This window comes from Manis javanica, chromosome 4 (genome assembly GCF_040802235.1).
Source record: "Manis javanica isolate MJ-LG chromosome 4, MJ_LKY, whole genome shotgun sequence".
Classification (NCBI taxonomy): Eukaryota; Metazoa; Chordata; class Mammalia; order Pholidota; family Manidae; genus Manis; species Manis javanica.
In genome coordinates, this window is record NC_133159.1 from 20,657,302 (window position 1) to 20,779,197 (window position 121,896).

The window sequence follows — 121,896 nt, forward strand, 5'->3', positions numbered from 1 at the left end:
GGATAAAATGAGATGAAATAAGGCCACTTTATATTTTATCTTACAACAGACAACAAGGTCATTGTGCCACTCACAAACTATTAAATATTATCCCCACTTCTCTAAAACAAGTGATTGCTACTTCTTATCAATAACTACTCTGCCATGGCAGCATGAAAGCAGCCTTAGACAATACATAAATGAGTAAGTGTGTTTGTGTTCCAATAAAACTTTATTTATAAAAGTGAATTGTTATAAACCCATTTTACCTTTGTGCTAGTCTCCTCCCCTGATATGTAGCTAGGATTTATGTGTTGAGATTCCCCATCATGAATTGCCCTTGCTTTCTGGCATCCAGTCTAGAGCAATCCCTCACTTTCTTAGACCTTCCTCCAAATCACTCTGCCATAGTCCAGATCCTGTGATAGGTTATTGCTAACACCCTCTGAGACATCCCATGATTCCCAATGGTGTGCAGTCTCCCTCACTGCAGCAAGCAATAAATCCAACTTCTTTAACTGTAGGAGTGTTTCTGGCAGTCTTTGGCTCAACTGACACATCTACAGTGTATTTTTCTTGTTTTTATTTCAGTAAAATCACTGACATATTTTATACTAAAAAATTTCAAATAATTTCTATTCTCTTCACAGCACTGGTAAACTATAGCCGTGGGCCAAATCAGGCCTGCTGCCCATTTTTATTAATAAATTTTATTGGAACACAAACACACTTACTCATTTATGTACTGTCTAAGGCTACTTCCCTGCTATCATGGCAGAGTAGTTCTGGTGTGGAACTGAAACTGGAAGGGAAGCAAGAAAATGGACACTGGGTGGTACCGGAAAATGATAGTTTGCTGTGCAAGTATACATGCTATCACAGAGGAAAGATTTGGCAAGCCAATTATTTGTTATTTCTCTTGCTGTAGCTCTTCTATCTCTCATTCTTCCCCAGACTCTGAAGCAGTGTCTGTCTCTGACAGTGATACAACCTGTAAGCCTCTATAGCACTCAACGCAGTTGACTTTTGTTTTGAGGACATAGGGCAAGAGACTTTAGACGCTTTCTCTGCGGCCTGAATGGTGCTAGTCCTAAAGTGGGTGTTTATGGTTACAGGCTGTGTTTTGCCCGTGCTGAGCTTCAGATCCTGAGTGACAGAGACCCTCATGTGTTCTTTATTTGACTTGGACTTATGATATGCAGAGTCTTCTAAAACACAGGACCTATGTCTAAGGATGGTAGTAGTAGTAAGGGCTCAGATATTAAAGGATATTTTGAAATTTTTATTTGCATCTCTTTGGTTTCTGAATTTGCATAACAAGAGTTTAACTAGAACCAAGCAACAGCATTTACTGACAGACCAGATGTGATACATGAGAGAAGCACAGGAGTCAAGGATGACACCAAGAGTTTTGACCTGAACAATGGAAAAATGGAACTGTCATTAACTGAACGAGGGAGGACTGAGGAAGGAGTGGACATTTTAAATGCCAAGTTTGAGATGTTATCAGACATCCAAATAGAGACGTCTCAGGGGGAAGCCAGGCTGAAGACACATTTCAAGGTCATCAGTGGGAGAAAAGCCAAGAACTAAATGAGATCAGGTAGGATGAGTGGAGAAAGAGAAGAGTTCCAAGGACCTTTTCCTGCCAGTTGTACCCCACAAGAATCATCCTCAACCATGCAGACCGTGGAGCAGCTCACTGGAAGAAACCTGAGCACCTGGACGGACGTGGAGCGCAGCCATCAGCTGACCTAGGACGTCAGTCCTTAGACCATTATTGTCTTACTCAGTCTGGGCTGCTGCAATGGAATATCATAGGCTGGGGGACTTAAATGCAACAGAAATTTATTTCTTACAGTTCTGTAAGCTGGGAAGTCCAGATCAAGGTACCCACAGATTTGGTGTCTGGTGAGAACCAGCTTCCTGGTTCCTGTCTTCCCACTGTGTTGTAACATGGTGGAGGAGGCAAGGGGGCCCTCCAGAGCCTCTTTTGTATAATTACACTTATTCCATTCCTGAGGGCTCAGCCCTCATGACCTAATCACCTCTCAATGCTCCTAACTTCAAACACTATCACGCTGGGGATTAGGTTTCAACATACAAATTTGGGGAGGACATAAATATTCAGTGCATTGCAATTATATAAGAGACAAATTAACTTCTATCTTGTTCAATCCACTGAATAATTGTTCATTGTTTTTGTTACAGCAGCACCACCTTACCCTAGGTGGCAAACCACGGGGAGGTCCCCACACCCAACATAGTCCAGGAGCAGTAGACAGGAATGAGTGACTCTTCATGCTTGAGGGTGGCACGGGGAGTGGTGGAACATTTTCTCCAGTGGCAGAAATGAGCAGAGCAGGTGTGGCACATATTGCTGGCAGACATGAAGAGGCCTTGTGGTGTAAGATGAGGACACAGCAGAAGCCACAAGGACAGGTGACCTGATACCAATGGAACAAGGTGTCAGTATGGACAGATGTCAAGGATGAGACACTCTAGCCTCCCTCCCCAAAGACTAGATCATCCTTAACCTGCTCCATTCCACTTGTGTTTGTGGTTCACAAACCTCCCAGTACTTAGACGCAGCCCTTGGCGAATGTGTGGGAGACACCCTAAATCATCTGTTGCTACTGTGCATGGCCAACTTCCAACTTGTGCACACTGGATCCCATCCCCACTCACCTACTTGAAGACTTTGATCCTGTAAACTTCTCTTTCTCCTACATCATCAACTTCCCCCTTTACTGTAATAGCCTCCATTTGAAAGAAAAAGGCAAACCTTCCCTTGACCCTCACTGCCCCCCTCAACTATAATCCTATTTTTGTTCTCCAATTCCTTTAAATGCTTCTTCTCACTGACTCCACTTCCTGACCCCCCATTTTCTCCCTTTGTACTTTTTTCTCTCCCCCATTCTGTCTTTAACTTATCCCATCAGGCTTTCCTGTCAACTACATGAAACCACTTTTCAGGGTCACAAAACACATTTATCCTGCCAAAGCTTTTAGCAGCCTTTCAAACAATTGATCCCTTCTTTCTTGAAGCCCTTTGTCCCTCTAGGCTTCTGAAACTCAGAATTCTCCTACCTCACTAACTGAACCTTCTCAGCGTCATTTTCTGGATTGCCACTCCCTCCCTCCTCCAGCCTTTTGTCTGTCCCCAACCACCTAATGTATGGAGCTCTGGGCCCACGTTTGAAATTCTTCTCTTTCTTCACTCTCTTCTCAGGTGATCTCATGGCTTTTAAAACCATCTACATGTTCATGACTTCCAAATTATGCTTCCAGCCCTCACTGCTACTCTGTACGTCAGGTTTGTATCTCTAACTGCCTACTCATTTCACAGTCACCTCAAAATTATCATGACCAAAACAGAAGCCTTCTTTTCCCCTTCCAAATCTGTACCTCCATCACTCTTTCCATGTCACTGTTCACCCAGTTGCTCAAGCCAAAAACACGGGACACATGTCCTTCTTTCCTCTGTGTTACTTACTGTGTCCAATTCCTCAGCTGGCCGTTGAAGTTTGAGTCTTGAAACTCACCCCATCTTCATGGCCTTGCAATTGTCATTGCTTTCTTAAATATGACACCAAAAGTACAGCAACAAAAGAAAAAAAAGTTAATTCGGCCTCACTAAAAAACTTTTTTGAGTATCAAAAGACACTCTCAAAAAAGTGAGAAGACAACCCATAATGGTATAAAATATTTGCAAATCATATATGTGATAAGGTATTAATATACAAAATATATAAAGACCTCCTATAACAATCTAATTAAAAAATGAGCAAAAGATATTTTGAATAGATATTTGATATCTATAAGAGGTATGTAAACAGATATTTCCCCAAAGAAGACTGACAAATGAATGATAAACACATGAAAAGATACCCATCATTAATCATTAGGGAAATGCAAATCAAAACCACATTGAAGATATCACTTCACTCTCACTAGGATGACTATTATAAAAGCAAATAGGAAAGTAGTGTTGGTAAGAATGTGGAGAAACTGGAACTCTTATTCATTGCTAGTGGGAATGTAAAATGGTGTGGCCAAGGTGGAAAACAGTTTGGAAGTTCCTCAAAAGGCTAAACCTAGAATTGCCATTTGATCTACTCCTAAGCATATACCCAAAAGAATTGAAAGCAAGGACTCAAACAGGTATCTGAACACCAATGTTCATAGCAGTATTATTCACAATAGCCAAAAGGTGGACACAAGCCAAATGTTATTAATACATGAGTGGGTAACAAAATGTGATGTAGGCATATAGTAAAATATTACTCAGCTATGAAAAGGAATGAAGTACTGAGATGTGTAGCCTTATGGATGAACCTTGAAAATATTATGCCAAGTCAAATAAGCCAGACACAAAAGCACAAGTATTGTGTGATTCTAGTTACATGAAATACCTAGAATAGGCAAAGTCATAGAGACAGAGTGTAGAATAAAGGTTATCAGGGGCTGGAGGAATGGGGAATTGGGCAATTATTGCTTAGTGAGTACGGAGTTTCTGTGTGAAATGATGAAAATGATCTGGATCTAGATATAGATGGATGGATAGAGATAGGGAGTATATTTAATGCCACTGAACTGTACACCTAAAAATGGTTAACATGGCAAATTACCTATATTTTTTGTCACAATAAAAAATGAAAAAAAATATCTGAAATCTGATCACCTTTCGCCATTTGTACCTTTTTCTCCCTAGTCCAGATCACCATCATCTCTGGCCATCTAGCTAGTCTCCCTGTTTCCATTCTCATCTTATTATTTCCATACAGCAGCTAACTAATCTTTTAAAATGTGAATCAGATCCCAACACCACCAGCTCAAAACCCTCCAATGATTTCCCATCATTTTCGGAATGAAATCCAAACTCTTAACTATGACTCATAAAGCCCTAGAGGATTTGGCTACTGGCTTCCTCCCTAATCTACCTCCTACCACTCTCCCCTTCATTCCTCTAGGCCAGTCACACTGGTCTTACTGTTACTCATACATGCCCAGCACGTCCAACACCAGGCCCTTTGCACTTACTGTTCCCTCCATCTGGAATACATTTCCAAAGATGTTCACATGGCTGATGTGTTCACTTATTTTATTTTATTAATTTTTTGAGTCTGTCATTGTTTATTAATATTCTTTGATAGGTTCACATTTATTCTTTCACCATATTGGGTTTTTTTATTAAGGTATTATTGATATACACTCTTACGAAGGTTTCACATGAAAAACCATGTGGTTACTACATTCACCCATACTATCGAATTCCCCCCATACTCCACTGCAATCACTGTCCATCAGTGTAGTAAGATGCCACAGAGTAACTATTTGCCTTCTTTGTGCTACACTGTCTTCCCCATGATCCCCCCCACACCATGTGTGCCAATCATAATACCTCTCAATCCCCTTCTCCCCCCCTCCCCACCCACCCCTCCACACCCCTCCCCTTTGCTTAGTCCCTTCTTGGAGTCTGTGAGTCTGCTGCTGTTTTGTTCCTTCAGTTTAGCTTCATTGTTATACTCCACAAATGGGGGAAATCATTTGGTACTTGTCTTTCTCTGCTTGGTTTATTTCATTGAGCATAATATCCTCCAGCTCCATCCATGTTGTTGCAAATGATAGGATTTGTTTCTTTCTTATGACTGAATAGTATTCCATTGTGTATATGTACCTCATCTTCTTTATCCATTCATCTACTGATGGACACTTAGGTTGCTTCCATATCTTGGCTATTGTAAATAGTGCTGCAATAAACACAGGGGTGCCTATGTCTTTTTGAATCTGAGAACTTGTATTCCTTGGGTAAATTCCTAGGAGAGGAATTTCCAGGTCAAATGGTATTTCTATTTTTTTATTTCTGAGGAACCTCCATATTGCTTTCCACAATGGTTGAACTGGTTTACATTCCCACCAGCAGTGTGGGAGGGTTCCCTTTTCTCCTCTTCCTCGCCAGCATTTGTCGTTCTTAGCCTTTTGATGCTGGCCATCCTAAATGGTGTGAGGTGATATCTCATTGTGGTTTTAATTTGCATTTCTCTGATAATTAGTGATGTGGAGCATCTTTTCATGTGCCTGTTGGCCATCTGAATTTCTTCTTTAGAGAAGTGTCTGTTCATATCCTCTGCCCATTTTTTAATCAGGTTATTTGCTTTTTGGTTGTTGAGGCGTGTGAGTTCTTTATATATTTTGGATGTTAACCCCTTGTCAGATATGTCATTTACAAATATATTCTCCCATGCTGCAGGATGCCTTTTTGTTCTGCTGATGGTGTCCTTTGCTGCACAGAAGCTTTTAGTTTGATGTAGTTCCATGTGTTCATTTTTGCTTTTGTTTCCCTTGCTCAAGGAGATGCGTTCAGTAAAAAGCTGCTCATGTTTATATTCGGTCTTCCCCATGATCCCCCCCACACCATGTGTGCCAATCATAATACCCCTCAGTTCCCTTCTCCCCCACTCCCTACCTGCTCCCCACACCCCTCCCCTTTGGTAACCGCTAGTCCCTTCTTGGAGTCTGTGAGTCTGCTGCTGTTTTGTTCCTTCAGATTTGCTTCATTGTTATACTCCACAAATGAGGGAAATCATTTGGTATTTGTCTTTCTCTGCCTGGCTTATTTCATTGAGCATAATATCCTCCAGCTCCATCCATGTTGTTGCAACATGGAGATTTTTGCCTACGTTTTCTTCTAAGAGTTTTATGGTTTCATGACTTACATTCAGGTCTTTGATCCATTTTGAGTTTACTTTTTTTGGTATCATTAATGTACAATTACATGAGCAACATTATGGTTACTAGACTCCCCCTATTATCAAGTTCCCACCACAGACCCATTATAGTCACTGTCCATCAGCATAGTAAGATGCTATAGAATCATTACTTGTTTTCTCTGTATTATACTGCTTTCCCCGTGCCCCGCCCCCTGCTACATTATGTGTGCTAATCGTAATGCCCCCTTTTCCACTTATCCCTCCCTTCCCACCTATCCTCCCCAGTCCCTTTCCCTCTAGTAACTGTTAGTCCATTCTTGGGTTCTGTGAGTCTGCTATTGTTTTGTTCCTTTAGTTTTTGCTTTGTTCTTATACTCCACAGATGAGTGAAATCTTTTGATACTTGTCTTTCTCCGCCTGGCTTATTTCACTGAGCATAATACCCTCTAACTCCATCCATGTTGTTGCAAATGGTAGGATTTGTTTTCTTCTTATGGCTGAATAATATTCCATTGTGTATATGTACCACATCTTCTTTATCCATTCATCTACTGAAGAACACTTAGGTTGCTTCCATTTCTTGGCTATTGTAAATAGTGCTGCGATAAACATAGGAGTGCATGTGTCTTTTTCAAACTGGATGACTGCATTCTTAGGGTAAATTCCTAAGAGTGGAATTCCTGGGTTGAATGGTATTTCTATTTTTAGTTTTTTGAGGAACCTCCATACTGCTTTCCACAATAGTTGAACTAATCTACATTCTCACCAATAGTGTAGGAGGGTTCCCTTTCTCCACATTATCGCCAACATTTGTTTGTCTTTTGTATGTTGGCCATCCTAATTCATGTGAGGTGATATCTCATTGTGGTTTTAATTTGCATTTCTCTGATGATTAGCAATGTGGGGCATCTTTTCATGTGCCTGTTGGCCATCTGAATTTCTTCTTTGGAGAAGTGTCTGTTCAGATTCTCTGCCCATTTTTTAATTGGATTATTTGCTTTTTGTTTGTTGTAGTGAATGGGCTCTTTATATAATTTGGATGTCAACACCTTGTCGGATATGTCATTTGTGAATATATTCTCCCATACTGTAGGATGCTTTTTTTGTTCTACTGATGGTGTCCTTGGCTATACAGAAGCTTTTTAGCTTGATATAGTCCCACTTGTTCATTTTTGCTTTTGTTTCCCTTGCCTGGGGAGATATGTTCATGAAGAAGTTGCTCATGTTTATGTCCAAGAGATTTTTGCCTATGTTTTTTTCTAAGAGTTTTATGATTTCATGACTACATTCAGGTCTTTGATTCATTTTGAGTTTACTTTTGTGTATGGGGTTAGACAATAATCCAGTTTCATTCTCTTACATGTTGCTGTTCAGTTTTGCCAACACCAGCTGTTGAAGAGGCTGTCATTTCCCCATTGTATATCCATGGCTCCTTTATCGAATATTAAAATTGGCCATATATGCTTGGGTTTATATCTGGTCTGTCTAGTCTGTTCCATTGGTCTATGGGTCTGTTCTTGTGCCAGTACCAAATTGTCTTGATTACTGTGACTTTGTAGTAGAGCTTGAAGTTGGGAAGTAAGATCCTCCCTTCTTTATTCTTCCTTCTCAGGATTACTTTGGCTATTTGGGGTCTTTTGTGGTTCCATATGAATTTTAGAATGATTTGTTCTAGTTTGTTGAAGAATGCTGTTGGTATTTTGTTAAGGATTGCACTGAATCTGTATATTGCTTTAGGCAGGGTGGCCATTTTGACAATATTAATTCTTCCTATCCATAAGCACAGAATATGTTTCCATTTATTGGTAACTCTTTAATTTCTCTCTTGAGTGTCTTGTAGTTTTCACAGTATAGGTCTTTCACTTCCTTGTTAGGTTTATTCCTAGATATTTTGTTCTTTTTGATGCAATTGTGAATGGGATTGTTTTCCTGATTTCTCTTTTTGCTGTTTCATCGTTAGGGTATAGGAATGCAACAGATTACTGTGTACTAATTTTGTATCCTGCAACTTTGCTGAATTCACATATTAGATCTAGTAGTTTTGGAGTGGATTCTTTAGGGATTTTTATGTATAATACCATGTCATCTGGAAACAGTGACAGTTTAACTTCTTCCTTGCTGAACTGGATGCCTTTTATTACTTTGTGTCATCTGATTGCCATGGTGAGAACCTCCAGAACTATGTTGAATAAAAGTTGAGAGAGTGGGCATCCTCGTCTTGTTCCCGATCTTAAAGGAAAGGCTTTCTGCTTCTTGCTGTTAAGTATGATGTTGGCTGTGGGTTTGTCATATATGGCCTTTTTTATGTTAAAGTACTTGCCCTCTATACCCATTTTGTTGAGAGTTTTCCTCATGAATGGATGTTGAATTTTGTCAAATGCTTTTTCAGCATCTATAGAGATGATCATGTGGTTTTTGTCCTTTTTGTTGATGTGGTGGATGATGTTGATGGATTTTCTAATGTCATACCATCCTTGCATCCCTGGAATAAATCCTACTTAATCATGATCAATGGTCTTTTTGGTGTATTTTTGAATTCGGTTTGCTAATATTTTGTTGAGTATTTTTGCATCTATCTTAATCAGGGATATTGGTCTGTAATTTTCTTTTTTTTTGTGGGGTCTTTGACTGGTTTTGATATTAGAGTGACACTGGCCTCATAGAATGAGTTTACAAGTGTTCCCTCCTCTTCTACTTTTTGGAAAACTTTAAGGAAGATGGGTATTAGGTCTTCATTAAATGTTTGATAAAATTCAGTGGTGAAGCCATCTGGGCCAGGGGTTTTGTACTTAGGTAGTTTTTTGATTACCAATTCAATTTCGTTACTGGTAATTGGTCTGTTCAGATTTTCTGTTTCTTTTTGGGTCAGCCTTAGAAGGTTGTATTTTTCTAGAAAGTTGTCCATTTCTTTTAGGCTATCCAGGTTGTTAGCACATAATTTTTCATAGTATTCTCTAATAATTCTTTGTATTTCTGTGTTGTCTGTAGTGATTTTTCCTTTCTCATTTCTGATTCTGTTTATGTGTGTAGACTTTTTTTTTTCTTGATACGTCTGGCTAGGGGTTTATCTATTTTGTTTATTTTCTCAAAGAACAAGCTCCTGCTTTCATTGATTCTTTCTATTGTTTTAGTCTTCTTGATTTTATTTATTTCTGCTCTTATCTTTATTATGTCCCTCCTTGTACTGACTTGGGGCCTCATTTGTTCTTCTTTTTCTAGTTTCATTAATTGACTCCTTCACTTCTTTTAGATGGCTGCTTGTATGCCACCTCCTCAGGGAAGTCTTCCCTGACCATTCTGCCTAAAACAGAAAATTCTTCCATTATTCCATGTCTCTTTTTCTGCCTTTATTTTTTATCTGAGCACTTAGCATCACCTGAAATTATATTATACATTTGTTTACTCATATATCACCTATCTCTCTCAACCTTAGAATAGAAACGTCATGAAAGCAGGGACTTGGTAATATCTATTGCTGTACTTCCAAGGCCTAGCACTGTGTCTGATACTAGATGTTCAATGCATGTTTATTGAATAAATAACAGAAATTAAATTCAGCTGTATGTCAATCACATCTCAATAAAGCTGGGAAATAATTAACATTAAAAAATTAAATTCAGTTTTTAAAAAAGTTTTATTTCTGATTTTATGAACCAAGAATTCATAGCTGCAATAGACGCCAGTTGTAATTTTTCTCAAAACACCTCCTCCCCCGTGTACCTACATGTTTCTCCTTAATATGAAGATTTTCTGGAGATTGTGATTAGGAAGCAAGCAACAACACTCTGGGAGCACTGACCCAGGTGAAGCTAAATGTCCCCTCTCTGGACTTTCATGGAACCCTAAGCACAGCACTATTTATTTATCCATAATTCTGTCAATAGTTATTTCCTTTTCTTTTGATACTGTGAACAATGCTGGTAGAAATATTCTCTTCTCCTACTGCTCCCTCAGGGGCACTTCTAACTGCTTCTGCCAAAGACACATGGAGCAAGACTCAATGAGGGAAGAAGTGACAAGATATGACAGGGGAGATATTCAGCCAACACTGGTGTGTGTTCAGGTCAATTCAGGACACATCAGTCACTGTCCTCACTTGAGTCTCGGAGAAGCTGATGACACTGTTCACTAATGCCTCCTGCTCTTCTCTTGGCTTCTGGGAAACCATTTTCTCCTTTCTGCATTCTCTTGCTCATGGCTCCTTTGCAAGCATCTTCTCCTGACCAGACATCTATCTGCTGGGTGCACTTTTTCTTGACTAGGAAGGGGCACTGCTCTCCTCTCTAAGGGCTTCCAGGGTCATACAGTCTCAGGGCATTAATAGCACATATAAACTGATAATTTCCCCCTAAAACATATCTCCATCCCAGACTTCTCTAAGAAATATATGGTCTAAAGCCCACTGACTACATAATGTCTCCCCCGGATGTCTCGTAGGCATCTAGAGCTTATTACAAAACAACAAAACAACTCTTGTTTTGTCTCTAGTCTTCCCTTTTGCTGGAAATGATACCAACATCCACATTAAGTGTGGATTAAGTCCTGTTCACTCTACCTCCAAAATGTGTCTTGAATCTGTCCACTTCTCTCCACTACACATCATCTCTCACCTGCATGACCGCAAAAGCCTCCTCAGTGGTCTTTATGCATAGTATGTGCCAGCCCCTACAGTTTCTTTTCTTCATAGCAGCCAACAAATCTTAAAAATATAAGTCTATCTCTTGTCTGCTTAAAAACTACCAGTGGTTTCTTTTACTTCATACTACATACATTGTACTTTGAAAAGAAAAATCCTTATGCATATCAGAGTCTATAGATGCTACACATCTGGCTCCTGCTGACCCCTGACAACTTTTCCACTCATTCTCTGTCCCATGAAGTCCCAGTTATATTAGCCTTTCCTTTGTTCTTGAACATGCAAGCTATACTCCACCTCAAAGCTTTCACCTTTCCTTCTGCCCAGAACTTTCTTGCCTAAGTCATGGCTAAGTCTTCAACCTTCAGGTCTTGGCACTTCCTCAGAAAAAATCTCCCTGATCTTCTCTACTGAAGCACTTCCCCTCACTACTCCCCCTATCCCAACATTGTTCTCTATCCCTGCAGAATATCTTCCGTTTATAGACCTTGCTAATTGGCTGTCTTTGCCACTAGACTGTTGGCTTCCAAGGACAGGGATCACATCTGTTTTACACACCAGTGCATCCTCAGTGCCTAAGTTAGAGCCTGGCACATAGTAAATACTCAATAAATATTTGTTAAAAAATGGGTTAATTGGCCTCCACTGGGTGAAGAGGATACAGAAACGATGCAGATATGATCCTTCCATTCCATAATGCCAGAGTCTGAAGGATGAAACACAGGTAAGTAGGCAATTGCAAAACTGGTAATACAGTGGAGATCAGAACTGAAAGCAGTAAGAACATAGATTCATACCCCAAAGTGAGGTATGTGTGTGAATAGAGGGAAGCTGTGTTTACATGATCCAAGGCACCAGCATCTCCCTGGTGGAAATTCAGTTTCTTCTTGTAATAATGAATATTTATCTAGTATACAAAGTTCCATGTACTGTTTCTTGTTTATTTTATTTGTTTTAAAGTGCCCAAGGTCATACAATAGACCTGGGATTCAAAGCCAGGCAGTCTGGCTCCCAAGCTTACATCATTTTTCCTTCTTCCTTAATACTTTGAGGTGAAAATAACATAAAATTAACCATTTTAAAGTGACCAATTCAGTGGTAGTTAGTACATTCACAGTGTTGTGCAACACTACTTCTATCTAGTTCCAAAATATTTAAATAATTCCAAAGTAAAACTCCTTTCCCATTAAGCAGGTTCCCCCCATTAGCCTCCACATACTGTTCTTGATCCTCCCAACCACCCAATTGTACAATTGAGGAAAGTGACGCTTTGTGAAGTTTAGTGATAGGTCCAAGATTACAGAGCCAGTAAATGTGAAGCAGCAATTTTAATCTTTAGTTTTCTGACTGTAGAGCCTAAAACTTTAATACACATCTTTGGGCAAATCTACAAGGTGGGGGTTTTCAAAGAGAGTAAAATTTTTTTCCGGCAGGAGAACTAGAAGCCATAAGTGCTCCCGCAATTGTAAAAATCTGCACGTTGACGTAAAAGTGCGATTAGTACTGTACAGGCAGTTTGGCAGAGCCAAAAGTAATCTAAGCCCAAGAGCAGCTATAATGCAGGGACTTGGAAGTGTCAGCACTGGAGGAAGCTTTGCCAAAGCCTCAAAAACAAGGAGTTTGTAATTCTTTGGGAAGCTTCTATATTCCCCAAGCTGAAAGTTGAAGGGAGGCAGACTAGACAGCAGGTTGTGGTTTGCCTTCGGGTTGGCCCAGCCAGGAAACCCCTGGTGACTGTTTTCTAGAGAAGCTGAGGACGCAACTGGAGAAGATGAAGTAGGAAGCAGGCTTCAGGCCAACTGCATTCCGCTCTGAGGGGCCCTCCAGGGCAACGGGAGTCTCAGGAGCAGAAGGTCTCGCCTTAGTACTCCTTCTCCCACCTGAAGGGGCTGTCATCACGTTAGCATTCCACGTCTACAACATAGGGGCTCTCTCTGGGGCTTCTTCTCTTTCTCTCTGGAGGTCAACGATTCTACAGTTACGCCCTTTTTAGGGGTCTCAGAGCGCGCACCTAAATTTCCTCTCATTGTTTTCTCTCCTCCTTTGAATGAGAAGGCCCCCCGCACCTTCTTCAGGCTTGGGATGGTGCCCGAGTTCTAGTTTAAAAAGGCACAGCCCTCGGCCCGACCTCGTCTCGCCCGCTCCCGAGGGAAGCTCCATGGAAACCAAAACATCACTCCTCGGAGATATCGCGAGAGGCGCGGTTTCGCCCGCGGCCGCTGAGAGGAGGAGAGGGGGCGGGAGCAAAGCCGAGTGGGAGGAGTCTGGGAGCTTCAGAGGACCAGGGCGGGAGACCGCCCAACCGCGCCCCCGCGTGACTGTGCTTTACATAACCGCGGCCGCGTGCGTCACAGTGGCGTACGCTAGTCCAGACCGAATCAGAGTCATCAGAAGCTTCGTATTCCACCCCTTCGTGCTTGATGGACGTCGAAATGAACCAGTGAACGGGCGTCCAGCGCCGCCGCGCCCGCCCAGGTCCGCCGGCACACCCGGCCCTCCCGCCTGCCGCAGCCCGCAGCCTGCCGCCGCCGCCGCTGCCGCCGCCGCAAGCTTCTGCTTCAGACTGTCAGATAAAGCGGCGGCCGGGCCGGCTAGGTGGTGAGCACGGCCCGGGCCAGACATGGCGGCGCTCTACGCCTGCACCAAGTGCCACCAGCGCTTCCCCTTCGAGGCGCTGTCTCAGGGGCAGCAGCTGTGCAAGGTGCGCGGGCTGGGGCGGCGGCCGGGAACTGGGACGCTGGAAGCGCGGCCCGGAGCCCCCGGTTCTATGGGGACGCCCGGCGGGGTCTCCCGGGCAGGGCGTGGCAGGCCTGCTTCGCTGAGGAGCTGCACCCGCTCCGTTGGGGGCCTATGGGGCACGTGGGGAAGACCCGGACCCAGTCCAGGACCCCGCGGCCGGCGTGTCCGGGTGCTTAGCAACCGCGAGAGATTGTTCTCGGACCCCGGGGGAGGAGACAGCGGGTCCCCTGCTTACCCCGACTAGGAGCGCCGGAGATCCCTCTTGGGTTGACTTCCCTGTCGACGGGGTCTGCCTGGTTTGCAGACTGAGGGACCGCCTGCCCTTCCTGGGACTGAACTCCATAGTCAGATGCTACCTGGGAGTAGCGTCTCGAACTCCCGGCGCCTCACGGACTCTTTTCAGCCAGTCTGAGTTGGAGGTGACGAGGTTCTATAGAAAAACCCCACTAGTAAGCACACGAAGAAAAGATGATTTTTCACCATCCAGTTGGTGAACTTCAGTCCTCTCCCTAGCCAGCTGCTAATCAGTTTTTACCCCTGAAGGTCTAAGTTCTCTTTTTCGTTTAAGTTACTTCATCCTGCTTTGCCTATTTAAATGAGTAGAAGAATAGAAGTGCTGAGGGGCAACAGCTAAAAGTCACCAAGCCGGTCGGAGAGTGATGTTGATACTCCCAGTTATCCCGAGTGTGTGTCTCTGATACGGACAGCTCATCGTTGTATGTCACTGTTGCCTCAAATGGCCATTACTTTGTCACTGTTTACCGTGTATGAGATAACTCAAGATATTCGAGGGCCTTCTTTGGCCTTACAAATACTTGATTTTAAGTACTATATATTGTAAGAAATAACGATTCTAATGCAGCACTTTCATTTCACAAGTGAACCTGCCCAAAAATCACAGTGTCAATGGCAGAACCGGGACTAGAATCCAGGGCTTCTGATTCCCAGTATGAGGCTTATTCGTACATACCTTTGTTTTACAATTTATGACTAGTTCCGTAAAATTTCTTACTCAACTCCCACATCAATGCATGGCAGCGATGCCAGTATTGTAGAGGAAAAAATAAGGCCCAGAAAGTTTAAGTGACTCACTCAAGCACAGTAGCTGTGCTGGGAATAGTACCCAGGTCTTCTGCCTCCTACTGAAGGCTGTTTCCATTTCTGACTGCCTTTTGAAATCATATCCTCATTTCATTTCAGGAATGTCGGATTGCACACCCTGTTGTCAAGTGCACCTACTGTAGGACTGAGTATCAGCAGGAGAGGTACAGTTTTCATTGACCATGAAAGATGTTAATAGGCTTTTTCCTCTTAAAAATCTGTAATTGATTGCATTTCATTGTACAGATTCTATAGTTTTTTAATTATAACACATTGAGGGGTGTAAATATACATATTATTCCCTAGTTGTCCATTGCTTAAATTTTTTAAGTTACTGTTTTTCAGATCTTTGAGCATTTTATATTGTGGTTATGAACTTTATGACACTAAGAAACCACAATAGTAAAATATGGGCTTCATGTTACAGTATATTTGTATACAGAGCTTGAAGAATGTATAAGCCAAAAGAAGATACTTTTGGAAATATGACAATCCTGATACAGTGTTTGTTATCCCTATTCACATTTGAAACTCACTTGCCTTGTGTGACTCTCATTTTTAAAGTGAAAAACACTTAGATGTAGTGAACACATATCATGGGGGACTTCTCAAAAACAGCAAAGTGGTTTATTGGTAAAGTAAACTCTTGTGGAACTGCAACTGTAGATGATAGTACATTAAGCAGTGTGGGATCTTTGCTAGCTCTCGCATAGACCTAGAAGCCTAATTTAAAAGTCAGCCTCATATCGAGTCTAGGAATATTTTCAAACCAAAAAAGGTTGAAAGAATTAGACAGTAAACACCCAAATACCTAGTATTTAGATTGTATAATTTACTTTTACTGTATTTGCATCTATCCATCTCTCTATCCATTAATGTATTATTCTGTCTTATTTGTGATATGTTTTAAAGTTGGGGATGTGAGTATCCTTGACCCTAAACACTTCAGCATGCGTATCATTAACTAGAGTTCAGTATTTCTTTACAGTCCTTGATCTTTTTAGAGGTAAAATTTGCACATAGTAAAATGCTCAAATCTTGAGTACATCATTCAGTGAATTTTACAAACAGTATACATCTGTGTAACCCCAAACCTTATCAAAATACAGAACATTACCATCACCTCATGCCCCATCTCAGTCAATTCTCACCCTCTTAGCTTCCCCCAAGCAACTACTGTACTGATTTTCCCTTCCACTCGGGATTAGTTTTACCTGTTCTAGAATTTCATAGAAATGGAAACACACAGAATATACTCTGGAAGCTTTATGTCTTAACATTAACACTTACGTAAATGATCCATCTTGAATTAATTTTCGTGTGTGGGGTGAGATAAGTTTGACTCGTAATTCACACTGTACATAAAAATTAATTCATGATGGATCACAGAGTTTTTCTTTGCATGTTTTCTAAGATGTCAGGAGCATTTGTAAGTATTTTATATATATATATATCCCACTCCTTCAGTACTAAATATAAACATAAACCAGGATGTTTAACATCACAGAATCCCTGATGTGAATTTTCTTTCTAGAAGTCTCTTTCAATGTACTTCACTTACTGTACACCCTTTTTAATGGCAGAAAATTGCCCTGGAAAATATTTTGTTTGAAAATCTCAATTTAAGTGTTTTCTACTTGGAGGTTTTTTCTTTTGTTTGTTTTAACTTTATGGTCACTGTCATAGGAATTGTATGGGAAAATATTCACAAAATAGTGAATAGGGATTTTTATGTGATTTTTACTTTTAGTTCCCAGCATATTGTTTAAATTCTTCTTCCACATCAGGCATTTGCTTGTACCTCCCTTGGTAAAGAGTTAGATTTTATTTGAAGATGATTTTTTATTTCCCCAAGGCAGTTTATGAGTTCAGATGTTAAGGTAATATATGACCTCTGGATCTTCGTAAGGCAAAAGACGTTTGTTTGTTTTTTTGTCAGTGGTTAGCAATTAGAGAAATTGGAAATATTGACAAAATATTTGGTCATGGCATCTGTTTCTCACATTTAGGATTTTCTTAAGTTTTTACAGAGGAGAATGTAGACAGAGAAAGGTCAAGATGGATAGAGTCTACAAGTTTTTATTCCAAACACATATACTTTATTCCTCAGCACAATTTCTCAGTGAATCGTCTGAATTGAAGAAGAGTATTAGCTTCTTTTCTGCTAGTCCATTTCAGTCTAACATAATATTCTTTTGAGGGTTCTTTCCATTTCTGATAATTTTACTTAGTGATAACTTGGAGACATCATAATGAAAAGTGACTCACTTTCCATTTCAACCAAAACTTCATTTTATCTAAGCTAATAAAATTAGTATCTAAATAACTAAAAGAGCTGTTGGTCAGATACTTAACCTTCAGTTAACCAAGTGTCCAGACCATGTATCACCTTGGCACTTAGCAATGAGCAAATTCCTTAGGCTAAAGGAGGAATCAGTTTTCAGATGTTCAAATAAAACAATTTTTTCTTAAAAAAGCCTTGTATCTCTTTATTCTCAACAGTAAAACCAATACAATATGCAAGAAGTGTGCTCAGAATGTGCAGTTGTATGGAACGGTAAGTAGGCTTTTTCTGTACCTAACAGTGAATACTCAGATCTCTTGGAACATTATATTCTATGGCTTATTAAGATAACTACCCTGTTTTTATTAGAATAACTAGTATGTGTAAATATTTTCTCAGAAAAATTATCTAGTGTTTGAGCTTTCAAATTTAGCTAATACTTCATATTGAGTAATTCTTTGTTTATAGTTACTATGGCAGGATTGTGGTTATTATTTTCCTTGAGAGGCTTTAGTAACCAGTATGGATGGAGGAGGGGAAAGATGGATCCTATGACATGACCTCTTTGTTCGGTAACAGTTGACTATTCATTTTGATGGAATGTTTTTTTTTCTCTCTCTAAGTGTTAGGATTCAGGATACTATGTCCTTGCAGGCATTTTCCCAACATGTTTATACACTGTTAAAGGCAAAGAGACTTTTTCAGTCTCTTTACTGGTTTCTTCAAAGAGCTCGTTCTATAAATTTCTCATAGAAATCCCAGCGTATACACTAATGGGTTTTTGTTATTTGTTCATTTATTTTAAAATCAGTAGCTCTGTGCAGAAAAACACTGTACATAGTGTTAGGAATTGGGCTTCATTTGATCAATGTGAAAGGAAATTTATGAAGTTGGGAATACATTTTAACCATGACTTGGGCTATATAATAGGAATCATTGCTTAAAAAATGCACTGGTATTTTATAATATACTTTATGACCTTTTTTTTTTCTCTTTTAAGCCCAAACCTTGTCAGTATTGCAACATAATTGCAGCATTTATTGGCAACAAATGCCAGCGCTGCACAAATTCAGAGAAGAAGTATGGACCACCATATTCCTGTGAACAGTGCAAACAGCAATGTGCCTTTGACAGGAAAGATGATAGAAAAAAGGTAAATTTCTTGTACTTTTTTTTCTTTCAGAGAAATTAAAATGGGCCAATTTTGTTAAAAACATATAACAGAAACAATTCTCAGTTCCTCTCCTGGTTTTGTTACTGACCTTGAAGAAGATATCCAGTCTTTGTTTTCTTCATTTACCAAATGTGGACCGTTCTAACATTTCATGAGTTAGGATTTCATGAAAATCTGAATTACAGGGATCAATATCCCATATAAGTGAAGTGGTGATTGGCAAAATTATATAGAACTCTGTAAAGGAGAGCTTATGGCTTAAGCAATATATAGTTATATTAACAGTTCTACTCTCTCTTTAAATGTTTCTTTCAAAGTTAAAGGTCACGAGATGATGATGTAAAGTGCTATGTGGAATGAAGGTACCTTGGTAGGATCAAAATGGTTTAGAAATGTCCTGTTTAAAATTCTCCAGTGGCTTCCAGTTGCACTTAGAATAAAACCCAAACTCCTTCCATGGCCTGCAAGGCTCATACCAGTCTCATCTCCCGTCATATTTCCCACTTTGCACCTTGTTCCAGCTGCCCAGGCCACCTTCCAGTCCTCAGACATGCCGCTCTCATTCCTGCCTTGGCACTGGCTGTGGCTTCCCCTGATACACCCTTCTCCAGTATATATCTGGCTCCTCCTGTCAGATCTCTGCTCAGATGCTACCACCTCAGAGACCTTCTGCTAAGTCCCCTAGTCACTCTTTATCATACTACCCTGTTTTATTGTCACCATAGCATGTGACATTGTGAGAAATCATTTATTTGCTTACATGTTTGTCCACTCCCACAGAATCTTTGTCCATCTTTGGAGCTCTTTGTCCATCTTCTCTGCTACATTTCCAGTGGCCTAGCATGTAGGAGATGCTCAATAAATATATATTTTTTAGATTGATATGTATCATACTTATTGAGAACTATTTCCTCTCCCTTTTAGCTCTCTTAACCTGACATGGCCAAAATATTAATCTGAAGTATATCTTCCAGCTTGCTGTTAGTTATTGAAAAAAATTGTGCTTCTCATTTTATACTTTTTTAAAAGTGACTAAACCGATTGTTTTATGTTTATTTACTTACTTATTGAGGTATTATTGACATTATATTAGTTTCAGATATATAACATGATTCAATATTTGTATGTTATTGTGAAATGATCACCAAATAAGTCTAGTTAACATCCATCACCATACATAGGTACAGAATTTTTTTCTTGCGATGAGAAGTTTTAAGATCTCTCTTAGCAACTTTCAAATGTGCAATACAGTATTATTAACTATAGTCACCATGCTGTACATTACATCCCTATGACTTATTTTATAACTGGAGATTTATACCTTTTGACCACCTTCACCGGTTTCACCGACCCCCATCTCTGGCAACCATCAGTCTGTTCTCTTCCATAAATGTTTTAAGTGAAAGAATACAGTAAACTCTTTTTCAGTGTCCAGAGTGCTTTTTGGAGATACTTTGGCTCTCAAGAGCTCTTGCTAACCAAATTAATTAATTTACAATGGGAAGATATAACTTTCCAATGACCAGAATACTCCTGCCTGCTAACTATGGCACGTCTTCCCTGAATCAAGATGTTGGGGAAACTGAATTAATAATCAGGAGGTAGCATATAGTAATAGTTGGAGCATAAACTTTGCAGACCCACAGACCTGGGTTAGCTGAATGATTGTGGGCAAGTTACTTGTGTTATGCATCAATTTTGTCAACTTTACGGTGGGAATAATAGTAGCTACTTCACAAGGGCATAAAGAGATTTAATCAGTATAAAACATTTAATTTTTAGTCCATTACATAATGTAACTCAACAAATAGTACCTATATTATTAATTGGATTAATCTAGAATTGATGAAGTTTCAATCAAGGATAATTATAATCCTGCCTTAAGTGTTTAGATGTTTCAGGCATCCTCAATCACGTGTTCATAAACTTAAGGAGGGCTAAGCTTAGGGATTGGGAGTGGTTCTGGACTCAGAATGCCAGGGTTGAAATCTTGGTTCTGTTACTTACTTGCTATGTGACTTGGGCAAATTAATCTATCAGCACCTCAGTTTTCTCATCTGTAAGTGAGGCTGATCAGACTTCATTATTGTTATGAAGCTTGATTGTGTAAATAAAGCCCTTCAGAAAGAATCTGGCACATGCTAAGTACTCAATCAGTACTGTCTATGATTATTTCTTTATGATAGTTTAATTTCCCAGAGGGTAATTTTATATTTTTAAAGTGGAGATCTGAAATAGAGCATCTCAAGGTTCAGTGTTTGATTTTTATGTTGAATGCTCTCTCTTTCAGTGGAGTTCCCTTGTTTTCAAACCCTTCTTCAGTGGAAGCTCTTTCTTGAGTAAAGTCTTCCAGATTGTTTTAAAATCAAGCCTCAGGCCATATCCCATAACTATGAAATGAACCAGATTGAAGTTTGGTTTCAAATTTCATTTCTCATTCTTTAACAAATACTTAAGTATCAGACATTATTCTAGGTAATGGAAATACACTAATAAACTAAACAGAAAAGAGCTTACTCTCAGAGCTTATATTCATGTGTATGAGAAAGACATGGGTAAGAACCAGGACATAAATAAAGTCAAAGTTTAGACTTAAGTAAGTGCTATAAAGAAATAGAGTATGTAGTAAAATTACTGGGGGGGCCAGTTTATATTGGGCAATCAGAAGGACCTCCAAAGAGATAACATTTGAGCTCAAGCTGCCATAATGAGAAGGTAGCAGCCGTGATCATCTCTGGAAGACAAAGGTTCATCGTGAAAAGACCCTGAGGCAAAAATAAGCTTGGCACATGGGAAGAACAGAAAGAAGACAAAGTGAACAAGAGGGGGAAAAAAGGGAATGAGGTTATAGAGGCAGGTGGGGGCTATATTTAAGTCAAAATGGGCCATTGCAAAAAGTTTAGATTTTATACTAGATAGGAGAAACCACTGAGGTCTAAAGAGAGGAGAGACACAATCAGATTTACTTATAAAAAGCCCTCTTTGGCAGGTAGGTGAAAATGGTTTATAAGAGCTTAAGAGCAGGGAAGTAGATCAGCTGGGTGGCTTTTTTTGGTTTTGAGAAATAAGAATGGCTTTACCTGGATGGAAACAGTGGAGCTGGAAAAAAGTGAGTAAATTCAGACTGAAGGACTTGCTAATAGGTCAGGGGTGGGGTGGGGGTGCAAACAGTCTTTTGCTAACAAGAAAAAAGTACTTTAGATAAATGATGGTATGGCCTACCCACATTCGAGATGGGGCACAAGATCTGATTTCAGGGGCAAGATATGAAAATTAAAATTTTATGAGATTATGAGCACACTCCTCCCCAACCTGAATAATTCTAGCCAGTCCTGCCACCCTGCCACCTGCACCAGACTCCCCCACACACTCAGAAGTCTGAGTGCTGCACAGAGGCTCCCCAGATTCAGAGGACTGTGGAAGCTCCGTCCTGATTTCCTAGCCCTGCTCCTTGGTGCAGAACTGTTTCTGCCCAGAGGGATCAGCTTTTTCTAATTCAGAGTGCCATGGCAGGCCACCACCAGGTACTGGGGCCCTGGAAGTTACTCGCCCATTGGTCTTTTTCTTGGGACATCCCATCTAAGGAAAGATACCCATCATGCCATTTTGTGAGCCATTTATAAGATATGAAAACTGAAGTATAAATTTTTATATTTCATCTTCTCCCTGCTGAATTTTCCTTAATGAGCACCATGGAGATATTTGTGTCTTTTGAAACTCTTGTGGGAACTTTGGTCTGTGTTTATTAAGCTGAAGAAAAACAAAACAAAAAGATGTATAAAATTAGCAACTCATATTTATTAAGCAGTTTTTATGTGCCCGGCACCATGCTTTGCCTACATTATATTACTAAATCCTTGGGATAGTCCTCTGAAGTAGGTACTGTTATCCCTCATTTTACAGGTGAAGAAATTGAACCTGAAAGAGCTCAAGTGATTTGCCTGAGTTCACACAGCTTATAAATGGCATAACTGGGACTTAGCCCAGAGAGTCTGTCTCCCCATACTCATGTAGTATCCATGTATTACATTCCCTCTTCTTTATCTTTGTCTTCTTATCTTCCAGGTAGATGGGAAATTGCTGTGCTGGCTGTGCACACTCTCATACAAACGGGTCCTTCAGAAGACCAAAGAGCAGAGGAAGCACCTGAGCAGCTCTTCCCGTGCCAGCCACCAGGAGAAGGAGCAGTACAGTCGACTGAGTGGTGGCAGCCATTATAACAGGTAACCCCAAAGTTGGACTACAGGTGCCAGTAGGTCAGATAATACTGTATTAATTGTGTGGTAATGCTCAGTTAGCCATACCGCTTTGCATACATTTTCCTGTTCTCTTCTCCCTACTAGCCTATATGAGGAATCTCCTTTGTCATATTTTACAATTCATGTATCTTCCAAGGGCCAGAGAGACTGCCATAAGATGTTGGGATTTTCTGACTCGGTTTGTATTATGTCTGAAAAGTTTGGGAACTTACCCCACTTTTACATGTAATGTTCTCCTCACCCTTAGAGTGGGTTATCTCCATAAAAGATTGGACATTTCACTTTCTGAGAGATGCAGCTTTTCTACGCACATTAGGCCAGAAGGTTATAAATGTTCTAGGTTTATCCTGGTGACATCCAGTCAAAGAGATTGTCCTTTCATTGTTGTCTGAAGCTTTCTTTCATCAGAGTATCTGTAGTGTTGTTGAGAGTCTGGCTCTGTCAGGTTCTCTGTGTAGCATCTGGGGCAGGTTTTTTCATCTTTAAAATAGGGAAATAATAATATTACCTTGTGGAAGTGTTGTGAAGACAAATAGTACATGCATAGTAATTAGTTCTGTAGCTGGCATATAGGAAGCATTCAGTACATTTTAGTTACTCTGTTGTTATTACCATTATGATTTTGTTCATTTCACAGGCATTATTAAGTACTTTTATGGGCCAGGGATTCTGCTAGGAGTATAGAGATGAATTAAAAGATCATGCTGCTCACCAAGAGTATGCTCTGTTAGGGAAGACAAACCTGTAATCAAATCAATTGCAGTGTAATTCAGTGGGCACCACAGTGGAAACATCAAAATATAGCATTAGAGGCAGTAGTTATTAACTGCCTTGGGAGAAGAGCTGATGTTGGAGCTAGATCTTAGGATGAGTCAGAATCATCAGATAAGGAATGGGCAGAGGCATCCTAAGCTGAAGAAATAGCATTTGCAAGGACATGGAAGGCATGAGACCACACAGACTCCTGGAGGACTGCAGGTCCTTTTGTATTGCTGAAGCTTATGGCTGGGAGCCAGGGAGTGGGAAGAAAAGGGATTCTGCAGACCTGGTAAGGAGCATCAACTTGGTCCTGGGGGTCAGTAAAATAAATAAATAAATAAACTCTCAATATTACATTGGATGAGAAAGAGACTGGGCCTACTTAAAAAGCATTTTTTAAGAGTCCAGGTAAGACATGTAAATATGAGAACCTCACCTGAGGCAGTGGCACCAGAGATTGAAGAGGCAGATTCAGGAAGATACTTTTGAGGGAGAATTACGAGAAAATCAGATTTTTTTTTTTGAGAGGGCATCTCTCATATTTATTGATCAAATGGTTGTTAACAACAATAAAATTCTGTATAGGGGACTCAATGCACAATCATTAATCAACCCCAAGCCTAACTCTCAACAGTCTCCAATCTTCTGAAGCATAACGAACAAGTTCTTACATAGTGAATAAGTTCTTACATGGTGAACAGTACAAGGGCAGTCATGTCACAGAAACTTTTGGTTTTGATCACGCATCATGAACTATAAACAATCAAGTCAGATATGATTATTTGTTTGATTTTTATACTTGATTTATATGTGAATCCCACATTTCTCCCTTATTAGTATTATTATTTTTTTAAAAATAAAATGCTGAAGTGGTAGGTAGATGCAAGATAAAGGTAGAAAACATAATTTAGTGCTGTAAGAGGGCAAATGTAGATGATCAGGTCTGTGCCTGTAGACTAAGTATTAATCCAAGCTAGACAAGGGCAACAAAACATCCATCCACAGATGCAGAAGATTTCTCTCAAAACAGGGGGGGTGAGGTTCTAAGCTTCACCTCTGTTGATCCCCAATTTCTCACCTGGTGGTCCCCCTTTGACTGTGCCTGTCTTAGGTTGTTCCTCCCTTGAGAATCTTACCCGTCTCTGGCTAACCAGCCATCTTCTGGGGTCATACAGGGAAATGTAAAGTTGGTAAGTGAGAGAGAAACAATATTCTTTGAAAAGGTTAGCTTTTTGTTTCTTTGCAGATTTATGCCCTGTGGCTTCTATGCCCAACATTTGTCTTGAGGTATCTTTACTGCATGGAAGAATTATGATACTTGGTAATTTTCGATATGAGGCACGAATTCTACTAAAGGGTTGTAATTAGGAAGGAAGAAGAAAAGCTATAGAAGTAGCAGATGGAAGAAAACATGGGAAGATTGATTATTTCTTTGACATATCATTTTGTAGAGTAACATAAGCATGTATAGATTTTAACAAACTACTAATTAAATTGCATACACACATAAACATAATTGGAATACAGCTACATAACAAAAGCAGACCTACAATTACCAGCCATATCCAGTGAAACCAAGAAAACCAGTTAGGTACCCTAGGCATTTGTGAAAACTTATCAATGATATGATGTTATTGTCTAACTGAATTTGAATAGTTTGAGAAAAATCAGACAAATTAAAACAACACATTCCTGGGAACTGTTCACATCCCGTATGTTCTTTCAACAGTAGATAGTCTATAGTCGCATGATTTTGGAGCACTGAAATTTGCACTTCTCCTAATTCTTGGTTGAGTTCCAACAGTATAGATCCAGTCAAATTTGTTGTTTTACTGTATGCACAGGCCAGCTTAGATATCTCCTTCTTCATTCCAATGGCAAGTCCAGGAACCGGTGGGATGAATGCAGCTACAACTGCAACAGCACCAGGATCTTTGTTGAAGTTTTTTGATGATCATCTTTTGGAATGACTCTTCCAGAGGATGTTGATGTTCGAAGTTCTTCTTCATATCTTATCTTAATTCTTTTTCTGGGTAGCCAAATTAGGCTTTGATCCTCTGTATAAACACAAGCAATCCCTTTGCCCACACTTTGATATGACCTCTATACCACTGTGAAGAACCTATTGGAGATCACCACACAGGAACTGCTTTTTTTTTTTTTTAAGAGAAAGGAATATTATCAGAAAAATGTACTTCCATAGCTGATCATCTGATACCCTTTAAAAGATCAAAATTAAGGATATGTAAAGCATGCATTAATCATTGATTTGCAGTTAGTTTTATCCTATCAGGGGATAATCCCCCTTTTTCTGTTTTTTTTTATTATCATTAATCTACACTTACATGAAGAATATTATGTTTACTAGGCTCTCCCCTACACCATGTCCCCTCCACAAACCCCATTACAGTCACTGTCCATCAGCATAGCAAAATGTTATAGAATCACTACTGTCTTCTCTATGTTGCACAGCCCTCCCCTTTCTCCCACCCCCGACATTATGCATGCTAATCATAATACCCCCTTTCTTCTTCTCCCCCCTTATACCTCCCTGCCAACCCATCCTCCCCAGTCCCTTTCCCTTTGGTACCTGTTAGTCCATTCTTGGGTTCTGTGATTCTGCTGCTGTTTTGTTCCTTCAGTTTTTCCTTTGTTCTTATACTCCACAGATGAGTGAAATCATTTGGTATTTGTCTTTCTCTGCCTGGCTTATTTCACTGAGCATAATACCCTCTAGCTCCATCCATGTTGTTGCAAATGGTAGGATTTGTTTTCTTCTTCTGGCTGAATAATATTCCATTGTGTAAATGTACCACATCTTCTTTATCCAGTCATCTACTGATGGACACTTAGGTTGCTTCCAATTCTTGGCTATTGTAAATAGTGCTGCGATAAACATAGTGGTGCATCTGTCTTTCTCAAACTTGATTGCTGTGTTCTTAGGGTAAATTCCTAGGAGTAGAATTCCTGGGTCAAATGGTAAGTATTTTGAGCATTTTGAGGAAGCTCCATACTGCTTTCCACAATGGTTGAACTAATTTACATTCCCACCAGCAGTGTGGGAGGGTTCCCCTTTCTCCACAACCTCGCCAACATTTGTTGTTGTTTGTCTTTTGGATGGTAGCCATCCTTACTGGTGTGAGGTGATACCTCATTGTGGTTTTAATTTGCATTTCTCTGATAACTAACGATATGGAACATCTTTTCATGTGTCTGTTGGCCATCTGAATTTCTCTTTTGGAGAACTGTCTGTTCAGTTCCTCTGCCCATTTTTTTACTGAATTATTTGTTTTTTGTTTGTTGAGGTGGGTGAGCTCTTTCTATATTTTGGATGTCAAGCCTTTATCAGATCTGTCATTTACAAATATATTCTCCCATACTGTAGGGTTCCTTTTTGTTCTATTGATGGTGTCTTTTGCTGTACAGAAGCTTTTCAGCTTAATATAGTCCCACTTGTTCATTTTTGCTGTTGTTTTCCTTGCCCGGGGGGATATGTTCAAGAAGAGGTCACTCATGTTTATGTCTAAGAGATTTTTGCCTATGTTTTTTTCTGAGAGTTTTATGGTTTCATGACTTACATTCAGGTCTTTGATCCATTTCGAATTTACTTTTGTGTATGGGGTTAGACAATGGTCCAGTTTCATTCTCTTACATGTAGCTGTCCAGTTTTGCCAACACCATCTGTTGAAGAGACTGTCATTTCCCCATTGTATGTCCATGGCTCCTTTATCGAATATTAATTTACCATATATGTTTGGGTAAATGTCTAGAGTCTCCAATCTGTTCCACTGGTCTGTGGCTCTGTTCTTGTGCCAGTACCAAATTGTCTTGATTATTATGGCTTTGTAGTAGAGCTTGAAGTTGGGGAGTGAGATCCCCCCCGTTTTATTCTTCTTTCTCAGGATTGCTTTGGCTATTCAGGGTCTTTGGTATTTCCATATGAATTTTTGATCTATTTGTTACAGTTCGTTGAAGAATGTTGCTGGTAATTTGATAGGGATTGCATCAAATCTGTATATTGCTTTGGGCAGGATGGCCATTTTGACTATATTAATTCTTCCTAGCCAAGAGCATTGGATGAGTTTCCATTTGTTAGTGTCCCCTTTAATTTCTCTTAAGAGTGTCTTGTAGTTTTCAGGGTATAGGTCTTTCACTTCTTTGATTAGGTTTATTCCTAGGTATTTTATTCTTTTTGATGCAACTGTGAATGGAGTTGTTTTCCTGATTTCTCTTTCTATTGGTTCATTGTTAGTGTATAGGAAAGCCACAGATTTCTGTGTGTAAATTTTGTATCCTGCAACTTTGCTGTATTCCGATATCAGTTCTAGTAGTTTTGGAGTGGAGTCTTTAGGGTTTTTTATGTACAATATCATGTCATCTGCAAATAGTGACAGTTTAACTTCTTCTTTACCAATCTGGATTCTTTGTATTTCTTTGTTTTGTGTAATTGCTCTGGCTAGGACCTCCAGTACTATGTTGAATAACAGTGGGGAGAGTGAGCATCCCTGTCTTGTTCCTGATCTCAGAGGAAAAGCTTTCAGCAGTATGATGTTGGCTGTGGGTTTATCATAGATGGCCTTTATTATGTTGAGGTACTTGCCCTCTATACACATTTTGCTGAGAGTTTTTATCATGAATGGATGTTGAATTTTGTTGAATGCTTTTTCAGCATCTATGGAGATGATCATGTGGTTTTTGTCTTTCTTTTTGTTGACGTGGTGGATGATGTTGATGGATTTTTGAATGTTGTACCATCTTTGCATCCCTGGGATGAATCCCACTTGGTGATGGTGTATGATCCTTTTGATATATTTTTGAATTCGGTTTGCTAATATTTTATTGAGTACTTTTGCATTTACACTCATCAGGGATATTGGTCTGCAATTTCCTTTTTTGTTGGGGTCTTTGCCTGGTTTTGGTATTAGGGTGATGTTGGCTTCATAGAATGAGTTTGGGAGTATTCCCTCCTCTTCTATTTTTTGGAAAACTTTAAGGAGAATGGGTATTATGTCTTTTCTGTGTGTCTGATAAAATTCCGAGGTAAATCCGTCCAGCCCGGGTGCTTTGTTCTTGGGTATTTTTTGATTACCATTTCAATTTCTTTGCTCGTAATTGGTTTGTTTAACCTTTGTGTTTCTTCCTTGGTCAGTCTTGGAAGGTTGTATTTTTCTAGGAAGTTGTCCATTTCTTCTAGGTTTTCCAGCTTGTTGGCATATAGGTTTTCATAGTAGTCTTTAATAATTCTTTGTATTTCTGTGGAGTCTGTCATGATTTTTCCATTCTCATTTCTGCTTCTGTTGATTTGTGTTGATTCTCTTTTTCTCTTAATAAGTTTGGCAGGAGGCTTATCTATTTTGTTTATTTTCTCAAAGAACCAGCTCTTGGTTTCATTGATTTTTGCTATTGTTTTATTCTTCTCAATTTTGTTTATTTCTTCTCTGATCTTTATTATGTCCGTCCTTCTGCTGACTTTAGGCCTCATTTGTTCTTCTTTTTCCAATTTCGATAATTGTGATGTTAGACTATTCATTTGGGATTGTTCTTCCTTCTTCAAGTGTGCCTGGATCGCTATATACTTTCCTCTTAAGACTGCTTTTGCTGTATCCCACAGAAGTTGGGGCTTAGTGTTGTTGTCATTTGTTTCTATATATTCCTTGATCTCTATTTTAATTTGTTTTTTGATCCATTGATTATTTAAGAGCATGTTGTTAAGCCTCCATGTGTTTGTGAGCCTTTTTGTTTTCTTTGTACAATTTATTTCTAGTTTTATACCTTTGTGGTCTGAAAAGTTGGTTGGTAGGTTATCAATCTTTTGGAATTTACTGAGGCTCTTTTTGTGACCTAGTATGTGGTCTATTCTGGAGAATGTTCTATGTGCACTTGAGAAGAATGTATATCCTGTTGCTTTTGGATGTAGAGTTCTATAGATGTCTATTAGGTCCATCTGTTCTAGTGTGTTGTTCAGTGCTTCTGTGTCCTTACTTATTTTCTGTCCAGTGGATCTATCCTTTGGGGTGAGTGGCATGTTGAAGTCTCCTAAAATGAATGCATTGCATTCTATTTCCCCCTTTAGTTCTGTTAGTATTTGTTTCACATATTCTGGTACTCCTGTGTTGGGTGCATATGTATTTAGAATGGTTATATCCTCTTGTTGGAGTGAGCCCTTTATCATTATGTAATATCCTTATTTATCTCTTGTTACTTTCTTTGTTTTGAAGTCTATTTTGTCTGATACTAGTACTGCAACACCTGCTTTTATCTCCCTATTATTTGCATGAAATATCTTTTTCCATCCATTGACTTTTAGTCTGTGTATGTCTTTGGGTTTGTGGTGAGTCTCTTGTAAGCAGCATATAGATGGGTCTTGCTTTTTTATCCATTCTGTTACTCTGTGTCTTTTGATAGGTACATTCAGTCCATTTACATTTAGGGTGATTATGGAAAGATGTGTACTTATTGCCATTGCAGGCTTTCGATTCGTGGTTACCAAAGGTTCAAAGGTAGATTCTTTACTATCTGACCGTCTAACTTAACTCTCTTATTAAGCTATTATAAACACAGTCTGATGATTCTTTATTTCTCTCCCTTCTATTCCTCCTCCTCCATTCTTTATATGTTAGGTGCTTTATTCTGTCCTCTTTTGTGTTTCCTTTGACTGCTTTTGTGAGTAGTTGATTTTATTTTTTACCTTTAGTTAGTATTTGATTGGTCCGCTTTCTTTGCTGAGATGTTATTTTCTCTATTGACATCTATTTAGCCTTAGGAGTGCTTCTGTCTAAAGAAGTCCCTTTAAAATATCCTGTAGAGGTGGTTTGTGGGGGGGAAATTCCCTCAACTTTTGCTTATCTGGGAATTGTTTAATCCCTCCTTCATGTTTAAATGATAGTTGTGTTGGATACAGTATTCTTGGTTCAAGGCCCTTCTGTTTCATTGCATTAAATATATCATGCCATTCTCTTCTGGCCTGTAAGGTTTCTGTTGAGAAGTCTGATGGTAGCCTGATGGGTTTTCTTTTGTAGGTGACCTTTTTTCTCTCTCTGGCTGCCTTTAATACTCTGTCTTTGTCTTTGATCTTTGCCACTTTAATTATTATATGCCTTGGTGTTGTCCTCCTTGGGTCCCTTGTGTTGGGAGTTCTGTGGGCTTCCATGGTCTGAGAAACTATTTTTCTCTATCCCTTTTTCTTTCTTCTTCTGGTACTCCTATAATGCGAATATTTTTCCGTTTTGATTGTCCACTCAATTTTCTTAATATTCTTCCATTTCTGGAGATCCTTTTATCTCCCTCTGCCTCAGTTTCTCTGTGTTCCTGTTCTCTGATTTCTATTCCATTAATGGCCTCTTGTACCTCATCCAGTCTGCTTTTAAGTCCTTGCAGAGATTGTTTTATTTCTGTATTCTCCCTCCCAACTTGAGCCTTTTGCTCTTACATATTTCTCTGCAGGTCCATCAGCACGGTTTTGACCTTTATTTTTAATTCTTTTTCAGGAAGATTGGTTAAATGTATCTCCCCAGGCCCTCTTTTAGGGGTTGTTTGGGTAATTCTGGACTGGACCAAATTCTTTTGCCTTTTCATGGCGATAGAGGTAGTTGTAGGCAGGTAGCGCATGTGTCAGCTCGGAGAACAACGTCCTTTCCTGCTTGCTGGTCGCCTTGCCCTTCTCCGCTGCCTGTGTCGGTTACCCGCACACCTGGCACAGCTTCTGGATTAATCCCCTAAGGTGCTGTTGGTGGGGTCGCCGTCAGGGTAGCCCAGAGCCCTGCAGGGAGTGGCAGGCATGCCAGGTGTGCTCTCCTGTGAGAGTGGCACCCCTTCACGCCTGCCTTTCCCCAGTTTCCTCTGCCTGTGTCGGGCAGTTGCACGTCAGCAACACCCTCTGAGTTTGGCCCGGGCGGCTGTGTGCTGGGAGGCAATTCTGGTTGGTTGCTGTGGGCACAGCTGCTCCCTGGCTGCTCCCCTGCTGCGTGCGGCCGATACCCAGCTGCTCCAGCACTGTGTGCGCATTTGTGGCCGCTCCCCAGCTGCTCAGTCACTGTGGCGGGACTGCACCAGAGGGGGAACGACCAGTAGGCTGTTTATCATACTGAGGATCCTCCGGGCTGTGTTGCCTCCCAGGGTTCTGGGGCGCCCGAAGTTCCCTGGGATTCCCAGCTACTGGGCTGAGTGTGCCAGGATGCTTCCATCCAGCTTTGAGGCCCCTGTCCCTTTAAGACTTTCAAAAAGCATTTGCTTTTTTTTTTGTCCCATGGGAGCTGGCTGCTGGGACCCACCCACGGATTTTACTTTTCCGTTTCTCTTATATCCAGCACACCATGCAATGTGCGTCTGTGCTCCCGGTGTGGTTGACTAGGGCTGGGTATTTAGCAGTCCTCGCTTCCACTACCTCCCCACTCCAACTCCTTTCTTCCCACTGGGGAGCTGGGGTCAGGGGAGTGCTTGGGTCCCACCGGGCCGTGTCTTGTATCTTACCCGCTTCATGAGGTGCTGAGTTCTCGAAGATGTAGATATAGCCTGGCTGTTGTACTGTATCCTCTGATCTCTCTCTTAGGAATAGTTGTATTTGTTGTATTTTCAAAAATATATATGGTTTTGGGAGTTTGGGAGGAGATTTCCGCTGCCCTACTCAAACCGCCATCTTGGCTCCTCTCTTGGTGGATTTTTTTTTATTGAGTGATATACACTCTCATGAAGTTTTCACATGAAAAAGCAATGTGTTTACTACATTTACCAATATTATCAATTCCCCACCCATACCGCAATGCAGTCACTGTCCATCAGTGTAGTAAGATGCCACAGATTCACTGTTTTCCTACTCTGTGCTACACTGTTTTCCCTGTGACACCCCACACCATGTGTACTAAACATAATACCCCTCAATTCCCTTCTCCCTCCCTCCCCACCCACCCTCCCACACCCCTCCTCTTTGGTGACCACTAGTCTACCTTGGTGGATTTTAATAATCAAGAATAATTAGCTCTTGCATAGAAGAACTATTATATTATGTTGGTTCCATTCGACAGACTTTTCTTTGTGATGTTTTATTAATCATTGATTTCTAATGTGTGCCTCTCTGTTTTTGCCATTAAAAGCCAGAAAACACTTTCCACATCTTCAATTCAAAATGAAATCCCAAAGAAAAAATCCAAATTTGAGTCAATCACAACCAATGGAGACAGGTAAGCCAACTGGAGTATGTGCATATGTTCCATTGGAAATGTATACACAGTTCCTGAAACAGGAAAGCAGGGTGTGCCTCGGAGCTAGTCTGTGGTTGTCAGTGAACCTCTTAGGGTCAGTATGCTAGCCTCTTGCTTTCTTATAAACCACCACTGATAGTTATTTATAAATCTAATCTTGTTGTTAAAAGACAAGAACCTGTAATTGGATTTAATAGCAGCTGAATTCTGCAGTCCACAAATAACCCTCACACTAATTCTAAGAAGTCAAGAGCTGGATGCTTTTCATTGTGATCTGTGCTGGTAGCCTCCTCCAGACAGAGGAAGAGTTGGTCTTGACAGGCAGATCAGAGACAAGTTAGAGTTAAGGCAGTGTCTTTCAGTCTGTGAGGGATAGTTCATTCTTCATTAACATGCAGAAAGACAGCCCAGTGTAGACCTGGACCAGGAGAGAATGGGAAGCTTAAATATTTTTGTTTCATTTTAAGTCCATGTAGATGCATATTTTTATTCCTCACTTTCCTCTCCTTCTCAGTAATGCTTCTTCCTACAAGCCGTTTTGTCCTAATATCTAGAGTGGCCTGTCTGTGTTGGTGCAGTGGACTGCTTCCCAACAGTCTTGGGGCCAACCATTTTCCTGTTCCTGTAGACCCCAGGCAGTGAGACCACCTGACACACCCTTCCCTAAAATTCTTGGAATCATCTCCATTCTGAAAACTCCTCACAATTTCAGCTCTCCCTCCCAGCCAGTGATGGATATGGGAACAGACCAGCATATAGGCTTATCAAGGCTGAATTTGTTTATTTAGGGCATACGAAGCATCTGTAAAGTTTACGCTTTCCTGTTAACTCTTTTAATTAACTTAATTTCAGTTTCTACCAGGTGTCTTTGTAACAGCTAGAGTGTTGTTGATTTTAAACTCCTTGAATTGAAGAACCTTCTGGAAATGCTTAACTTAGATATTCAGATTACATAGGGGAAGGAACCATAAAGACCTTATTTCTGGTCAGCTTTACTATTCTCTGAGCACTAGTCTGGCTATTCTGAAGAAAGTAGTCGTGGCACACATTGTCCCATCTCCTCTGCCAGGGTGCATGATCCTGCAAAAACTACTTCAAGGAGTGAACCCTTTTGAATATCCTGCTTTACAAACACCTAAGTCGAATCCCACAGCCTTCAGATTCATTTCTGTTTTGTGTTCACTTATGACCCAGGCTGCGTTTGAATGATCTGGAAAAAGCTCCTTCGTCTCCTGTAGTTGAACCAACCAACCAGTCCTTAAAGATTTAGCTTAGTTTGTTCTTGAGATACTGCCACTATTCCTCCTGTCCATTGTTATGGATACACCAAGCTAAAAACTTGAAGCTTTTCATTCAGAGTGTTTTAGTGCATTTGGTCACCAGCAGTGATTGTTTTCCTCAAGTCGGATGCTGGTCCTTAACTTAGATACACAGTCTTTCATAGTGTCCTTTGGAAAAGATCTTAAAAGATCATTTTTTCCTGAAGTATGCATGCTAATTTCAAAAATAATTTGCCCTAATAACTTGAAAATTTGGAACATTTTTCTGCTGCCACAAAGCTTATTTTCATACCTATACAAGTTCCATTTGAATGTACCTGCATTTGCAGTCTTAACAGTCTATTCCCCTTGTTTGCATTGCTTTCTTTTTTCATAGCCCAAGGTAAATTACATCTTTCCTTTTGTGTTTTTTTTTCTTTCACTTTGAAAACATTCTGACACTCCTTTGTTTGTTTGTTTGTTTGATAGTCCTTTTTTAGTGTCATGAAAACCAAAAACTTCACTGAATATGATTCACCTCTGTACCAAATGGTATGTCTTGTTTCTCAACTATTGTTTTAGCTGCCTCCCAGTTTTTAATCACAGTCCACTTTCCTGGCCCCACTTTAAAAATATCCATATACTTTTAAATTTATGCTCTTTTTTTCATTTTTGTCCCCTTGCATCTTCTGCTAACAGTTTTGCATTGACCTTTCTATGCTTTCACATTCTCCTGTCATTTATTTTTTAAATATTGAGACCTATTTCATTATCTTTCTCCTCTTTTTCTTTATCTATTAGCTGTATTGTACAGAGAGAACATATTGGTGTTTTCATTTATAATACCATTTCTCTAATGGTTTTATACATACAAAATGCCTTAATCTTTTTTTAGTATCCTTCAACATCCACAGCCTCCCCTTCATATTTTCTAGTTTGTTTGTTAAAATTGTAACAAAAACCTCAGTTTAAGGAAAATCTGAATTCATTTCTTGCTTTCTAAGAAAATGCAGTAACTAGTTTTTGATCATACTTATTTTTCTATTGGCAATAAAAAAGCACTCAACAGTGGGTGACATCCAGGCACACTCTGTGGTTTTTCTGTTTCTAAAATGCACTCTTTTCCTTTTCTTAAATTTTTATTTTACTCTCCATGTGAAATAAGTCTGAAAGACTAGACTTAATCTGTGCCCTTTGAGGACAGATCCAGGAGCAATGGACAGGAATGTCAGGGAAATTTTGGCTCAATCTGAGGAAGGTTGTTCTTAAAAGCTTTTGGAAAGATAAGCTTCCTGGAGAAGCAGTGAGTTCCCTGTCATTGGAAAGAGACAGGATCTGATTTTCTGCCTTGCTAACCTAGCCATCTTTTTTCATTTTGATTCCTAGCCTTTCTTATTAATCAGAGATTAGAGAGTTAGAAAGGTCAGGCCCTAACACAGTATAGACAGGACTGGTTTTGTCAACAATTTATTGGCATGGGAAGACTCCTCTCCAAAGGAACAGGTGGCGCAGAGCACTGGAAGCTTTTGGAACAGCCAGAGGTTCTTTATACTAGCACATTACTGTCATATGTCACATGTCTGGATCATAATGTCAACATGTTCACCTTCATGTCTTGTTTTTTATTTTGCATTTACTTTTTTATTACCCAGAAATTCTGCATATTCATCAATTGGGAAAGCATTGATCTATTCTTCTGATACTCTTCTCATATACTTTATACACTGAGGGATAATATTCTTATCAATGGACTATGTCTTTCCATTCTAGCCATAGAAATGTTTGACTTCGTAACTATGAGGATGTGCAGTGGTTCAGGTTCAGCATGCTCTTTGGAGTTTCTGCCTGTGTAGAGAAATGCTGGTTATTAGATGTGGTTTAAGATCTAGGAAAGAACCAACAGTGAGGAAGAACTAGAGTTGTTGCTACACTGATATACAGAGTTGGGAATCAGTATTCCAACATCTGCTTTGGAAAAACAGGTTTGTGTTTTACTTTAAAGGTTGCCCTGGGGAAAATAAAGAGCTTCCTTTGGGAACTCTAAAGAAGGGCAGGATTTGACCCTCTTGACAATAATTCCTTAACTTGTTTTTAGTCTAAGACACCTCTGACCACCCAGTGAGTGCATGGAAACCACTTACCCTGGAAACCACTATTGGATGTGTATGTATACACAGAACGGCATGTACAGTTTCAGGGGTAACAGATTCCGTGAAACTGGTCCTGGTTAGGAGACTCTAGTAAGACAACAGAGTTCATCTGGCACTTCAACAGAATGAAATATTCAGATACTGTTACTGGGAGGAAACTGTTGAAAACCCAGGTTGTGATGTGACTCTGGAGTTGCTACCTCTTTGTTCCTTTCTAACTAAATATCACAGAATTCTTGATATCGGAAGTGACAATCAACAGGCCAGTTGCAGCATAGGGGAAATTGACTTCCTTCCTATTAATTTCATCATCTTTTTATCATTTTAAAAAAGAAGTGACTGCTCCTGGGATGGAATACAGCGGCTTCTCAGCAGCTGCACCACATTACAGTGCTTTGGGGCAGAAAACAATGAAAAGATGAGCTTTGTGGGGAACTTTAAAAAAAGCATGAGCTTACAATTGATCGTTTATCCGGGTTCTAAGGAAATTATCTAATCACAAAAAACTGTGACACTTTCACCCATAAATAATTGGGGATTTTCAATGAACCTGAAACAGAATATCTTGGCTCTTAGGAAATAGCACTTGTTTTAGTCCTGAACATGAGACCAGATGTTTTGGTTGGTATAGTTATTTGACGGCCCCCTTGTCTGTGCAGTTTGTAGCAAATACTGTTGAGTCTGGTATGTATGGAACATTGTGCTAATTGCTGGGAATTTAAATAGTTGCTCCTGCCCTTGAGCTTGCAGTCAAGTGACCTGTCTTGTGTCCTCAGGTAGAAAAAAGTATATCCACCTAAGTTACATTTTTTTCCGCTCCATTTTTCTACTCAGCTTTTCCCCAGACCTGGCTCTGGACTCACCAGGCACTGATCACTTTGTCATCATCGCCCAACTGAAGGAAGAAGTAGCTACTCTGAAGAAGATGCTTCATCAAAAGGATCAAATGATTTTAGAGAAAGAGAAGAAGGTACAATTTAGTTAATGCCTCTCAGGCCAGAATGATGCAAGGGTAAGGTATGTGGTACAGTAAGGTGTGGTGCTGGTTCTATTTAACTGCTGTTTGCTGGGTACTTACCATTGATACATTGAGAGAGGTCTGATGGCAAGGTTGGGATATCCAGGGCAGAGACTTGCTGTCTGTCAAGTGACTCATGACGTGATGTTACTGTGGTAAATCCACCTCAGTCAAGTGGTTTTAGAAAGTTGATTTTTCTCAGCATTTGGAGGGAGCTTCCACTTCTAAGGGAGAACTCCTGTTTGTTAACCAAGCTCACAGAGATGATTAAGGGGGGGCATATAACTGAGTACTAGTCTTAATTCACAGTGGGGCATATAACTGAGTACTATTCTTCGCAGCTTGAGTGTCTTTGGAGAGTTGTAACCAGGAGGTGCTGAATGAGCATGGAGATGGGCCAAGAAGAGATAGTTATGTAATTGGAATTGTTAATGCTCTCAGGCTAAGAGAACCTGGTACCTCCATCTCTATTATTGGGATGCCCATGTCTGTGGACAGTAATACTCAAAATATGTGGGCCAAGTCAGCTAGGCCTCCTGCATAACTCTTGTCACTTTGCTTCCATTGCTGACAACTCCCTGAGTGTCCCCCTCTTTTAAACACATTAATATTTTTAGTAAAGTCTTATCTGGTCTAAGAGTCATCTTCCCTTTTTAGGGGAACTTCTTACATCCTTGTTCTGATTCATGGGTTTTATTTCTTATTTTCCAGTTCTTAGAGAATATCTCACTTTTACTCTAATCTGTTAATAATAGTTGTATTGAATGCTTACTCTTCCTGATTCTGAGTGCTTCATATGTATTAACTCATTTATCCTCACAACAACCCTTTGAGGTCGGGATTATCATCATCATTTCATAGATGAAGAATGCCTCTAATTTTTCTTCTTAGGAATCCAGTCCCATCCCCTAGCTCTCTTTTTGCCCCTGAAGCTATATATTGTTTCATACCAAGTTCAGAATGCTGTGATTCATTCTAAATGGCTAACAAAGACATTTATAATAAATATAAAATACATGCATTCTTTCCATCTAATTTCTACCTAATTTTACAGATGAGGAAATGGACCCAAAGAAATGTAGTGTTTTGTCCAAATCACACAACTAGTAAATGGCAGAGCAAAAGAATGAACGCACTTTTTCTGACTCTGTTCACTGGGCTCCATGCTTTCTTCTGCCAGTAAGGTGGAGATTCATGGGGAGATACTATATTGCTTCCACTTTACTGCATGACTGTTAGATGAAAGCAGACCCAAGTGTATTTTCTTCACAGACTGAATCAGAATGTCACATAAAAGGATTCTGCAAAATAGGGACAAAATGTTTGCCAAGTTGGGTTTTAAAAGGAGAAAAAGAAATAGATTTTTTTTCCCATAACTTTCAGGATCAAGTTCACATTCCTTGTCATGGAACACAAGCCCTTGCACATCAAGCCTGCTTATGTCTAGCCTCCTCTTCTGCCACTCTCTGTGCTCATCAGTCACATGAACAAACTCAGTTGTCTCACACTCTCTCTTATGCCCATTCTGTTCCCTTTCCCTGGATGCCCTTCTTACCTCATGTACCAGTGGCTGCTTGTACCTCGAAACTCAACTCACACGTTGCTTCTCTGATTAGGTATCTCTTCTTCCTGCTCCTTGAATAGCATAGTCAATAGAAGAAGGCCTCGGGTTTGAATTCTAGCTCTGCCACTTGCTAACATGTATGATCTTAGCCATATTACTTTACCCTGTGTAAGCTTTGGTTCTCCCATTTATAAAATGCGAAAAAATAGTACTGCCCTCTAGTTTTGTCATAGGATTGAATATAGTAATATAATCAGATAGTTTTCCTGGAACAGGGTAAAAAGTTAGTAAATGGCAGTGGCTATTATTCTGGCTTCTCTCAAACTGTTGGACATACTGTGTTACAATCATTGATTTATTTGGAGGTGAGTGTTTGGAGGATTTTTGGCATACATTAAATACATGATGTCTTTAAAATCTGCTAGAGTATCAGAAATGCTATTTCAGGATTTTCTGTACTTTTCAGGTAATCCTTAGAAAAAATAGGATACAGAATTCCTTGGTTTTTATTTAGGTATGGATCTTCAGGAGACCCTGGACTTCATTAATCTGGGAGACTATTTTGCTCTCTGGTACCAAAACATTTTTCATTTCACAGAAATTTCTTCTCATCACTCTGCCTTTTTTCCCGCAGATCACAGAGTTGAAGGCTGATTTTCAATACCAAGAATCTCAGATGAGAGCCAAAATGAATCAGATGGAGAAAACCCACAAAGACGTCACAGAACAATTGCAGGTGACTGCTTGTTTTATGTGTTAACTCTAATGTATTTACTGATTGTATTTTCAGTGATCATCCCTTAGATTTTGAAAATATTGACAAGTAACTTTAATCCCCCTTATAGAAGTCTTCTTTGTCTCCCTCTTGAAATGTGTTGTGATCTTTTCTCTCAAAAACATTGGAATGTGTCCTTTGGTTTTTCGATAAACCAGATGTGATTCCAAATGTCTGAACCAAAATTCTGTTTACCCACCACATTAAGGCACTCCATGGTTTGTGTTGATAAAACATCTTTTTGTAACAGTGGATCCCAGGAGACTGAACTACTCTGATTAACCTCCAGCAAATACTTTCTTCCACCTGAACCAAGCCCCTGGAGCTTTGTTGTTTTCTCCCTCTAGAATTTGCCCATCTCTTCCTGACCCTCTATATTGTCTGCCTCAGCATCTGCATGAAAAATATTCTCTGTCACTGATGTTTTTTTCTTTCTTTAGGCCAAAAACCGAGAGCTGCTAAAGCAGGCAGCTGCCTTGTCCAAGAGCAAGAAGTCTGAGAAGTCAGGAGCTATAACATCTCCGTGAGGGACCACGAGGATGCCCTCAGCAACAGCAAATGGATTCCTGGGTTAGGGTTGGCGACCTGGCTGTTCTCGGGGAATTGCAAGCTTTCTTAAGAAATCTCTATTTTATTACAGTTATCCTTTGTGTGATTGCAGTGGGCTGAATGGAAACACCTGGTTTGTCCTGTTATAACTGCATGCTTGAATGTTTGGGGTTTCAAGCTCTCTCACTCTCTCACACTTCCCACCCCACTCCAATACTTAGCTCAGTACTACTATTTCTCTCTCTCTCTTTTTGGTACTATTTTTTTCTGTGTGTGGTGGTCACTGCTCAGTGTTATGTGCAGAATTTTTTTTTTTGGTCCATCATTGCATCCTGCCATACCCATGAGCAAATGTTTGGCATTAAATACGTATCACTGCCACCCTCTGAACTTTGAAAACTGCCACCTTAAGACTTTGTACAATGGAAGAGGCTTTCTCTCTCCAGTAAATCTTTTGCTTCAGGGTATACTCTTGGGTTTTTTCCAGGTATATTATGTATGAACTTTGTACTATGTATAGCCAGAGTTTTATTTATTTTTTACAAAGAAACTTTTTCTTGATAAAGGAATACTGGTAACCTAGCTTGTTCTTCTTGTAAAAGTGATGCCTCTTTTAAAAAAGTCCTACTGTCTAGCTTTTAGTAAAATAATCAGATCTTTTCTTTCCTGTTACCTTGGAGTCTTAAAAACTGATGGCTAAGGAGAAACAATTCAGTGCATAAGTATGGAGTTAAGTGCCTTTTGGAGGATTTCTTAGAAGAGTATTTAAGAAGATGCTTATGGAAGGTAGCAGAAATTTGAGCAGCCTGTCTTTTTAAGGGCGGAAAGGTTGTCCAGGTTGTACTGGACACTTCCCTCCCCTGCTCCTGTCCTGATTGTTTTATGTGACTGATTTTAACTTCTCACACTGCCACTTCTTTTTTCAAAACTATCCTTCACTTGCTTATATTAATTGTCATACTGGGCCATTATCAGAGAACACTCTTTTTCACATGAGCAGATTCAAAATGGTATACTATTTGCACAAAGAGCATTTTGGGGGGTCAGTACAAACTGCTCAAGTGTGGACTCTGAGTTTGGGAGAAATTATGTGAATGTACCTTCTCCCCACTCCTCCTCACCCATCCAGCCTGTACACTCCCTGCTTTTAAAATGGGAAGGTGTTGAAAATAGGTGCTTCTCAGGAGCAGCTTGGCCTCAGCCAGAATTATGTCTGGTTTTCCCTTCTTGATCCAATAGGCATGTGTACTTCCTTTTCCAGGAGAGCAGCTAGATTTGCATTTCTAGCTGTACTCTTGGGACCTCCCTGTGATGTTTGTGGAAGAAATTAGAGATGTGTAGTGTGCCATGAGATAGAGTAAAACCAACTACTTTAGGATTAGGTACTGGAGTTAAAGTTAATCCTGAGAGCAAATGACATTTGTGCCTCAGTCTACCAAAATCGAAGTAAGTTTGGCTTGTCAGGCATTTCCTAGAAGCAAATACTTACCATCTGTGATAGCATTCTCCTAGGCAGAGCCTGGCACATAATTGGACCGAGATGTGGGAATGGGTGGCATCCTTCTGATCAGAGAAGTAATGGGCCATGGTCTTACCTATCACTCTAGTAGGGAATGTAACTTTCCCTTCTGAGCAAGGGAAACAGCAGTGCTAAATAGTTTTGTAACTTTTTGGATGAGAAACTTTTAAGTAAAGATAAACTGTCAGATAATATTTTTCAGATTCATTTACATTGACTATGGGGAAAAGATTGTGAAAGTTATGGTCATGGTATTTTTCTTTTTAATTTTAAGATGAGAAATTCTGTTACATGAAGTGACAATATAAAAACACATAGTTTTATACTAAATCATTTTTTAAGGTCTTGGCATTTAATATAAAGCAAATCCACACATTTTCTAACTTTCCACAAGTTCCAAAAAGGGAAGGAAGAAACTTCGGTCTTGAGACTGGTTTTTAAAAATCATGACTCTGTTTTTCCATGAAACTGAGTAGCTAACTTTTGGTAACACCTTTTGTTTATTTGTATGTTTGTAATAATGGACATTTTAAAACACAGGAGTGTTTTGGTTTGTACAGACTTTGAAAAATGTGTGTTAATAAAAGTTCATATTGACTCAAGTATAATTGTTGGGTTTGTTTATTTCATTTATTTCTTACCCATTCGCCAATAAACATATCCCATTGTCCCTTCAACTTAGAAAACAGTTTATGTTGCTTATTAAAAAATTAAAAGCCTAACTGCTAACGGAGTTTCATGTCCATCAGGGAATAAACTCATCATCTTCTGTGATTCTGTAATTTTACTTATCCAGTTTAAGTACTTGCTTTGTTACAAGCACTGTGCTAGGCAGTGAGGATACTGCAGTGAAGAAAACTGAGTTATTGTCCTGATGGGGTTTCTCCACTTACATGGAATATTGGACAATACCACTGATCGCTGACTTTATGTTTACCATTATGCAAAATATAACACAGTTGAATCTTTGTAAATTATTATGAAAGGTTTTTGAGATGGTGACTGCAATGGGGTATGGGTGGGGACTTGGTAATATGGGTAAATGTAGTAACCACATTGTTTTTTCATGTGCAAACCTTCATAAGAGTGTATATCAATAATACCTTAATAAAAAGATGTAAATAAACCAAAAAAAAGGTTTTTGAGATGCCATCTCAAGAAGGAGAGGAATATTTGAAATCTTGGCACTAATAGGTTTTTATATGAGTAACAGGTGCCTTTCAGACATTTGTCACTGTCACATCCTGGTCATTCCATTTTATAGACTCAATGACAATTTATTTTCTCTAAATAAATTGAAAGTTTTATTTTGTAGATGCTATGGTCTGAATGTGTCTTCCACCAAATTTTTATGTTGACTCCTAACCCCCAAAGGTGGTCATATTAGGAGGTGGGGCCTTTGGGGGATGCTGAGGCTCAGCCCTCATGAATGGGATTAGTGCTTTTATAAAGGAAGTTCTGAAAGGATCCCTTGCCCCTCCCACCATGTGAGGACACAACCAGAGGGCACTGGCTGTGAGCCAGGAAAAAGGCTCTCACTAGAATGCAACCATGCTAACCTTGATCTTAGGCTTCCCAGACTCCAGAACTAAGAAATTTCTATTATTTATAAGCCACCCAGCCTGAGGTATTTTGTTACAGCAACCTAAACGGACTAAGACAGTAGGCTATATTTATGACCACCTTTCTAGCGTCAATAATCTAAATTTATCCATTTGCTCAGCCCTAAAAACCAATGTGGGGGAAGAATTTAGTATAAAGAGAAAGATGTCTAGTTATTCAGGAAGGTCTTCAACTACTCTAAATAACCTCAAAATAATTTAGCAGACTTTGGCTCCATCTTTTGCAGTTTAAGACCATATACTACTTGCAGTATAGCTGTCCTCAACTGTTGCCCAGCTCAAGGATCTTGGAGGAGGAGTCATTCTTGGAAAAGCCAAACTGTCGGGAGATTCAAGGTATTCCTGTTATTCCCACATAACTACCTGAAAAACAATTTTTTAAAATTAAGGCATCACTGATATACAATCTTATGAGGGTTTCACATGAGCAACATTGTGGTTTCAACATTCATACATATTATCAACTCCACTCCCCCCAACTCCATTGCACTCCCCGTCCATCAGTGTAGTAAGATGCCATAGAGTCATCACTTGTCTTCTCTGTGCTATACTGCCGTCCCGTGACCCACCTACATTATGTGTACTAATCATAATGCCCCTTAATCCCCTTCTCCCTCCTCCCCACACACCCTCTCCAACCCCTTCCCTTCCGTAACTGCCAGTCCCTTTTTGGAGTCTGTGAGTCTGCTTCTGTTTTCCTCCAGTTTTGCTTTGTTGTTATACTCCACAAATGAGTAAAATCATTTGGTACTTGTCTTTCTCTGCCTGGCTTATTTCACTGAGCAAATACCCTCCCCTAGCTCCATCCATGTTGTTGCAAGTGGTAGGATTTGTTTTCTTCTTACGGCTGAATAATATTCTATTGTGTATATGTACCACCTCTTCTTTATCCATTCATCTAGTGATGGACACTTAGGTTGCTTCCATATCTTGGCTGTTGTAAGTAGAGCTGTAATAAACATAGGGGTGCATATGTCTTTTTGAATATGGGATCTTGTTTTCTTCAGTAAATTCCTAGGAGTGGAATTACTAGGTCAAATGGTGTTTCTATTTTCACTTTTTTGAGGAACCTCCATATTGCTTTCCGCAACTGTTGAACTAATTTACATTCCCACCAGTAGTGTAGGAGGGTTCCCCTTTCCCCACATCCTCATCAGTATTTGTTGTTTCTCATTCGTTGTATGTTGGCCATCCTAACTCTCATTTAATTAGCATTTCCCTGATAATTAGCAATATGAAGCATCTTTTCATGTGCCTGTTGGCAATCTGAATTTCTTCTTTGGAGAAGTGTCTGTTCAGATCCTCCATCCATTTTTTAATAGGGTTATTTGTTTTCTGGGTGTTGAGGCATGTGAGCTCTTTATGTATTTTGAATGTTAACCGTGTATCAGAAAAGCAGTTTATGAATATATTCTCCCATACTGTAGGATACCTTTTTGTTCTGCTGGTGGTGTCCTTTGATATACAGAAGCGTCTTAGTTTGTTATAGTCTCATTTGTTCATTTTGCTTTCATTTTCCTTGCCCAAGGAGATGGGTGTCAGGAAAAAGTTGCTCATGTTTATATTCAAGAGATTTTTGCCTATACTTTCTTATTTATTTATTTGTTTGTTTGTTTGTTTAGGTATCTTTAATATTCAATCACATAAGCAACATTGTGGTTACTAATTCCCCCCATTATCAAGTCCCCACCACGTACCCCATTACAGTCACTGTCCATCAGTGTAGTAAGATGCTACAGAATCATTACTTGTTTTCTCTGTGCTATACTGCCTTCCCCGTGCCCCCCCCCACTTTATGTGTGCTAATCGTAATGCCCCTTATTCCTCTTATCCGTCCCTTTGCTCCCACCTTCCCCAGTCCCTTTCCCTTTAGTAACTGTCAGTCCATTCTTGGGTTCTGTGAGTCCGCTGCTGTTTTGTTCCTCAGTTTTTGCTTTGTTCTTATGCTCCACAGATGAGTGAAATCATTTGATACTTGTCTTTGTCTGCCTGGCTTATTTCACTGAACATAATACCCTCTAGCTCCATCCATGTTGTTGCAAATGGTAGGATTTCTTTTCTTCTTATGGCTGAATAGTATTACGTTGTGTATATGTACCACATCTTCTTTATCCATTCATCCACTGATGGACACTTAGGTTGCTTCCATTATCTTGGCTATTGTAAATAGTGCTGCAATAAACATAGGGGTGCATATGTCTTTTTGAAACTGCATTCTTAGGGTAAATTCCTAGGAGTGAATTCCTGGGTCAAATGGTATTTGTATTTTGAGTTTTTTGAGGAACCTCCATACTGCTTTCCACAATGGTTGAACTAATTTACATTCCCACCAGCAGTGTAGGAGGGTTCCCCTTTCTCCACATCGTCACCAACATTTGTTGTTTGCCTTTTGGATGGTGGCCATCCTAACTGGTGTGGAGTAATATCTCATTGTGGTTTTAATTTACATTTCTCTGATGATTAGCGATGTGGGGCATCTTTTCATGTGTGTGTTGGCCATCTGAATTTCTTTGGAGATGTGTCTGTTCAGATCCTTTGCCCATTGTTTGTTGAGGCGCGTGAGCTCTTTATATATTTTGGATGTCAACCCCTTCTTGGATATGTCATTTATGAATATATTCTCCCATACTGTAGGATGTCTTTTTCTTCTACTGATGGTGTCCTTTGCTGTACAGAAGCTTTTTAGTGATATAGTCCCACTTGTTCATTTTTGCTTTTGTTTCCCTTGCCCGGGGAGATATGTTTATGAATTACTAGGTCAAATGGTATTTCTACAAGAAGTTGCATATGTTTATGTCCAAGAGATTTTTGCCTATGTTTTTTTCTAAGAGTTTTATGGTTTACATTCAGGTCTTTGATCCATTTTGAGTTTACTTTTGTGTATGAGGTTAGACAGTAATCCAGTTTCATTCTCTTACATGTAGCTGTCCAGTTTTACCAACACCAGCTGTTGAAGAGGCTGTCATTTTCTCATTGTATATCCATGGCTCCTTTATCATATATTAATTGGCCAAATATGCTTGGGTTTATATCTGGGCTCTCTATTCTGCTCCACTGATCTATGTATCTGTTCCTGTGCCAGTACCAAATTGTTTTGATTACTGTGGCTTTGCAGTAGAACTTGAAGTTGGGGAGCATAATGCCCCCAGCTTTATTCTTCCTTCTCAGGATTGCTTTCCCTCTTCAGGGTCTTTTGTGGTTCCATATGAATTTTAGAACTATTTGCTCTAGTTCATTGAAGAACACTGTTGGTATTTTGATGGAGATTGCATTGAATTTGTAGATTGCTTTAAGCAGGATGGCCATTTTTGACAATATTAATTCTTCCTATCCATGAGCATGGGATGTATTTCCATTAATTGGTATCTTCCTTAATTTCTCTCATGAGTGTAGTGTAGTTTTCAGAGTATAGGTCTTTCATCTCCTTGGTTTGGTTTATTCCTAGGTATTTTATTCTTTTTGATGCAATTGTAAATGGAGTTGTTTTTCCGATTTCTCTTTCTGCTAGTCTGTCGTTAGTATATAGGAATGCAACAGATTTCTGTGTACTAATTTTCTATCCTGCAACTTTGCTGAACTCAGTTATTAGTTCTAGTTTTGCGGTGGACTTTTTGGGGTTTTTTATGTATAATATGTCATCTGCAAACAGTGACAGTTTAACTTGTTCCTTGCTGATCTGGATGCCTTTTATTTCTTTGTGTTGTCTGATTGCCGTCTCTAGGACTTCCAGTACTATGTTGAAAAAAAGCAACTACCTGAAAATTTAATGGCTTAAAATAAGCATTTAAATATCCCACAGACCCTCTTGATTACGAATTTGGACAGGGTACTGTGGGGATTACTGGTCCTTTTCCACAGTGTCTGGGTCTTCAGCTGGGAAGATTCAAAAGCTGAGTGTCACTAATGGGGCTGGACTCATCTCTCTCAAGGCTCTGTTTACTTGTATATCTAGGGCCTGGGCTGGGAGGATTGGAAATCGAGCAATGCTGACTGAAGCACGTACATGGGGCCCCTCCATATATAGCTTGGACTTCCCCAGGATGGTTACTTTAAGATAATCAGATTTCTTACATGGTAGCTCAAGACTCCAAGCATATGTGATCCAGTGAACAAAGAAGAAGCTGCATTACCTTTTCTGACCTGTCCACAGAGGTCACATTACCTCATTTCTGCAGGGCTCTATTGGTTAAAGCAGTCAGAAACCCATCCAAACTCAAGGGGAGGGAACAAAGATCCCTTCTCTTGATGAGAGGGTAACAAAATAGAGGAGCATGTGGGATGGAAGCTACTGTGGTGGCTATCTCAAAAAAGGTTATCTGCCACAGGGAATGGATTTTAGAATGAAATCAAATCCAAGAAAACAAGATAGAAGCTGCAATGTCTTTCATTGCCTACCTGCAGATGACATCATTTTTGCAGTGCCCTATAGTTACAGAGGTCAAATTGCTGACATTGCACAATGTGGAATGGGACCACCCAGGTGCATTCATACCAGCAGGTGAGAATCACTGGAGTTCATCTTGGAGGCTGGTCACCACACTGACCTTTGGTCTATAGGAGTGAGTAATAACTATGTAAGTCTCCAGATTTTGAAGGCAGAGATGGAAGTTGCCATTTTGGGAAAAGTAATTCATATTTCCTAGCTATTACTGGAATCAATGACTGTTTTGCCTACCAGGACTTGCCAGGCTGTCACTGCAGCAGATTATCAACTCTACTTGAAAAGTGAGACCATGCCATGCTATGGTTAGCGCTGAAGTCAGACTAGCCTAGTTTGAGTTCTGTCTCTAATTACCTGACAGTTGTAGTGAGGATTAAATAATATACATAGGAGTCTGTAGAATAAAATCTACATTTTCTGCTTCCTGAGAAGGAAAGTAGAATGAAGTTTAGTAGTTCATTTGTGACAAATAAGAATGAGCATGTATGTTCTCTTGTTTTTTTGCTTCCAATGTTACTTTATCCCAAGATCACTTTTAGGCCACCAGAACATTCATGCAACCCACAACTTTTATGTTTTTTTCAACCCCACATTACACACCTCATGTATACCATTTCATTGCACTGAACTTCAGAGTGCCATTTTCAGAGGTTTAATAAGGTATAATTTGCATACAGTAAAATGTACCCTTCTTAGTGTATAATTCAAAGGGTTTTGGTGATGTATGTATTCTGTAATCACCACAGTTAAGATATAGAACATTTCCATCAACCCAGAACTTCCCTTGTGCCTCTTGCAGTCAATCTCCTTTCTCCCACTCTATCCCCTGGCAACCATTAATCTGATTTCTGTAACTACTGCTTTGACTTTTCCAGAATTTCATATAAGTGGAATCATACAGTATGTAGCCTTTTGTTTCTGACTTCTTTCATTTAGCATATGCTTTTGAGATTCATCCAAGTTGTTGCATGTCTCAGTAATTTATTCCATGTTTCAGCAATTTGTTCCTTTTTATAGATGAATAGTTTTCCATTGTATGAATGTGTCACAATTTATCAATTCAGCAGCTGATTGAAATTTACATTATTTTCAGCTTTTGAGTATGCATAAAGCTGTCTTACACATTTGCATACAGGTCTTCATATGACTGTATTTCATTTCATAAACACCTACAAGTGGGATTGTTGGATTGCTGGATTGTATGGTAAATTTATGTTTAACTCTCTAAGAAACTGTCAAAGTGTTCTCCAAAGTGGCCATACAATTTGCATTCCCACTACCAATGTATGACGAGAGTTCATTTTAATGCAGTCTTCTTTGCAACCTAAGTGAATTTCTCCATTGACCCTTCCCTACCATTCCCCAGAAAGCTTGATCTATTGGTGATAATGATGATTTATTTTTAAATATGAAACTTATTTGCTTAACTATAACATACCTACAGAAGAGGACACACATCACAAGTAAGCGACTTGATGAATTTTCACAAAGCATATCTAAATCATCACCACCCACATCAAGAAAGACCAACATCCTAGAAGCCCACCACTTGTGCCCTCTCCTAGTCACTCTGTCTCTTCTCAAAACTAACTACATACTATTTTGATTTTTGCAGGCTTTGAACCTAATAAAAATTATATAATACAGGATATACTCATTTTTGTCTGGCTTCTTTTACTATACACTATGTTTGGAGGAGATTACCCACGTAGTTCACATAGCTGTAGGCCATTTACTTTTGTGGTTCATAATACTACAATTTATCCATCCTACTGTTGATGGACATTCAGGTTGTTTCCAGTTTGGAACTAGTAAAAATAAATGCTACTCTGGCCTTCATAATAGCCTCAAACTGGAAACAATCCAAATGTCCATCAGTAAGAGAATAGACAATGAAATTGTAGTATATTTTTATAATAAAATACTACCCAGCCATAAAAAAGACCAAAACATTGATACATGCAACAACATGGATAAATCTCAAAAACATTACATTAATTGAGACAAGCCTAACACTAAAAAATATATAAAGTATGATTCCATTTCTATAAAGCCCAAGAATAGGCAAAACTAATTTGTAGTGATAAAAATCAAGAAGCGATTTCTGGGGTGAGAGAAATTGATTAGAAAGGAGCACAGCTCAAGGAAACTTTTCAGGGTGATGATGAAAAATAGTCTATGTCTTGGTTTGGGTGGTGGTTGCACAGGTGTATACAAGTGTCAAAATTCACTGAACTGAATACTTTAAATCTGTGTTTTCTACTGTATGTCAATTACAACTTGATAAAACTGAACACAGAAAAATACTGCTCAGTCCTAAAAATATGCTATTAGGAACATTCCTATACTTGGTTTTTGGAACACATATGTATGTATATCTGTTGAGTATATAGTTCAGAGGAGAACTGCACGGTCATTGAATATGTATGAATCACATTCTGCAACTTAATAGCTGTATGATATTAGGCAGATACCCCCAAACCTCTAGAGAATAGTTTCCTTAGCTGTTACCAAGAAACTAAACTCACCTTGAGAGGTGTGAACCATGAAAACTGTTTTTGACAGTGAAAAAAAGGACATAATGCTGAGAAAAATCACAGGTTTTCAGAAAATTTACTACTTGAAATATCAGTTAGAACAGAATATTCTATTCTTGCCTGGAGGATCTGAGTTACTTTGACACAAAGAAGCAGCCTGAATTTCCAACCCACGTGCAGAGCTTCAGATAAGGGGTTTCCAGATACAACATTCCACATTTGTCTTCACTTGGTAGTTTCCAAGGAAACAGGATCCTGAGTCCTCTTGTTAGCTTGGGTTTGATGATAATCTCTTTACATGTAGCCTGCTATGCTGAGGCTATCAAAACACGGCTTCTTTTAAGTTTTACATACACTCAATTCCCCCCCCCACACACACAAATCTTAGAATAACGATCTCTTCCTGTGTTTGGTGTTGTGTCCCATGATTCCTCTAGGGTACAGTCTCCCTTCAGCATTAACAACTTCGTCAGACCGCAGGTGGTCTTTATCAGATGGGCTTTATCTTGGGGATTACCTTTAACATTTGTAAAACGTGTTCATACTACCTAGATAGGCATTTAAGAAATGATATTTTTCATTATTCATGTATAAATTCAATAAATGTTCTTTTGACATCTAGTATTTACAAGGCACAAATGTATTGTTATGAGATAGTACAAGGCACAGATGAAAACAATTTTTTATTTTAGATTGAGAAAGTAAAAATATTAACAGTGATGACTGTTATGTTTTTGATTCCTAGGAGAAAAATACCTTCACTGAACTTCATTTTAAGTAGAGTAAAACGTAAATGAAGACATTCTCATGACTATTTTTATAGGTAAAAATGTACAGGTCACATGATTTGTTACAAAATTTGACATAAAACTATGGATTCAAGAAATGGTAGAGACTTAATAACCAGAATGAGAGCTCCCAAATGTCATCTGTCCCTTTCTATAGTTCAAGAAATGCTCTTATAAATGCTCCAATGAAAAATAGAGATAGCTTTGCTTACAAAAGCTCCAAGGCTGAATGTAGGTTCATTCACCCATTTGGGGTTCCCTCCCACGCAGGAAAACAGCTTCCCCTTTTTGTCATTCTCTAGAGATTGTGAAGCAGACTGGGGTGGCGGTGGGGGTGCAGAATACAGGAAACAAACACTACCAGTTTCCCTTCACTTCTCCGATCTCCCAAACCAAAATCCTACCCATGTCTTTCCATTTACCATAAGCTCACAAAATGCAGTCGTCTGTGGGAACACTGAGGTCAGACACTCCACACTCCTTAAAGGAATGATATAAAATTTTTGAGAGTCTAGTTCTCCAAGAAGTCCTGGTTTGGGATATAGATGAAGAGGCTATTTGGGAGGGATTTACATGGAGAATGAATTTGAGAATATGAGAATGCATTTTAGGGAAGTAGCGAGATGACGATGGAGTTAGCTGAGTGCTTGGGTTTTGCAGTTAAATCTTAGAAAAGCAAATTAACCTCGGTGTTCTTAATTTTCCCAACTGTAAGAGAGAAAATAACGCTTACTTTGAAGTTACTTGAACATTTAAAAAATCGATTGTCCATGATCTATTCTGAGGACAAAGATACAGTTAGAGCATCATCCCTTACTGTGAAAGAGCTTATGAACAACTGAATTGCAATAAGGATTTACACATAGTACGTGCTCAAAAAATATTATTTTATTGTTTAGGTTGGAAACGAAATGGAGGGAGAAATGAAAGTGGTTTGTAATTCATAGAAGTGCTCCGCAAATACTACCAAAGCTCTGGAGGATGGAAGTAGAGTGAGGAATTTCAGGAGTTTGGTTACGGTACTGAGATTCGAGGTTGGCGAATTCTCCCATATTTGGGCCTGAATTCCCAGAATAGAACAGAGTAGGCTGTTAGGGCTGAGATCGTCTGGTACACTTTTATGCTAACCGAAAATTCTTGCCTCCTCTCACCGTGCCCCGGCGAGGAACAACACAGCCACCCCAGCTTCTCCAATCAGAGCCCCAACGGTGTGACGTCACCCTATCCCTAGCCACGCCCAGAACCAGCCTACCCAAACCCCTGCGCGTCTGGTCTCTAAGCTACAAGTCCCCAGCTCCAGTTCTAGTCGCGCCTGCGCAATATGAGGCCTGGCGTGGCTTGACAGACGAGTGCGCGCGGCGTGGGGGCGGGGCTAGTGCGCACGCAGCCTCAGCTTCTTTCCCTTGTGCCCCCGCCCTTTCTCTTCCCGGTTTTCCAGTCAGCTGGCGGGTCCAGCCTGGTGGCTGCTTCCGGGAGAAACGCGGTGCAGGGCGAGTCGGTCTTAGCTGCTTGTCATGTCCTACGGTCCCTTAGACATGTATCGGAACCCGGGGCCCTCTGTGCCGCAGCTGCGGGACTTCAACAGCATCATCCAGACATGCAGCGGCAACATTCAGCGGATCAGCCAAGCCAGTGAGCCGGGGACCCGGCTTGGGGGCGGGGGCCGTCCCGGAGGCAGGCCTCGGGGACCGCCTGGACGCGGAGCCCGATGGGGCTCCTGTCAAGGCCGTATCTGACTGAGGCCGCCTCGGGCTCTCCACTCCGGGGCCAGCGGGCTGCCATTCCAAGTCTGTCAGGCCCGGGCTCTCCGAGGGTCCCGAGCCCCAGGTGAAGCTCGGGTTTCTTCTCGGGAGTTCCGCCCTCCTTGTGTGGGGGCCAGAACTGGCGTCCTGACAGCCCCAGGGTGGGAGAGGGTGTGTGTCCTGTGGCGAGCAGTGAGGGAGCTACTTGGCGCAGTGGTCAGCCGAGTTTTTCCTGTCATCTGCCTTCCCTCCACCCACCTCGTTTCCTCTTTGGCCAGTTTTGATGGCGAGTTGTTTACTGATTCAAACTTTAGGTTTACATTCTGCTCAGATTCTGGCTCTTTGGAAATCAGCAGCTTTCAGTTAAGGGAAATAGAGAGTGCATGTGTTTGGGTGACATAATGCACATTTCTTCCTGGAATGAATTTGGAAATTAGATACAATTACTTGTGTTTGAGGAGTGAGATGACCATTTAATAAAGAGAATTCACTGGAAATTTACATTATTTTTTTCTCTTTTCATATGTAAAAAAGATTAATATATATTTTTGGATTTCAAGCCATTGAAGGTTTTGTTTTCCTTCCCTATTTCAGCTACTCTTTGAACAGATATACACAGAGAAGCTTAGGGACTTGACCACAATCGCATAGCAAGTAAGACACGGTAGAGCTGGTGGTGGATTTTAGAATGTCATTGCTTGTCTTAAAACTACCTCCTGACCATTAGGGTGTGAGCAACACTGTAACTAAATAAGTCAAATACAGGCTGTTTCTTGTGTCTGAAAGTCAGTTCAAAGCCTTATAAACAGGAGGTTAGCGGCAACTTAACTTGGAAAGAATGGTGATCATCTTCCTTGTTTATTATTGTGTTTTTGTGATCTTAGTTATACTCTGTTAATAGGTACCTAGTTGGTTCTGAATTACAATTATATTCTATATTTTAAAGAATGATCTATCACTTTGCTTTTAAATTTAAATATATAATTTAGAATTTGAGCAGAGGAAGGAAAGTTTCTGATGGGAAGGGTTTGAGACTGGGTGATTTGGAAATGGAAAGAAAGTGTGACTTGTTAAATCCAGAGATAAAAAAAATTTAATATGACCACGGGTTAGAAAGTATAGTGTTTTGTGTTCGTTCCAGTTTCCTTTTGTAATGGAGCTGTAATACAGGTTAGAGCAGAAAATTCTGGTTCAAGGCTGAAAGTTTGTTGAACTAAATAAAATTTTAATAGTCTATCTGTGAAATATTCATTCTATATGTATTTGTTTGAGTATCAGGAATGTAATAAGTATAGGAACTGACACAGATTCTTTCAACAAGGAGCCTGTGAAGTACATAACTGAAATACAAAGTGAAAGGTATCAGTACTGTACAAGAGATATAATCACATTTTGTAGGTATTCAACAGAGAGACACCATTTTCCCTTGGGAGGGATCAGGGAAGGCATATGGCATTTGAGCTAAATCTGGAAATGTGGTAGGAATAGTTTAAACTTCTGATGGTAAAGAAGTGAAGAGTATGTGGTGGGGACTTGATAATGAGGGGAGTCTAGTAACCATAATGTTGCTCATTAATTGTATATTAATGATACCTAAATAAATAAATAAATAAATAAAAAGAAGGGAAGAAGATTCCATGAGGGAATAAAATGATCAAGGTGTGGTAGTAGGAGAGCATAGGGTGTTTATTAAAAATTTGAGTGAGGTCGTTTGGCTAGAGTGGTGGACTCCAAAAAATAGTGTAAGTTGGGGCCCACACTTAAAGGGCTTTAAGTGATAATCTAAGGGGACTTTGATTTAATTCTTTGGGAATGTGTAAATTGAATTGGAAGGGAGAGACTGGAATCAAAGACACCAATTAGGACTGTGAAAAGGAAGGAAAGGATAGGAGAGGTTTCTTTGGTGATAGAATTGATAATATTTAGCTGTTGATTAGGCATGAGACTCAAGGGACTCATTGGCGTCAACTATCTATAACATAAATAGCTAACGTTTGAGTACATACTGTGTGGCAGGCAATATGAAAAGTGTTTTACATGCAGTATCTTAATTTTATAACAACCCTGTGAAGTGATTACACATATTACCTATGGGTTATAAACAAGTAGAGAAAGGTTAAGTGATTACCATGCTAACAAATGGCAATACTTGAATTTGAAACCAGATCTGTCTCTTATAACAGTTAGCCTTTTTATTATTTATTTATTTTTTGGGTGAACTTGCACTTTATTATTATTTATTATTATTATTATTTATTTATTTTATTAAGGTATCATTGATATACACTCTTATGAAGGTTTCACATGAAAAACAATGTGGTTACTACATTCACCCATATTATCAAGTCCCCCTGTACTCAGTTGCAGTCACTGCCAATCAGTGCAGTAAGATGCCACAGAGTCACTACTTGTCTTCTTTCTGCTACACTGTCTTCCTCATGACCCCCCCCATACCATGTGTATAATCATAATACTCCTCAATGCCCTTCTCCCTCCCTCTCTACCTGCTTCTCCCCACCCCTCCCTTTTGTTAACTGCTAGTCCCTTCTTGGAGTTGTTTCTGACACTGTTTTGTTCCTTCAGTTTTGCTTTGTTGTTATACTCCAAAAATGAGGGAAAACATCTGGTATTTGTCTTTCTCTGCCTGACTTATTTCACCAAGCATTGTACCTTCTAGCTCCATCCATGTTGTTGCAAATGGTAGGATTTGTTTGTTTCTTATGACTGAATAGTATTCCATTGTGTATATGTACCACATCTTTACATTCATCTACTGATGGACACTTAGGTTGCTTCCACATCTTGGTTATTGTAAATAGTGGTGCAGTAAACATAGGGGTGCATATGTCTTTTTGAATCTGAGAACTTGTATTCTGACAGCCTTTTTATAGTTTTTAACTTATATTACAGTTTTGTAGCAGTTAACATTTCAAGTTACAGGGGACTTTTTTTTTTAACTCTCCATAGGAAACTATGGGAAATACCTGAGGCTGTGGAACTTTCTCTTGTGGTGTATCTACTTGCCCTGCTAGGTTGTTAGCTCTTTTGAACCATAGGACATGACTTATTTATCATATTTCTCATACTTATCTCAGTCCCAAACTCAGTGATTCATTCACTGTTCAACACATATTCTTTGAGCATCTACTGTGCTTTTTGGATGGAGTGATGGGCAAGACAAAAATCCCTGCCCTGAGAGTATGTGTTTATGCATGTGTATGTGAATGTGTGTATGTATATGCACATACATAAATAATAATGATTACTAATAAGTGCTGTGAAGAAAAATAAAGCAGGATAAGTGGATAGAGTGAGAAGAGAAAGAGGTGTGTGCTATTTGAGATCAGTTGGTCAAGGAAGGCCTCTGTGACAAGAATAGCTAACATTTCTTAAACACTATGTGGCAAGGTGACATTTGAGTAGACATCTGAATGAAGTGAGAGAGAGCCATGCGAGTAGCTGGGGGAAGGCTTTACAGGAAGAGGGAATAGTAAGAGCAAAGACCTTGGTGTGTTCAAAGAATAGCAAGGAGGCTGATTTGACTGGATTGCAGTTAGAGAAGGGGAGCATAGTAGGAAAGGAGGTCAGAGAGGTGGCCAGGGCTCATATCATACGGGGTCTTGATGCTTAATAAATTGTATTCAGTATATTTGAATGAATGAGGTTTTTCTACCATCTTGGAACTCATTTTCCTTATACTATGTGGACTCTAGGCAATGTGAGTTGGGATTCTTTCCTTGGGATTGTTTGGTGAGGAATTGGGAATTTGAAGTTGGCAGGGTGACATTTATACCCAGTCAGTTATCAGGCTAGTGCCTGTTCCCCCATACCTCTCCAAGACATGGCTGGCATACCTCAGTATACATTATGAATGTGAGCTCACAGACATATACACATGTTCGTTAGTCCTGAAAGGATGTGCACCTGTTGAAAATTTGAGAGAATATTATTTTTTCTGAACTGTTCAGCCACGAACATGGGTTTGGAATTGCTGAGCATTGCAGGCCACTACATGGATTTTTATAGGTACAGCTAAGGTTCACTGCCTGGTACAGTAAGGGTTGTTATCAGTATGTGTGGGATACATAAGAAAATTACTTGACTCTGCCTATTGTGGACCAAAGGGTCTAGACTAGTATTGCTGAGTCAGATATAGGAAAAAAACCTAACAGCCTTCAAGTTATCTCTGAGGCCATTAAAGAACAGTATTTTTGTTCTTTAATGTTGCTAATTTATTGATAAGATTTTGTTTACTTAAAAAAGGCAGCTGAACTTTTAAAACTGATTATCATGAAGTGCTGTGAGTTGTTCTTTCAAAGTTATTTTCATATTTGCCTCATACTTTTTGCTTCATTGCCACTCATCTTAAGTCTCATGATACCCACATCTGTATTCCAGCAGCATACTCTGAGTGCCTCTGTTCTCATTCTTGTTCATCCTGATGATGCTGCGAGCAGTATGTCTAAAATCCTGTTTTCATTATACCATTCCCCTGCTCAAGAGCCTACAGTGGTTCTCTGTTGTCAGCTGCAACAGATCTTAACATTCCACCTTGCTTTCACTCTGTCATCGTTATAACCCAAATTAGCTGTATTTTCTACTCCTCTTCACCCTTTGCTACAAGCAGGCCATTTTCTTAACATCCCTAACCACTGGTTTTTGCTCTTAAACCCTGCTCGTTGTAACTAAGACTTCCTTTGCTTTAGAGAATGAAGTCAGAAAGAGCATGGGCTTTAGAGTCAGATCTGTGACTGAGGCCCTGCTTTTCTGTGTCCTGTTAACCTTGGCAGGTTATTTCCCTCTTGTCTATTACCCCATCTGTAAAACGAATGGTATTGTTAAAAGGCATGGATGTATAAGAGTGCCTAGGATAGTGCCTGGCACATAGTAGACATTCAGTAACTAGTGATGTTATTGGTTGAGTCCCCTTCCCCACTATAGTTTAGTAGTTAAGTAAGCAGGCTCAGGAGTCAGAATGCCTGAGGTTGAATCCTAGATCTCCTTCTTCCTACCTATGTAAACATATGGCTTTACCTCTCTAATTCCCAATTTCCTCATCTATAAAACGGAGGGAATAATAACATCTAATTCATAGGGTTGTGAGAATTAAATGAGAATTTATGTAAAATGCTGTGCCTGCAACATAGTGTTTAAGAAATGTTAGCTATCCTTTTTTTTCTTGAATTTGCAAGCAATTTCCTTTTACATTTTAGCAGTTAACTTATATTCTGTATTCTTTATTTAATTCATGCTTTTTGACCTTGTCATTCCAACTAGAGAGCTTACTATTAGTTTTGTGGAGATAGAGAGATCATACCTTGTACAGTTCTCTTTAGCTACAGTACCTGGCACAGCAATGGATATGTAGTTGGCATTCAATATGTATGTAATTGATTTTTATCATTGCTAAGTACATTGTGCTTGGTCTTGAGTTTGATAATAATAGCTATCGTTGATTGAGTTCAAGTGCCAGACACTGTTCCAAATTTAGCTTCATGTTGTCTCATTTAATCCTCACAGAAACCATTATGAGGGCTCTCTTGTTTTTCCCCACTCTTTTAGGTGAGGAAACTGAGGCACAGAGGAGTGAAGACTTTTGCTCAAGATGGTTCAGCTAGGAAGTGGTGGAACCAGGAGTAATACATAGGCAGTCTTAATTCAGAGTCTGTGCTCTTAACCATTATATATTCTGTCACTGGAATGGTAGATGGAAGATTATGCCTTTGATATCTAGTACTCATGTTCAGTTTAGAGCTTTACTATTGTAATTTTAGTGGTTACTTTTAAAAAGGTCATTTTCATTGTAACTATTTGAAAACAATGAAAACCTAATTTTCATAGGCAAGCATAGTCTTACTTAGTGTGAATAATGTTTTCTCTTTGAATTTACATTTGTTTGTTTTTTCTAGCATTCCAAATTGGAGCCTTAGAGTCTGTCAAATGAAGAATTTTTTTCCCTCCTGCAATACTAGTTGCTTTCAATATGACTAGACTTTGATTTGGATTGAGGTTCATTTGGAGCTGATAACCAGCTAAAAGCACATCAAGTGCGTTCAGTTTAGAGTAGACCCTAGTGTGGATATTAGCTGTAATGTACAATAAGTTGATTGCTTCATAATTCTTTTACAAGTTTTAGCCAGGATGTGCTTTTAAAGATGAGAAGTCAGTGACAGAAGTTGAGGCCTAGTTTTCAAAAAAGCAAATTTGCTTACACGAAACTAAAGACTTGTCTTTACATTTGGCCTAGCCATTTGATTTCCAGGGTTCTGTAGCATTTCGTAAAGGCTTATTTTCATCTAAGACGGTGTAATAAGTCAATTAAATTAAGTCTTTTTTACTAGAATCCTTAGAAAAGGAGTTTTCTCATTAACTGAGTTGACTAGAAAACCTTTTTAGGTTCAATTTTGGTAAAAATCTTCCCATGAAGTACCACCTTTACTTTTTTTTTGTAGGTTCCAGAGTATAGGTTTTGCATTAATTTTGTTAAGTTTATTCCTAAGCATTTTGTTCTGTTTGATGTAATTGTTAATGGAATTGTTTTCTTAATTGTTTTCATTGCTAGTGTATAGAAATATGCTTGATTTTTGTATATTGATCTTGTGTCCTACTTTTCTGAACTTGTATATTGATCAATAGTTTTTTTGTGTCTTGATTCCTTAGAATTTTGTATCTGCAATATGCCATCTGCAAATAGAGATCGTTTTACTTTTTTTTTTTTACATGAAGAATATTATGTTTGCTAGGCTCTCCCCTACACCAACTCCCCCCCACAAACCCCATTATAGTCACTGTCCATCAGCATAGCAAAATGTTGTACAATCACTACTTGTCTTCTCTGTGTTGCACAGCCCTCCCCTTTCCCCCACCCCCCACATTATACATGCTAATCATAATACCCCCTTTCTTCTTCCCCACCCTTATCCCTCCCTACCCTCCCATTCTCCGCAGTCTCTTTCCCTTTGGTAACTGTTAGTCCCTTCTTGGGTTCTGTATTTCTGCTGCTGTTTTGTTCCTTCAGTTTTTCCTTTGTTCTTATACTCCACAGATGAGTGAAATCACTTGGTATTTGTCTTTCTCTGCTTGGCTTATTTCACTGAGGATAATACCCTCTAGCTCCATCCATGTTGTTGCAAATGGTAGGATTTGTTTTCTTCTTATGGCTGAATAATATTCCATTGTGTAAATGTACCACATCTTCTTTATCCATCCATTTACTGATGAACACTTAGGTTGCTTCCATTTCTTGGCTATTGTAAATAGTGCTGCAATAAACATAGGGGTGCATCTGTCTTTTTCAAACTGGAGTGCTGCATTCTTAGGGTAAATTTCTAGAAGTGGAATTCCTGGGTCAAATGGTAAGTCTATTTTGAGCATTTTGAGGAAGCTCCATACTGCCTTCCACAATGGTTGAACTAATTTACATTCCCACCAGCAGTGTAGGAGGGTTCCCCTTTCTCCACAACCTTGCCAACATTTGTTGTTGTTTGTCTTTTGGATGGTAGCCACCCTTACTGGTGTGAGGTGATATCTCATTGTGGTTTTAATTTGCATTCCTCTGATAACTAGCGATGTGGAGCATCTTTTCATGTGTCTGTTGGCCATCTGAATTTCTGTTTTGGAGAACTGTCTGTTCAGTTCCTCTGCCCATTTTTTAATTGGATTATTTGCTTTTTGTTTGTTGAGGTGCGTGAGCTCTTTATGTATTTTGGATCTCAAGCCTTTATCGGATCTGTCATTTACAAATATATTCTCCCAAACTGTAGGGTACCTTTTTGTTCTATTGATGGTGTCTTTTGCTGTACAGAAGCTTTTCAGCTTGATAGAGTCCCACTTGTTCATTTTGCTTTTGTTTTCCTTGCCCAGGGAGATATGTTCATGAAGAAGTTGCTAATGTTTATGTCCAAGAGATTTTTGCCTATGTTTTTTTCTAAGAGTTTTATGGTTTTATGACTTACATTCAGGTCTTTGATCCATTTCAAATTTACTTTTGTGTATGGGGTTAGACAATGGTCCAGTTTCATTCTCTTACATGTAGCTGTCCAGTTTTGCCAGTACCATCTGTTGAAGAGACTGTCATTTCCCCATTGTATGTCCATGGCTCCTTTATTGAATATTAATTGACTATATATGTTTGGATTAATGTCTGGAGTCTCTAATCTGTTCCACTGGTCTGTTGCTCTGTTCTTGTGCCAGTACCAAATTGTCTTGATTACTATGGCTTTGTAGTAGAGCTTGAAGTTGGGGGGTGAGATCCCCCCCACTTTATTCTTCTTTCTCAGGATTGCTTTGGCTATTCGGGGTCTTTGGTGTTTCCATATGAATTTTTGAACTATTTGTTCCAGTTCGTTGAAGAATATTGCTGGTAATTTGATAGGGATTGCATCAAATCTGTATATTGCTTTGGGCAGGATGGCCATTTTGACTATATTAATTCTTCCTAGCCAAGAGCATTGGATGAGTTTCCATTTGTTAGTGTCCTCTTTAATTTCTCTTAAGAGTGTCTTGTAGTTTTCAGGGTATAGGTCTTTCACTTCTTTGGTTAGGTTTATTCCTAGGTATTTTATTATTTTTGATGCAATTGTGAATGGAATTGTTTTCCTGATTTCTCTTTCTGTTGGTTCATTGTTAGTGTATAGGAAAGCCACAGATTTCTGTGTGTTAATTTTGTATCCTGCAACTTTGCTGAATTCCGATATCAGTCTAGTAGTTTTGGAGTGGGGTCTTTAGGGTTTTTTATGTACAATATCATGTCATCTGCAAATAGTGACAGTTTAACTTCTTCTTTACCAATCTGGATTCCTTGTATTTCTTTGTTTTGTCTAATTGCCGTGGCTAGGACTTCCAGTACTATGTTAAATAACCGTTGGGAGAGTGAGCATCCCTGTCTTGTTCCCGATCTCAGAGGAAAAGCTTTCAGCTTCTCACTGTTCAGTATGATATTGGCTGTGGGTTTATCATATATGGCCTTTATTATGTTGCGGTACTTGCCTTCTATACCCATTTTGCTGAGAGTTTTTATCATGAATGAATGTTGAATTTGTTGAATGCTTTTTCAGCACCTATGGAGATGATCATGTGGTTTTTGTCCTTCTTTTTGTTGATGTGGTGGATGATGTTGATGGATTTTTGAATGTTGTACCATCTTTGCATCCCTGGGATGAATCCCCCTTGGTCATGGTGTATGATCCTTTTGATATATTTTTGAATTCGGTTTGCTAATATTTTATTGAGTATTTTTGCATCTACACTCATCAGGGATATTGGTCTGTAATTTTCTTTTTTGGTGGGGTCTTTGCCTGGTTTTGGTATTAGGGTGATGTTGGCTTCATAGAATGAGTTTGGGAGTATTCCCTCCTCTTCTATCTTTTGGAAAACTTTAAGGAGAATGGGTATTATGTCTTCTCTGTATGTCTGATAAAATTCCGAGGTAAATCTGTCCAGCCCGGGGGTTTTGTTCTTGGGTCGTTTTTTGATTACCGCTTCAATTTCTTTGCTCGTAATTGGTTTGTTTAACTTTTGTGTTTCTTCCTTGGTCAGTCTTGGAAGGTTGTATTTTTCTAGGAAGTTGTCCATTTCTTCTAGGTTTCCAGCTTGTTAGCATATAGATTTTCATAGTAGTTTTTAATAATTCTTTGTATTTCTGTGGAGTCTGTCGTGATTTTTCCATTCTCGTTTCTGATTCTGTTGTGCCTTCTGATTCTGTTGATTCTCTTTTTCTCTTAATAAGTTTGGCTAGAGGCTTATCTATTTTGTTTATTTTCTCAAAGAACCAGCTCTTGGTTTCGTTGATTTTTGCTATTGCTTTATTCTTCTCAATTTTGTTTATTTCTTCTCTGATCTTTATTATGTCCCTCCTTCTGCTGACTTTAGGCCTCATTTGTTCTTCTTTTTCCAGTTTTGATAATTGTGATGTTAGACTATTCATTTGGGATTGTTCTTCCTTCTTCAAGTGTGCCTGGATTGCTATATACTTTCCTCTTAAGACTGCTTTTGCTGTATCCCACAGAAGTTGGGGCTTAGTGTTGTTGTCATTTGTTTCTATATATTCCTTGATCTCTATTTTAATTTGTTTTTTGATCCATTGATTATTTAGGAGCATGTTGTTAAGCCTCCTTATGTTTGTGAGCCTTTTTGTTTTCTTTGTAGAATTTATTTCTAGTTTTATACCTTTGTGGTCTGAAAAGTTGGTTGGTAGAATATCAATCTTTTGGAATTTACTGAGGCTCTTTTTGTGACCTAGTATGTGGTCTATTCTGGAGAATGTTCTATGTGCACTTAAGAATGTGTATCCTGTTGCTTTTGGATGTAGAGTTCTATAGATGTCTATTAGGTCCATCTGTTCTCTAGTGTGTTGTTCAGTGCCTCCGTGTCCTTACTTATTTTCTGTCCGGTGGATCTATCTTTGGGGGTGAGTGGTGTGTTGAAGTCTCCTATATCACCTTTACTTTTTATATTTGAAGTCAAAAGTGAAAAGAAGTGGTCTGAGCCGCCTCCTCCTCCGCGCCTCCCCCGCCCCCCACGGTCCCCTCTCCCGGGCCTGCCGCGCAGCGCCGCCGTCTGAGAGCAAACAAACTGCTGCGGGCGGGAGACTTGGCGGCGGCGGCGGCTCTCGCGGACCTTGCTCGGCCTTCCCGGTCACCCTCTCCACGGTCTTCTCGAGTGTGTGCGTGGGTGTTTCCTTACAAAGGGCATTTTACGATTGATCGATTCGTAGTCCTACCCTTTTGCCCTTTGTGCTGTAACCTCACTCCCGCCATCGCAGGTGCTGCTTCCTCCCCACGCCGGCCTCTCCGCGTGCGCTGGTCGCTGGTGTGTGCCTTCGGTCCCGGCTTCGCTCCTGCAGCGCCCCCTGCTCCTTCTCCCCCGCCGCCCGCCATGGCGACCGCGGCCCCCGTGCCCCACGGGCGGGCAGCCGCGCCAGGGGCCCTGCTACGCCGCTGAGCCCTATGCGGCTGTCGCGGCTGCAGAAGAAGGAGGAGCTGCGCCAACTCAATGACCGGCTGGCTGTGTACATCGACAAGGTGCGCAGCCTGGAGACGGAGAACAGCGCGCTGCAGCTGCAGCTGCAGGTGACGGAGCGGGAGGAGGTGCGCGGCCGCGAGCCTACCGGCTTCAAGGCGCTGTACGAGACCGAGCTGGCCGACACGCGCCGCACGCTGGACAACACGTCCCGTGAGCACGCCAAGCTGCAGATGGAGCTGAGCAAGTCCAAAGCCGAGCATGACCAGCTGCTCCTCAATTACGCTAAGAAAGAATCTGATCTTACTGGAGCCCAGCTGAAGCTTCGGGAATATGAAGCAGCTCTGAATTCTAAAGACACAGCTCTAGCCACCGCTCCTGGTGACAAAAAAAATTTAGAGGGAGATTTGAAGGATCTGAAGGATCAGATTGCCCAGTTGGAAGCCTCCTTAGCTGCTGCCAAAAACCAGTTAGCAGATGAAACTTTGCTTAAAGTGGACTTTGAGAACCGCTGTCAGAACCTTAATGAGGACCTGGAGTTCCGTAAAAACATGTATGAGGAGGAGATAAATGAGACGAGAAGGAAGCATGAAACACGCTTGGGTGTCAGATCGAGTATGAGTACAAGCTGGCTGAAGCCCTTCGTGAGATTGGAGAGCAACACGATGCCCAAGTGAGGCTGTACAAGGAGGAGCTGGAGCAGGCTTACCATGCCTAACTCGAGCATGCCAGACTGTCATAGGAAATGAATACTTCCACTGTCAACAGTGCCAGGGAAGAACTGATGGAAAGCCGCATGAGAATTGAGAGACTTTCATCTTAGCTTTCTAATCTACAGAAAGAGTCTAGTGCATCTTTGGAGAGGGTTCAAGAGTTGGACGACTTGCTTGCCAAGGAAAGAGACCACTTTCGGCGCGTGCTGTCTGACACAGAGGGAGATGGTGGAAATAAGGGACCAGATGCAGCAGCAGCTGAATGACCGTGAGCAGCTTCTCCATGTAAAGTTAGCCCTGGACATGGAAATCAGCACTTACAGGAAACTTCTGGAGGGTGAAGAGGAGAGATTGAACCTCTCTTCAAGCCCTTCCTCCCGCTTGATGGTGTCGCGAGCGTCCTCAAGTCGCAGTGTTCGCACAACTAGAGGGAAGCGAAGAGAGTCGATGTGGAGGAGTCGGAGGCCAGCAGCAGTGTTAGCATCTCTCATTCTGCTTCAGCCACTGGGAATGTCTGTATTGAAGAGATAGACGTGGATGGGAAGTTTATCTGCCTGAAGAACACTTCCGAGCAGGATCAGCCAATGGGAGGCTGGGAGATGGTCGGAAAAATTGGAGACACATCAGTCAGTTATAAATATACTTCAAAATATGTGCTGAAGGCGGGGCAGACAGTTACAATCTGGGCTGCGAATCCTGGAGTCACAGCCAGTCCTCCCACTGACCTCATCTGGAAGAACCAGAATTCCTGGGGCACTGGTGAAGATGTGAAGGTCATACTGAAGAACTCCCAGGGAGAGGAGGTTGCTCAAAGAAGTACAGTCTTTAAAACAACCATACCTGAAGAGGAAGAGGAGGAAGAAGCAGCCAAAGTGACTGTTGAGGAAGAACTTTTCCACCATCAGGGAGCCCTAAGAGCATCCAATAAAAGCTGTACAGTTACATAAACTTCTCAAGTGAACTGCCTTCCTCAGAGTAAGGAAGGGTGGTGATCCTTACCTGCATGCAGTGCAGAGCCTTCTCCGAAGCACAGAGTATTTTTATGTTTTCTTTATGTGAATTTTTAAGCTGCAAATCTGATGGCCTTAATTTTCTTTTTTGACACTGAAGGTTTTTAAAAATAAACTCATACCCATACAGTTTGTTGCAAGATGTGAAATATTGACACTGAATTAATTGTGTACTGTTTGGAAAGGATCCCTCAAATTTTTTGATATTTTTTTGTATGTGTTTTTTTAAGTTCTTATGAGAAGGGGAGGGGAGGGGAGGGTAAATAAACCACTGTGTGTCTGGATATAATTTGAAGATTGCTCCATCTAGACAGCAGTCTGCTCTTGATTTTTCTCTGCTATACACAACAGTGCTGTGAGGGAGGGGAAAGCATTTTTCAATATATTGAACTTCTGTACTGAAGTTTTTGTAATAAACAAGTCTACAAATTTTTTTTTTAATAGAGAAGAGAAGTTTTGTAAGGGGGCAATATTAACCTAATCACCATGTCAGCGCTCTGGATGAAGGATTCCACAGAACTGTGGTCACTTCTAGATTCTTAGCTCATGAGGGGAAGAGGGGTGGGGGGAGGGTTTAGTTATGTTTTTTAAGATAGTGGAACTTGCTTAAATTTCTTATGTGACATGAACAAAACGCTGTATTAATATTAAAAAAATAACTGAAAATAAGTGTGTATGTAAAAGAAATATTCTGTCTTTTTGTGCTTTAGTTTTTTAAGGGATACAGTTCTTAGGTATATCCCTAAAATATATGGGTTATCAATTCACTATTTTGAATATATCCCTGATAGTGGTGGTTATGCAGGGCAGTAAAAAAAAATTCTTTTTAGGTTCCAATAAACTAAGACACTACTGTCTTTATGATTTGAGTTTTATCGACTGCCTGAGTATTGGTGGAAACTTTTAGGAAACTATCTTAATATTCAGGAATTTAGAAAGAGTTGATGGAGACTTGTATTAATTTTGATGCTTAGCTGGCAAATGATCCTATACAGTCCCCTCCCCAGCACACCTCCCACCACAAATTCAGGTAATCTCAACAAACAAAAGTCAGAAAAATCTAATGAAAAAAGCTTTCAGCTGAGAATACAAAAAAGAAAAGCTGATTTTTCATTGAATTTTTTCCATACTCTATAAAATTCCCATTGCTCTCTAGGGTATTTAGTAAGTTTTGATAGATGACTAATAACTTGATACCTTGACTTATCCCTAGAATTTCTAAGAAGAGTGCTCTACTTCATGAAGGCAGTAAGATCTGTTTCCTTAAAAGTTTCTGTACTCTACCTTTACATGTCATCATATATGCAACTATTTTCTGAAGGAGTGTGTGTGTTTGTGTGGTTATGCAAATACAAAAATGAATAGAATGTGATCCCCGCCTTCCAGAGGCATATGGTCAGTCCAGTTTCATTTGTACACAGTGGGAGCTTCTCTAAGCCAAACTCTGGCTTGCAAAAACACTTGCAAAAAAACACTCTGTGGTTACATAGTATCATTCTGGGACTAGAGCTTCTTCACTATTGTTGAGTTTTAGCATTGAGCAGGGGCGGGATTACTTAGAAATCATTTAGTCCACACATAAGTTGTAAAGATTTTACAGAAAAGAAAAACACCCACACAAATAGTAAGTACTGTGACAGATAGTAAGTACTCAGTATGTGTTAGTTAAATGTGAATATCATATACAGTTGGTGAAAAAGAGACCCAGCAACATGAAATGACTTGCTTGGTGCTATACATCTAGTTAGTGGTCAAGTCTGGCTTAAGAGTTCAAGTCTCAGTATTCCTAGCTCATGTTCATTCCTATCTTCTGCCTTAAAAAAAGTATCATGATATAAAAGGGAGGCTAACTCAATCAGCAATTATTTATGTACCCGTTGGGTGGCTGACACTCTGCTTGGACCCTGCTGAGTACACAGGAATATTCCCAAAGGTGGGAGGGAGTTACAGACTGAAGTAGGTTAGAGCAAGGACGTTAGCCTATCTGGAACAGAGAGCTATTAAGTTAGGTATCAGATAAGCAGGGTGGGGCTAAGGAACACTGGGAAATGGAGGCCTGCACTGTATCACACATTCTGTTTCCTTTAAGCGGCAGCCTTCTGAGAGGACATAAAGTGACACAATGAATATAGCCACTGGAATTAGCCCTGGGTTCAAATTCTGTTTATTATGATCCTCTGCATCAGAGGCTTCCCATTTCATTAGAATTTGAAGCCCCTATTTTAGTTTATAAGGACCTATACAGTGTGGTCCTCTATCTTGTTGGCCACTTCTCTTATCTCTTTGCTCACTCTACTTTAGCCACAGTGACGTCCTCACTGTTCCTCCATCACACAAGTGCTCTTGCCTTGGGGACTTTGTACTTTACTCTGCTAGAAACCCCTTCCAGATCCTGGTATGGCTTGGCTCTTTCACTTCTTTTAGATTTCTGCTCTGTGTCACCTTATCAGAGTGGTCTTCTCTGACTACCCTATGTAAACTAATACCCTTCTTCATTCCAACTCTTAGCTGAATTTATTTTTCTTTATAGCATTTATTACTGTGTGATACATACTTATCCTTAGAATGTAAACATCTTGAGAGCTGTAGTCTTATAGAGCTTAGAACAATGTGGAGTAGGTATTCTGAGTGAGTGAATGAGTTCTGTAATGCTCATGAGGCTCAATGTGACCATCTGTAATATTGTGATAATGCTTATTTAAAGGGTTGTTGGGATCAAATAAGATAATGCTTATCAAGTGTAAAGGCAAATCCTTCCTATTTTTCCTCTGCTTTCAATAATTCTGACATCAGAAGTGTGGGTTTCCTACACACCACCAAGCAATTGTCATGTTCTCTGGACACCAGTTAGGTATTCTACAATTTAACTAAATTTTGACACTACCTGCTTTAAGGGTTCAGTCCCACAAGACTGCCCTCCGCCTCCCCTTCAGATGCCAGTTGATACCAGTTGCAAGCCCAGGTTTTTACTTGTGCTTCTGATTGATGGGCCATGACCCCCTCCTTGGGTTTGGTTGATTTGCTAGAGCAGCACGCCAAATTCAGGAAACATATGTTTACGAGATTACAGGGTTAATTTTAAAAGACAATTCAGAACAGCCAGCTGAAAGAGATGCCTAGGGCAGGGTATGTAGGGGCCCCTGGGAGCTTCCGTGCTCTGTAGGCGAGACACCCTCCCTGCATTGCCACATGTGGACCAACTCGGAAACTCATCAAATCTAGTTAATCTTAATTTGCAGTGCCCACTCCCACCATGGGCCCTCTCCTAGAGCTTGGTGGGTGGGGCTGAAAGTTCCAACCTAAACATTTGGCCTTTCTGGGGACTACTAGCCCCACCCATCCTAAGGCTATCTATGGACCCCACCCTGAAACACCTCATTACCATAAACTGTGCTCAAAAGGGACTGTTCATGAATTTTGAACAGGGAACAGAGACCAAATATATTCTTCATTATATCACATCAAGTATCTATTCCAGAGTCTGGCACATAGTAAATGCTCAATAAATGCTAATGTCTGCCCTCTTCCATAAATTATTTGTATGGCTAGCCAGTTGATACCTTTAGTGGTATCCTGATTTCCTTTGACTTGGATAAGAAGGGAAATTATACATTAGGGATGAAAAATGGTTATTTATATCTTGTATAATGCAGTTTTATCAGAATGCAATAATTATAGTGCTTACATCTTCCTATGGAGCCACGAAGCTAAAAGTAGCTCTCAATAAATATATTTTAGAGAAGTTTATCAAAAGACAAATTTTTAATCAAATCCTTTATTTCCATTATAAATTGGAGTTACAGTTTTGCTACAAGAAGTCTCAAAATAGGATAAAATCACGATTTGCAGTACTACAAACCTGTGTATTCTTTGGAAATTTTTGCTTTGTAACACCCGTGATGCAGTGATTTTGGCCAGGGAGAAATAAAATAACTTGTATGTATTGCTAAGGACTAGGTTGTTTATTTCCTACTTATGAGTAGAGGCACCCCAGCTATCAATTAGATTTTGTTAATTTTGCTTAATCATTGTTCCTTACCAGTCTTAGAGGCTGTTAGCACCAGTGTTTTTGTAAGGTTACAAGTACTTCATAAACTTGTTTCCCTTTTTACTACTCTTGGTGACCAAACTAGGGGCAAGATTATAATTGTGACCCCCCCAAATTTTGTTATTTTAAGGCACACCCTATCACAAGGAACATTTTTAAAATTCAGAATTCAAATGAGTAAGAGTTCTTTCTCATTGGATATGGAAGCATTGTATGTATATGTCCTTATACTATATACAAAGGATATAATATACATTGGTTTCCTCATATTCTACCACCAACCCAGTCATTTAGCAGTCTGGTTTCACAAGTGAACTTTTGGCATTAATCTGAGAGGATAGCCTAGGCTCTTATGGAGGAGACTCTTGGCTGGAGGAGCCATATACCTAATGTGTTATTATCTCTTGAAGTTCTAGTGAAACTTGAAGATAACTGTTTCTTCTGGGCAAAGAGTACTCTATTATTGTGTTCTGTATTCCAACTACTTGTTATAGAAGACAGTGACAATGGCATTGAAGACAATGAATGCTCTTAAAAAGCAAGCAAGCAAACAAAAAAAAAGAAATGCAACAAAATTCAAAATTCCAACCTCTACAAATGAATGAATGAATGAATCTCCCTCATCCTCCCTGCCAACCAGAAAAAAATAGAAAGCAGGACACCAAAGAAACTAAGGGCTCTATTCCTGTTGCAGAAAACTGTGAGTGACACGGGTGTTCAGATTCCCACGCAGGCTGGTGTTAAAGAGTGTTTCACTTTACTGATAGATAATAATTCCTCTGGACCTCTGCTTTCCTAGTCCAGGATTAGAGGCCTAAACATCCAGGATTCAAACATATCCATTGCTAGTTTTATCTAAGTATCTAGGAAAAGGCAGAGAAAAATTATCTGAACAAAACTGTATTATTTGACATAGACAGCATACTTGAAAGAACGTGGACATTGGAGTCCTGATATACCTGGGATTAAATTTTTTGCCCCTCTACTTACCATGTACCCTTATGTAATTAACTTCTTTAAGTATATTTCTTCATCAGAAAACAAGATCCCTGATTCGAAAAGACATATGCACCCCTGTGTTTATCGCTGCACTATTTACTATAGCCAAGATAAGGAAGCAACCTAAGTGTCTATCAATAGATGAGTGGATAAAGAAGATGTGGTACATATACACAATGGAATATTATTCAGCCATAGAAAGAAAAGAAATCCTACTATTTGCAACAACATGGATGTAGCTAGAGGGTGTTATGCTCAGTGAAATAATCCAGGTGGAGAAGGACAAATACCAAATGACTTCACTCATTTGTGAAGTATAATAACAACAAAGCAAAACTGAAGGAACAAAATAGCAGCAGACTCACAGACTCTGAGAAGGGACTAGTGGTTACCAAAGGGGAAGGGTTGGGGAGAGTGGAGAGGGAGGGATAAGGGGATTAAGCAGCACTATAATTCATAATCACAATATAGGTAGGTCACGGGGAAGGCAGTACAGTACAGAGAAGACAATGACTCTGTAACATCTTACTACACTGATAGACAGTGACTGCAATAGAGGGGGTGAGGACTTGATTATGGCTGAATGTTGAAACCACTGTGTTGTTTAAGTGAAACCATCATAAAATTGTATGTCAATGATACTTTAATAAAAAAAATATATGTATTTCTTCATGTACAAAATGAAGATATATCTACTTTGGACTATTGCTATGAAAACTAGTAAGATAGTGTATGCAAAGCTCCTACTAACAGTCCCTGGCACATAGAGGTGCTCAACTGGTGGTAACTTATTATTAATAATAAATATTCATTGTCTTCCCAAAGATGTTTGCTATAGAAATTTATTGTGTATTAGTGACTTTACATTTTTATTGTGAATTAAAATTTGGTATCAAGCCCCTTCCAAAGGTGATGAAATTTTTAACCAGTGTCATGGGAAATCTGGAAAATTTGGAAGTTTTTTGGGAGTGATGAACAAAACTACCACTCTATACTTAGTGTCATAGTTACTCTGTAGGAGAAAGGAGAACCTCATAATTAGTTTTAGAAGGGAATGTATATGCCAAGGTTTTGATCATAGCATGCATGCTTTCTATTAGTTGTGTGTACATATTCAGGATGTGGGAGAGATGTGTGATCTGAGAAGTAGGGTGTTCATGATAAATATATTTTTATTTTAAATAACTCTTTTCCCCCCTCTCCTCAGCTGCTCAGATAAAGAATTTGATGAGCCAACTAGGAACTAAGCAGGACTCAAGCAAGCTGCAGGAAAATCTGTGAGTAGCTTCCTAACGAGGGTGGGTTTTGTGAAGGCCATTTGAGGGCACACTTAATGCCCTCGCTGTGTGGCAGCTTTAGGTTTGAGGCCTGTGAAGTCAGAATGAGAGGTAATGGGACTGAGGTAATAGATTTAGAAGAGGTTACAGCAAAATATATTAATGGGTTGTGATCACCACTGCCTCTCAAAGTCCTTCAAGTCTGGACTTCCCTTGGGCTGTTTAGCAGAACAATTGAGGGAAGTAGAGTAGGGAACACCCTCCCACTCTTAAACGGTAGTCTGTGTAAGTGAAGCCTTCTTGTTGTCAGAGGACTCCTGGTGGTCTGCAGGGCTCAGCTAGTCTAGGTGGATTTCCAAGTGTATGCAATACTAGAAAAATGTATTCGGAATGATTCAAGGGGAGTCTGAGGGAGAGAATAGTGGACTGGTAGGAGGGACTCATGATTCTTTTGATCATATCCTTCTTGACTCCATTTCTGCTTTTAGAAGTTCAGTTCTTCATCTCTAAAATATACTGAACAATATTCTTTGTTTCCTGACCTAGACATTGTGAAGTGAGAGAATGACTTGCTACTTTGAGCTTTTTCCGGGGAGATGTGAAAAATCTCTGGATATGTTAGTATACTGTCTGGGATGTTCAGGTTCTTGACTGACTCCCTTGTTTTTTTTTTTATCTTCGAGGCCCCTTTGCAATGAAAATCATTAATAATTAATAATGTGGTTTCTCTATTGTTCCTGAAAACCTTTGCAGAAATGGCCAGATAATAGAGGAAACCATGACTGAAAGGAGCTCTTTTTGTATTTCCACTCTTTTTCAATCCCTCATATATTACATACTTAATTTTTAATTTCCTTCCCTCTCTACTCCTTATTTATTTTTATACTGTATAGGTCTTATTTGTTTTGAAGAGGAGAGCCAAAAGGTCAAGCAAGCATAAGGGACAGTGGGAAGCTGAGGATAAGGTTGAAAAAGCACCAAATTTAAGTTCAAACAGGGTAGTAGATCTTTGGAGGTTGTTCCCTAGGGGAGAAGCTGTGCTTTTAATCACATTTCATCTGACCACCGGTGCCTAGATTCTGTCTCTACTAAGCTGTGGACTGTGGCAGATCGTGACCCTGCAGAACTGCTGGGCAATTCAGTGTGAGAGTTCAGTGTGGTGACACTATTGGATTTAGGTGTGGGGCATTGGCTGTCATTTCTATCAGAACTCCTGATGTGCTCTGCTTTTCTCCCCAGAGTTAAAATACCTGGTCAGCAGGTTTCATGAAGTTTCTTTCTGCTCAGTAATATAAAATGCCTTGAAGTGGGTTTGACTGGGTAGTAGTTTGGGAATTTTGTGGTACACCTGGGCACCTATTCATCCAGTGCCCTTTTATCCCCTGTTTTATCAGACACACTGTGAAGAAGCTGATACTAACTGTCACAGCTCTTGGACTGAGACCATCCTGAAACATGTCTTTTCTCTCTTAGGCAACAGTTACAACACTCTACAAATCAGCTTGCCAAGGAAACAAATGAATTACTGAAGGAATTAGGGTCCTTGCCCCTTCCCTTATCTACTTCAGAACAGGTTGGTATTCCTGGCTTGTTTGTTTGTAATAGGAAAGGATTTTGTTTTAATGGAAAGGCATTGTGTGCAACAAAATAAAACTTGGCCTTTGGTGCTAGACCTTCTCTGAACCTTATTTTCCTTGTCCAGAAAATGAGGTATGTGACTGTTGTGACAGCAGGAAGAATGTGTGTACCAGATCTTGCAAAGTGCCTGGCGTTTAGTAGGTACTCACTATATCTGTTAGCATTAGTATTAATATATTAATGAAATGGGTTTTAATGAAGAAGAACCTCAGTGTTTGCTTCTCTTGGCTTGCAGTGTTTAGCTAGCAGCTTTATATTTGCAGGCTTGGTCCTAGTTTATTTTGTATTCATTATCTATAAATTTCAATCAAATGTCTTTCTTTTCTATTTTGCAGTCACTTTCATATCCCATCATGAGTTGTTCATAGGTCTCAGGTTGAGAAAATGTCAGGCAAAAAGATTTCTCCTTTCAAGTCATTTTATCCAGTGGCCATTTAAATCCTTATAAAACACAGAATTTTTACTGAGTTTCATTGTTCCCTTGATATTTCAGGCCTTTTCTTCGCATACTCCTGAAGTCAGATGTGCCCCCTTCTTTATTGTGGTTTGCCTTACTGTGACCCATCATTCACAGATCCTCTCTCTTTTAGGAAAAAACATTCTCCGTTTACCTTAGCCTGTTGTGATTTCATTTTGCTTTTAGTTTCTATACCATTCTTAGGCACACTTGACTTAAATTGCTTTTCATTACTGAATTTTTTAAGGATGATGTGCTATCTCTGTTGGCTTTAAAGACAAAGCCTACAGCTTCCCTATCCTGAGTTGTTGTTTAGTCTGTGAGTTGTGGCTTTTGGAACATGAAATAATTTTGGTGCTGTGACCATCATTAAAAATGAAATAGAGTAGCAGTATCACACTGTGTACCATGTGCTAAGGGTAATTATTATTATATAAAACTTTTGTTTCATGCATACATGTGTATATGGTACTGAGTCAAGATGTGACATTATTACTGTGAGTCTCCATCAAAAAGGTTGAAAACACAAGTTTTTGCCTGGCAAGCTGTTTAATGAAGTTTATTTTCAGTCCTTGGACGTTTGGAGCCCTCTTGCACAAAAGAGAGGAACCAAGACTAGATGTTTTGTCACCCTGCTGTAAAGTAACTAGGATAAAAAGTAATCTTGATGTAATCAACCTTTGGTATCCATATGTGTGCTGTTTGTTTTGCTGTTACTCATGCTATCTCAGTTATGGACCAGTTCCCTTTGCCATCCAGTATCTCCAAATTGTGCCCAAATTATCCCTTTCCTCCTCCTAGTTGTGCACTTAGGGAATAAACACTTGTAGATAGTTTTAGTAGTAATAAAAAAAGGAGACTAAGGGTCTGATGCAAACAGAGTTTTGAAAGTACTTAAGAGTTAAATAGTAGCCTAAGCAAAATATAAGTAAAAAGTTAAATCTGCTACCAAAAAAAGAAAAAAAAAAGATTTAATGTATTCCAAAATCAAATAGAAGTTATTTTTGGATTATGCATGCTGTTGTTCCCTTCCGTTATCTTGGATCATTAACAGCGCAAAATAGATCTACAAATTCCTTGATTCCCTTCCCCCTATTGTGCTAAGTACCCGTTTTCCTGTCAATTCTTTCTTCATCTAATTAATCTTAGCCCCATCACCCATCTTTTCTGTACTGTCCTATACATCAGACCATACAGCCTACTGTCAGAATTTTTTTCATACTTATGTACTATCGTTTATGATCTTTTAGTTGCTTTTAGTCTCGTGGCCTTTTTTCAGTTTTTTATTCACTTTTCTTCTCTGTTCCATTTGATCCTTTCTCCTATCCTGTCTCCACCAAAACTTTCTTCTTTCCAATGATCCCTTTTCATTCTGTCCCTCAACTCTGGTGATCCCTTTCTGGCCTATTTTCTCTTATCCTGTTTGGGTCTCGGCCTCCTTTTCTGACTCTGTATCTTTCTTCCTGGGCATACCCCACAGCTCTGCTGTTGATCCTCTAATTTTCTCATTACACTTTCTCCCTCAGGAGAGAGGGAGATTACCTACTAACCTACTTCAGTGAGCTCCCTGTCATCTTTATGAACATGATCTTCAGCTCTTTTTCCAGCCCTACCCTCTAAGCCTCTGAATAGTTGGCCCATAATGTCAGTCCCTTTCAGGTATCTCCTCTTGAATATACTGCCTTCATCTAAAATTTAATGTGTTGTCTTACACTGAATCCCTCCTGTTTCATCCAAGGTCTTTAACTTAGCAGATTGATAATACTTACTGTCATAAAAAAATGTGTACCTTTTGACCTAATATTCCTACTCTTGCAAATTTGTCCTGAGGGAAAAAAAAGTTCTAAAAAAAAAACTATACACTCCAGACCCAGATTTCCTGGATTTAAATTCTACCCCTTCCACTTACTGTGTGATACCAGGCAAATTATTTACCCTCTCTGTGCCTTGGCTTTATGACGTATAAAATAGGGACTATAATACTACCTAATTTATGGGTTATTGTATGGATTAAATGAGTTATTGTATAAAATACTTATAACAGTGCTGGTATGTGATAAGCACTATATAAGTATTAGCTGCTACAATGGAGCTCACTTTAGCTTTATAATAGTTAAAAACTAGGAACCATCTAGAAGGAATGTTTAAATAAAATTTACTAGATCAGCTTGATAGAATACTGTGTAACAAATACCATAATTGTGAAGAGCATGGTAACATGGAAAATGTAGATTATATACTTACAAGGTAATGTTTTTGGATGGTGAGATTGGGAAGTGATGTTTTCTCACCCTTATTGTTATAATGTTTGTGTAAAAATAAAAAATCCTAGGAAAAGGAAAAAAAATTCCTTATTTACATTTGCTTTCAGTATTACCATAACTCTCCCAGGTGTGGCATTTGAGTCATTCTTGACCTTATTCTCCTTCCCCACCAAGCCAGTCACTAAGTCATATGTTTCTTAAATTCATTTCTTTGAGTTCCCGTTATTGATACCATGTCTTCCTGACCTTAAACCTAGACTGTTGCAGTAATCTTTTTGACTTCTTTTTCTGTTCCATCTTGTACACATCAGAGACTAATTCTTCTAAGTTATTATTTTGTACCCATCATGTTTGCTACTCAGAAATCTTTGTTGCTTTTTGTACTTCAGAGGTAGAATCCCAAACTCATTAGCTTAGCACTTAAAACCTGCTGTGGTCAGGCCCTTCCCTGCCTTCCCAGTTTTATCTTTAAGCCATTCTCATGAAAAAAATTTGGTTCCAGCTAGAATCTTCAATTTCTACCACCATGCCTTTGCTCACATTGTTCTATTGACTGGATTTCCCTTACCCCTACCCTCTGCTTATTCAGACCTTTCTCTTACTTCAGTGTCCACCTCCTCTTGAGGACTTTTTGACCACTTGAGTTCTTACCAATTATATGTGCCTCTGAACTTGTATAGTACTAATTGGATAGAGCATTTATTTATAATGATTTGTTACTTGTATGTTTGTATCCTTTATCTATGTGTAGATGGTAAGAGTGAGTTTTTACTTCTCTGTTCTCAGCACATTGCAAGTGCTTTCAAAAAACACCTGCTGAAAGATATGTAAAGGTAGCCTGTAACAAAGTAGTTTTCATGTTCTCAAAGATTTTAAACCTCACTACAGTGTAAAGGAAAATGATTCTGTAATTTTCAGGGAAGCTGTGAATTCAGTGTACTTGAATACAGTTTTAACATTTTAGCAAGAAACAATCCCTCCTTTAGGTCCAGTCTGAGCCCAGAGATATTTATTCTGCTTTCAGATTCTCCAGGGAACCAAATTCTGAATTATAATCCCCTCTGAGATTTCTTTAAAAAGTAAATGATCCCCAGTTCTCAGGTTTGTCAGAATCAAAGAAGGAAAATTCTGACTTGGCCTATAGTATAAACCAGAGATTTGCGTTAGTAAAGAGCAAATTTATTAATTCAAGGAAGAGCCTATTTCCCAGTAATTTTCCTAGTTTGACATCTTTAGGGGGTATAATTTTGCTTTTAATAGGAATAGAAACCAAATGATGATTCTGGGTTAATACGAAATTTCACATTCTTGTTTAATTTCGTTAGCGCCAGCAGAAACTCCAGAAAGAACGCCTCATGAATGACTTCTCTGCAGCCTTGAACAATTTCCAGGCTGTGCAGAGAAGGGTCTCTGAAAAGGAAAAGGAGAGTATTGCCAGAGCAAGAGCTGGATCTCGTCTTTCTGTAAGTTTATACCCAAAAGAAGACCTTTGCAGTTTCAGGATGTTCTTTCCCAATTTTTTTTTTCCTCTCTGTGACCATTAGCCTTTGTTTATTCCCCTTCCCCTCAATAATAAAGATAGATATAGCAGCTGTGAAAATGCCAAATTGGAATAACATATATAAAAGGTGTATATGCATATGGTCAAAGACGAGAAAGGAATATGTGCAAAAATTTTTTTTAATGACCCAATTGTGTGTAATTTTCTTTTCTTTTTTTAATTATATGGTCTTACGCTAAAAACTTAAAAAAAGAGAAAAGTAATCTGTCCCCTAGGATATAGCAGGCTAGGTTATTTGGACTAACCTGCTCTTTGAAAATAATTAACAAATACTAGATTTTAACAACCAACTTCTCAAAGGTATCCAAGAGCCATGAAAATATTAAGGTCAAAATCTAAGAGAAGGTGTGAACCCATAGAGGTAAGTAGAGGACTGAACTGTTTTTGCATTGAATATATTTACTGGGGTCCAACTTGAACTTCAGTTCTTTGATGTCTTCATGACATGGTGGGGAACAAGCCCAGGGACCACACAAGGTAGAGAATCTCAAAGAAGGTGCTCCTCCAATTAAACTGGACCCTAGAAGACTATATGCTTAGTGTATAGGTAAACCAGAAGTAAGCCCTCCTTTCCCCAGCAAACTGTAAAAAGATTGCTTTAGTACTGAACTGAGAAGGTGGTGGAGGACAGGAGGTTGGGGGAAAATCCAGACAATAATTTATACCACAAAGTAACCTTTAGGCACATTTACTGCCCACATTCGTACTACCGGAATGGTCCAAAAGCCTCACGTTTCAAGTTGTTCTAGACTGGCAGAGTACCTAGGTGCAAGACAGAAGCAATTACAAACCCTCTCTGGTTAGGCATCTTTATCCTAGCCCTGAAAAAATATTTCTCAAACAGTTTTTGAAGTGTAGTGAGCACCACAGGGTTAAAAATAACCAACTACACAAAAAAACATATAACCCTGAACAGGAACTAGTAGAAACAATAGTGAGGTGAAACAGATCCAGAAAGACTATTTGAGTCTATTAGAATTATAGGACAATTATACTTGCATGTAAAGAAATGAAAGAAAGTCTTGAAAATATCTGCAGGAAGCAGAAAGCTTTGGAAAAGAGTCAAAAGATTTTCTAGAATTAAAAATACAATATGGAAATAAAAAACTTAATGGATGGGTGGCTTAACTAGAAAATAGGTTAGAAGATATTATCCATCATGTAGGACAGGGGATTAAGAAGTTAAATAGGGAAGAAAGATTATGAGAAACAGAGAATGAAGTGAAAGGATCTAACATAGTTTTAGCTGAAGTTACAGAGTGAGAGTAGAACAAACATAGAGCAGAGGTGGTATTTGAAGAGAAAATGGCTAGTATATTTCAGAATTGATGAAAGACGCTAATCTACTTTTCAAGAAGCCAAAAGAAATCCCAAGAAGGATAAATAACTTTCAACTAGATACATCAAAAAGAAGCTTCAGATACCAGAGACAAAGAGAAAATCATAAAAATAGCCAGGGAAACAATAGAATACCTTCAAAGATGCAGTAGTTAGATTGACAGTTTACTTCTCAGTGGCAATAGTGGAAGTCCGTAGAGGGCTATCTTTAATGTCATGAAGGACAGTAACTGCCTCCCTGGGATTCTAAACCCAGTGGATATAGATATCCAGAAAGAGGGCTAATTTCAGTCAAAAGAGAGTTCACTATCAGCACACCTTACCTAAGAACTTTCTAAAGAATGTTCTTCAGGCAGAAGGAAAGTGATCCCATATGGTGAATCTGAAAAGCAGAAAGAACTGAAGAGCAAAGAAAGTGGTAAATATGTGACAAGACAAACCAAAAAAAGGAAGAAGGTAATGCTATATGTGTAATGGACAAAGAACTAGCATCCAGAATATATAAAGAATTCCCATCAAGCAGTGTGAAAAAGGCACAACCCAACAGAACAATAGTTTCTCAGACTTTTTGATCTCAGGACCCTATTACACTTAAAAATTATTAAGGACCTCAAAGAGCTTTGTTTGAATAATAGCTGTTGATAAATATTATAGATACTGTATTAGAAATGAAGACTGAGAAGTTTTAAAAAATGTTTATTAATCCATTTACAAGTAATAACCCATTTACAAAAATCTTTACGTGTTCTGGTAATTTGTTTCCTTATGAGTTTTCAGCTCTTTCCCTTAACCTACCTGCCTACAAATTTTAAAATGGGTAGTCATTATTATTGTTTTTTTATTCCTCTCTCCTACCCATGTTCTCTGTATCCTGTTCGGTATGGTTTCTGTCCCAAGCCCAAACTGGAATGCAGATTTGCTTTCAACTACTTCACACCCATTTCCTAGTTAGGACAGATTGCCAGAGCCCTGTGTCATTGTATAGGCCTTGTCAGAGCCAAGGGATGTTGCTTCGTTATACTGTAGCTAACGGAAGTCATTGTTTTGTGTGTCTGTGACATGTTTCTGGATAACAGCAGCAATAATGTCATCTGCTTTCTAGGCGGAGGAGAGGCAAAGAGAGGAGCAGCTTGTCTCATTTGATGGGTAAGGAATTATTCATACAACCTGCTGGCTGATTGAAATGGGATTCCATACTTGCTACTTACTTTTAATTTTCAAAATCAGTGAGAAAAAAGATGAAAAATAAAGGAGATCTCAAATGAGTAACTTATCTATCAAATAAAATAAAAAAGTCAAAACTATGGGCTTTTCCATGATCTTTGAATAATAATACCAAGGTGAATATAAAAAATTTCAAGAAACCCCTGATGTCTGTGTGTTGTGGGGAGAGATCTTGGCTTGCTAAGAATAAATAAGAACCCACAAATGTACAGATTAGGAGGTCTAAATTATTTAACTCTAATTTAGATTTAAATTCTTCAGAGCTCTTGGATGTCTGTTTACTCATCTCTAAAATGGAAGGAACTTATCCTTCTAGGAGTATTAGAAGAAAAAAGCGAACAATTTGTATTGAAAGACATCTCCTTTCTTAACTTCTCCAAACGTAATTAACTATTCCATATAAATTTATTCAGGGTATTAGTTCAGAACTAAGTGTTTTATCATAGATATGCATCTGTCTCCCCCTATACTATGAGCACCTCAAAGGTCTTGGGACTCTGTCTGTCTCAGTTTTTATCTCCAGCACATGGAAATTCTTTAAATATTATGAAGATGATTATAAGTTATGCATACTATTAGAAAAATGCTTAGTACTGGATTTTCATATATTTCATGTGTAATATATAGTATGCCTTTCTTCAAAATGTGGTACCTGAAAGGAAGAGTGATAACATTTCACTAGCTTTTTACTTTGGTTTTCTGTTAAGAGACATTTAACTCAAAGCATAACCTCAAGGAAATTCCTGAAAACCAAAAGATATGGTTCTTTTTGACTAACTGACTCACTGACAGGTCACTTAGGGTGCTCTTTTCCACCCATTCAGTACTCAAGATACCAACACAGAGTGCTCTGGAAGGGAACGGGCTGGTATACTTCATTGACTTCAGATCTCTGCCTGCTTTCTCTGTCTAGCAGGTCCTAGCAAGATCACAGATCTATTTTGTGTTCCCCTAAATGGAAACAGCAAGGAGTCCCATTCCTCATAATCCTGCTTCATCTCAGTTTTGCCCATGGAGTTTTCTACTGTGGAGAAAGTGTAATTAAAATATTAGAGGATCAACCGCAGAGCTGTGGGGTATGCTCACTTATAGGAAGAAAGATACAGAGTCAGAAAAGGAGGCCGAGACCCAAACAGGATAAGAGAAAATAGGCCAGAAAGGGATCACCGGAGTTGGGGGACAGAATGAAAAGGGATCATTGGAAAGAAGAAAGTTTTGGTGGAGACAGGAGAAAGGATCAAATGGAACAGAGAAGAAAAGTGAATAAAAAACTGAAAAAAGGCCACGAGACTAAAAGCAACTAAAAGATCATAAACGATAGTACATAAGTATGAAAAAAATTCTGACAGGCTGTATAGTCTGATGTATAGGACAGTACAGAAAAGATGGTTGATGGGGCTAAGATTAATTAGATGAAGAAAGAATTGAAAGGAAAATGGGTATTTAGCACAATAGGGGGAAGGGAATCAAGAAATTGTATTTGCAGATCTATTTTGTGTTCTTAATGATTCAAGATAATGGAAGGGAACAATAGATGCTGGCTGTTTTCTTGGTGTTACCAGCTCTTTGCATTTAGATATGAAGACTTTGTATTGCTGCCAGAGGAATCGGACCCCTGGTGATGTCTTTGGATAGGCTCTGCAGGTAGTGAGATGTAGATGTCTCATGCACGCCTTTGAGAGGAAGAATAATCCTGTGTGCTTGTCTTCCTGCAGCCATGAGGAGTGGAACCAGATGCAGAGCCAGGAGGATGAGGTAGCCATCACCGAGCAGGATCTGGAACATATTAAAGAGAGGGAAACAGCAATTCGGCAGCTGGAGGTGAGAGCCAGGTCATATGTTTTGTTTGACTCAGTGAATCTGCTTTCTGATCCATCTAGATTTTCTCTAAGTAATTATGTATCTGTTCGTGAAACAGCATGAAATGAATTGTGGGCTTTGTATGTCTTAATGTAACCATGGTGAACATGAACTACCCTTAATGATGGTACTTGCCATGGTGCCTAGGAATACCCAAATCCTTTCATCAGCCACCATATGTTACATAATATGTCTCAGAGAATATGCATGGAGAGTTGAGCAAGGCAAACAAATATTTTATTGCTCATTAAGGCTTTGCCGCCAAACCTCAGGTGCCAACTGCTAGGTTAGGGAGTAGAGCCCCTTTGCTTAGTCTGAATAGCCCAGAATAAAGACAGGCCAAAGGGATTGCTCCATATTGTGCATCCCAAAGTCCAGTGTCAGGTTGTGGGTATCAACCACAGCGGTTCATAGAAATAGGAAAAGTTTTCAAGTTCAGGGTTGAGGGAGAGGTCTTGAGACCTTTCGCTTAGTTTCCGACTTTAACTTTACATAGTGACCAGTAAAATATCCTTAAACTTGAGTAGCTTTCTCTTCCATGGGGGTAGATGGCTGCCATCCCTGGGGTGCAGTGGCAAAAGGAGAAACTTAGAGCTTCTTGACCTTTATCTGTGCAGTGGTTCTGAACCCTGACTGCACATTAAAAATCACTTGGAGATTTCTTTTTAAATGCCCTAGCTCTTGCCCCACTCCCCACCATCAATTATTAATTTGAACTATGTGAAATTCCTATTTTTTTATAGGCAGATATCCACAGGGGATGGATTTTTTTTTAAAACAATCTTCCCAGTGATTATAATGTGCAGTCGGGTTTGAGACCCACTGCCCTAGACCATCACTGTCTGTTTTTAAATGGACAGTTCATCCATGAGTTTGGTTATTTTATTAAACTTCAAAGATATCATATATTTTTGCTTTTTCTCTTATTGCAACTAGTCATCAGCTTGGTTCTCTAACATTAGAAATACTGTTATAGTAGGGAGTAGAGTGAGACATATGTACCTAAGGAAAGGAATGTAATGTAGTAGATGTCAGAAATGTAATGGGCACTTCACATTCAACAGAATTAAGTCCAAATTCCTTAGCTGGGGCTTGATGTACTTATCTAGTCATCTCCTACATGTAACATACAACCCCTATTCTAGTGAAAAAAAATATACTGCTGTGTGTTTCCTCTGCTTTTACACTGCACTTCTGACACTTCTGGCCACCAAATGTGTGGGGGTTTTTCACATCAAGCAATTCTGTGACACCAGTTGGGTGTCCTAGAATTTAACTTAATTCTGACACTGTCTACCTGGAGTTAATATCAGAGCCCACAGATTAAGGGTTCAGTCCCACAAGACTGTCTTTTTCAACCCCCCTCCCAGTCTTCAGTTGCAAGGCCAGGTCGTTACCTGTGCTTGTGTCTGACAGACTATAAATTGGAGATTTCCATGATCCCTTCCTTGGGTTCAGTTAATTTACTAGAGCAGCTCACAGAACTCAGGAAAACTTACAAGATTACCGGTTTATTATAAAAGGATACAACTCTGACAAATACGATATGATTTCATTTATCTGTGGAATATAAAAACAAAGCAAAACAGAATGAACAAAACAGCAGTAGACTCAGAGACACTAAGAAGTGACTAGTGGTTACAAGGGCGAGGGGTTAGGGTATAGGTGGGGAGTGTGAGGGGAATAAAAGGGCACAGTAATTTGCAATCACAATATAAGTTGGTTGTGGGGAAAATGGATATTTTTGACTAGGATTCCTGCCTGGCCTTAATAGTGCCCGTTGAATATACATAAAAGAGCCTATTTGCACATTTATGGGATGTTTACTAGCTACAGTCATGGGAGTACCTGCCCAGGGGAGGCAGAGGAAACACCCATTCTCTCCTGTTCCTGTGTTCCTGGTATGGAATTGGTCAGGCGTCCACCAGTCACCAGAAGCCCACACACAGAGTTCCTCCCAGTGTGAGGGGTGAGGAAGGAGGGTGTCAGAGAGAGTGGGGAGAGAGCTGTGGACCGGCGCTCCTGGAGGAATTAAGCCCGAGCAGGGAGCGGGGAGCTTGGCGCGCCACCGGGGAGGGCGGAGAGAGCAGCGCTGCTAGAGGATTAAGCTCCTGCTTGGGAGCAGAACCTGTTGCCGACCTGGGGAGCGCATTTCAGCCAGCCACGTGTACCAAGCGACCACTATGAGAATAAGTGTGGTGATCCTCTAATCCCCAACTCCTTGCCCTTGCCTTTATTTGGTATTGGATTTATAGAGAACTTGTCCAGGTGAGGAACCCCTTCCTCCCAGAGCTACAGTCAGTCACAAGGACCGTGTACAGCATGGAGAATATAGTCAATGATTCTGTATCTATGTTGACAGATAGTAACCACACTAGAGGGGGTGAGGATTTAATAGTATAGGTAACTACTGAACCACTGTGTTGTACATTTGAAACCAACATAAGATTGTATATCAGTGATACTTCAGTTAAAAAAAAAGATGCAACTTGGGAAGAGCCAGATAGAAAATGCACAGGAAAGTATGTGGGGAGGGATACGGAGCTTACATGCCCTTTACAGGTGCACCGCTGTCCCAGGACTTTCATATGTTCACCAACTCAGAAGCTCTTTGAATTTCATCCTTTAGGATTTTTATGGAGGCTTCATTACATAGACATGATTGATTAAATCATTGGCCATTGTTGATCCTACTACCCTTGAATACCAAGGTTGGTTCCCCTGGCAACCAGCCTCCTTCCTTGGGGCTTTCCAAAAGTCATGCATTAACATAAACTCAAGCAACGTTGAAAGGAGCTTGTTATGAATAACAAAAGATACCTTTATCTTTTCTATCACTTAGGAAATTCCAAGGGTTTTAGGAGCTCTGCAGAAAAGAGATGAAGACCATAAGCTTATGTTTCGTGCAATAAATCACAATATCACATCATCACATCTGTATTACAACCAAGCTGGGCTCCTTGCTCAGAACTTTCTGTTTATATGGCTTCTCTTTTGCTTTAAGGCCTGTAAGAATATAGTAATTTATCCTCCATTTGCCGCATGGTCCCAAGCACATAAGCCAGTTAGAATTATGCCTGGGTTTGCCTAGGGCTTGACTAGGCTTACCCCGCCTTATCTCTAAACATCCCGACCCTCCCCCAAAGCAACAGGCTGACCGTATCCGCCACAATAAAAGGCACCACGCTGCTGCCCTTTCTGTCTGTCTGTCTCTCTGCTGCCCTCTCCCTTTGTCTCTGTACCCCTGCTCTCCCTGCTCTCTCTCTCTCTGCTCTCTCTGTCCCACTGCTCTCCCTGCGCTCTCTCCCTCTCTCTCTCTCTCTCTGCTCTCTCTGCTCTCTCTGTCCCGCTGCTCTCTCTGATGCTCTCTCCCCATCTCTCCCCACCCCCCTTTGGGGGAGCCATTCCCTCCTTCAGATAAAGTCTCTCGCGTGGGCCCGTGTCTCCTGAGTCGTTCTGGGTAAGGAGGGTCGCGGCGAGATACCCTTTCAAGGCCTACTTCTGCTGTCTTCCTGTGCATACCTTTCTATACCATTGAGCAGTCACTTCCTATATAATGCCCTTTCTTATTGATCTTATTGTGTACTGATCCCTCACCCCCACCCTGTTAGCTAGTAAGCCTTTTGTATCCACAGCAACTAGCAAACTGTCCCAACTATAGTAGACTCTCAGCACGTAACTAAGGTGCTGCCAAGAACTAGTCTTGCCAAGTTATGATTGGGAAGTCATTGCTTTTAAGGCATGTTTTTTATTGTAGCATTCTGAGGGGCAGTGTTTTGCAACTGCAAGAGCATGGGCTTTAGAGAGAGAATCCCAGCTGCAGTGCTTAGTTTCCTCACTGATGAGCTACGTGACTAGACAAATTATATAACCTCTCAGAATCTCATTATCCTCAAAGATACTTATTTACATCATAAAGCTGCTGAATGATTAAATATCAAGGAGGCATAGTAACATAATAAGAACTTCATGAACTTCTAATTCTCAGCTCTGCCAGTTGCTAAATATGAGACTTTGGGACAAGTCATTAAGCTTCTCTGAGCCCCATTTTTTCTCTTTTCTAAAATGGGGATAATACATGTCTCTTCGGGTTGTCAAGAGGACCAATTAAATTAAGTAGTAGTTCATAGTAGCTAATACTTAGGAAGTGCTTATTTCACAGCTATAAGAACTTTCAATATATTAGTTTATTTACTACTTCTGAAAACCCTACGGGATGGGTATTGTCATTGTTCACATTTTAGAGGGGAGGGTCCAGAGACGTTCATCTCAAGATGGTTGGATTAACTAAACTCAGCATGACTGGGTCCTCTGTAGCTGACAGCCTGATGAGGAGCCTGTGCTGCTGCTTTTTGGATATTTTTATTAGAATAAATTTGACATAGTATATTGGTTTCATAGTATATTGGCTTGGCACATAGTAGGAATTTAGTAAGTGTTAATTAACCTTATTTTCATTTTCAGTTTATGGAGAAAGCATGATTTATAAGCCTTAAAAACCCATGTGTTATGTTAATATTCCAAACTCCAGTTAAGTAGAGTCTTCTAACATGTTGCTTAGTGTTAGTTAATTGTTTTGGTTTTGTTTCTGTTCCTTAGGCTGACATTTTGGATGTCAATCAGATATTTAAAGATTTGGCCATGATGATCCATGACCAAGGTGATCTGATTGGTATGTATTATTGATACCTTTAGCCTCAAGGTGAGTTGATAGTATCTGTGCACAAAGAAGTCAGTAGGAATTTAGGAATGCCATTTAAGAAATTATTATATTCGTTTTCTTAGCACTTTTTTAATGTTAAATATAGAAGTTGAAGTGAGGCCTCCATGAGTACTCCATTCAGCTCCCTTCAGTTGCTTTGCCATAGCCTGTTGTTAAGTCTTTGTTTAAGGAAATAGACATCTGCTTTTACCTCCAGAAACTTGCACAATTGTAGGATTTGTAACTCTTTGTTTAAGCTTTTTATTTAGAAATAATTTCAAATTTAGAAAAAGTTGCAAAAATAAAAATACAAGGAATTGTTTTATAACTTTTACCTAGATTTACCTCTTAACATTCTACCCCAGTTGCTTTAATGTTTGCTCTCCTTCTCTCTTTCTCCATAATATGTATATACATAATATTTTATGAACCATTTGTGGGTGAGTTGCATACTTGATAACCCTTTACCCCTAAATACTTCAGTGTCTTTTCCCAAAGAATAGAGATATTCTCTTAGTAACTTTTGATTTCATGGCTGACTAGTTGGAATGGTGGTGGTGAAACCAGGACCAATAACATCAGAAGTCGGCTCAATTTGCAGTCTTGAAACATTTGAATGTGGTAAAACATCCAGTGCTCTCCTTTTTTGCAGATAGCATAGAAGCCAATGTGGAAAGCTCAGAGGTGCATGTAGAACGAGCCACTGATCAGTTACAGAGGGCTGCTTACTATCAGGTAAAAGCAGGTATCAAAGAAGATCACTATGTGCTGCAGATATTATGGACCATCAGAGTACACTTGACACATTGAGAACAGCTGCAGCCTTTTGCTTTGGCTTAAGCTAGAGGCAGTACTCATAACTGGAGTCCCAGTTCCATTTTTAGTATTTTTCTTTGCAGGGAGATCGCCAAAAGGGCATTAAATCTTAAATAAACCTATAAGAGCCCCTAGCTATAAATCTAACCCCATGAGCTAGCATGATACCTAAATCTCGTATAATACTGATTTTATAGTCTAAACAGCTGAAATTTATTTCAACTAGGATAGGAATGGGTACAAAGTAGGACTGCAGATATTTTATGTTGACATATTTTAGGATTGACATAGAATCAGTTCTAACTATTAATAAATAGGGGTTTATCATTTTGGGGTTATTTATCTATGAAAAATGGGTTAATCATTCTACTTCTGTAGAGTGGTATTTTTCTGTGTAAAAGCTGAAACTGGTTTTTGTGACTTTTATCTGGGTTTTTATCTTCAGTGTACAAATATAGTGAATGAGGTTCTCATTTCCTCTCAGTTTGGTGTTGCATAGCTTTTCAGAAATAAAGAGCATTTCAGTTATTTTCCATAGGATAGCTGTTCCTAGAATAGCTATGTTTTACCCAGGAATGTTCTTAAAGAAATTTATTAAATTTAATAGTAATGTTTCTTTTTAAAAACTGAGCAATGACTTTAGTGTTCAACAGTAAAGGAATAATTAAATAAATTACATATTGCCACTCCATGTTACATGGGAATTAAAAGAGACATTTAGGAAGAGTGTATAATAACAAAATTTTGTATGCTAAAATGTTAACAGAAAAACATCAAATACCATACAGTATTATCCCAATTGTGTCAAACTGCAATATGCATAGGTAAAAGATCAGAAGGAAATACAATATAAATGTCAACATTTTTATCTGTGGGTGATTATTTTATTTTTGCTTATCTGTATTTTTTATAGTGAACGTAAAATTTTATAATATGTTTAATAAAACCTTTATTAAAATACTCATGCAGAAATAACTTACTTTATTATAATGCCTAACAGCATAGGTATAAAGGGTGCCTTTGCAAAAAATGTATTTGGGGACCTGAAATTTTGCACTACTGTCTCGCATTGCTAACTGTGGAGATTTAGGGGAGGTCTTTGCATATTCATGTATGGATAGAGTTAATTTTGAATTACAGGAAGGCAGATTTATGAAGCACTCTTGGAGTCTTAGATATGAAAAGTTATACTTATTTCACGAGTGTCTTTTTTACATATTTTTCTCCTCAGAAAAAGTCTCGCAAGAAGATCTGTATCCTGGTGCTTGTCCTGTCAGTGATTATTGTAATCTTGGGACTTATTATCTGGCAAGTTAGTAAATGAAGTGACAGCCTCAGAACCTTCTCCTGCTGACCTGTTTTCAAGGGCAACTGCTTGTTAAAGTCTTGCCAGAACAAACTGATCTCAAGAAGAAAGCATACACCAGAACATCCTATGATAATTTAGTTAGAAGCTAACTACTAACTAGTCCTTGGAATTAGTGACTGTGGAGACAGTATCAATTTATGTATACATTTTATTGATTTCTCACATTAGGAATCAATTCATGTGGATTTTGCTTTCTCTTGTATTCTAATCACCTTTCATCCCAAGTATTTACTGAAAATTCCATTTTAGATATTGTTTTGACAGGTGACACTACAGTCTTGTAATACTGTCTTTTTACGTGTATACAAGATTTACCTTTTTATTGGCAACTGAGGTAGAATTATTTTCTGGAACCCAGCATATTGGAGTTGGTCAGGTACTATATAACAAGCCAGCACTTTGTATTATTTGACATTTTTAATTTGAATTTCTGAGAAGTCTGTTCTCTATCTGCTTTGAAAGATTTTGGCCATGTAACTAGAAAGTAAAAAATTGCACATGTGATCCAGATTAAAATTATCTATTTGAGCTGGCCAGTTGTTGGGGTACATGTTAATATGGGTTTAAAGCTTATTATCTGTTAGTGCTGTCCACAACAGCTCATCCACACTAAACCATCTCGTTCACTTTTTGAAGAGGTTAATTTAATTAACATTATTATATTATGTGGGGGTCCCTCTTCCCCTGTCTGTATAGAAAAGGAGAATTAGACAAAGCATGCTTTTGGAAAGTGAATAGAAATTGTTTGGAATGATTTAATCTTTTTGTTGTTGTTCACTTGTGGTTCTACATTCCTGGTGAATAATGAATGTTGCTGTCAAAAGGCTACTACCCCCCAACCCTATAAGGGTTGGTGGGCATTTGATGTCAGGAAGATTTTAAAAGCTAGACTGAAGTTGATTTAAGATTTAGTCCTGTGAACCTGGTAATAAAGCAAAGAAAAGGTTCATTTTTATAAATAATACTGGTTTGGAATAGTGGTGTCAGACTTACCCTAATTTATGAACAAGAGATTTAATCTCTCCATGAATAGTTTTAGACAAAAAATGTTTCAATAAAAGATTGCTGTCTTGTAATATGAATGTTGTCCTCTTCCCTTTTTCAGAGGTCTAGAGCAGCTAAAGGAATATAATTTCTTTAGGCTTTCACACAAATGTGAATTTCAGTTCAACAATTTCAGTTCATCCTTCAGTGAGTTAGAGGATTTGGCTATCCTGGATATATTTATATTCATTTCTTCCACTCCCTTCAGTGTTACTTAATCTTCTTTAAACTAATGTGAATAGTGGGTAAACAAGGGCCCAATGCATACGTTTCTTTGCACTCTTTCACAAATAAACATCTTAAAAACTTTTTTAGTAAATTTTTATGAGTTAAATCCTAATGCAGTAGATATTAGATAATGTGCTATCCAGAGAAAAACAGAACTGTAAGAAAATCAGGTGAGGATTAGTTTGGGGGTGGCTTAGGTGCTGCTTTCCATTCCTCGAAAAAGAGGATGGAGCTATTGGGGTGTCACAGGGGCTCACGCAGTAGTTTCAGAGCCAGTTCCTTGATTCTACAATCACTGCTCCTTCAGCTGCAAATTACAGCTACACTTGGATATATCATTTATAACATTACAGCAAGAAAAAAGTTGATTGTGAAAAGCGATTTCAGTTTAGAGAAAATGAATCTACCGTAGTTCTATTCTGTAATACTTTGTAATCCAGTGGTAGTGGTAGTAGTGGTCATGGGTAGCAAATACGAATTTGGCCTGCAGTTTGTCATAGTTGCCAAGAGGTTCTGCTAGATGGTCTGAATAAACCTGTTCACAGAATCCTTCTCTTTGCTCTGTTCATCATTTTGGGAAAACCATAGGCTAGCACAGTGGTTCGTAACCAGGGTTTCACATTAAAAACTTCAAAAATACTTAAACCTAGGTGCCTGTGTTACAGGGTTCTAACTTAGTTAGTTTGGAGTATATCCTGAACATGGACACTTATAAAAGCTCCAGATAATTCTCATGTGTAACCATAGTTGAGAATCATTGGTTTGGAGGTCAAAAACTAGAGAGTGGTAGAGAAGGCATGAATAATTTTATCTCTGCTATTAACTTGCTATAGGTATTTGACAAGTCATTCAACCCATAGGCCCCAAATTTTCTCAATAGCTCTTTTCTAGCTATAAAATTCTGTGATTATATGGACCACAGGGGTTTGGTCTGAACATAGAAATTCTATGTTTGTCTCTGTATTCCTCTCCTTTTCTCCTCCCCCTTTCTCCTTTATGGAATGTTCCAGAAATACTGGGCAGATCTAGCATTCTCCAAGTGAGTTAAAACTGTAGTACTAGGTAAAGTAGAAATGTCACACTGGCAACTTCACCTGGGGATGTTCTAGAATGAAAACTTGTTAGCTGCTAGAGTGATGCTCCCAGAGCAGGTTTGTTTTATTTTGCTAAAAGGTGGTGATACACTGCCTTGTACCATTGGGTAAAATCAAATTGAAATTACTGTTGTATCAGTGCAAAGTAAAATGCCCTGAACTTCCACCATTTTTTTTAAATTGAAGAATAACTGATGAAATATTATATTAGTTTCAGGTATATAACATAGTGATTCGATGTTTATATACATTATAAAATTATCACCACAATAAGTCTACTCACCATCTGTCACCATACAAAGTGTTTACTATATTCCCTATGCTGTACATTACATCCCCGTGTTTTGTTTATTTTATAACTGGAAGATTATACTTCTTAATCCCCTTCACCTGTTTCATCCATCCCTTACCCCTCTCCCCTCTGGCAACCAACAGTTTGTTTTGTTTATGAGTCTGTTTCTGTTTTGTTTGTTCATTTGTTTTTTAGATTCCATATGTAAGTGAAGTCATGATATTTATCTTTCTCTGACTTGTTTCACTTAGCATAATACCCTCTAGGTCTATCCATGTTGTCACAAAAGGCAAGATTCCAATCTTTTTTTTTTGGCTAACTAATATTCTATCACACACACATCTTTATCCATTCATCTAGTCACTGATGGACACTGGTTGCTTCCATAGTTTGGCTATTGTAAATAATGCTGCAAAGGACATAGGGGTGCACAGATTTTTTGAATCAGTGTTTTCAATTTCTTAGGATAAATTCTAGAAATGGAATTACTGGATCATATGGAGTTTCTATTTTTAATTTTTTAAGGAACCTCCATACTCTCCATAATGGCTGCACCAATTTACATTCCCACCAACTTTGTAGGAGTGTTCCTTTTTCTTCACATCCTCACCAATACTTGTTATTTCTTGTCTTTTTGATATTAACCATTCTGACAGGTGTGAGGTGATACCTCATTGTGGTTTTGATTTGCATTTTCCTGTTAATGATGTTGAGCATCTTTTCATCTGTTTGTTGGCTGTCTGTATGTCTTCTTTAGAAAATGTCTATTTAGGTTCTCTGCTCATATTTTAATTGGATTTTTTAAAAAATAATGAGTTGTAGGAATTCTTGTATATTTTGGATGTTAGCCCCTTATTGGATATATCATTTACAAATATCTTCTCCCATTTGGTAGGTTGCCTTTTCATTTTGTCAATAGTTTCGTTTGCTGTGCAAAAAGCTTTTAAATTTGATATAGTTCTATTTGTTTATTTTTACTTTTGTTGTCCTTGCCTGAAGAGACAGATCCAAAAATATTACTAAGACCAATGTCAAAGAGCCTTACTGCCTGTTTTTTCCTCTACAAGTTTTATGCTTTCATGTCTTACATTTAAGTCTTTAATCCATTTTGAGTTTATTTTTGTACATAGTATAAGAAAGAGGGGTCCAGTTTCATTCTTTTGTGTATAACTTTCCATTTTCCTGCCACCATCAATTGAAGAGACTGTCTTTTTCACATTCTATATTCTTGCCTCCTTTGTTGTAATTAATTGATGGTGCAAGAGTGGGTTTATTTCTGGTCTCTCTGTTTTTCTATTCCTGTGCCAGTACTATAATGTTTTGATTCTGTAACTTTGTTGTATAGTTTGAAATCTGGGCATATGACACCTCCAACTTTGTTCTTTCTCAAGACTCCATTTTTTCCCCCTGTAGCCCCAGAGGCTGTCTTTACTCATGAGAATGAAACTTTTGCTTCTGGTCACTACATGCAAACCAGAACCCAACTCAGATTTCAGTCTATATTGTTTCCTAGAGCTAGGAATCACCTGCTTCCTCACTGCTTTTCTAAATATGTTAAGTGTATCCCTAGATTTCAAAGGATTTTTCAGTATTGCTTTCTGTGCTATGAAATACAACTACTTTAAACTCTCTGTTTTAACTATGAAATGGTTTGAAAGGTTTTGATTCCAATCCTACTTTCAGGCCAACTAAAGTAAGTCATTTTACTGCTTAACTGAAATGATATTTGATTGACAATGTTGCACTTAATTTTCAAAGGATAAACTTGAAACGATAGAATTTGTAATGTTAGATTGTGATCAAGGACCAAGTTTTTACCAGTCCATGGACAAATGAGAAAAATGATGTAGTGAGTCTGAACTAATGACCTTCCAACTTTAAAAAAAAGATATTTCAAGATTATAAAAATGAAAAGGTGGTGTTAGATGGCAGTCTGCATTTTTAAATCTCCTTAGTTGGCAATATAAAAGTTGATGTTCCTATATTACTTCTGTTTTTCCTGGCCCATGACATCTCTAGAGTCTGTGAACGCTCATCTAGACTAGACCCATCATTTAATAACTGAGGAAGCTGAGGCCAGGAATGGCAATCTAATACAGGATTAAAGGTTTGAGGAAGTGCTGTGCATGCAAATAGTATTTATTCATAGGGTAATATTTGAGCCCTTACTACCAGTAATTTACTATGCTACATGTTAAATGTTTCACATTTTACATTTATAATTTTATAGCCACAGAACCACCTAGGAGATGTCTTTTTCTTGTCTCCATGTTTTATACAGTAGTAAACTGAGGCATAGTAAGTAACCTGCCCATAGACACATGATTTAGGAGTGGTGGAGCAAGGATTTGATTCTCAAGCACTCAGACTTAAATACCACACATCTTTAAGACACTGTACACTGTCTCCATGCATCACTGATAAAAACTATCCTGCTTACCACCTCTTTCACGAAGCTTTCTCTAAAACTGGAGTAGAGGCAGTTTCTACCCAATGTTTCAAGAACATCCTCTGTCAGCACCTTGTGAATTTTCCATTTCACCACCCTGCTTACATGAAGCCTCCTGCTTTAGCTGTCTATACACAATCACATTTTTTTCAGTACCTCCATTTTGATCACTCATATATCAAAGATGTTTGAAGAAAGTTTTCTGACATCAATATGCTCCTAATGTCTTTAGATTCTATTCTAAGGAAGTCTTAAAGTCTAAGAAATTAATCTTTATAGAGATAGCAAAATCCAAAGGCAGCTAGCCCATCAGTCTTTCCATCAGAACAGGTTAAGGGTCTAGACTGCTGTCCTCCAGTTTGCTGATCTATACTGACATCATTGGTGCCCAAAGAGCATTTTGCTTTATAAGGCCTAGGTAGGTGTAAGGTGTCATTACATCAGAGGCTAGTGTGAATTTCAGCTGTGCTAGAAACAGGGAACATGGCTAAGGAGTAAACAATTATAAGGGTAAGAATATAGCTTTAGGTTTCTTGAGTGCATAGTCAGCACTTTAGAAAAGATTAAATAGTGGACCAGACAGAAGCTGAGAAATTGAAAGGCAAAGTTAACAAAATGTTACCAGGTTATTGACAGCTAGAAATGGCTTCAACACCATCTTATGCCTGAAAAAGGGTATGGAACCTCAAAGGCATACATAATTTATGTACATAAAAAGTATTTTGTTCTTTTCTGTTACAATCAAAACACTTTTGAGACTAATTCTGTCTCAAGACCCATGTCCTTGTGTTCAAAGTGGGGAGCACATGGCCTGCTTTCTCGAAACTAAGTTTAGAATTTGTATTTTTTCCATCAGTCTAGTCATTCTTTGGATCACAAGGCTGAAAAGGATATTAACAAGTCATCTGATAAGTGATCTGATGAGCAGTTAGCATCCTTCTTGGAATGAGTTTATTGTGCTTTTGAGGGCCAGAGGAAAATGTGATTCCCCTACCTGCCTAAGAGTTGATTCAAAAATCCAAGTTAGCATTATGGTGCAGTTAAATCTTGATGCCTGGAGATGTCACCAAGGGCAAAGTCTTTTGAACAGGCTGATGATCAATTTAATGTCTCCACGACTGTTAGCAGGGAGTCAAGAAAAGAAATAACTTCATCATAGAGATAAATTGCTGTGCAGTGCCTCTTTCTGGGTGAACAATACCTTTGCAATTGGTTTCTTTAAAAAAGATAATCTGTATTTTCTACAAAAATGAAAATGTGTTGGGTATCAATTGCATGTTGATAATAAATATGATTGTAACAACATCTAATAAGTGTGATAGACGGTGGTGATTACGGAGCATGGCCTTTGGCATCAGATTTAGGTTTGAATTCCATGCACCATTTGTTCTAGGTGAGGCTGGGCATGTCTGTCTCTGCATCTCCCCTTGGGGATCAAAATAATACATCTCAAGAATGTTGTTAAGCTTAAATGAGACGATCCTTACAAAATACATACTTGCCCAGATAAGTAAGCACTCAATAGACAGAGGCCCTGCAGATGGTCACTCAGACAGCTGCTGGCCTAGGGCAGGCCTGAGTTCTAACATTTCTTTGCACCTTCTAGTCACTATGACCAAAATTAAAAAATCCAGAGGCCACGATTTAACCATTTCATTCATACACACCTAAGATTTGGACGCCTGCCTTGTGATTGGGTCTGCCCTTTGTTCCAGTTTGTGCAGTTTTCATAAACACACTAGATGATTCCCCTGAAGCAGTTTCCTGATAATCTACAGAAACCCTCAAGGCTCGGATTTGGATTAGGAAGGGTTAGTGAGTAAGGGTGCATGCAGCTCTGCGGAGAAGGGCCAGAGGAGAGACAGAATGAGTGATCAACTCGGAGCTGCCCTCTAGCTTCTCTCCAGGTTGGGGTCGAGGGCTGACAGTGCGAGCCCAGTGCACGGATGGAATTGGAAGGTTTTAGAGCCCAGGAGCGTGTTTGCAGGAGGGCAAGCGGGAGACCGATGATCCGCCTGACAAGCCCATTTTCCTCAGACACCTTCCAGCCAAAGAAATCCCAGTATCTGGAGACACTTCCACAGAACGCCAACTGTCTCAAACACTGAAGTAAACCCCAACGGATCCACCGCCACTAGAAGTGCACAGGGCCTGCGTGCGTATGCGTGTGAATGCGCGCGCGTACGCACAGGCTGCTGGGATGCCGCCCCTTCCCTCTGGGGCTTCCAGTTTCCCGGCGTGCTTCGGGCGCGCCAAATGGGAGGGGGAGACGCAAGATGGCGGCAGCCGCGAACTCCGGCTCCAGCCTCCCGCTGTTCGACTGCCCGACCTGGTGAGTGGTGAGGCGACCAGGGCTGGAGTGGCTTGGCCTAGGCTGGCCTGCGCTGGTAGGGCGGCTCATTTCTCGCAGCTAGCCGAACAGCTCAGATACCCTGGGACTGACTAGAGGAGAATTGTCCGTCGGGCCGGGCGGCGTGTGAAGTAGGAAGCCTGGAGCCCGGGCCCAGGAACTGAGGAAACCCAGAGTTGGGGGTCCGAGGCATTCGCTTAGTCAGTTCCTTGGGCGATCGGCCGGTTGCCGGGGCTCTTCGGGGCCTTTGTCCCGAACTTACCCAACTCCTGACTGAGTGCTTGGTGCTACTAAGGAGCACGGTGCCTGCCCCCCTACTCTGTGTCCCGAGCGCTCACGAGCCAGCGTCCCCACCTCAGCCCAAGCTCAGAGCCCCGCGTCCCAGTCTTTGCTGCACCCCGCCACGTGAGGTACTTGTCTGTTTCCCTCAGACTGGGAGCCCTCTGAGGGAAGGGACGGATCTCACCTACCCTTTGGTTCTCAGCGACCAGTTCAAAGCTGGGTACAAGTGAGCATCAGTAATTGTTGGAATAAACCCCTACTAACCCATCGCGCGTTCTTAGGAATAATGGAATAATTTAATTTAATCTTTGAGTAGGGTCCAAGATGAATAACTATGAATTGCCTTGCAAGAAGATCCATCCGAGTTAGGGCTGTTTCTGCTGTAGCTCATCACAGTATTTGTTATTCGTCTCTGTCTCTCGTTATATTGAGATTCTCAAGGGCGAGGGCTATTTCATCTTTATATTCCCAGCCGCTGTGCTGTAGTAGGAGTTCAGAAAGCATGTTTCGGATGTAACATTCCTTTCCCTGTTTCCTGGGCAAAATGGACTTTCATCCAGTGCACTGTACTTCTCAGCAACTGCAGTAGAGGAGTTGGGCAGGATTGTGAACTGACTGTTACATCTTTGATTAGATGAATGAGGATGCATTTTTGTGTGTGTGCAAAATGTAGGTAAGGGCTCCAACAAGATTGTTCATCAAACTTCAAAGGAGCAAACACAGGAAACAAGTACTTGTGTGGCTCTTCTCTGGGTCCCTTTGCACTTTGGTAACACCCAGTTGCTTCAGTCGACAAATACTATGTCCATTATGGTCCCTTGCTGTATTGATTTCAGAAGTTGGATCAGGGCAGTTAACTTATGGTTAGAAGAGACTGAAATCACCATTTCCTCAGAGACAGGTATGTACTACTTGGAGCTTTGACATATGTGTATCACCCTTAAATGGTGTGGTTATAGGAGTAAAAAGTTCCCTTAAGCATGCCATTGTAGAAAGACTTGTTCAGTGGTAACCAGTGTTTTTTGTATTTATTGGTACTCGGGCATGATTTTGGATTTCCTTATCTCCCAAATTACATACCTCTGATTTGGTCTCAGAGCTCAGGACAGTACCCTCTTCTTATTCTGTGATGAGACTAAACTGAATTAGTCCACAACACCAGCTGATTTGCTCTATCTTTGTATGGTATTAGTGGTAGTGGCAAATCTTAAATTCAAGCTCCAAGTGACCAGACTACTCCACTTGTAGTACTTGGACTCTGTGCTGCTTTCTCTCTGAGGTAGATATCAAGTGCTAAAATATAGGTTTCCTTGGTGCTGCTCTAAATACAGATCCACTAAAATCTGTTTTAGAGCGATTGAATCACTAAGGAAGTGTCAAATGTAGAAAGGAGTCGTAATAATAGTGAAGTAGATGACATTTCTGCTTGAACATGAACTAATTATAGGCTAGTAGGAGAGCTGCAATGTTGAATGGGACAGTAATTATAAATGGCATTTATGAACATTCTGAAAATGCCTTTTTCACTCTTATTTTTTAGGGCAGGTAAACCCCCACCTGGTTTACATCTGGATGTAGTCAAAGGAGACAAACTAATTGAGGTATGGAAATACATATCTTCCCCCTTTTCCCCCACTACACTAAACATTTTTGCAAGTGACTCACTTTTCCACCCCCTCTCCTGTGCTTGTTTTCCAGAAATGCTACTGTCATTCACCCTGGGTTTTTTTTCCTACTCAAAGCACATGGTGATATAACACATTCAAACCTCATGTCTCCCACAGACACTCAGTTTTTTAAGATTTCCCTCACCTTCCAAATGAAGGAGTTTAATAGGTTGTTGTCCTGGGCCCCAATTAAACTGGAATCCCTTTAACTTGGTGAATTCTCTCTCTCTGAGTATATGAAGTTGTGTGGAATGAAGAAAGTGAACGATGTAGATTGAGTTTAACTTTTAAGCTGCTTTTATCAGGTTCAGGCCCAGGCCCTTCAAAGAAGTATAGTAAACTGAGATGCTTGCTCAAAATAGAGAGTGGAATAATGATGAAATTCATTCATTCAAAACATTTATTGAGTGCTTACTATGTGCCAGTCATTGTGCTCAGCATAGGGACTACAAGAGTCAACAGAACGAATAAGGTTTCTATCCTCAAAGAAATTGAGATGATGGGAAATACACAATCACACACACAAAAATTATATAATTATAACTGGAATAAGTATTATAAAGGAAAAGTTTAGCAGAATTCCAGCTTTTATACAAGTCTCTAGAATGAACACCATGTAGAAATTCAAGAGAACATAAATTTTGATTAGCTATTAGGCTGTTTAAGGTTTTTTTCAATCCTTATGGTACCATTTAGTTACCAAGAAATGGAGATTAAGCCCACTGTGACCACAGAGTTGTGAGTCCCCATGTCATAGACCAATTCTATGTTTGCTTGCTCTGGTAAAATTTAGGTTCAGGGCCCCATTATTTAGTGCAGTCATTTTTCTTTGGTGTATATGTAAAGTAAAAACATGGCATTTCATGATTGTAAAACTATCTGTGAGATCTTCTGAGGGATTTTCTATAAATATATGTTGTCACTTTCAGGATATTGTAGAGATACCCAGGTATTTTGCAAAGATTTAAGATGTGAGTTGTGATGAATTCTGTTATCAAGTCATCATACCCTTAGCCAGTTGCTTAGAGCCCCTTTGTCATAGGTTCTTCTGTCTTAAAGGTCCACAAAACATCAAGATCTTTCAAGGAAATGATTTAGCCAAAATGACTAAAAATTTTTTTACTGTAGACTATTACACAGATACAAAATTTTGTGACTAAATAGCTTGAAGACATATAGGAATCTATTTTGTTAACTAGAATTGAGTAAATTTTTAGTTGGCAACAGGAAGAAGCAGACGAGGCCTAGTCTTAATGAGAATATCATGTTCCTTTGTGAAATAATTTATATCTTCAAAGCACCCTAACTTCACAAACATCCCTCTGATTATTGGTTTCCATTAACTGATACTATTCTCTACCTTTCTTTGCTCTTAGGTGTGCTGAGTTGCCAAACGATTGTCGAGTTACAATCCTTAGACATCATTGTATTGTCTCTGAGAGGAATAGACCTGAGATATGTTTATTTTTTAAGAATTTAGGCAGCACTTGATACTAACCGAGCTATCTGTGTCCTTGCCTTGTGACAAAGGCTAGTGATGTGTTGTGATAGCTGGGTTTAAGAAGTGCAACATTAAAACAAAAGCCATGAGTCTTTTAAGCCCGGTGTGTAAAGATACACTCTGAGTTATAACTCAGAGGCACAACTGGATAGTGGTACTAGCCTCAGCTGGTCAGGAAATTGTGGCTTTAGTGACTATTGAAAGAGCAGTGCATTATTTTATTCACTTGGACAGAAGCAGCACGTTGTCTTAAGAATTAACCCATCCTTGATTCTAAGACATACTGCTTTCCCTCTATATTTTAACATTTTTGTAATTGAGATGCCCTTAATAATGAATACATATTTAATTTGGAGGCCTTTTGTCTTTTTTCTCCTCTAAACACCTAAATCTGTGGTATGTCTTTGGCACCTTAGGGTCACAGAAATTTGGTCAGTGTTAGAACCCAAGAGCAGGTGAGGTCATCTTACATGTTTCCTTGAGACCAGCCTGTGAGCACTGTGGTTAGCAAATTTAAGTTTGTGAAGACATAATCTGCTGCATGTAAATATGAATGAGAAATTCAATGAGATTTAGTCTACATGGATATTACCTAGACAAGCAAGGTATTGAAATTTCAGGGCTCTCTCATTTCTAATGCAATGTCTTACTTTTAACCCAGGTCTTGAAACTTGGGTGTATACAGACATGGGTTTGGTTGTCTGATTGAGCTGTCAAGCTGTTGGTGCTCCACAGCAGCATGGGCCTGGGACAAGCTCTGCCAATAGCAGAGGGGCACTGCTGAACAGTTTCCCAGAGGTGACCCACATATGTAGCTAGTTTGAACCGATTGAGCCTTGCTAAACTTGAAAGAAACTGAGTGATTATTTAAAGAAAAATTGAGGATGTGACCCGTCGTACTTGTTCATTCCTTAAAATGTTCCTTGCCATATGGTGTTTTTTTGATGCAGGTGGAGTGAAGAAAATACGTAATGCAGGGGCTAAAAGAGTTTAGACTCTGAAGTCAGGCAGACCTGAATTTCTAATCCAGTTTACAAAAATAAAGTAGTCCCCCCTTATCCACGGTTTTGCTTTTCAAGTTTCAGTTACCTGTGGTCAACTGGGTGACCCGCCTTCTGACATACTGTCAGGTCAGCAGTAGCCTAATGCTACATCACAAGGCCAGTGTCATTCAGCTCACTTCATCTCATCACGTGGGCATTTTATCATTTCACATCATCACAAGAAGGATGAGTACACTACAGTAAGATATTTTGAGAAATCACATTCACATAACTTTCATTGCAGTATAGTTATACTTGTTCTATTTTATTATTAGTTATTGTTAATCTATTACTATGTCTAATTTATAAATTAAACTTTATCATAGGTAGTATATATCGGAAAAAGCAGTGTGTGTATACACACACACATACATATACCTATAAATATACACACGTGTGTGTGTGTGTAAAAAAGGGTTCATATCCATAGTTTCAGGCATCCACTGGGGGTCGTGTAATGTATCTCCTGCAGACAAGGGGCTACTACTATATTCAGCTGTGTGAATTTAAATGTGTTAATTCTTAATGCTTCAATTTTGTCATCTATAAAAATTAGGAACCTCACAGAGCCGGTGTGAGAATGAAATGATGTAGCCTAAGACTGACTGTATGGTGTGTAGCACGAGTGCTCAGCAGTCGTCATTATTGTTAGTGCATGAGGTATATTTCTGGTGTCTTCAGGGCTGCATTAAAGCATAGGGGAGGGGAGCATAGTAGCCCTGTGGGTTCAGTGACATAGCGAGGAACGAAATAAGAACTTCTTGAGTCTTAGCCTGGTACCATACAAACGATTATATTTCTCTTCTCAGCTTTGTACTCTTCTCTCAGGGGTTTTAGGAGTATAGTGTGAAATGTGAACCTAGAGCTTAAGGAGACCTTGTATTTAGAGGAAAACCACAACATATTCAAATGAGGGTTATTCTTCAAAATGGTCAAATTGTAGACTTTCAGAACTGGAAGGAGTGTTGGCAGTAATTCATCTGTGACAGCCCAGTCTGTAACCAGTCCGGGGCAGAGGCTTAAGAGAAAAAAGTAAGGATAGTTAGTGAGTTTTCCATAAAGCAAAATTCGGCTCAAAGCATACTTATTTGCTGTTAAAATGCCCTTTCTCTGCTGGTGGGAATGTAAGCTAGTTCAGCCATTGTGAAAAGCAATATGGAGGTTCCTCAAAAAACTAAAAATAGAAATACCATTTGACCCCAGAGTCCCACTCCTTGGAATATACCCAAAGAATACAACTTCTCAGATTCAAAAAGACATATGCACCCCTATGTTTATTGCAGCACTATTTACAATAGCCAAGATATGAAAGCAACCTGTGTCCATCTGTAGATGAATGGATAAAGAAGAGGTGGTACATATACACAATGGAATATTATTCAGCCATAAGAAAGAAAGAAATCCTACCATTTGCAACAACATAGAAGGAGCTGCAGGACATAGTGCTCAGTGAAATAAGCCAGGCGGAGAAAGACAAATGCCAAATGATTTCCCTCATTTGTGGAGTATATCAATGAAGCAAAACTGAAGGAACAAACTAGCAGCAGACTCCAAGACTCCAAGAATGAACTAGTGGTTACCAAAGGGGAGGGGTGTGGGAGGGCAGGTGGGGAGGGAGGGAGAAGGGGACTGAAGAGTATTATGTTTAGTACACATGGTGTGGGGGATCACGAGAACAGTGTATCATAGAGAAGGGACATAGTGGATCTGTGGCATCTTACTACACTGATGGACAGTGACTGCATTGGGGTATGGGTGGGAACTTGATAATATGGGTAAATGTAGTAACTACATTGTTTTTTTTCATGTGAAACCTTCATAAGAGTGTATATCAATCATACCTTAATAAAAAAAATGCCCTTTCTCTTATATTATGATGATACTAATCAGTGACAGTTTTTTTTTAATGTCCTTATTTGGCGAAATAAAAAGTTAACAATGCTATATGAACCTCTTTTCCCCCAACAGTTTTTGAATAATCATATGCTGGCTTGTGAAATCCCCTTTTCTACTATTATATTGGGGTATTACATAATTTTATTTTTTTCCAGTGCTACAGCAGTGTCTAGAAACATTTTGGAGCTCTTCTCTTAGAATCATTTCAGACCCACAGCACATTGTTTAGAGTCATTAGTATTGCAAGTCACTCACACCTGAGTTTAAATCCCGTAGCTGCCACTTAACTACCTGGACCACCTTGGATGAGTGGTTTCATCTCTAAGTCTATTTTCTTATATGTAACAATAGAGGTGATATTTGCTTCACAGAGTTGCTTGGAGGATCAGGTAAGATAATGCTTAAAATACCTAGCAAAAATAGTTGTTCAGTAAATGCTGATCCCTAAACCCCACTACCCAAAACCTGGACAATTTTTGCCCTGTGAGATAATTCCATATTTGCACACAGCAAGTACTCATTTAGATTTAAGTTGGAGTAATACTTTTTTGTGGCCAAAGTGAAATGGGACAATAAAGTTAGATTTAGAGGCTCATACAATGATGTCTAACATAATTCCAGTTCCTAAAGAGGGTTCCAAAAATACCTTTGACCCTATGGCAGTATGATTAAAATATAAATAGGTGTTTACACCCCTTTCCTTTCCTAATCGATTGGTAATCTTCCTTTGAATGTATATTTTCTGAAAAGCAGTTTTACTACTTCATCGACATGCTTTGTGCTTCTTGTTTTCTGCTTGACCCTAAATTAAGATGCAAATGAAATCTCAAATTTCCAGTGGATAGAAGACAACCAGTCTTACAAGCCACTTTCATGTAATAGAATTAAGAAAAGTTATTTTCATAGCATCACAAGACATTTGACCACTGTATTTCGGGAGATTAATTGCCATCCATGCCCCTCCCCTCCAAAATGTTAGTTAATTCCAAGTTCTTTATCTTGAAGAATAGTGGGAAATAATCTCTTTTCACCTTAGCAAGGAATTTACTCAAGATCCTCTACTTATTAGATTGCAAGAATTTTTGCCTAACTCTGTTGAAACAAGATTTAAATAATATTTAATTTAATATTTATTTAGAAACTGATTATTGATGAGAAGAAGTATTACTTATTTGGGAGAAATCCTGATTTGTGTGACTTTACCATTGACCACCAGTCTTGCTCTCGGGTCCACGCTGCCTTGGTCTACCACAAGCATCTGAAGAGAGTTTTCCTAATAGATCTCAACAGTAGTAAGTAACTCACATCCATCCTGTTTCACACATTCCCTTCTGGGCAATGTGAAAATGCTCTTTCTGTTCTTCAGTTTCAAATTCGTGTTTTATTGCTTATCAAGAAAGAAGTTTAATGTTTGATTTTTAAATCAGCCCTTCTCTATTCCTATGATATCTCCTGTTTTCCTGAAATAATTGGTGACTGGAGAGAGAAGAGAGTTTTGGGAGCACTGTCTTGAAGGAGGCAATAGATATATGTAGAGAACAAAAAAAGTAACCCAGGAATTAGAGACTGTATTTAAGTGTTTATAGACCCATAATAAACTGTGGTCCGGTTTAAGCAGAAGCTGTGATTAGCTCCCTTAATGTAGTGATGCAGAACATTAAAAAATACTGTCTTTTGAGCAAAATTTACTTTATAATGGGTTCTTTATCCCAGTTACATTTTGCTTTGATCACTAATACCAATTTTACTTCTCTGAGCACATGCCAGCTAATAAGATTTTCAGCTTTGCCAAAGATAATTCCAGAAATGCAGTTGAGATTTGATTGCACTGGGCCCTGAAGTCTGTTCATTTTGCCTATATATAAATACAGTGTAAAATGTAAAGAAGCTTGTCTCCTGGGCTGGTCTTGTTGTACTCCTTCCCGTCTCTCCCGAGACATACACACCACCCTGCTCTGTTTATATAGTGGTTTTGGAGAGCCCTGTCTCACAAGTACTTACTTGCGAATTTATCTCATCTTTTTCCATTTCATAACATGCAGAATGCAGACATGGAAAAATATTCAGACTCTCCAGTAGGATTTTGGCTTGCCTTGACATTGATGTGCACCTGTTTCAGCCAACCTTCTGTCTTGTTCTTGGGGAAACCCAAGCATAACTGCCACCAGGCCATCAATTCCTATGTTCCTTAGGCTTGGGGCTGGAGAGGTCAGACCACAGTGATGCCTGTCTCCTGCCTCAAGATGGCATGGCTATTGCTGGGTTGGAGCCATGCCTGCTGGATCCAGAATGGAGCCAAGCCTGTCTGGCAGGAGAGAACAAGCAGTGGTATTTGTTTCATGGGGTAACAGTAGGTCCGAAGATGTGTAAGAAATCCACTGAAGAGATTCAAGACTTAGTGAAGGAGTTTCCTTTTCATTGCGTCCCATGACAAGGGATGCAAAGTGGACCCAGTGCCATTCTCATTTTAAAAAGCAAAACTGATGTACTGGGAGGACCTGCTCTCCCTTCTACAACTCAGGTTGGTTTCTCTCTCTCACACACATTTCTGGTTTGGTTATTCCCAGCACATGGCACTTTCTTGGGTCATATTCGGTTGGAACCTCACAAGCCTCAGCAAATCCCCATCGATTCCACAGTCTCATTTGGTGCATCCACAAGGGCATACACTCTACGTGAGAAGCCTCAGACATTGCCATCGGCTGTGAAAGGAGATGAGAAGATGGGTGGAGAGGATGATGAACTCAAGGGCTTACTGGGGCTTCCAGAGGAGGAAACCGAGCTTGATGTAATTCCATGTCTATGTCACTGTCTTTGTCTTTTGGGCTCTTGGTTTTACAATACGTAGCTGTTCTCTGTAGCTTGAAATGCCAGTGGCTTAGCAGTAGGAGGTTTTCTTGAGCCTAGTAATGGGCCTTTGCCACTTTGGCAACATAGTGTGGTCAGTGTAACACACTTTGGAGAGCTACATTGTGTGGGTTTGGGTATGTATGACCAGAGCAAACAAGGAGACTGGGTCTCCTGCCAGTAGACCCTCTGGGTGTCTTAGGCACCTCCACTGGATGTTAGAAGCCAAGGCTGGGAGTTTAAAGTTTCCAAGAGCTGCACTGTCCAATGGAGTAGCTACCAACCACATTTCAAGTACTCAGTGGTCACGTGTGGCTAGTGACTACCATATTGAATAGCATGGATAGAGAACATTTCTAAAAAGTTCAGTTGGACAGCACTGACTTAGAGAGACTGAAGCTTTCATTCATTTACATTGCTTTTTTTTAAATATTGTCCAAATAGCCCAGGAATCTTCTGAATAAAAACTAGATTGCTTTTGTTCTTAATGGGGCTGGCTGCTCTGAAAGCCATGAATTTTACGAGATTTAATTTTAAGGTGCTGTGGTTTTCCTTTGCTAGAGGCTGACCCAGTGGTTTGTGATGTGGCTGTTGTCCTTTGCATGTCAGTCCTGCACGGGTGTAACTGGTCTCTTCATAGTCTCTTCAGGTAGACCGATGCAAGCATGTCCCTAACTACCCATGTGCATTTACTTTTCTTATACACCAAGTTTCCCAGCCTGGAGGAAGAAAAGCACAGTAGAAATCTTAAAATTTTAAAGTTGTTTTTTTTTTTTTTCTAAAAAAGTTAGCCTCATAGCCAGGGACCTCACTGGCAGTCATTCTTGCCCATTTCTCCTCTAGGCTGCTTCCATGCTTCCCTGTCTTTTAAGTTCAGTATGTTAGGTCCCTCCTGGGCCTTCATTCTCAAGACATTTGGAATATCTCAAATTGCAGTGCAGATTGTATTAAGTCCACCAGATTGGGAAGAGGCAGGCAGCAGTGGTGAGGCCAAGTTAACCACTGAGGTGGGTGCTTGGTCATGAATAGAAAAGGAGCTGTACCCAGGAATGGGCAGTGACAGAATATTAACACCAAATATTAAGTGCACTAGCAGTCCTTAGGAGTTTTGTTATTTATTTATTTCCTTATGAATTTTAAAGGAGAGAGCTGTCAATTGTCCTTTCTCATCTCTGTTTTTTTACTTCAAAACTATTCTTGGAGTTCTTCTTAGCCATATTCCTTTAATTCTCAACATGATAGCCTTTCTCCTAAAAAAAACACCAAAACCTGAACTTGCATGTTTGCACAGATGACCTGTTCTCAGCTCAAGGCCTTTACCTCCTTTTGAATATCACTGCCCCATTAGTCAGGATGTTCCACATTCTATTAAAGGAGGCTTATTAATACCAGCAGTCTAGGGACAGTAGTGAATCTCTTCTGGTTCAGAAGAGAATTTTGTCTGCCTGGGGAGGTCAAGGTTAGCCCCTAAGGCCTTTCTGCCCTTTATTTAGTAATATATTCTCCTTCAAATTCCCTGCATACTGACTCCTGTCTTTCCTCTGTGAACCTTGGCCTAGAACCTGACAGAGTTCAACACTGCCCACAACAAGCGGATTTCCACCCTCACCATTGAGGAGGGGAATCTGGATATTCAGAGACCAAAGAGGAAGAGGAAGAACTCACGGGTGACTTTCAGTGAGGATGATGAGATCATTAATCCAGGTGAGGTATCTTCCTAGTTGCTTCTGATGGAAAGGCTATAGTCTCAGTGTACACAACCTGTGGTCAGTTGTAGTATTTCTCAACAAGATTTAGGATAATAGATGCCATATTAAGGGGAGATACTACTTACAGTTTATTGGTGGAATACCCACAACACTCACACATCATCCAGTTGCAGTGTGGAAGAACTAGCTAAAGTAGGACTGTCTAGTTCAATATACAGAGCAAGGCTGTAATTCTCTGCTGACCCAGTATGTCTGTGTCACAAGAGGTTTAAGTGAAGTATAGGTGTTTGATGTCTTTACCTCAAAGCAGAACATGGTATTATGGGGTTTTGAGAATGATTGGTAACTCTAGGATTGGAAAATCTTCTGCCACTGTTAACCACATTGATGACTTGGCTCTGTAAGGAGTAATTTACAGAAGTTTGTATGGAAATGTCAGTAAGATGAGAGCATTAGTTTATGGGACAGCCACTAAATTTACCAGTTTGTTCCACCATTCAACATTCATTTATTGGGCTCATGTCATATCTCAGATATTCTGATAGGTAGATAACATAGAGCTGGGAAATAGAGTTTATGCAATGAAGATGGTATTGGGATTCATAAAACCTTGTTTGAAAGTAAATCTCAGTGGATGGAAAAAAGGTTCCCAGACTAACAAGTTGTTTTTATTTCCTAAATTGAAATGCAGTGAGAATGACTTTCAAGTCCTCTATTTAGGTTCAAAATATTGAGTATTTAAATGGAGAAGATCTGCTACAGCGACAGCTGATGAAAAAAAGATATAGCAGTGTCAGTTAATTGAAATGCAGTCTGAGTCATCAGGGGATGTGAAAACTAATCAAGAGCTGTAATAGAAGGATGGGGGTCAGTAACCCACTGGCCTGCATTTGAGTAGAAGTCATCCAGATGTGTTACTAAATGCAAGCATGGTCCACCCAGGGGTTATGTGGTCCTGGGAGGAGGAGATGCATGGCTAGGGAAGAATGGTTCCCTGAGTGTGGGGAGTACAGGGGGAGCATGTGTGAGGGAGAGCAGGTTGGAGGAGGCACGGCCACTGTGGTCGGATATTTGCAGGGCTAGCCTTAGGGAAAAGGAGTGGACAAACCAGAGCCTGTGAGTAGCAAGTATTTGGCTCAGCATCAAAGCAACAATGATTTTTTCTCATATTTAGAAGAAGAATTAAAAGGATTCCTCTAAAAATGGGGACATTCATTCTAGTGACAGCAAATTCACTTCCTGATGGAGTGTGAGGTGTGATGGATTACTTCTCAAGTAGTGACACCTGGGGGAAATGTTTCGGCAGGGGCTGGATGACCAACCTGGAAAGCTTATTTCTGGGCCACAGAACTTACTACATGAGTTTCTAGGGGGTTGAACCTAGCAATTTGTAATTTTAAACAAGCTCTTGGTTGTACTGATGAACACCCATCAATTTGGGAGTCACTGGGCTAGACCATCTTTTAAGTCTCTTTGCAGACTCAGGATCTCATCTGCTCTGTTTTTCTCACTGAGAATTACTTCCCTGGAGCTTCATTAAGGCAGTCTGTTCTGGCAGAGGATTGCATGGTGGTTAAGAGCATGGCGTCTGAAATCAGAGGGTCCATCTTTGAAATTCACTTCTCCACTTGGGAACTTTGTAACCTTTGCCAAGTACTTAACAGACTGCTGGCCTCACAGGGTGGGTGGGGAGATGAAATTATTAATTTATGTAAAAATACTTCAGAAAAGTGCTTGGCATTCAGTAAACCCTGGATAGATGTTAGCCGTTATCCCCATCATCTGCCTCCCCTTTTACCCATGTAACTTTTCCTATACCAGAAGTAGGCTTAGCAAGGAATTTGTTGGTAGATCTTCCAGGAGCAGAGAGATCCTAGAGCAGGTGTATCTTCTCTCTAGGAGGAGAATGGCTAGAGAGTGAGGAGCAGGTGAGAGGCCTGAGCACCATTCAGCCAGCACAGGGCAGAGTCCCCCAGAGAGGCTTAGCCCCTGCCTCCACGGTCCTGTTGTGCGAGTGGGGCCTACCCTTCATTAGCCACTCCTCTAGGGCTCCAGTTGCTCTTGTGCTTCATTTAGGTTTTCCTTGCTGAAGGGGTGATTGGAACAGGGTTTCTAGAGGGATGAGAGAAAGGATAAGGATGCCTTTTTTAAAGACCTTGTCTCCTTCCTGATCAGCCTGGATATCTTTTTCTTTCTTCTTCCACATAGAAGCCATTCGTTCATTCACTCATTTGTTGAAAAAAATTGGTTGTGAGTGTAACACCAGGGTATGTTCTTTAGAAGCATCCTAATATGTGAAAAGCCAGACTTAAGCCAGGGGTTAATTATTTAAATGAAATGGGGAATCTTTGTTTTTCAAAGGATTTCATAGGAGTGTGTTTTTAAATAGCAAGTGCCCTCGTTACATTTAAAGTAAGATGTACAGCATTTATAAGGGAACAATTCTTTTCCTACCATTAAAAGGGGGTTGAAGCAGGTTGGAGTACTTTTCTCTAGTAATGATAATAAGTTTGTGCCTGCCCGTTCCCACACGTTCAGCCTTCAGTGAGAAAACTTGGTCATCCTAGGTGATCCAGCGCAATAGTCCTGTCTGTGCTACAAGAACACTGTTTTCACCTCTTGAAACCCCTCTACTATGCTGTAGCCTATCTGGCTTTACAGCTGTAAACTTCTTAAAGGCAGCATATCTTGCTCTTTATTCCCATGCCTGACGTCCAGTAAGGCATGAGAGGGTGGCTGACTGCAAGTACATTCCTTCCTTGGTCCTAGTGCTTTCTCCCTGCAGAGTAAGTGAACCTGGAGGCTTTCTAGGGTCTAGTAATGTGTGGGTAAGCTGTAAAAGGGAGCTCCTCTCCACTCCGCCTGGATGGAGAGTGAGGGTTCAGATCCTTTAGGAAAAGTCTTGATTATGTACAGGTCAAAGGCCAAGTTAAGTTGAAAGCCCTTGGTCTCCATATTAATTCTGTTATCTGCTAGTGAGCGAGCATTAGCCAGGTATCTGGTGTGTGACCTCCTATTTTATCACTAACGGGATTGATAATATGTGCTCTTGGGGTTCTCCCCTACAAAGAGGAAAGTGTATGGAATGGGAAAGAACTTGGGGAAGGCAACACAGCCTAGTGGTCCAGAGCACCATATTTCTGGCTGACTGGACTCAGACCCTGGCTCTTCTATCCTCCAGCAGGGGACTGGGCCAGCACTTCTCTTCCAAGCCTGAGTTTGTTTTCTTTTCTGTTAAATGTTTTTGTAGTTGTACTTACCTCGCAGGGTTATTGTGAGGGTTTAACACAGTACGCAGCACAACAGTAAGCACTGAGGCATAGCTGTGTGTTGCGGTCTTCCTGTGAGCTGTGATTGCCTCCTTGGCGGTGAGCCTTGTGCCTGTCATCCTGTCATTGGAGCACCAAACTAATCCTTCGCTTGCCTCTTACCACAGAGGATGTGGATCCCTCAGTTGGTCGCTTCCGGAACATGGTGCAGACTGCAGTGGTCCCAGTTAAGGTAGGAAGCACATTATAACAATATCTGAAATGCTGTACAGTCTGGTTTAAAACCCAGTCTTTTATGTGTAGGTAAGTGTTAAATATGTGCTTAATTTTAAAACATAGTCTTTGCTCCTCCATTTTTCATCCTGTGGAAATACTTCCACCCTATCTATGTCTAGAGGGCCTTGGAGTGCATTAGAAATGCTGCAGGTGACCAGCCTGCTTGATGCTGTGTGTAGAATATGATGTGATGTGATGTGAGTCTGTAAATTTACCTCTGAGCAGGGTGCAGAGGCCCACCTTTTTTTTAGCCGTTCCCTCCTGACTCAGAGTAAGTCATTAGATGAGGAGAGGTGGTGGTGCATTTGTGCATGGCACCTCTGGCTTTTGCCATGTCTTTATTGTTGTGAATGGGAATGACACAGATAGGAAAGAGCCCAGATCTGGATTAACTTTAAAGATCAGGTATGTTAGAGAACAAAGAAGTGGAAGCTTCAGAGATACTCTGATTGCTCAACATGTGGAGGAACTACCTGTCAGCCAGAACTGACAAGAGGGAACGGATGGCCCCTTGAAATAGTGAGATCCCTGTTCAGAGGTGTTGAGAAGTGACTGGAAGATGCTGGCCAGAGGTGCTCTGGAGAGTTTGTTTTTAAAAGAATCTTTAGAATATATTAGACTAGATTGATAAAATGTGTCAAGTTTCAGGATTAGTTTTTGTTTAATCCAGAAGGAGTCGAGGAATGAGGGGGATTCTTTTGTGAACTTTAGTGTGGAAAAGCCCAAGGTGGAATTTTTCTGTCACTCGATAGCATTCATACCACATTCCCCCTTGAGCTCTTTTCTCTCTTTTTTTTCCTTCCTTTTAAACCAACAGATATTTTTATAGTTGACCCTTGAACAACTCAGGGGTTAGAGGTCTGATCCCCTGCACAGTTGAAAATCTGCATATAACTTGACTCCCCAAAGCTTTACTCCTAATAGCTTACTGTTGACCGGAAGTCTTACCAATAACAAAAACAGCCAATTAACACATAAGTTGTATGTTATATGTATTATGTACTGTATTCTTACCATAAAGCTAAAGAAAAGAAAATGAAAATGTTTTTTTAAATTGTCACAGATCTCCAAAAAAATTTCCAGTGTATTTATTGAAAAAAATCCATGTGTAAGTAGACCTGACCAGTTCAAACACATGTTGTTTAAGAGTCCACTGTACTTTTATGCCAGTTTTATTGTGCTATACTTTACATACCATAAGATGCGCTCATTATAAGTATACAGTTTGAGTTTTGACAAGTGTATACACCTAGGTAACCACCACCATATGTGATGTATGGGTGATTTCCATCATTCCAGGAAGTTCCCTCATATCCCTTTGCTATATACTTCCCTCCTAATCCCAGCCCCCCAGTAAATCCTTTCAGTTGCTGAGATTTGTTTTGCTTTCAGATTAATGTTTAAAAATTGGGCTTCCAACATGAAGATACTAACTTCCTATTTTCCCTCCAAAAAAGATAAATTTTAATGCCTTCTTCCACCTGCTATCACTCTCTGTTTCCAGAAAGAGGGAGGCATGTGACCTTAGGATGAAGAGTGGACACTTAAAGTGGATCATTTGTACTCTAGGAAAAGCCCACACGTTGTCTCATTTTTCTCCGTGTGGCATAGGATGGTGAATGCTTTGTGTGTGGCAGTGTTTGGGAGCCATCACATTAGACAACTACTGTCAGGTCTCCTCAGACCCTGAGATTTCAGGACAGTGAAATAAGTTGCCTGAGAAACAAAACAAGCTAGAGGCTTAGGGGCCTTCCCCGAGTTTTCTAGGGCTGGGATAGCAAAGGCTAACTAACACAACTCTTGTGCCTCACCTCTTATCTCCTCTGCTTCTTGTAACCACAGAAAAAGCGGATGGAGGGCCCTGGCTCCCTAGGCCTGGAGGAATCAGGGAGCAGGCGCATGCAGAACTTTGCATTCAGTGGCGGACTCTACGGGGGCCTGCCTCCCACACACAGTGAAGCCGGCTCCCAGCCGCATGGCATCCACGGGACAGCACTCATTGGTGGCTTGCCCATGCCATACCCGAACCTTGCCCCAGATGTAGACTTGACTCCCGTTGTGCCGTCAGCTGTGAACATGAACCCTGCACCAAACCCTGCGGTCTATAACCCTGAAGCTGTCAACGAGCCCAAGAAGAAGAAATACGCAAAAGAGGCTTGGCCGGGCAAGAAGCCCACACCTTCCTTACTGATTTGATGTTTTTGGTCATGGAATAGGGTGGGATTGGGTGGGAATAGGGTGGAAGGGTGATGGGGGAGCTAAGGAGCTAGGGAGAACAACGTTGCGTGTGTGCGGTATCGTCTTTCAGAATGTCTCCTGGGGTCCTGACCATGTATTGTTAAAACAGGTTAGGGTTGAAGCATCCCATAAAGGCCTGTCTTCAGAACCTTCAGTGTAGAGAACTGTGTCGAACATCCTTTTAAATAGGTGTAACATTTAAAGGCCTAAACATTCTCAGGCTTCACATTATCTTTTTATTTTCTCCCTCTTACTAGGATCATTGTTATTTAAAGTCATACACCCGGGGAAAGACCCCAGGCCCTCAGGTCAAATCTGGAGCTGTGGAGGTGACAACAGAATTGCCAGGCTTGAGGGTCCAGCAGCCTAATTTCATTTACTGTCCCTGCAAGTCCCAGAAAGCAGAAGGGTAGCCGTGGATCCCAGGGTGATTAAAAAGAGCGTTTAGAATTCTTCAGCTAAGCTAAGGTTTAAACTCAAAACATGTTTACCTGGGTCAGTGGTTTTGAGGTCCAGTAGTTATGCTTTCTCTTTTGTCCTTTCTGTTGGAATGAGAGCATTCCTTCCTCTGTGACCAGTGCCACAGACACAGGTTGATAGTTATAAACTCAACGGTATTGATTTTTGAACTTCACCTGTTTTTCTTGTCAAACCTGGGTGCTCTACTTGCCAAAGTTTCTCGTTTGATTCCAGAGTACTGTCCTCTACTCTAATGCATTACTTTCCTTTTCAAGTGTAATGAAGGCAATTCTTAAAGGATCTGACCAGTTAGAGCAATTCCAATTAAAAAGAAAAAGATTTTACTTTGCAAATAACTGATGTCTCGAAGGACGTTTGTAGATGTTGGTTCGGAGGCTCTTCCCCCCCTTTTGACAGAGAGTTCTTGTCATCCAGACTCCAAGACGAGACCTGGCTAACAAGCATAGGAGGCGAAGGTAGGAAACATTATATGAACTTTGTACAGAGATTTGTACATTTGTGTAATAGGCCTTTTCACGCTTTATGTGTAGCTTTTTACCTGTAACCTTTATTACATTGTAAATTAAATGTAACTTTTGTCATTCGGGTGTAGTCTGCTTCGTTTGCCATTACCAGTTCCCACTCCCATTAGGGAATGTTTGTCAGAGGTGCAGGTGTTGGCCTTGGGAGGTGATGCTCTGTCCCCATTTTACTATCACAAATAAAAATGATCCCTGATGAATGCAGAAATTCTAATTAAGGATTCCAGTCTGCATCCTGAAGCCTGCCAAGCAAAGTGGGCCAAGGGGTGCTGCTGACGTTCATCAGAAGGCAGAACCGCAGATCTGACGGGGGAGACTGGGCACTGGGGCATTTGTCCTGGGCTGCACATGGTGGACACCTGGTCACCTGCTCTCTGGTTACAGTTGCAGGCATGTGAACTGTAGCTCATGTGGCAGGAGAGCAAAAGGAAGCTGAAGCTGAGTAAGTAGCAGGAGTTCAAGCAGAGTTTGTGTTGAACGGATGTGTCCTGGTAACAAGAACCTCGTGTACTTTGTGTGTGCTGAGACTTACATGTGGCTTTGTGATGAAGATGGCAACTAGGTTCCAAATCCCATGGGTTGCAAGTGTGGACCTGTGGCAGGAGCAGCCTGCTAAAGAACAGAGATCTGTAAAACCACAGCTGCACAAGAAGTTGACTTCTTAGCTGGCTTCTGTGAAAATGCATGTCCTGGGACCGCTTCCTCTCTCTGCAGTGAAGGTTACTGTTGGTCTGGTAGCCGCCACTCACCGAGCACCTACCTCCCTGCCACCATTTACAGCGTGTCATTTAATGCCTGTAATCCTAAGAGGAATACCGTTTATCCCCACTCTTCAGATGAGAAAACAGGTTCAGGAAAAAATTAGCTCCCCTGGGATCCCACTGTAGTGATGTCAGGATCAAAACTAGTCCAAATCCAGAGCCTGGGCGTGGGTTTACACAGCCACCAGGAGGAGTTAAAGTGAAGGATGTACTTGGCCCGTGGGTGGCATCATGTGCTTTGGAGGCTGTAGCTATATTTATTTGTAGCTAGGTGTTCATTTTGAAGTTTTTAAAAGAGATGTCTTCCAAATTGCACAACTTATCTGGAAGGATATTTGGATTTAGATCTAGTTTCCATAGTAAAGCAAGTCCTGGTGAGAGAGATTATGCCACACATTATTTGGTTTCAGAATTTGAGTTACAGAAAAGCATGCATTTGGTGTCTTGGACAAAGCTCAATGGAAAGAACATCAGAACCTGCAAAGCTGTATCTTCCCCTTCAAGGGCCCAGGTGATTTTAGTGGAAGCAGGACTGGCTGAATTTGGTAGTTACATGAGGCATCTGTGTGGAAACCTGGCTTACCTGGCCCCACATTTCTGTTTTATTCCAATCATATTTTAGTGCCCCTCAAACATGAGGGCCGCAGGAGGATTTCTGTGCCTCTCACCCTTGATCTGGCCCTGGGCCCTGACCATAGACAGGCTCCTGTTCACCACAAGGGCTGGCAAATGACTGTTGCTTAGGTGAGCACACTGCTGAGGGACACAGCGCCCCCCATCCCCGGGACACAGGCCCGCTCTGGATGAGGTGGAACTGCGGCTTCCCCAGAGTCCTGTGCCCGCTAATGGGCCATCTGCCAGGGAGGAAGGGACGACCTGTGTTCCCCCTGCCCGACTGGAGGGGGGTGAGCCCCGCTGAGAGGGACACTTACTGACGGGGACCCGCCCATTCTCCAGGTCATCCCAGCTCCGGATTAGCCATTTGTGACAGCTTGCCTAAAACAAGCTCCCCATTATCTGCAAATCACAGGATTTTAATCAGAAGGATTTATGAGATCCTGACTGGATCCTTTATTCTGCCTGTGAACAAACCATGGCAGTAGGGACTCACTCGCTCGTCTAACAGGGACTGCACACGTATGAGTTGGGCATGCAGAAGTGCACTTCTACCTGAAAGAATCCTGGCTTGGAGAGGAACATATGCCCACTCCGCATGCTGTTGAAGCTTCAGTTGAGGGAGGAACAGGGTGAGGACAGCAGAGAGGAGCAAGACCCTGGGGCCAGGGAGATGACATTTGAATAGAGCATTGAAGAACAAATAGAGATTTATTGTGCGGAGGAGTGTGGACCACTGTTCTCCAGGCTAAGGAACCAGTGTGAGGTATGGAGGGAGGGTGTAGGGACGGCTGGTAGGTGGGAGGAAGGAGGGATCAGAAAGGCAGAGGCCAGATCCCACCCTGTAAGTTTTGCTGGGAAATTTGAAAGTACCAGCAAGCCACTGAGGGACATTTTTTTTCTTTACTTAAAAAATAATAGAGACATGCTCATGTAGAAACTGGAAAATTCAGTGTTACATACAACTCACATAAACTCAGCCCCCGACCCAGAGTTGGGGAACTTTCCTGGGGAGATTTCAGGCAGGGGCAGTGACTGGTCAGATTCAGATGGTAGAAAATCCCTGTGGTGGCAGATGAATAAGGCAGTTCCCTAACCTCAGGTGAGACACCTAGACCCTGCAGACGGGGGTCCTAGTGCTCTCTCACATAGTCTTGCAAATTTAGAGGTAAGTCCAGATGTTGAGAGTGTGGAGGAGAAGGTTCCTCAGAAGTTCTATCTGCAGGAGGGAGGGTGAAATGGAAAGGTTCAGAGGGCGACCATTGATGTCTCCAAGTGGTGGAGGGAAGGGGACTTCAAGCAGGAGCAGCAAAGCCCCCACGTGTGGTGGGGGTAGTGGGAAGGCTGTGGAGTGCTCACCTACTGAGACTGGATGGGATCTGTTCCTGTGGAGTAAAAGCAGCACCTGTTCTGTTGGAGGAATTGGATTCCAGAGACTTCCACCTCTGAACTCTGAACAGAAGTGCAGTTCCAGATTAGCCAGCAGGCAGCGCCCTGCTGCCATTCTTGGAGCCCCTAAGGTAGCCAGTGTGAACCCCTGGCTGTGGGGTGCAAGAAGAGGAGAAAAGGAAGGGAAAGATCTGGCTCACTGTCCAACACCCTGTGGGCACTTTCTGTGTGTTTTACTCCCTTGAATTCTCTCAACAGCCCAGAAAGGAGGTTGGTAGTGTCCCATTTCACAGCTGAGGAACGTGAGGCTTGGAGAGAGTATGCCGAGCAACAGTTGGCAAGTGGTAAAGCAGGGCTCCGAACCTGCCTGTGAGGTTTTGGACTGAACAGCAGCAGGGAGCTCCCGGCTTGCTTGGTTGCCTGCCTGTGCCCTGGGTCTGTGGGAGACCTTGGATTTGGCTTCCTTTCTGATTTTCCTCCCTCTCGATTTCTTACCCCTCTGTCTCAATCTCTGGTCCCCTCTGGGGTCTGTGGGGGCTCCAAGCACTGTCCCCACACGTTGGCCAGGCCTGGTGACGGACAGCCTGCAGAAGCTATGGCGTCTCGGCCTGGGGTAAAGTTTCCAATAGAAGTGAGATATGGTGAGATCTGGATGGAGCTCTCAGAAGGGACCCTCCAGTGCCAGGTCTCCAGCCTGCATGCACCGCCCGCCATTACCATGTTCTTCCTCACGCAGCCATGCTGCCCCTGGGTGCAGGCGCCTGTCTTCCCTCCCGGCACATGTGCCCTCTCCCACTGACTTCAACCGCCCCAACCTGTGCACTGTCCCACCAGTACTCAAGCTCACTATCACTGCTCTTAAAGGGAGAAGATACAAACCACTTCCCTACCCGCTACCTGAAGCTCCTTCCGGTTCTCTGTTCCACCTCGCGGTGTAACTCCTGGAAAGAATGGTCTCATCTTGCTATCTCCAGTTCTCTTCCACTCCCTCTTCAGTCCACTTCAGTGAGGCTTTTGGCCCAACACTCCATCAAAACCAAGCCTGCTAATGGCCCCCCAGTCAGCCCTCCGGCTCTGCCCAGGGCTGCCCCAGGGGCCCCGCATTCCCTCCAGAGGAAGAGTCAGTCTTTACATTGCAAGTCTGGCCCTGCTCTGTATCTGCTCTGTTTCCAACGGATCCTCCTACCTCTCTCCCCTTTGCTCACTCCGCTGAGGCCCCCCCCAGGATCTGGCTGATCCTTCTACCCTCGAGGCACACTCCCGCCCTGTCCCTGTGTCTGGAACTCTTCCGCTTAGACGTCAGCATGGCTCCCTGCCTCACCACCTTCAAGCTGAGAAAGAGAAAAAGAAAAGCAGGCCTTACCTCCCGCCGCTGGCCTGGCCCTCCAGTGAGCCTTGGTGCTTTCCTGTTGGACGGAAGCAATTTCCCAGGACGTCTACATCAGACAGGGTCACTGACGGTGATGGATCAAGACAAAGGGCCATCTGTGATCACATCTGAGCACAGACCAAACCTGAACATGGTCCAAACCACAAAAAGGACCACCATCCCTGCAGTGGGTTGACTTGTGGCCCCAAAATATATGTCCACCTGGAACCTCGGAAGTTGACCTTACTCGGAACAGGAGCTTTTGCAGATATTGTTAAGGTGCGAACATGGAGGTGCGATCGTCCTGGGTTGGGCCCTAACTCCACTGACGGATGAGACACGGACTCGGGAAGGCAGGTGAGGATGGGAGTGGAGGTTCGAGCGATGCGTCTGCGAGCTGAGACAAGCCAAGGATTGCCAGCAGCCACCAGAGGCTAGGAGAGGCATGGGACAGGTCCTCCTCAGGGTCCTCAGAGGGAACCAACCCTGACAACACCTCCATAGCCAACTTCAGACGCCAGAGCTGCGAGAGAACATTTTTGTTGTTATGAGCCACTGCGTTTCTGGAAAAGCCCAGAATGTGGGCTGAAATGGTAGTCCCCAGAGGAAGTCCAGGCATAGTGTCCCCCTCAGCAGCTCACAGCACGGCTGAGGGGCAGCCTGGCCCAGGCTGGTGCTCCGTTCTTGTCCCGGTGGCCCCAGCCACATGCCTCCAGACTGACCAGAGCCGCAGACGGCGCTGCCCTCTCAATTTCGTACCCCTTTGTCTCAATCTCTGGGAGAGGTGGGCTCCTTGACCCAGACCCCACTGCGCCATCCCTCCCACCCCACTCTGCCTCCTCGATGCCTCTCTGTCTGCCCAGCAGCCCAGGCGGGCTTCCCTGCCCTCTACCCTGAGCACTGCCGAGGCCTCCCAGGTGCCCCCTGCCCCAAGCCATCCGCCACTCCTCCAGAGTCTTGCTAAAATGCAGTCCACACCACAGCACCGCTCATTCGGGTCAGCCATGCTCAAAACCTTTGGGTCAAAGACCTAACTCCCTACTGAGAGGCAGGCCCCACTCCCACTTGGCCACTTTTCAGTTCCTCAAAGTGCATTCTTTCTGCTGCCCTCCCCTTGCTCTCCCTCTCACACTCAGCTCGACCGTCACTTCCCCTGGGCAGCTTTCCCTGGTCTCCAGGCTGCAGAAGGGTTTGCTTGAGTGACCCTCACCCACTGCGTTTTCCCCGCGTGGGAGCCCAGAGGGCAGAGACTGTCTGTCGTGTTTACTGCAATTCCCCAGCCACCCCACGTGGGCCAGAGCTATGCAGCCTTGAGCCCTTCTACTTTCCCTGCCTCCCTGGATCCTTGGATCCCGCCCCCTGGGGTGAGCAGGTGTCATCTCCTTCCCAGCCAGAAGGAGCAGTCAGAGTCCAGACGCTGAGTCCCTCCACCTGTGCCACCAACAGATCGCACCCCTGAACCCAGTGACCTCTCAGTGGTGCTAGGAGGAGACACCCGAAACTGAAGTCACATTTCAGCAACACTCCCAAACCCTGAGGGGAAGTAAGAGAAGTGAGAAGACAGAGCAGTAGTTCCTGTGGGGAGGGCTCAGGAGAGGCCCCTGAGAGAGGGAACTTGCTCCGGGGCTTCCTGCTCCCAAGAGCACAGAGGGGTCGCCTGGGACCTGGGACCGTGGTTCAGTCTCTTCTTGGTGGCAGGACTTTGGGCTAATGGCTTAACCTTTCTAGATGTTTCCCCAGCTGTAAAATGGAAAGAACGAGGTAACTTACATCTCCGGGTATTGTGAGCTTAATGAAACAAAGCAGGTAAAGAGCCCTCACCATAGTGCCAGCTGCTCGGTGAGCCAGGTTCTCCTTTCCAGGCCCCCAGGCCTTCCCAGTGCCTCCACGTGTATGCAGATTCAAGTATGCACGACACCCAGGCTGGGGACAGGCCTAGCAGGGGCTACAGAGGACATCAGGGCAGTCGTGCCACCCATGGACTGTGGGACAGGCCCCTAGGGCTGAGGAAGACAGAGAAATCCTAGTGGAGGGTGAAGAGAAGAGACCTCAGACCTTTCACTTCAGTCCTTTTCCATGGCAGCTGGAGAAACTGAGGCTAAGAGGTGGTGGCAGCTGTGTGACAAGAGTTACTGGGAGCCAGGTTTGGGACTGCAGCTTTCCTAAACATATCACATCCGATGGAAGCAGGACGGCGCCCCTGGAAGCCAGGCTGAGGGAACCACGGGGGTGAGGGCATGTGCTTCAGACTCAGTTACTTGGTTCAAGATCACAAGTAAAAGGCTGTGACAGAGAGAGGCTGGGGCTCAGGGCTGTGACCCCCCAGGCTCCTTCCTCCTGTCCCGGGGGGTCGTTCTCACAGGCTCTGGAGGACAGGATGGGGCCCAGGGGGCCAGGGTAGGTCCCACATTCCAGAACCCTCCCTTAAACAATTCCACAAGCCAGGCCCCATGGAAATAAGCGAGAAAGGGATGTGCCCGGCCCTTCTGGAGCATAAGCTGGAGAGGATCAAAATTTGCCAGCCTAAAATGTGTGTCTTTGGCATGAAGATTATTTTGGCTGATTAGTTTTAAGGAACACGGGGCTCAGAAGAACCTGACCTCTCTCCTGTCTGCCTAAAAGGATTTAAATAGAGAACCTGCTCCAGGTAGGAAGCTACCGCCGTAGATAACCACAGTATAATATGAACTAGGTGGGTGACGGGGGGGAGCTTAGCCAGGTCTGTAGAAGTTCCTCTCCATGTTCCATTGTTTTTGTATGGTCCCCCAGCAAACATTTGTTTACCAAACATTTACTCTTTTTTCATCTTCCTTCCCTTTGAAGTCCCAGACCCTTACCTATCTCAGCTCTGGAGGGCATATAAGCCTCAACAGCTCGCCTCCCTGTGGACCTCATATTCTTATGGAGCCCCTGTACCTACATAATTACATTTTATTTTCTCCTGTTAATGTGTCTCGTGTCAGTTTCATTCTTAGACCATCCAGAAGAACCCTGAAGGGTAGAGGAAAAATTTTCCTCCCCAACATAGTCTAGTGGGGAAGATTTGCAAATAAATGCAACTTAATAACTGTGTGGTGGGCTAAGCAGGGGTTCATGGTAGCAGGCAAGATGGTCTGAAGGGGCCACATGTGTCCGGGATCAGGAAGTCTTGATAATGTGAGGCTTCAGTTGAGAGGATGAAAGGCATTAGCGTGAGGTAACAGAAAATATTACATGCTGGTCTCTGCCCCCAGTCCCTGGCCCGGGCTCCTGACACCCTTGTAAATTCCTAAGTGATAACAGCACTAGGAGCATCTTTTGTTCTATTGAGGTCTCTGGGTGGCTCCTGGGTGGGGGCTCCTCACCAGAAAGACCAAGCCATGATTAGAAGTTTGGAGTTTTCAGCTCTCCCCCCATCCTCCAGAGAGGGGAGCCCAAGCTGGAAATGGAGTTAATGACCGATGAGGCTACAGGAGGCCTCCCTGAAATCCCAACAGCTCGGGGTTTGAAGAGCTTCCAGGTGGGCGAACACGTCCACACCTGCAGGGTGACACACC

General features: G+C 40.6%; 3 protein-coding genes, 1 long non-coding RNA gene, 1 other non-coding gene and 1 pseudogene across 8 annotated transcripts; 5 read left to right on the forward strand and 1 right to left on the reverse strand.

Annotated features, from left to right (window-relative positions):
* Positions 1 to 1,348: 1,348 nt before the first annotated feature.
* LOC108389832 (uncharacterized) lies at positions 1,349 to 15,260 on the reverse strand. Its single transcript, XR_005061251.2, has 3 exons — positions 14,303 to 15,260; positions 3,476 to 3,558; positions 1,349 to 2,426 (listed from the first exon to the last, which is right to left on the reverse strand). It is a non-coding gene; the product is annotated as an uncharacterized lncRNA (long non-coding RNA).
* On the forward strand, positions 13,797 to 42,277 carry FAM76A (family with sequence similarity 76 member A). Its single transcript, XM_017648300.3, has 9 exons — positions 13,797 to 14,029; positions 15,268 to 15,332; positions 17,671 to 17,725; positions 18,453 to 18,605; positions 22,692 to 22,849; positions 32,734 to 32,820; positions 37,085 to 37,220; positions 39,467 to 39,568; positions 40,048 to 42,277. The coding sequence occupies exons 1-9, from the start codon at positions 13,949 to 13,951 to the stop codon at positions 40,132 to 40,134; spliced, it is 924 nt and encodes a 307-aa protein (XP_017503789.1). The 5' UTR covers positions 13,797 to 13,948; the 3' UTR covers positions 40,135 to 42,277.
* A 10,177-nt stretch (positions 42,278 to 52,454) lies between these two features.
* On the forward strand, positions 52,455 to 90,122 carry STX12 (syntaxin 12). The gene is made up of 9 exons (XM_017648287.3): positions 52,455 to 52,695; positions 71,742 to 71,811; positions 73,285 to 73,384; positions 77,496 to 77,633; positions 80,172 to 80,215; positions 82,009 to 82,114; positions 86,753 to 86,825; positions 87,508 to 87,590; positions 88,903 to 90,122. Exons 1-9 carry the CDS (start codon positions 52,578 to 52,580, stop codon positions 88,993 to 88,995), a joined length of 825 nt encoding a protein of 274 aa, XP_017503776.1. The 5' UTR covers positions 52,455 to 52,577; the 3' UTR covers positions 88,996 to 90,122.
* Positions 62,507 to 66,035, forward strand: LOC108389805 (lamin-B1 pseudogene; annotated as a pseudogene).
* A 6,206-nt stretch (positions 90,123 to 96,328) lies between the features above and the next one.
* PPP1R8 (protein phosphatase 1 regulatory subunit 8) lies at positions 96,329 to 114,286 on the forward strand. Of its 4 annotated transcripts, XM_017648252.3 has the most exons (7): positions 96,349 to 96,479; positions 98,320 to 98,380; positions 104,025 to 104,178; positions 105,454 to 105,674; positions 107,293 to 107,437; positions 110,879 to 110,943; positions 112,830 to 114,286. In XM_017648252.3, the coding sequence occupies exons 1-7, from the start codon at positions 96,424 to 96,426 to the stop codon at positions 113,181 to 113,183; spliced, it is 1,056 nt and encodes a 351-aa protein (XP_017503741.1). In that variant the 5' UTR covers positions 96,349 to 96,423; the 3' UTR covers positions 113,184 to 114,286. The 4 variants fall into 4 exon arrangements, with proteins under 4 accessions (XP_017503732.2, XP_036873773.1, XP_017503741.1 ...); XM_017648243.3 differs by lacking the exon at positions 98,320 to 98,380 and having other exon boundaries at positions 96,329 to 96,479; XM_037017878.2 differs by lacking the exon at positions 105,454 to 105,674 and having other exon boundaries at positions 96,343 to 96,479.
* Positions 99,928 to 100,093, forward strand: LOC118972355 (small Cajal body-specific RNA 1). The gene has a single exon (XR_005061276.1).
* Positions 114,287 to 121,896: the final 7,610 nt, after the last annotated feature.

What these genes read in the sequence shown, in the direction of transcription:
- FAM76A (XM_017648300.3), top strand. Translation starts at nt 13,949, where the DNA reads ATGGCGGCGCTCTACGCCTGCACCAAGTGCCACCAGCGCTTCCCCTTC. An exon ending in GGTGGCAGCCATTATAACAG is followed by an intron (nt 22,850 to 32,733) that starts GTAACCCCAAAG and finishes TGCCATTAAAAG; the next exon opens with CCAGAAAACACTTTCCACAT. An exon ending in TTTTAGAGAAAGAGAAGAAG is followed by an intron (nt 37,221 to 39,466) that starts GTACAATTTAGT and finishes TTTTTCCCGCAG; the next exon opens with ATCACAGAGTTGAAGGCTGA.
- STX12 (XM_017648287.3), top strand. Translation starts at nt 52,578, where the DNA reads ATGTCCTACGGTCCCTTAGACATGTATCGGAACCCGGGGCCCTCTGTG. An exon ending in AGCAAGCTGCAGGAAAATCT is followed by an intron (nt 71,812 to 73,284) that starts GTGAGTAGCTTC and finishes TTTCTCTCTTAG; the next exon opens with GCAACAGTTACAACACTCTA. An exon ending in TGACCAAGGTGATCTGATTG is followed by an intron (nt 86,826 to 87,507) that starts GTATGTATTATT and finishes CCTTTTTTGCAG; the next exon opens with ATAGCATAGAAGCCAATGTG.
- PPP1R8 (XM_017648243.3), top strand. Translation starts at nt 96,348, where the DNA reads ATGCCGCCCCTTCCCTCTGGGGCTTCCAGTTTCCCGGCGTGCTTCGGG. An exon ending in CTGTTCGACTGCCCGACCTG is followed by an intron (nt 96,480 to 104,024) that starts GTGAGTGGTGAG and finishes ATATTTATTTAG; the next exon opens with AAACTGATTATTGATGAGAA. An exon ending in TGATGAGATCATTAATCCAG is followed by an intron (nt 107,438 to 110,878) that starts GTGAGGTATCTT and finishes CTCTTACCACAG; the next exon opens with AGGATGTGGATCCCTCAGTT.